Source organism: Lygodium microphyllum, chromosome 7, assembly GCF_053477565.2.
Source record: "Lygodium microphyllum isolate KBCC chromosome 7, Lygodium_microphyllum_v1.1.10, whole genome shotgun sequence".
Classification (NCBI taxonomy): domain Eukaryota; kingdom Viridiplantae; phylum Streptophyta; class Polypodiopsida; order Schizaeales; family Lygodiaceae; genus Lygodium; species Lygodium microphyllum.
The window spans coordinates 84,154,915-84,280,785 of record NC_141141.1 but is presented as its reverse complement, the minus strand read 5'-3'; the positions used below and the strand labels follow the sequence as shown (position 1 = coordinate 84,280,785).

Here is a 125,871-nt window from a genome sequence, read left to right as displayed (position 1 = left end):
TAATTTAAAAATTTAAATTAAAAAGTTTAATCTAACTTTGTGAGAGAGAGAGAGAGAGAGAGAGAGAGAGAGAGAGAGAAACTTTTGATTTAATTAAAAAAAGGAGAGGGAAAAGAAAGTGAGAGAGAAAGCCTAGGCCCTACAAGTGAGAGAGAGGGGGAGGGGGATTTTATTAAAAGGGGAGGGGGAAGAGAAAGGGAGAGATTATACAAGAGAGAGGGGGGGGGAGGGAGTTTTAATTTAAAAAGGGGGGTAGGTTTGGGAAGCCCTTTGGAAGTTTGGAGCTTCCCAAACCTACAACCAAAATAATATAGTAGTAAGAAGTAAGATGAGAAATTCCCATGGCATAGGGTGAAAAATACTATGCTAAACATAAATCCCAAAATGTTAATCTTGGGTAAGTATAATCATACAACCATAAAAAGGTTAAGACCCAATAAAAGAGACCACATCACCAAACTCGACAAAGTAGGCCTCCATGCACCGGTCCAAGCAACTGCCATAGGTGATTGCCCACTTATTGAAAGAGGGTGAGTATGGTTCACATGCCGGCTTCACGAGTGGGTGCCAAGAAACGTAGTAGTGGTAGCCTTAACGACAACACAATGCCCTAGTCCTCCATGTCACTTAGGCTGAGACAACTTTCCCTGCATGCCACATGAGGCCCAACTCGACCTCGGGCTCGAATCAGAAGCATAGCCACTCCTCCTTTTGATGTTGAACTTTAGGGGTCTCTCTCAACTAGTAAAAGTGGAAGCCATTCGACACAATAGAGGTCTGGTGTGCGAACTGATCCTTGTTGCCATCGTCAAGGGTGATGCATTTGACTCCCTTGGTGCTATTGAACCACTAACCTTGTCGGTCATCTTGGGGATGTTGCTATAGGAATCAACCATGGCATGCAATATAAGAGCTGAGCATTAGATGCCTAGTACGAGAATGCAGAACTAAGATACCTTGGGAGGGAGAGGTAGGCTAGGGTTTCGAAGACTCCTATTTCTCCCCTGCCCCATCCTAATAGCATTTATTTAGCCTATACCATTCACAACACAGTAGGAGCTAACTATTTGTGTGAGATTTGTTGCACACTATGAAGTTGGTCCGTGACGAGAATGGTGCAAGCAATTAAATAGAGTGTAGTAGAGATGTGGTGGTACTAATGCTTTAAAGCAATTCAATGGGGTGTGGCAGAGAGCAATTCAATGAAGTGTGGCGTAAGGTGGTGGTGGAGGTGGCACTAATGCTTTGCATAAACTGAAGCTTCTTAAGACATGCCCAAGAAGTGTAGATCATTAACAATGACTTGTCAATGTTGAGAGTCTAAATGAGCTTCTATTGAAGCAAAAGTTGCACATTACGAAGCTGGGGTTTATCATTAGGGATGACCTGCGCTTAGCTGTCTATTCATGGATGAAGTTAGAGTCATGGATGGAGTTAGAGCTTTTATGATCTCTCGATGAAGCCAAACTCGGGAAGGAGATATATATAGACTTCCGAAGAAAGAGATCTCCCTTTTCAAGTCCATAGTCCAACCACCCATAGAGAGAGAGAGAGAGAGAGAGAGAGAGAGAGAGAGAGAGAGAGAGAGAGAGAGAGAGAGAGAGAGAGAGAGAGAGAGAGAGAGAGAACCCTCACCACACCAGCCAATTGCTCACCCACCTTTCCAATCTGTATAAGCACAAAGCGGATCTTTAACATATGTACTTATATTAGTGAAATAATATAAAATTTTTATAAATAAAATCATATTTTTGTATTAGGAACTTTGGGATGTGTGCCACATCAGATTGTGTTAGGTGTGATGATAACTTTGGTGTACTTGGAAAACGAGATACTATAGATACATATAATTTAGAATAATAACTTTTTAAAAAGTCCTTATTGAATCCTCATGTTAAAAGAGCCAGGGGGACCCATTCCCCAATGGCCTAAGGTAACATCATTATCTAACAAGGTAGAACAATACCGTAATATTATCAAATGTGCAAATTTTACAGTTTGGAAGAATAGCTTAGAAAGAATAGGGAGAAATTTACCTTCCTCGGACATGTCAAGAAGAGGGTGAGAAAGTGGACCCTTTTATGTAGATAGAAGTGACTCTAATTTCCTATGCTCCTAGTTAAGTGGAGACAATTAAAAGGTGGCCTCCCTCATCCTTCTTTACAACTTGGGCCTTCTACTTGTCTTTGGCAAATATCAAAGTGCCACCCTTACCTATTCTACATGGGGCCATGAAGCAAGCATACCCTTGCGTTGCATCCACCTTCCAATCACCTAGTTAAATCTTGATTTCTTGAAGGCTAGGATGTTAAGTCTTCGGCTATGAAGTAGCCTTGCATTGCATCCACCTTCCAATCACCCAGTTAAATATTGATTTCTTGAAGGGCTAGGATGTTAGGTCTTTGGCTATGAAGTAGCCCTCTGCACTTTGCTTTCTTCTCTAGAGAGCATGGCCCCCTAATGTTCCATGTGATTAGTGAGAGCTTAAGCATATGATTCATAATAGAAATCAGTTTCATCATCCATTTCATCATCCCCATCAAGCACTACATAGATGTTTTTATCAACCAACAGGTGGTCTAGCTTGCTGCTCAAGAGAGAGTTTTCTTCTTCTTCCCATCCCATTCTTCTTTGATTGTGGAGACAAGTTCTCCTTGTCCTTCCTTTGATCCACTAGGGTTTTGGAACCTATCTTGCTTTTTCCAACACCTTTTTTTATTCACTCGGACCTAGCTTGCTTTTGGTCTTCTCCATGAGTGGTTAACTATTGATTTCTTCTTCTCACCCAACTCCTTAGGGAGAACACTCTCTTCTCTTTGGGGGCATGATGTGTAGGCTAATTCTCAATCTCTTGTTCTTCTTTGCAACCCTGTATGGACATTCCTTTGTAAAGTGGCATGTTTTATGATAATGATAGTAGGAGTCAGGGAAAAAGGCAAAATTAACCTCAATTATGATTTCAAGACCCTGGGAATCTTGTACTTCCAAGAATGTTGTTGTCCCATGATATACACACTTGCTTCTTTGCTCAGATGATCCCATGTATTGTAGCTAGAAAATACAAGACCTTGCCCAACACTTTAGCTAGGACGTTGTCGTGATGTTATGAGGACACAGTGTGAAAAAGTATGGAATACATTATCATCCGACTTCTTTATTGATTTAGAGAGTCAATGTGATCTGAGCAATTAGTACTAATGTGGGTTGTATGGATTATCCAAAAATACTAGGTTTTTGGATAATTTTAGCCTATTTTTTATATTATTTATTGTAAAAATCCGAAAAAGTTAGAAAAAAGCTTCTAGATTAGGATGGCATGTAAAAAGCTAGTTGCTTTTTCAGCCGATGAGGGGATTTTCACAAGAGGGACAGATTGACGAAATCATGTGCATCGCAATCGCTGTAAACAGGTTGAAAACTGCAGTTTAAACTGAAAGAAGAAGGAGTGAGTGATTTGGGAGATCCGTAATCAGGTGTCTTGGGGTTTTACCCCCCTTTTGGAGCCAACGGAGCCATCAGATTTGGGTTCCGAGCAACAGAGAATGAGCTGTAATTTTGATGCATGTTTTGTCCTACAAAGAAGCTCTAGGAGATCTAATGCCTGGAGATTGCTTCTAAGTAGTGCAAAGATTCCAGGTTCTTTCAATACTTATTGATTCAATTCATTGTGCTTTGTCTTTGTAGTGTTTACCACTTGTGTATTCTCTTCCATCTTCTATCTCTACTTCCTTCTACCTCTGATCCCCGGTGGATTCAACCTTTTGACAAAAACCCCTCTTACATTGGTGAACCCAATGTGAAAGGTCGTCAGAAGAAGAAAAGACAAGATGGGAGAATCTTTGAATACATTCTCCAGTGATGTTTTGCAACAGTTTGGTGCAAAATATGAATATGCTTATGCAGGTACAACAACAAAAACATGTGATGCAAGCTTCAGCTCAAACAGAATGTGTTGTGATGAATGCTTTGCAAGTAGTTGAGCATGAGGTGAAGTTATTCAATGGCAGGAATGTATCTGCATATGTATATACCTATGCTCAGAAGATGAAATTCTTTGGGGTGGCTCAATCTGCATGGAGCTGGTATTTTGTACGTGTTACTGTTCATGAACTCAAAGCACGGATTACTGAATTATACTTGCAGGATGCAGAGTGGGTAGCCTTCAAGAAGACACTCAAGGAAGAATTTTACATTGAGGACACCGGTTTGATTACACGCAAGAGTGGGTTTTACAACCCAATAAGGGTCTTGTGGCTACGGAATTATTAAGATAATTTGAAAGTCGATTTGAGCAGTTGGATCTTGCAGAATAGCAAGCTCTTGCAAGTTAGAAAATTGAATTGTTTCTATAGGCAGCTAATCTTGAGCTTCAAGAGAAGCTTGATGATTTGCTGGAGGATCAGACTATAGAGACATGTTTGAAAACAAAGTGGAGACATGTCAAGGAAGCTGTTATTGCACTTGTGAAGAAGCATAAAAGAAGAGAAAGATTGCATGTCTCTAGCTTGCCCACAGTTACAGGCAAGACAGTTGATGTATCCAGTAAGCCACCTACTTCTGTGGCTAACCCTACGATTGTACCTGCTATTGTTCCCTGTGTTAGGGATGATGTCTTAGATGAATTGGTCAAAGGCATGCAGGATCTTCAATTGAAGGTTGCAAAATTTAACAAAAAAGGACAAGAGGAAAGGGGACGGACAGCAGCCCCTAAGCCTGGAAAAAGATGTATGTGGTGTGACAGTTTACAACACGAGAGAAAGGATTGTGTTGCCTATCAGGAGGCCTTGGCACGACAGCTTGTCTTTTGGAAAGATGGCAAGATCCATGCACAAGAAACGGGGTTGCCTCTTACTTTGAATTTTGGAAAGGGAGGTATGCATAAGTTGTTGGAAGACTTGGCTCTCCGAAATGCTTATGCGGTAGTACATGCTTCTACTTTTGGTCTACAGTTGGATAGAATGCATGGCCAAGTGAGGTTGGTCCAAAGGCTGAAATATGGTCACATGCTTTACATGTAGTTGAAAAGAGAAAGGTCACTGATAGTGAAATGTCTCATACAGGGCAAGACATTAATGGCATAACTGGTTGGGAATCACCGATAGATGCATATTCAGTGTATGCATATTTAGCAAAGGTACAAAACACGGATGTACTTGTGGAAGAAAAATGAAAAAGAGATGAAGATATTGCAAGGACATCTAAAAGAATGACAAGAAGAAGTGTGGATCAGCCTAAAGCTGCAAATCAGCCACCTCCTAAGCATGTTATGGAAGAGGTCAGTCGGGAGCAAAAATAGGATAACAAATAAGAGGGCAAAAAGAAGGGCAAGCAGCCAGCATATAAGTTGCAATTTGACATTGAGATAGTCACAGATCTTAAGAAGGTTCTTGAAGGATGAATCTTAAACAGTTGGGTGGAATTTACCTTGGGAGAGGTGCTTGGCATTGCCAAGCGAGAATTTCATGATGAGATCATTGACATAATTAAAAGGAAGCGTCAATTTCTTGGTGATACCACTAGTGCATTGTTGCAATTTGAAGAGGAAACTAGTTTGTTGGATATTCGGACTGAACATGAGCATGAAGTAAGTACAAGATTGTCTATGTAGGATGCTGCTAATCAATGGAAAGCATGTGGAAAAGAGAAGAAAGTGGCTAAAAATGCATTGTCTTGTAGCAATATGCATGGTGGAGTAAGGCAAATGCAACAATATGGAGAAGAGACTCTAGGATTTCTTCCCCAAAGTCACTACACAAGAAATCATTGGGCTAGAGCTACCACTGAAATGGTAGTGAAAATAGGGGCACACGAAACTCCTTGTGTTGCTTTACTTGACCATGGGTCTGAGATAAATGTCATTGAGTGGGGATTGTATGAAAATGGTGTATAGACTGTAGACATTGAACGAGGGCTACAAATAATTCTTCAAGGGAGCTCTATACTGCATGTCCTAATGTAAAAGTGACAATTGGTGATGTACAAGAAGAGCAACACTTCTTTGTGCAAGATAATTCCTCATATGTAGTGATTTTGGGACAACCCTATAGTACAGGTGTGCATATGGAAACAAAGGTGCTTGATGATGGTTCTGCTTATGCAAGAGTCAGAAGCAAGGATGGGAGAAAAGCAGCCCAATTTCTTACTGTTTGTGTTAATCATCCTATAAATTGAGATACGCTTTGAGAGTTTCCTTTGGTTCCAAATGCAAGGGAATTCAAAGACTTGGATTTTCATTAAGCGCTACTATAATGCGGGGCTACAATAGTGCTGTTCAGTGGGTGTACTCGCCTCTTAATGAAATGAAGCATGTATTTACTATTGGTAATTCTCAGTTTACAGCAAACAGTTCATGTTGGTTTAAGCCTATGGAAGCTATGTGTAGGGTTGAATGCATATCTATGAAATGGGCTACTAAGAAACTGAGAACATTGGGGTTGTTAGCGAAAAATGATGGCATTTTAGGCATCTTTTATGGGCTGAATATTACTGACACTATGGTTGAAATTTCAACAACTATACATGCAGAAAATAAGGCTGAAAACAGAGTGTTGTCAGTATGCTCTTTGGATATGTATGATGTTATACCATTATTTGCTTACCAAGAAGGATTACAATAGGGTTGAAGCACTTGTGGAGACAAAGTATAAGATAGTTGACAAAATGGTGAAACCAATTGCTTTGTCACTTCCACTAGAGAGTGAGGGTATGTATAAAAAAGTGTCAAGGCAGCCAAGCTTATCGGATCCTAAAGATATAGGTCATCAGTTTACACATCTGAAACATTTTATACGGATGTTGGCTAGACATGGGAAGGCATTTGCATTTCAGCCAGGTGAAATAGGTTATGTGGATCCAAATGTTGTCTCTCCTATGGTCATATTTACTGTGCCACATGTACCATGGAACTTGAGGCCTATTCTAGTGCCTAAAGCTTACTTACCAAAGCTGATGGATTTGCTAAATGAGAATATTCACATGAAGATCTTGGAGCCTTTTTCAGCCCCGTTCTCAAATCGTTGGTTTACTATGCCCAAAAAGAATGGGGCTTTGAGATTTATTCAAGACATGCAATCGGTCAATAAAGTGACCATAAGAAATGTGGGTGCAGATCTTGTGGTTGATGAATTTGTAGAGGCTTTTGTAGGTAGAGAGATCTATTCTTTGGGTGATCTTTACTCGGGTTATGATCAGTTTCAGCTTGCAATTGAAAGCATGGATATCACAACCATGAAGACTCCTTTGGGGTTAGTACGGATGTGTACTCTCCTACAGGGCGAACTCAATGGCACACATGACAAATGCTATGAATAGGGTACTCAGGGATTTTATACCACAATTGACTATGTCCTTCTTGGATGATGTTCCAATCAAAGGGTGTGCAGTGGATGAAAAGAATCAAGAGATGAATGCTCATGGATGCAGACTGTTTGTTGCAGACCATATTGTGGATTGTAAGAGGATTTTGACACGTCTAGAAGAGGTGCATTTAACTCTTTTTGGACAAAAGTCTGTCTTTGGAATTGAAGAGGTTTTGATTGTTGGGCATATGTGTGGGCCTTATGGGCAAAGGTCATCACCAACAAAAATAGATGGGATTGATAGAATGCAAGATGTATGCATGAATGTATCAAAGGTGTGTAGATTCTTGGGTGCATGTGTGTTCTATTTGATATGGATTCCTCACTTTGCACATGTAGCCGATGTTCTTTATCAGCTTCTAAGGAAAGGTCTGAAATTTCATTGGGAAAGGAAGCATTAGAAAGCAATGAAGAAATTGAAGCAACTCTTTAAATCTGCTCCTACATTGAGAAAGGCTGACTATTCACATGGAAAGCCTATCATTATTATTGTTGATACAAGTCCAATCGGGATTGGATGGGCGATTGGGCAAGATGATGAGGAAGGACAAATATATGCAATTCGCTTTGGTGCTAAAGTATTGACTGAACAACAGAGAAGATATCCACAGGTTAAATGAGAATTATGGAAAATTGTGACGGCCCTTAAATGTGATAAGGAGTATTTTATGGGTGCTCATGTAGTCATTGAGACCGATTGTTTGCTGGTATTGGGTGTGATTGCTAGTTGTGCTACTCAGGACATTGCTATGCTCCGGTGGATTGCATACATCAAATCTTTGAACTCTGAATTTCAGCATATTGTAAGAAGAGATAACCCAGTGGCAGACATGTTATCTCGAGCACGTTATGAGAATGAAGATGGGATGATGGATGAGGAGGAAGAAGATAACTTTCTTATGACTGAAAATGATATTGCAAGAGTGAATTTAGCAATGCAAGGTATTGCTACAACATTAACAGAAGCTTGTACAACAAAGAGAAGACACTTTAGATGTTTTGTATCTTGTGTAGAAGTGTTTCTGGAAGACAAATATGCAGGAGAGTGACTGAGAATTGGTCAATACCTCAGTACATTAACAAAGAGAGATGAATGGTCATATGAGGAGTTTAAGAAAATCAATAGGAAAGCGTATGGGTTTTAAAAAAAAAGATGGATACTTATGGAAACGTGCTAAAAAGAAACAGGGTATCCATTGCGAGTTTTGGGTGACAGAGCTTCACAAGTAAAAGTAATGCAAGAGTTTCATGAAAGCTTGTGGGTTGGTCATAGAGGTGTTTGGGGTACTTTAACATAGATCAAAGAAAGATATTGGTGGCAGGGTATGTATAAGGATGTTGCTCGCTTTGTGGAAACATGTACGACATGCAAATGTATTCATTTGTGAGACATCGGGATGGATTGCAACCCATATATCAATTGTCTCTTCATTTTAAGTGGGTGATGGATTTGGTCACAATGCCTACAGGTCTTTGGCAAATGAGATATCTTGTGCTTGCCCGTGAAGACTTGACTAATCAAGTGGAAGGGAGAGCTCTACATACTAAGACGACAAATGCCGTATGTACTTTTCTCTTAGAAGAGATTTTTTATCGGTATGGTTGTGTGGGAAAAATTACAGTAAATAGGGGTGAGCTAGATGCAAATGAGGCTCATGATATCTTTACATGGTTGGGGATGAAGCTTGCTTTAACTTCAGCCTATAACCCTGAAGAAAATGGAAAAATTAAAAGAGGTCACCCACCTATTGTGAAGGCATTGGCAAAAGCATGTGGAGAGAAGGTGAAAGAGTGGCCACGATTGCTCCCTTATGCTTTGTGGGCCGACAGAATAACTCATAGTGCTGTTACAGGATATATGCCTGTTGAATTGATGTATGGTCAAAAACCTATCACGTCGATAGAAGAGATAACAGTCACATGGAGTGTGCTACCTTGGGAAGAGGAGTTGAATCGAGAGGAGTTGTTGGCCTTGTGCATTAGACAGTTGGAAAGAAAGTTAGAAGACATAGAGGCAGCAATTGCAAAGTTAAGGGCAACAAGGATATAGAACAAGAAACAGTTTGACAAAAGACCTAGATTGAGGCCAAGAATCATACAAGATGGGGATCGGGTATTGGTTTATGATAGCAGTTTAGACAACCAGCATAGTGCAATGTGTAAAGTTTCTAAAAGATGGTTTGGACCCTATGTGGTAAGACATGTGTTTGATAATGCTACTTATGCATTAAATGAGCTGGATGGGACAGCCATAAAACTTTCGATAGCAGGAAAAGAATCAAATTATTCAAAAGGCGAGAATCTACTACCTATGAGTTGCTAGAGTTGGAAGAAAATAGTGGCCATGATACAGGGGCTAGCCAGGAAGATATGGAAGATAAAGAAGCAAAGGATATGGTTGCAAAGGATGAGGAGGACTCAGAATCCAATGACAACTAGGATTTTAGCACATATCGGAGGATGTGCACGTTTAGAGGGGGTGGGGTGGATGTCGTGATGTTATGAGGACACAGTGTGAAAAAGTATGGAATGCATCATCATCGGACTTCTTTATTGATCTAGAGAGTCAATGTGATCTGAGCCATAAGTACTAGTGTGAGTTGCATGGATTATCCGAAAATACTAGATTTTGGATCATTTTAGCATATTTTTATATTATTTATTGTAAACATCCGAAAAAGTTAGAAAAAAACTTATAGATTAGGATGGCATGCAAAAAGCTAGTTGCTTTTTCAGCCAATGAGGGGATTTTCATGAGAGGGACAGATTGACGAAATCGCGTGCGTCGCGATTGCTGTAAATAGGTTGAAAACTGCAGTTTGAACTGAATGAAGAAGAATGAGTGATCTGGGAGATTTGTAACCAGGTGTCTTGGTGTTTTACCCCCCTTTCGGAACCAACGGAGCCATCAGATTTGGGTTCCGAGTAGCAAAGAAGGAGCTGTAGTTTTGATGCACGTTTTGTCCTACAAAGAAGCTCTAGGAGATCTAATGCTTGGAGATTGCTTCTGAGTAGTGCGAAGATTCCAGATTCTTTCAATACTTATTGATTCAATTCATTGTGCTTTGTCTTTGTAGTGTTTACCACTTGTGTATTCTGTTTCTTCTTTTCCATCTCCTATCTCTACTTCCTTCTACCTCTGATCCCCGGTGGATTTGACCTTTCGACAAAAACCCCTCCAACAACGTGCACTTCACTATCCATCCAATTAGGGAGATCAAGAAACGTAACCCACACCGGGCTCTCATGGGCCCAGGTTTTAGTAGGAGAAAAGTGAGGGGACCAAGGGGGCACATAAACAAATTGCCTTGATAACCCATTGCCGATCCCAATATCCAATCTCTTTCTTGCTTAGAGAACACAATGTAAAGAAGAAGCCTTTAACAATGAATTTGAATCGTTGCAGCATTGCCCTTGCACAATACATAGAGAGGAACCATCTCTCGAACTCATCCTTTCAGGGTATTCTCTCCATAAAGAAGAAGAAGACACTAGTGGTTGAGAAGTCCACATACCTTTGCTTGAGCCGTTTGAGCGAGAACGACACATGTGCATTAAGTACCTTCTTTTAATCTTGGATTTCCTCCCTCTTCTTCTTCGAAAACTGCTTGAGCTTTCCTTTGATCTCCTTCTCGATGGTTTGCATGCTAACCCCCTCATTCTTCACCACTGAGGGGTAGTTAAGCTCCATAGCTTTTGCATTCCTTCTTAGCTTCTGGGATGGACCAGCTTGATTGTTCGATTTTGTAACGTGCTTGCCATGTTCTGTAGCTTGCATGGGGTTAGAAAGAGGAGAGGGCCACATGGTACTACTTGTAGTCGTGGGAATAAATGCACTTAATGCCCTTTATAGGTATTTAGATCCCATGTAGCATTCTCTTGCCACATGTTTTTTGTCTTAGGCTAGTTACACACCAAATGATGGATGCCCAACCCTTGCCAAAAGTGTAGCATGCCATTTTTGAAACTGGGTATGAACATAGGCACAAAACCTTTACACACCAAAATAACACATTTTGTAAAAAAAGTTAAAAAAAAAGGTTTACTATTATTTTACTAGTTGCAATTGCAAAAAGTGTATAATTATGCATCACTTTACAAAGCAAGTGAGGGAGACTCCCCATCCAAAAGTGAACGCCCTATTTAGTAGGTAAACAATAGATCATGCACTCTCGTGTATGTAAAAAACTTTGGACACCCAGCCTCTAAAAAAGTACTTAGATTAGTTAATACTTAGAAAATGGACATCGACCATTTGATGTGTAACCGGCCTTAGTCTTTCGCACTATTCCTTAATGATGCGTTAAGCACAAACATAAGGTGGACAAATAGCTTCCATGAGTAGAGAGAAAGAGAACGTTATCGTCGACAGTAAAGCGATCCATGCGAGCCCCCGCTGGCGATTCAAACAACAAGTTGAGCGCCTGTTGCTCCGAGATTGATCAGATAGAAGATGTCTTCAGTGTACGTGCTAGAGCCACCCACTCGAGGAAAGGTCATCCTTCACACAACTGCCGGACCTTTGGACATTGAGCTTTGGCCCAAGGAGGCCCCCAAAGCGGTAAAGGACTCTTGTCACTGCCAGTTATTGCAGCTTGCTCGTCTCAATGTTTACATGCTCTGATCTGTCGTGTGATTTTCCTGTTTGAAAAAGGAGAAACCTGGGTTTCAATTCGTACATTTTTAACGGTGTGCCCATATAGTGTAAATTTCCTGGTTGAAAACAGTTGGTAGATATACACAACAGTGTCTATTTCTTCGTTTTCTAGTGAAATTTTCCTGGTTGAAAATGAGATACCCGAGTTTCAATTACGAGGTTCAATGAGATGCCCTCTTTTTGTGTTTTTCAAAATTACGCAGATTTAGCACATACTCTGTGCTTTTCTCAATTATGAATTTATGAGGCTCGATCCCTTCCCTCTGTTTCAGGTTCGCAATTTTGTCCAGCTTTGCATTGATGGATACTATGACAATACTACCTTCCATAGAATTATCAGGAATTTTATGGTGCAAGGTGGCGATGCAAGTGGCTCGGGGACAGGTAATTGACACGGTCACTCTCACATGCACACTGCTTATGACCAGTATAACATGTTATGGAAAACAATCCGTTGTATTCTTCTAAGGTTTCAATTCAATGTATCAAATGGCATCAAACTGATAAGGAAACCCACATCTTTTCTTACATGGATTCAAATCTCATGAATTCATGTACATATATGCATGTACCTATGTGCCGACATTTTTGTCCCTTTGGGGGGGGGGGGTGCAGTGAGTGCACGTGCCTAGACATTATTTTTTGATAAACAACTATTATGTTAGAATTACTCTATTTCAAGAAATGATCAATATGGCTGTCTGTGTTTGAGTATTGGGAGAGCAATGGCATAACTTTCAACGCTTCACCAATCTTACCAAAACTTTAGAAAGATGGAAATGTTGGGCTAGCAAGATATAGTGGAGTTATTTCTATCGTTTTGGCATATTTGGAACAATCCCTTTCATCATGATAAATAAATCTTTGACATTGGGTGTTAAGTCTCCTTCTTGGCAAGAAGGTATAGTTAGATTGCCTTTGAGAGGGTTGCAAGTGTTCAGTCTATGTCTTATGATCTGGTCGGGAATGTAGCTGTGCTTTTGGAGATAGATATTGATGAGGAAGAGGTAGATACGATTTTGGTATGTATACACAAGAATAAAAGTTGTGGCTGAGATAGATATTGAATTTTTTTGAAAATATATAGTGTGCTAACACCGCCCTTGACCATTGTGTGTTAAGTTTGGGAAATGAGGGTTATGCTTGATTTGTGGAAACAGGGTATTATCAAATTGCCACCTAAGCTGCCTTCGCCTTCCTCTCTCAAACATATGTGGCCTATTTCCTTGATGGGTTGTATGTATAAGATTTTGCAAAGGTGCTGGATAATAGACTGCACACCTCATGAGCATAGTGTTTCCTGCTTGATATGGGTGTTCATCAAAGGAAGGATTATTTTGCATAATATCCTCAATGTAGATGTGAGTAGATTATGCACAATGTACAAATTAGTAGACATTGATTGTTCAAGTGGAATTAGAGAAAGCTTTTGATAATCTAGGTTGGTCTGTTATGTGCCCACTCATGCAAAATATGGGTTTTAGGCCCAAATTGTCAAGTCTGTTCTACACCGTCAGCAAACTGATTTTTTAAAAGTGTGATGGTCAATGGAGGTGTTATGTGTGAAGATATTCTAGGGTTTGCACTAATGAGAAATGATAGAATGTACGAACAAGACTAAAACATGTTAACTCAGACAATGACACAAAAATGCAAAAACATAAACGCAAATAGAGAAGAAAGAGAACTTTGAAGTGACCTGCAAAAACGAGATAGGCTGAATGGTGGGCAGCCTGCCTATTTTTAGATGTAGAAGGATTTGGGAATATGGTTTTGCTTATGGGACACAAAAACTCTCTAGGAACATGTTTCTTTCTAATGTTGAGAGTGATGACCTGCAAAAACGAGATAGGCTGAATGGTGGGCAGGGGCAGGCTGCCTATTTTTAGATGTAGAAGGATTTGGGAATAGGGTTTTGCTTATGGGACACATAAACTCTCTAGGAACATGTTTCTTTTTAATGAAAGTTTGGTAACGTTTGAGTTTTGGAGTTGTTTAAAAGAGCTAATCAATTTGTAACACATTTTAGCTCAACATTCCCTCTTAGTTAGAAAAGCTCAAGCCTAGATTTTATCCCTAGGCGTCCCACCCCAAAGCAGATAAGGCATTGGACAAAGGGTGCACTTTGGCTGCCTAGTAGCCTACTAAGACTACAAAGATGTGTTAGCGATGTCTGTCAGATCCTGGCCGTACCAATCGGACTGGTTGGACTGACCAGTTGGACTGCCACGTGGTAGTCCGACTGTACTGCACTAGTCGGCTGCATTTAATGCAGCCGACCTGTCTTTTCTGGCGCATATTTCCTGGCTATTTATAGCCGATGTCCAGCACAGTCTCTCTCACTTTTGATCGCAGGTTTCAGGTTGGAGATTCATGCAGATTACATCTCTGTTTGCAGATTTCCGGCTGGAGATCGTGCAGACTGCAGCGGACTTCGAGGTGAACAGCAGGTTGCATCGTTGAGGTGGAGACACGCAGTTCCGCGCACTGCGCCCGTGTACATATCTGCATATCTTTGTATACAACAATCTTCATCTTCCACTGTCTCTTTCTCTCTCTTCTCTCTGCGTTCTCTCTCTCTGAGTCTTGGTCCCACGCTTCCGCATCGCTGCACTCTGACATGGTATCAGAGCAGTGAAGAAGGGTTGACTGAGTGAAGAACCAACCTGAAGAGGAGATTCCATCACGACACAAGGCTGTGTTTCCAGCGTTCGAGGGCGAGCGGGAGGGCTGCGCATCGGAACAAGGCTGAAGTGAGCGTGGGCGCGCGGGAAAGAAGTCCAGTTGGTTGATTTGCTGCTGTTTACTGCTGTTTAAAGAGGAGGAAGGCTGAGTTTTCAGCTTTCAAGTGCAGGTTTTGCTTTTTCATCGCCTTCGGCGGGTGAAGAAGATACGGGACGCGGAAGAAAGAGCCCTAGCAGGCTGCGTTTTCACAGTCAGAGGAGGTTGCTTTTGCGTTTGTGAAGGCATTACAGGTGAAGATGTCTACAGAGATTGACTTGGAGTTCCAAACGATCATGGACCGGAAGGTGCCTGTCTTACCGGCTCTTCCCGCAGATCAAAAGCTCGATGGTGACAATTACCGCATCTGGTGCGTGATGATGTTGGCCATCCTTGAGTCCTATGATTTGGCGGAGCTTGTACAGGAGGAGATCGACTGGCCCTCGGTGAGAGATGAGTCAAAACTCTCTTCCGATGCTCGTGGGGAGTTGGCCAAGGCACAGTCTCATTGGGACAAACTGAATGCCTGGATTCGTTCTTTTTTTTTTCTGTCTTGTACTATAGCCATGATAGCCCACATCGAGCACTTGACGGTGGCTCGGGAGATATGGCTGGAGCTTGATCAGATGTATAACCGGATGACCCTTATGAAGTGGGTTTCTTTGGAGATGCAGATGCGGACCTTGTCCGTGAACAAGTTTTCTTCGTTGCGGGAGCACATCAACAAGCTTAGACAGCTTCAGATGCAGGTTCAGAATGCAGGGAAGCTGATTTCCTTCGAAGACATGGCGATTACACTCTTGTCCCAGTTGCCGCTACGATTCGGTGCTTTCTACTCCGCTCTTATTGCTTTGGGGCGAGAGTCTACTCTTCGGTGGGAAGGGCTGGTTCCTATGGTCCTGGACCAAGAGGAACAACTGAAGGGACAACATGCTTCCAAGTCGGAAGCCTTGACAGGTCAAGCCTCTTAGAAGAAGGGGAAGGACCAAAAGAAGAAGAAGGAGGACAACAAGTCCAAGAAGGACAAGGACAAAGAATCCACATGCCATCTTTGTAGAAAGACCGGCCATTGGAAGAAGGATTGCCCCGACAAAGACAAAAAGGACACCAACAAGAAGGACTCGAAGGATTCTGGAGCAGTGGTTGCACCCTCATGAGCTGCGTTTCTTCATCTAGCAGTCATTGAAGACTCTACACCGAAGGCTTCTGATGCTGCGATGACAGCTTCCCAGGCTCGAGAGTGGATCGTTGACAATGGTGCTTCCCGGCACATGACTTCTTCATCAGTTGGTGTTGCCCAGTTGCGACCTTCGCGTGGGCAGATTCTCATTGGAGATAGCTCTTCGATGTTTATTGCAGGACGAGGTGAGATGCAGCTTATTCCAGATGGACGTGGTGGTACCCATACCTCAGAGGTCCTGCATGTGCCAGGTTTGGGGTATCATCTACTTTCGGTTTATAAGATTTGTTCACTTGGACTTTTGGTGGAGTTTGACAATGATTCGGTGCGAGTCCTTGATCGTGGGCCCAGGAAGGTTCTCTCATCAGAATATGAGGAGAACGGCATCTACAAATTGACGTCTTCTACTGCCCTCCCTACTCTTCTTCTTACCTCTCAGAAACAGTCAGCGCTATGGTATGCTTGGTTTGGTCACCTTAACTATGATTATCTTCGGAGGGCGTCACGTGGACAGCTTGTTCGAGGGTTGCCGGGACGTAGTGGTGAGCCAGCAGCCATGCGTCTCTTGCATTCGTGGGAAGCAGCATAGGGATGCGATTCCCAACAAAGCTTCGCGGCGGTCTTCCCCGATGGAGCTTGTATCTACGGATCTTTGTGGCCGTATGAGGAACGAGTCCTTGAGAGGAAGCTCGTACTTCATGTTGATCGTAGATGACTACAGCAGGATGACTTGGGCCTATTTCTTGGCGTTGAAGTCGGAGGCTTTCTCCCACTTCAAGGATTGGCTTCTCTTTGAGGAAAACCGATCAGGCCGGCGATTGAAGACCTTGCGATCCGACAAGGGTGGTGAATTTGTTTCTAATGAGTTTGCTCGTTTCTGTGCAGATAAAGGTATTCACCAGGAGTTTGATTATACCAACACTCCTCAAGAAAATGGCATTCTTGAACGGAAGAACCGAAGTGTCATTGAGATGGCACGCACCATGATGGAGCACCGATAGACATCTTAGTTTCTGTGGGCCGAGGCTGTGGCTACTGCAGTTCACATCCTTAACCGATCCCCCACTTCGGCCATTGATGGGATGACACCTTTTGAGGCTTACTTTGGGACTAAGCTCGATGTTTCTTATTTCAGGGTTTTTGGGTGTGATGCCTATGTTCACATTTCCAAGACTCATTGTGATAAATTTAAAGCAGCTTCCCGAAGACAGGTGTTCGTTGGCTACAGCTCTCAGTCCCAAGGCTATCGTCTGTATGATCCCGTTAAGCGGGATGTGTACACCAGTCGAGATGTGCGGTTCGTGGAGGTTCCGGCCATAGCAGCGGGTGAGGAGCATCCCGTTCTTGGAGATCCAGGGGAGAGTTGGGCTCCCGAGACACTTCCTTTAGAGCCAACGCCTTTTGATTCCGATTCTGTTTCTGATACAGATTCTACTGTTCCACCGGTCACCCCCGAGGAGTTACCACCAGTGGATATCCCAGAGTCTTCAGCTGATGGAGAGAGACGAGGAGAGGTCCAGCCTCCTCCTCGTTGGGACTGTGACACACTTTGTGATTCAGGGATCGAGGGGGTCCCTGAGGAGTGGAGACCCCAAGATGGTCCGCGGCGGTCACGGAGGCACCGGGCACATTTTACGGAGCTTGTTTGCTCTAACTACTGTTTGATGACTTGTGTTATGTAGGATCGAGAGCCCACCTCCATGAAGGAGGCTTTACAGTCCGCACCATGGAAGAAAGTTATGGAAGCCGAGTTGGAGGATATTGAGAGGAATGGCACTTGGTATCTCGTGCCTCACCCCCCGAATAAGAAGGTGATTGGCGTCAAATGGGTCTTCAAGACCAAGTACCTTAGCGATGGTTCTTTGGACAAGCACAAGGCTCGCCTTGTTGCTAAAGGTTTTGCACAGCGCCCAGGGATTGATTGTCATGATACTTTTGCCCCCACTGCTCGTATGGCGACCATTCGAGCTGTTCTTGCCTTGGCTGTGTCAGAGTGCAGCGGTGCGGAAGCGTAGGACTGAGAGAGAGAGAACGCAGAGAGAGAAGGGAGAGAAAGAGACAGTGGACGATGAAGATCTGCTGTATATAGAATGCTGAATACAAAGATATACACGGGCGCAGTGCGCTGGACTGCGTGTCTCTACCTCGATGATGCGACCTGCTGTCCACCTCGAAGTCTGCTGCAGTCTGCACTGTCTGCTGTCTGAAATCTGTGAACAGAGACAGAAACTGCGCGTCACCGGTCTGTAATCTGCGTCAGAGAAGAGTGTGTCTAGACTGCTGAAAGTGTCGACTATAAATAGTCGAAATCTGCCAGGAAAATAGAGCGCCAGAAATAGGGCGCACCCTGGAAATAAGTCGGCTGCATTACCGACTGGGCTGCAGGCAGTCGAACTGCCACGTGGCAGTCCGACTGTGCAGCTGCCCTCCAAAACAAGCTATGATCTCTAACACCCCCTCTCAGAGCCTGGACAGGGCAGAAGCCTGAGGGATCTGGAATGTTGCCGAATTAGAGCCTGAGGAAGCGCCTTCGTAAACAAATCCGCAAGATTGTCCTCCGTCTTGCAATACTCCACAGTGATGGTCTCATCCAGAAGCTTTTCTCGGATGAAGTGGTACTGGATCTCAATGTGCTTCGTGCGGGCATGAAAAACAGGGTTCCTTGCCAAGGCAATGCAACTCTCATTGTCACATCGCAGTAATGTAGGACGAGTCTGGGGGGACCCAAGCTCCTCCAACAATCTCCGAAGCCACACAACCTCGCATGTGGTGGAAGACGCGGCCCGATACTCCGCCTCAGTAGACGAAAGGGCTACCGTGGGCTGCTTCTTGCTACTCCATGAAATAACACCTGCACCCAAAGTAAAGCAGTAACCTGTAGTAGACCGCCTGTGGTCCACGTCACCGGCCCAATCCGAGTCGCTCCAACCTGCAAGTACAAGATCTGACCCATCTGTCCCTGCGGGGTAATGAATCCCTAAATCAGACGTCCCCCTTAGATACCGAAGTATCCTCTGAGCAGCCTGCCAATGCACCGTCTTAGGTTCACTCATGAACCCTGCCAAGAGCCCAACAGCAAAACATAGATCAACCCTCGTGTTGAGAAGCCAAATCAAAGACCCAACCAACTGTCGATAGCGGGACGTATCCGCCAAAGGAGAAGTTGAATGGGAAGTGGCCTTCCAGTTCGGATCCATAGGAGTAGAGAGGGCCCGACAGTCTTCCATCTCAAAAGACACCAAGAGGTCCTGTACATATCTCTGTTGGGAGAGAAAGATCCCCCTCTGAGACTGATAAATCTCATGGCCTAAAAAGAAATGGAGTAGACCCAAATCCGTCATCTCGAACGTCCGATGTAAAGCTGACTTTGTCTCCTGGACCTGCTGTGCAGCATCACCTGTGACAATCAAATCATCAACATATAGTACAAACATCACACAACCATCGGAAGTGTGTACATACAGCTGCGGATCGGCCTTGGACCGCCGATATCCCAACTGAGACTGGAGGAACGAATCAATCTTCTCGTTCCAAGCTCGCGGGGCCTGCTTGAGGCCATACAAGGCCTTCTTCAACCTGTAGACTTTCCCATCTGAAGAACCAAAGCCAGGAGGCTGCTCAACATAGATCTCCTCCTTCAAATCACCATTCAGGAAGGCCGACTTCACATCCAACTGATAAACAGGCCATCTCCTATGGCCGGCCAAAGCAAGAACAGCTCTAATGGTTGCCATGCGAGCTGTGGGGGCAAAAGTGTCATGACAGTCAATCCCTGGGCGCTGGGCAAAACCTTTAGCAACAAGGCGAGCCTTGTGCTTATCCAAAGTACCATCACTGAGATATTTGGTCTTGAAGACCCACTTGACTCCAATCACCTTCTTCTTCGGGGGGCGTGGCACGAGTGACCAAGTGCCATTCCTCTCAATAGCCTCCAACTCAGCTTCCATAGCTTTCTTCCATGGGGCGGACTGTAAAGCCTCCTTTACGGAGGTGGGCTCTCGATCCTGCATAACACGGGACATCAAACAATAGTTGGAGCAAACAAGCTCCGAAGAATGCACCCGGTGCCTCCGTGACCGCCGCGGACCATCCTGCGGTCCCCACTCCTCAGGAACCCCCTCGATCCCTGAATCACGGAGTGTGTCACGGGCCCAGCGAGGAGGAGGCCGAACCTCCCCTCGTCGTTCTCCATCAGCAGAAGACTCTGGAATATCCACCGGTGGTAACTTCTCAGAGGGGTCCGGTGGAACAGTAGACTCTGTGTCAGAAACAGAATCATAATCAAAAGGCACGGGCTCCAGTGGAACTGTAGAAGGAGCCCAACTCTCCCCTGGATCTCCAAGAACGGGATGCTCCTCACCCGTTGAAGTAGCCGGAACCTCCACAAACCGCACATCACGGCTAGTGTATACATCCCGCTTGACGGGATCATATAGTCGGTAGCCTTGGGACTGGGAGTTGTAGCCAACAAATACCTGTTTTCGAGAAGCCGCTTTAAATTTATCACGGTGAGCCTTGGGAATGTGAACAATAGGCATCACACCCAAAGACCCGAAAGTAAGGAACATCTGGCTTCGTCCCAAAATAAGCCTCAAATGGAGTCATCCCTTCCACGGCCGAAGTAGGGGATCGATTAAGGATGTGGACTGCAGTAGCCACAGCCTCGGCCCACAGAACCTGAGGGGTCTGTCGGTGCTCCATCATGGTGCGCGCCATCTCGATCACACTCGGTTCTTCCGTTCAAGAATACCATTTTCTTGAGGAGTATTGGTATTGGCAAACTCCTGGTGAATTCCTCTATCTGCACAAAACCGAGCAAACTCATTAGACACAAATTCACCTCCCTTGTCGGATCGCAAGGTCTTCAACTTCCGGCCTGATCGGTTCTCCTCAAAGAGAAGCCAATCCTTGAAGTGCGAGAAAGCTTCTGACTTTAGTGCCAAAAAGTAGGTCCATGTCATCCTGCTATAGTCATCCACGATCAGCATGAAGTACGAGCTCCCACGCAGGGACTCATTCCTCATAGGGCCACATAGATCCGTAGATACTAGCTCCATCGGTGAAGTAGACCGCCGCGAAGCTGTGTGGGGAATGGCATCCCTATGCTGCTTCCTCCGTATGCAGGAGACACATGGCTACTGGCTCACCACTATATCCGGCAACCCTCGAACAAGCTGTCCACGTGACGCCCTCCGAAGATAGTCATAGTTCAGGTGACCAAACCTAGCATGCCATAACTCTGACTGTGACTGTGAGGTAAGAAGAAGAGTAGAGAGGGCGGTGGAAGACTTCAGTTTGTAAATGCCGTTCTCCTCATATCCGGATGAGAGAACCTTCCTCGATCCACGATCAAGGACTCGCACTGTAGTACTGTCAAACTCCACCAGAAGACCAAGGGAGCAAATCTTGTGAACTGAAAGGAGATGGTACCCTAGTCCTGGTACATGCAAAACCTCTGAGGTATGGGTACCACCTCGTCCATCCGGAATAAGCTGCATCTTACCCCGACCTGCAACAGAAACTGAAGAGCTGTCGCCAATGAGAATCTGCCCACGCGAGGGTCGCAGCTGGGCAACACCATCTGATGAAGGAGTCATGTGCTGTGAGGCACCACTATCAACAATCCACTCTCGAGCCTGGGGGGCCGTCATTGCAGCATCAGAAGCATTCGGTGAAGCGTCCTCAATGACAGCTAGATGAAGAAATGCAGCTGATGAGGGTGCAGCCACTGCTCCAGAATCCTTGGTTTCCTTCTTCTTGGTGTCCTTCATGTCTTTGTCAGGGCAGTCCTTCTTCCAATGGCCAGTCTTGCCACAAATATGGCATGTGGAGTCTTTGTCCTTGTCCTTCTCCTTGTCCTTCTTGGACTTGTTATCCCCCTTCTTCTTCTTTTGGTTCTTCCCCTTTTTCTGAGAGGCTTGACCTGTCAGCGCCTCCGTCTTGGAAGCATTCTGTCCCTTTAACTGTTCCTCTTGGTCCAAGACCATAGGAACCAACTCTTCCCACCGAAGAGTAGACTCTCGCCCAGAAGCAATGAGGGCAGAGTAAAATGTACCGAATCATGGCGGCAACTGGGACAGTAGGGTGATCGCCATGTCTTCGGAGGAAATCGGCTTCCCCGCATTCTGAACCTGCATCTGTAGCTGCCTTAGCTTGTTAATGTGTTCCCTTAGCGAAGAAGACTTATTTACGGACAAAGTCCGCATCTGTACCTCCAAAGAAACCCTCTTCATCAGGGTCATCCGATTGTACATCTGATCAAGCTCCAGCCATATCTCCCGAGCCACCGTCAAGTGCTCGATGTGAGCGATCACGGCTGTGGTGCATGATAGAAAGAGAAAGGATCGAATCCTGGCATTCAGTTTGTCCCAATGAGACTGGGCCTTGGCCAACTCCGCACGAGCTTCGGAAGAGAGTTTGGACTCATCTCTTACTGAGGGCCGGTCAATCTCCTCCTGTACCAACTCCGCCAAATCATAGGACTCTAGAATGGCCAACATCATGACGCGCCAAATGCGGTAGTTGTCGCCATCGAGCTTCTGATCTGTAGGAAGAGCCGGTAAGACAGGCACCTTCCGGTCCATAATCGCCTGGAACTCCAAGTCAATCTCTGTAGACATCTTCACCTGCAATGCCTTCACAAACGCAAAAGCAGCCCCCTCTGAATGGGAAAACTCAGCCTGCTAAGGCTCTTCCGCGTCCTGAACCTTCTTCACCCGCCGGAGGCGATGAAAAAGCAAAACCTGCACTTGTAGGTTGAAAACTCAAACTTCCTCCGCGTCAAACAGCAGTAAACAGCAGCAAATCCACCACCTGTACTCCTTTCCTGTGCGCCCACACTCGTTTCAGCCTTGTTCCAAGGCGCAGCCCTCCTGTCTGGCCTTAAACGCAAAAAAAACGCAAATTTGTGTCGCGATGGAAACTCCTCTTCAGGTTGATTCTGCGCTCAGTCAGCCCTCAAACACTGCTCTGATACCATGTCAGAGTGCAGCGGTGCGGAAGCGTAGGACTGAGAGAGAGAACGCAGAGAGAGAAGGGAGAGAAAGAGACAGTGGACGATGAAGATCTGCTGTATATAGAATGCTGAATACAAAGATATACACGGGCGCAGTGCGCTGGACTGCGTGTCTCCACCTCGACGATGCGACTTGCTGTCCAGCTCGAAGTCTGCTGCAGTTTGCACTGTCTGCTGTCTGAAATCTGTGAACAGAGACAGAAACTGCGCGTCACCGGTCTGTAATCTGCGTCAGAGAAGAGTGTGTCTAGACTGCTGAAAGTGTCGACTATAAATAGTCGAAATCTGCCAGGAAAATAGGGCGCAGCCTGGAAATAAGTCGGCTGCATTAAATGCAGCCGACTGGGCTGCAGGCAGTCGGACTGCCACGGGTGGCAGTCCGACTACACAGTCCGACTGTGCAGCTGCCCTCCAAAACAGGCTATGATCTCTAACAGGCTGGTCATAGGAGATGGCCTGTCTACCAGTTGGATGTGAAGTCGGCCTTCCTCAATGGTGATTTGAAGGAGGAGATCTATGTAGAGCAGCCTCCTGGCTTTGGATCTTCAGATGGGCAAGTCTACAGGTTAAAGAAGGCCTTGTACGGCCTCAAGCAGGCTCTGCGTGCATGGAACGAGAAGATTGACTCATTCCTTCAGTCACAGTTGGGATATCGGCGCTCCAAGGCCGATCCGCAGCTTTATGTACACACTTCCGAGGCTGGTTGTGTGCTTTTTGTGTTGTATGTTGACGATTTGATTGTCACAGGTGATCATGCATAGAAGGTCAAAGAGACGAAGGCAGCTTTACATCAGGCATTCGAGATGACGGACTTGGGTCTCCTCCACTTCTTCTTGGGCCATGAGATTTATCAGTCTCAGAGGGGGATTTTCATCTCTCAGTAGAGATATGTACAGTAGCTCTTGGTTTCTTTTGCGATGGAGGATTGTTGGACCATTTCTACTCCTATGGATCCGAACTGGAAGGCCACTTCACATTCCGATTCTCCCATGGCGGATGCTTCCCGCAACCGTCAGTTGATTGGATCATTGATTTGGCTCCTCAACACTCGTGTTGATCTTTGTTTTGCTGTTGGTCTCTTGGCGGGGTTCATGAGTGAACCTCAGACGATGCATTGGCAGGCTGCCTAGAGGATACTTCGGTATTTGAGGGGGACATTTGACTTAGGGATTCATTATCCAGCAGGCACAAGTGGTTCAGATCTTGTACTTGCAGGTTGGAGCGACTCGGATTGGGCTGGTGATGTGGACCACAGGCGGTCTACTACAGGTTACTGTTTTACCTTGGGTGTAGGTGTTATCTCATGGAGTAGCAAGAAGCAGCCTACGGTAGCCCTTTCATCTACTGAGGCAGAGTATCGGGCCACGTCTTCCACCACATGTGAGGCTGTGTGGCTTCGGAGATTGTTGGAGGAGCTTGGCTGCCCCCAGCCTCGTCCTACTTTGCTGCACTGCGACAATGAGAGTTGCATTGCCTTGGCACGGAATTTGTTTTCCATGCCCGGACGAAGCACATAGAGATCCAGTACCACTTCATCAGAGAGAAGCTTCTGGATGAGACCATCGCTGTGGAGTACTGCAAGACAGAGGACAATCTTATAGATTTGTTTACAAGGCGCTTCCCCAGGCTCTCCTTTGGAGACATGCCAGATCCCTCAGGCTTCTGCTCCGTCCAGGCTCTGAGAGGGGGTGTTAGCGATGTTTGTCAATTCCTGGCCGTACCAGTCGGACTGGTCGGACTAACCAGTCGGACTGCCACGTGGCAGTTCGATTGTATTGCACCAATCGGCTGCATTTAATGTAGCCGACCTGTCTTTTCTGGCTATTTATAGCCGATGTCCAGCACAATCTCTCTCACTTCTGATCGCAGGTTTCAAGCTGGAGATTCGTGTAGATTACATCTCTGTTTGCAGATTTCAGGCTGGAGATCATGCAGACTGCAGCGGACTTCGAGGTGAACAGCAGGTTGCATCGTCGAGGTGGAGACACGCAGTCCCGCGCACTGCGCCCGTGTACATATCTGCATATCTTTGTATACAGCATACTTTATACAGCAGATCTTCATCTTCCACTGTCTCTCTCTCTCTCTTCTCTCTGCGTTCTCTCTCTCTCAGTCTTGGTCCCATGCTTCCGTATCGTTGCACTCTGACAAGATGATGTTATCTTACCAAGGGAGCGCAACTCATTACCCTAGAGAGGTTAAGGCATTGGAAAAACGGTACTTATTGGATCCTAGTGGCCTACTAGGATGCGCAAAGATAAATGGAACCACATTTATCATTTATTTATTTTTTGGAGGGTTTTAAATAGGATTTTCATCCTATTAAGTAGCCCTGCCTTGGGGGGAGAACTAAAGGAATGGTTAGATCCACGTATCACAAAATAGACAATCTATTGCGATCACTTGTGGGTGTCATTGACAAAGTACAAGGGTAAAGAGATACGAAGGTGTGGTGGTACGGTGGTAAAAGAGCCATCGGTGGAGACAGCTTTGCACTATGAGACCCATAGAGTAATGCTACATGAGAATGTGCATGCAACATGTCCCACTTGAAAAGTGTCCCTTGTGGAGAAATTGTTCACTTTTCTAGTGCCCTTTTATAAGGATGATGATGATCATGCAATGCAAAGGGGAGGTAAGAAGAAGGGTAGAAACCCCCTCTCAAGTAGGGATGTTGACGTCGAAGAAGGAAGAGGAACCTGATGTCAGTCTTTGTGTGGTCTTGAGAATCATGATGAATTTGATGATAAAGATGAAGGAAGACTTGATATTCCTTAGTTGGAATAGTCAAAGGAGAATCAACCATTTGGATATGTAGAACATGTCCGTACTTGATCTCAGGAGAGGGCTTATGTGTTGACTAAGTGACATAGAATCTTAGAGAATAAACAACCTTGGATCAAATGAAAACCACCATCAAGTTTAAAAAAAAGTATATGATTTTTATAATCAATATATAAGGAGTATTTTAAATTTTTTAAAGGAACCATGGCATGCCAAGAATGACATCCACATGGTCAAGACTCATAAGTTGGAAATCCATGATTTGATGGTACTGTTGAATTGAAAGATCCAAGTTTGGTACCATTCGATTCTAGCGATTCATCGTAGGGCCCTCTGCATATCAGATATGATAAACTTGGTGAGCGGGTATCGTGTGGAGTCATAGTCTCTGTATCAAGCGAAAAGAAATAAAATTATGAGGAGAACCATTATCAAATAAAACTGTAAAGGTGGCCATTTATATGCCTTGTGACCTTTAAAAGTTCATGCGAACCAAAAACAAATTTATTAATGGGACTACTATTGCTGTTGCTAGCATTAACAAAACATTCTTCAAACAAAATTTTAGAAGAAATACATTGAGTCTTAAGAGTATTTCTTGAAGTCTTGGAAATAGACTTTGCCTTTTTGTTCTAGGGTCACTTTTGATGGTAGGCGAAACAACAATAGTTTGAGCGATCCTTGTTGTGAGTGACCTTATGCTTGCTGTCTTTTTTCTTCTGCAACTCCGAAGTCAGCTAATGAGTTGTTGTTGGGGTTGACGACTTCTTGGACTTAAAGATTGAGGTGGCTCGATGGGAATCCCTAGTTGATTGATTGTCCCTACTTGAAGCCAAAGTATTATCAAACTTCTTGACATACCTTTAGATGTCCTTGAGTGAGTGAAGAGGATTATAGAGCATCTCATTTTGGTAGTCTAGTTGCTATCCAAAAAGGTATCGCATATATAGTCGCACTTGAGGATCGTCCAAGGTCTTTGTTTTATACAACTAATGTGAATAATAACATTAATTATAGCAATAACATAAACATCAAATGTGAAGACCTTTATAATATTTAATGTTATACTAATATTAAAATTAATGATAATATCTACATTAAATATTAATATAACAAAAGTTACTGTTAATAAAAATTCTTTGATGCTCATTTGGGCAACAAGATTTCAGTTTCCAATGATGGTTAGCCATAGCCTTGGAGTGGCAGCTCCCTGGACCCCAACTGTTAGAACAATTGAGAATTCTTGCACACAAGCATCACTCCAATACAAAACCTAAGGACGAGTACAAAACAGAAAACATACCTTGCTTTTGTACCCACCACCCACAACATGTTGTCATGGGACTGTTTGCCCCTACACTTTCTGATGTTTCTTAACCACTCTAGAACTTTCTAGAGAGTTCACAAAAAAAGTTGTTCTTCCTACTTCAATTACTCTTGTCCTTTACTTCTATTTCCATTTCAACATAATGTTCCACCCTTTGGTTTCCTGCCTTAAAGTCAAAAGTTCCCACCTTGAATAAAGACAATGTCATGACTACCTTGAAGTTAAAACCCATTCTACTTTGCTTCTTTGACCATAAGTTGTAATAAGTCATGTAAATCACTAAGCATTAAACATGATGTAAGACTGGGTTGTTGGAACTCTAGCCTTTGATTCTGCCTTGTAAGCTTCTTTGCCACTATGCTTGAATAGGAAAACTACTCTCTTAAGCTTCTTATAACTCTCCAAAATGTATATGGTCAACCTAGTGTACACATGACATTGAGTAAGTGACTTGGCATGACTTATGAGACTTCAAAACCTTTGTACATTAAGCCTGTGGAAGAGGAGGAACAACCCGCTTTTTTCGCCGCAAATTTCGGGCTGTTCAGGGCGCCATGGATGGAGGAGGGAAAGAGGTGTCCAAGCCACCACACAAAGGAGGAGCTCAAGCCATGCAACCACAAGCAAATGAAGAGGACTCTACTTGACATGTAAGTACCACTCTTCCCATGTATTGACGAAAATGGAAGGCCACTCTTGGCTGTGAGAAACAGGGTAAATCTGTATAAAGAGGAGGGTAGCAGCCCATTCACAGGGGGGGGGGGGGATTTTCATGCTCATTGAAGAAGAAAGAAGGAAGCTATGAACATTGTTTGTATCTATGTCTATGGGGCAGCAACTCTTTCCTATCAAGAGAGCCTCTTGTTCCACTTCTTGATCTAAATTATCCAGGCTTGTGGGCTGTTCTCGCCATTAGTATCCTATACCACCCTTAACGAGATAAAGATGTACTTGTTAGGCATGAACCATCATGGTGTTGTGAGCAAAAGTGGTTTTGTGCACGTTATCAGAATTCATGTCCAATATGAAACATCTCCCTAGGATCCAACTTGCACACGAGACACAATGCAAGCCAAACTCACCATAAAAGTTACTGGACATCAGACTCACCTCCCAGTTGTAGAGCCAAACGGGCTCATCCTTGAGCCTAGGAGCTAGCAACATTTTGGGTCATGACCGCATCCCAAGGGTTGGCGTTCCATATCACTAGCCCCCACCATCTCAGTGTACTGATGCGTTGGCCATCGGGTCAAGAGTCCAAGAGTGGCAATTGCACAATAAATGTGCACAATAGGGCTCGATTGCCCTAACCCCAAAGTTGTCCTAACCCCAAAGTGCCCTAACCCCAAAGTGCCCTTAGTGCATTCGCACTAAGTCACTTCATTACCACCCTGACCAATGCTACTAGCACCCATTCAGATGTCTAGGGACATAACAACTCTTGTGAGAAGCATCCACTAGGCGTAGGAGAGATGGAGATGGAAGAGTAGATTTGATGGAGAGAGAAGATAAATGAAAAAGAAAGATGAATGGAAGAGTGGATCTGATGAAGACTTTTGTACTATTTCAGTCTGCTGACTTTCTGTACTCTTGTAGTTGTTTGATATAATATAAATTACTCATTACAAAAAAAAGAAGATGAATGAAAACAATGTATATATATATGAATGAAGTTTGTGTCCTATTTATAGGCACTAGACAATCTCGGGTGGTACCCTAGAATATGGTGGCTCAACCTTTTTGGGGCTATAAGTGTGAAACCAAAAGGGAATTAAGGAAAATAAATGCACTTAATGATTGGGTTTCTCAACATCCCCTCTTAGGCCCAAAAAGGTGCCCTAAGAGGTGAGAGAGAACATCCACCTTGTAATCAAGAATTCCACATGAAAGGAGACCTACAGTGAAGAACATTAGATAGGATGAGCTGATTGCGTCCGAAACTTCACCATGGGAGAGAAGCCACGGGCTCCTCATCTCCATGTTGGTAGGAATATGAAGGCTTAGTCACCAAGTCATGGCTGAAACATCCAAGGGCCTAAACTGGGTAGAGCCTACGGATCTTGGGGATCAATAGGTGAGATTGCAGCTTGATGTTGACCACCGCATCCAAGGGAAGATGAAGAAGGAAAAAGCTTGTCGCTAAGGTGTTTGAAGAACTTCACCCCTTTGAAGGTGGAAGAATGGGAGCCCCCTTTGAAGTCAAAGAAAGATGATCCCCCTTTGATTCTCCCCCTAAGAGAGTCAGGGAATATAAAAACTCATGCATCAAGGTCTTCGAAGTGTCTAATGGCGAAGAAAGTGTTGTCGGCAGTGCTAAAGAAGGTATCTAGGGGTGCAATGTAATAGAAGCTAGACAGCCCCCAAAGGTAGCCTCTCGAACTTGAGTAGGAGAGGGTGTTAGTAGATATGTCAACTCATGTGCGAGCCTGTGCATGCAGAGGTTGGGCACATTATTTAGGATATTTTAGGCATTTTTTGTGGTCTTTATTTTGGTCATATTTAGCATTTATTGCTGGCTGACCAGCATTAAATGCTGGTTGACTTGATCATATTGAGGACATATTTTGTCTTATATATTTAGGCTCCTCCTTCTCACTCAGTCACTCATCTGCCATCACATGTGTGGAGACTCCGTGGAGAGAGGAGCCAGTGCCGGTGCCCATGTAGCCAGTGACTCACTGTTGTATGCGATTGTCTCGTGTTGGATATATGGATTCTATGTCCTAAGTATACATTTGAGTTCTCATTTGTATTGTGTTCTTCAGTGTTCTTTCTTTCCCTTTCTCTTTTGTCTTGTGTTTTAGCAGTTTATTATAGCATATATTTACGCTTCCATTGCTGCTCCACTTCTGACATGGTATTAGATTTCAGGTTTTATGCCCTTGTTGTGTTTTCTTTGCTGATTTCAGGACAGTTTTGACCATTGCTGATTAGGCGATTTTGCTGCTCCAACCAGGCGACTTGTTTTTCTTGCGTTTTTTGTTGATGTGCATCTGTCCCGCCTGTGTTAGCCCCCCTACTGTTTGCATGTCAATTCTGGCCTGTGTTTTGGTGGTTCTGCATCTCCTCTTGGCTGGACAATTGCATTATTAGGCCGTTTTTGCTGTTTCAGGTAGTTTCGGGCTGATTTTTTGACTTTACACAGCAGATTTTTTCTTGTTTTGGTCAGATTTTGGTGAATACTGCATGTGGGCTCTCATTTTCTGCAATGTTTGCTTGTGGTTTGGCTGTCGTTCCTCTCCAAATATCTTCTATTCTCTACTTCTCTTCTCAATCCTCTCTAGATGGCTCCTCTGTGCACATCCATTGATGATAAGTTACATGGACCCGAGTATCTTACATGGAGTGTTGTGATGAAGGCTTGGTTTATACAGAAGCAGTTATGGTACATGGTTTGCAGAGCTATTGAACGTCCTTAGCAGCCTTCTCTTGTTCCAATTGATTTTGATGAAGACAACCATGAGGAAGCGGTGCTTACATGGGATTCAAACGATGCGCGTGCTTACTCGGCCTTGCTTCGGTGTATTTTCAAGGAAGTCCTACCGGCGATTACTAAAACCAGTCTATGACTCACATAAAGCGATAGTTCCTTCAATTAATACCTGGTCTTTTCACATACACACACAAACAGAGACCTCACTCCCTTGCTCAACACCAGATTGGCCCCGAAGTCCGGCACCCCTTTCGTTATTTCTTTAGCAATTAAAAGATGGAAAGCAACAAAATGAAATGTTCCAAAGTACAAAACCTGTGAACAGTTGGCTTTCATATTTTCTGAGCAAATTTCAGCTGCATAAGGACAGTACGGCACATCCAAAACAACATCCCAAGTAGGAAAACACTTTCTGTGATCATAACTCAATAATTCAAGTACAGAATTGCAATCTGTAGAACTCTGTATTTACTGTTTTTACTGTCCAGCATATCTAGAACAACATTTCGAGTAGGAAAACACTGTGTGTGACCATAACTCAATAATTCAAGTGCAGAATTGCAATCTGCAGAACTGTGTATTTATTGTTTTTCACTTGTTTCTTGACCTGTTCTCAGCCTTATTCCATTCCAAATGTGTTCCATACCAGTTGGACTACAAACCCTTTGACCCTGGCATTATTCCAGCAGTAAAACAGTCCCACAAACAGCACTAAATCAGAGCTGAAAACCCTGTTTCTGTGTGGTGTGACCATCACTTTCTTTAGTTCCTGCATTGGAGAAGCAATCAGCTACTCCTGAACTTGGACAGTGAGGCTCTTGTCTCAGCAGAAGTGCAAAGAAAACACAGAACTGTACATTTGATTGAATCAGCCCATCATGTTGAGCATTTCCTCTGAGAATAGAGAGAGAGTTGACTAGAGGGAGCAAGCTCTACATCCGTACATGAGTCAGAGAGGAATAAGTACTCTCCATAGCTGATGTACTTGCAGCAATCTGCCCTCAGCCCTTGAAAACTTCACGCTCAGATTTGTCCCTCCTGCCTATTACGTTTTTTTAAAATGGCTCTCTCTCTCTCTCTCTCTCTCTCTCTCTCTCTCTCTCTTGGGAATTTGTGCCCAAATTGTGACACATGGCATGCATGTAACAATTTTCGCGTTTAAACCTTCCGGTCTAAAATTCTCCATGTTTGGTGCAAAATTTGACCTCGGCACAGACCAGAGAATTAATGCTCGTGCAAAAACGAAGATAATGAGGTGAACAAATTCTGGGGTCCAAAAATAGTAACTCCCTAAATTTTAGGGATGGTGACCCCTACGTTTTTCAGGTTGTTCTGAGCAACTTTTATCATTGCAACCACATCAAAAAGTGTAATGTGGCTCAATTATAGTGACTTTTATTCCGTGAGCATTCTCACATGTGCGTCTTCTGTTTTGGCTAGGCTCATTGTTGTGCATCATATCTAGTGGCTAAGCACACAATCCCAAACCACTGGCATTCTTTTCTTCAGTGCCCATTCCATATGGAACCGGTCTGAAAGCTCAGACAAAACATCAGTCCAATTTGTCACAATGACTGCCTCTTCTGGCCATGCAAAGATCTCAGCTTAATCCAAGAGAACGCTGGGGGTAAAAAGCAACAGCAACTAAAGAAAAGAAAAATAAAATATTTATATAAGTAAATAAGGAAAGCAACTACAAAAAGTGTTACCACATGGTGACATACCCCCCTCTTGAAAGAAGCAAGCAACCTCGATTGCATGCCACACATGCTATCAGATGACATAGGACGATAACAAGATTCTCCATGTTATTAGTGCCATCACATGTATCACTTGCTAACAGATGACACAGGGCGGTGATAGGAGTTTCCCCACTACCATTTGTGCCATTTCAAGTTCAAGTCTCACATAGGTGGAGGATCACATTCTATATCCAACTATGGTTACTAGAAGCCTTTCTAATATACATGTTTCCGAATGCAACACACGGCGATAGCACGTATCCCCGAACTATTAGTGTCACAACATGTATAATCATTCAATTGAAGTATAACAAATACAACTTCAAAGCACTGAGATTTCATTTAATGATACACATGTTAATGCTAAGTGTAAACCATATATTGTGCATTATTCAATGAGATTTAGTACTCAATTGTACAATAGAGAATGTACATTGCTTCAAAAAGTATTCTAAGTCATTGTAGGTGTCAACAAGAAAGCTTCTCGGTAAAGTTGCAATAATTGAGGTGAATCTACCAATTCAGCCTCTTCCATCCATTTGGCATCCATTGGTGAATAGTTCTTCAACTTCACCAAAAATCTTCTTATAACTCTACCTTTCACTTTCCTATCCTTATGTGCCAAGATCTGCTCAGGAACTAGAATCTCATCTAATTCCTCTACTTCAAGTTGTTCCTCTTGAATCATATCTTCTGGCACTTTACCAATAAAAGGCATGAATAGGCTCACATGGAATGCATGATGAATTTTCCAATTCTTTGGCAATTTCAGCCTATATGCCGCGCCATTGATCTTCTCTGAGACTTGAAAAGGGCCATAGTAACACATACTCAGCTTTGGAAACAAATATTCCTTGCCCTTCTGTTTTCTCAAACGTGCCTTTTCAAAACGCAATAAGACCCAATCATCCTTTTTGAACAAGAGTTCCCGATGATGACTATCAACAGCTCTTTTCTGTTTAGCTTGACTTTTCTAAGGCATACTTGACCTTTTTATATGCTTCTTCCCAATCTTTTACATAACGATCTACTTCAAAAATGTTATCTTTTGTTTGCAAAATGGAAGGCAGGTTCTTTTTACCTTCCACAATCTCAAAAGGTGCTTTGCCAGTAGATGAGTGCACTGTATTATTGTATGCATACTCAACCAATGGTAAGTAGTGTTCCCAAGAAGTCTTATGGTCTAAAATATAACACTTCAGTAGATCTAAAATTGTCGAATTTGCTTCTTCAGAGTGTCCATCAGTTTTTGGATGGAAAGAAGATGAAAATTTCAGCGTACTGCCCATGTTTTCAAACAATGCTTTCCAAAACAAGCTAGTCATTCTTGGGTCTCTATCACTGACAATTGACCGTGGCATTCTATGGTACTTGAAGATATTATGTATAAATATCTTTACCATGTGTTTTGACTTAACCTTTTTCCTTACAAGAATGAAATGTGCCTGTTTGGTGAATCTGCAAATGATAGTTCAGATTCCATCATTTCCTGAAGAAGTTCTTGGAAGATCAAAAATGAAATCCATGGCAATACTTTCCCATGGCCTTTTTGGAATAGGCAATGGTTGCAATAACCCTGGTGCCTTCTGTCTATCAAATTTGACCTTTTGGCATACAAGGCAAGATCTGACATATGCATCAACATTAGATCTCAAGGCTGGCCAATAGAAGAAAGTCTCCACCACTTTGACTGTAGCATCTATACCACGATGTCCTGCATACAATGGAGCATGACTTTCTAATAAAACTTTTGGCCTTACGTGTTTTATAACGCATAGTCTTCCATGCATCATGATAAAGCCTTCTTTGAATACATAATGATCATGATGATGGCCATTGATCAATTGTTCATAGATTTCAGAGAAATCTTTGTCATTAGCATATTGCTCTTTCATATCATTCAATTCATGGTGATAAGAAATTGAAACAGCTAACACTTGTGGTTTTGCAAGATAAAGCATCTGTAACTTCATTCTTCTTGCCTTCCACATGCACTATCTAAAAATGAAACATAGATAGGAAATTTGCCCAACGCATTTGTTTCTCTGACAATTTAGCCTGTGTGAGAAAGTATTTAAGTGTTTTATGATCCTTTTACACTACAAAATCAGCACCAAGCAAATAGTGCTTCCAACTAGAAAGTGCATGGATCACAGTCAATAACTCTTTCTCATAAATTTGGTAAGTCCTTTCAACGACAGAGAGTACTCTACTCTCGTATGCCACAACTCGGCCATTTTGCATTAATACAGCACCAATGCTGTTTCCACATGCATCACACTGCACTACGAATGGCTTAGACAGATGCAACAAAATAAGTACTGGATCCGTAGTCATTTTTCCCTTCAAACATCTAAATGTTGATTTCTCTTTGTCAGTCCATTGCCATTTGACATCCTTCTTTTCAAGTGCATATAAAGGAGAAGCAATCTTTGCAAAGTGTCTTACAAACCTTTTGTAGTAAGAGCATAGGCCAAGGAAATTGTGGACATCATGAATGGTTTTCAAGTCTAGCCAAGAGACAATTGCTTCTATCTTTGTAGGATCCATCTTCACACCATCTTTAGAAACTATGTGCCCAAGGAAGTGGATCTCTTCCAGAAAGAATTCACTCTTCTTACCATTAATGAGCAATCTGTTACGCTTAAGCTCATTAAAGACTGTGACTAAGTGTTTTCTATGCTCCTCTTTATTCTTTGAAAAGATAATCATATCATCAAAGAATGTGCCAATGAAACTTCGATAAGGGCAGAAAATTCTATCCGTCATCCTGTTAAATGTGGCAAGATCATTGGTCACTCTAAAAATTCATAGAGCAAATGTCGTTCTAAAAGTAGTCTTATGGATATCCTCTAGCCTAATTCTGATCTGATGGTACCCACTTTTCAGATTTATCCTGCTAAACATTCTTGCTTCTTGTAATCGATCAAGAATGTCATCTATCCTCGGAATTGGAAACCTATAATTAATTGTGTTCTTATTCAAGGCTCTGCAGTCAATACACATTCGCCAAGAGCTGTCCTTTTTCTGAACTAGCAACACAAGTGAACAAAACAGAGAACTACTGGGCTGAATTAGTCCCTTCTCTAAAAGCTCATTAACCTATGTCATAATCTCTTTTTGTTGTGCTGCACTGACCTTGTACGGTGGCCTATTGGGCGGACTAGTCCCTGGAATAAGATCTATGGTATGATCTTCAGGCCTCTCAGGGGGTAACTCTCCTGGTAACGAATCTAAGAAACAGTCGCTAAATTTATCTAAGAAAGCCCTTCTACTTTCATCTAGTACAGACACATTACTGTCAACTTCATTAACTTGCTTTGCAAAAACCAAGTACGCAGAAATATGATTTTTCATTATAGAAGTAATTGCAGAAGCAGAAACAATTGGGACAGACTCTCCTTTAAGCTTCACATCTAACACATGAGTCTTGCTCCTATGTACAAGAGTAATCGTTCTGTTGTAAGTATTCAAGATAGCATGCTTCTTGTGGCACCATGGAATACCCCAACAGAACATCACAGCCCTCTAAAGGCATAATATGGAACTCCTCTGTGTCCACTTAGCTATGAATGTGCATATGGAGTTTGCCAAGAATGGGGGTGACATGTTCAGTATGTCTTGGGCATGCCAAATAAGCTTGTCCAATTGGTCCCATTTCCTCGGGACGTATACTCAGCTTAGTTGCCAATGCCGCTGAGATAAAGTTTGCATGAGCTCCAGGATCAAAGAAAATAAGCACTGTGGAATCTCTGATCTTTCCAAGCTATGCACAATTCTGTAGCATCATCACCTGATTGATCTCCCACCATATCAGGCACTAAGCCAATGTTGGGCTTGTAGGGATCGATTAATCAAGGAGATCGAGGTAGACGGTCGTTATGCCCAGTGAGAGGCAGAGAGAATGCAAGAGAGCAGAGTGGAGAGTGAGCACGTTTGTAGGTACAATGACGAGTGTACCACTTTAGGTTTATATATATATATATATATATATATATATATATATATATATATATATATATATATATATATATATATATATATATATATATATGAAAGTACAATGTGCTAAGGGTGTGCTCACACCCGTGCACATATAAAAGGCACGATGGCCCTTTCTTCCCAACACTTTTTACTTGGTGCATCTTTAAAAGTTTGCTGTGGGCACTTAAAAGCAATGTGGCCTTTCTGTTCACATATAAAGCATTTCCTAGCCATCGTTAAAGCCTTTCTTTCTTCAAATGATTTGCCAAAAATGGCCTCTTCTATCCTTTGTCTTGTTTATAAAAGAAGTCTGAGGTTGTTGCTGAAAACTTTTCTTCCAAAAAGACTTCTTTGTAAAGCTGATCTTCTCTAGAAATAGCTTCTTCTTCTTGCAAGGATCTTACTTAAATCGAGAATCCTTCTTTTCAATGCCTTTAAAGCTGTTCTTTTTTCCTTTCAACAATGCATTTGCCACACCAACATTTTCAATTAACTGTACCATATTTGTAACCATGGTCTTGGTACAATAATCCTTGATGGCTTCGGACAAACTGCAACAGTACTTTTCGATTTGTTCTGACAGGGGCACTGTCCTATAAGAACTCACGGGCAAAGGTGCTTTCCAAAATTTCTTATTGTACTCTTTTAACTCCGCACAATTTATGCCATGCAGTCATGATATCTACTTCAAACGTGTTAGTTAACCATGAGGCTGCAAACAATTGTTTAAAATGGACCCAAGTGACAGGTGCATATCCTTGCGTCAACAATATGTTCCACCACTGCAAAGCATTACCTTTCAAAAAAGTTGCAGCCTTCCGCACCTTAGAAGTCTTAGTAAAATTCCCTCCAGTGCTTATGCTTCTTGTTGCACTGGACCTGTCTCCATGTTTGGTGTCTTTTCCGCATGCTCATGCACATTAGAGGTTTGCCTTTTTGAGCACTCCTTAAAGAAAAGAATTCAAATCCCGGCATTGGAACCATGAAACTGGTCTATGACTCACATAAAGCGGTAGTTCCTTCAATTAATACCTGGTCTTTTCACACACACACAAACAGAGACCTCACTCCCTTGCTCAATACCAGATTGGCCCCGAAATCCAGCACCCCTTTCGGTATTTCTTTAGCAATTAAAAGATGGAAAACAACAAAAATGAAATGTTCCAAAGTACAAAACCTGTGAACAGTTGGCTTTTATATTTTCTGAGCAAATTTCAGCTGCTTAAGGACAGTACACCACATCCAAAACAACATCCCAAGTAGGAAAACACTTTCTGTGACCGTAACTCAATAATTCAAGTACAGAATTGCAATCTGTAGAACTCTGTATTTACTGTTTTTACCGTCCAGCATATCCAGAACAACATTTCGAGTAGGAAAACACAATTTGTGACCATAACTCAATAATTCAAGTGCAAAATTGCAATCTGCAGAACAGTGTATTTATTGTTTTTTACTTGTTTCTTGACCTGTTCTCAGTCTTATTCCATTCCAAATGTGTTCCATACCAGTTGGACTACAAACCCTTTGACCCTGGCATTATTCCAACAGTAAAACAGTCCCACAAACAGCACTAAATCAGAGCTGAAAACCCTGTTTCTGTGTGGTGTGACCATCACTTTCTTTAGTTCCTGCATTGGAGAAGCAATCAGCTACTCCTGAACTTGGACAGTGAGGCTCTTGCCTCAGCAGAAGTGCAAAGAAAACACAGAACTGTACATTTGATTGAATCAGCCCATCATGTTGAGCATTTCCTCTGAGAATAGAGAGAGAGTTGACTAGAGGGAGCAAGCTCTACATCCGTACATGAGTCAAAGAGGAAGAAGTACTCTCCATAGCTGATGTACTTGCAGCAATCTGCCCTCAGCCCTTGAAAACTTCACGCTCAGATTTGTCCCTCCTGCCTATTACGTTTTTTTAAAATGGCTCTCTCTCTCTCTCTCTCTCTCTCTCTCTCTCTCTCTCTTTTGGGAATTTGTGCCCAAATTGTGACACATGGCATGCATGTAACAATTTTCGCGTTTAAACCTTCCGGTCTAAAATTCTCCATGTTTGGTGCAAAATTTGACCTCGGCACAGACCAGAGAATTAATGCTCGTGCAAAAACGAAGATAATGAGGTGAACAAATTCTGGGGTCCAAAAATAGTAACTCCCTAAATTTTAGGGATGGTGGCTCCTACGTTTTTCAGGTTGTTCTGAGCAACTTTTATCATTGCAACCACATCAAAAAGTGTAATGTGGCTCAATTATAGTGGCTTTTATTCCGTGAGCATTCTCACATGTGCATCTTCAGTTTTGGCTAGACTCATTGTTGTGCATCATGTCCAGTGGCTAAGCACACAATCCCAAACCACTGGCATTCTATTCTTCAGTGCCCATTCAATATGGAACTTGTCCGAAGGCTCAGACAAACCATTAGTCCAATTTGTCGCAATGGCTGCCTCTTCTCTCCATGCAAAGATCTCAGCTTGATCCAAGAGAACTCTGGGGGTAAAAAGCAATAGCAACTAAAGAAAAGAAAAATAAAATATTTATATAAGTAAATAAGGAAAGCAACTGCAAAAAGTATCACCACCTGGTGACAGTTACCTCCTGCAGGACACTTTGTGAAGTATGGACGAAGTTGTGTGGCCCCTTCCACCATGCGGGCAGTTACTGTTTATGGACAACTCCAGCAAATTCCGTTCAAGGGCAAAGATACTATCTAGTCTTTTCTACTTCGTGTGACCCAGATTCAAGACCAGTTTCGTTAAATGCAGTTTGGCCCTTCCAGAGGCTTATCTTTTTAGACCTGTACTCTTCAAACTTTGTGAGAGTGCGTGACGGAAGAAGAAACACGAACACACACACGGAGAGAGAGAGAGAGAGAGAGAGAGAGAGAGAGAGAGAGAGAGAGAGAGAGAGAGAGAGAGAGAGAGAGAGAGAGAGAGAGAGAGAGAGAGAGAGAGAGAGAGAGAGAGAGAGAGGAAAAACATGATGGCGACCTGCCGTGACCCTTCTACTGCAGCGACATGACCTTGTGTGCTGGCTCTATCGGACCTGCGCCTACGCTATTTTGCCCCGCTTTTGCACGGAAGCTGAGGTAGCCACACAGCGAGAGAGAGAGAGTGAGCGAGCGAGAGAGAGAGAGAGGCGACGTGCTTACGTGCCTGCGGACGTGCTTCCCGTGCCCAGTGGACGTGTGTACCTGCCTCGTGCGCTGTCTGTGCTCCTCCGTCAGACCAGTGCAGGGTCCGTTCTGCCTTGTTCGTGCCGTGCCCTCGCCTACTTGTGAACAACTGGTTGACCTATCTTACAATCTGGCATGCGTTGATCCTTCTTGGGGAGCCCTACTCTGTGATTGACAGAGAGAGAGAGAGAGAGAGAGAGAGAGAGAGAGAGAGAGAGAGAGAGAGAGAGAGGAGCCGGTGTATCTGAGAACTGTCAGGATCTGGTTGCGCGTGACTGTGACCCTGCACAGGACAGCAGGCAGACTGTGGCAACAGAGAGAGAGAGAGCGCCCTGCAAATAGTTTCAGATCTTTGGTTAAAGGGGTGATATAACATGGCTGGTCTGGACATGGCCTTTATTGACCAAACGGTGGCAGCCCTTGGTCCGGATTCTGAAATAGAGGAACGAGAGGATATGGTTCCTTGCACAGAGGAGATGCCATCTGGTTCTGACTTCCAGCCTGTGGGCAAACGCACCAAGCATACTTCGGAAGATACAATGGATCATCAGGAACGTTCTTATGCTCAGGTTGCTTCTCATTCTATAGATTCTCAGGATGTTGACTGGGAGCATTTGTTGGAGTTTGCCAACACTCTGCTTGGTGATTATGTTCAACATAATCATGAAGCGTTCTCTGACTCGGGAACTGAAGATATTTTGGAAGCCACTGTGGATCCTAAAAATGTTTTGCGCTCATTCTTAGTGTTTTATGAACGTGCTGTTATAATCTTCTTCACTGGTAGGATCCCAGTGCTGTCCTATATTCGCCAGTGGCTGCAAAGTCTCCTACAAGGGGAGTGTGTTGAAGAGATTTTTGTTGGGCCTGGAGACTTTTATGAGGTGCTGCTGAAATCCGAGAAGCATCGTGCCAAACTGCTGACTAAACTGCCAGTGTTCTTTGATCGCCGTTTGGTCCATGTTGTGCCATGGCGCCCAATGGCGGATTTTCAGCACTTGCTTTAACGCGAATGCCCGGTGTGGGTTGAAGTGGAAAACTGTCCGACTGTCTATTGGCCACTGTTAAAGGATGCCACGGCCGTTGTGGGCACTGTTTTGGTTCCGCCGAGCCTAAGGGCCATGAATCGTAACCGTTTGTGTATGTTATGGGACACAAATCAGAAAAGGCCTGCTTGGTTATGTCTTAATTGTTCTGGCATGCATCCTTTGCACTTTCATTTGGAATGGGGTAACTTTGCAAGGCATTGTTTTTCGTGTGGAAAATCGGGGCATTTTATGGCCGAGTATCCAGCGAAGCAACCAACTTCAGATGCTGAGCATGTTTTGCCTCCCATGGAAGATATGGTGCTTGATGCTCCGTCGCAGGATGCGACCCAGCCACCTAAAGTTTTGGATAAAGGCAAGCAACATGTTTCGGGTTTGGATTCCCGTGACAATGACTGGGTAGATGTACGTGCCAAAAATGGTAAAAGGTTTGATGCTGGCATAGCGGATGCTGTGCCTAATGCTTCACAAGATTCCTTGCGTACTTATATGCGCAGGAAATACATGTTGTCTTCAGAGCACACTACTCATGCTATGGTTTCTTTTGCTCCTCGCAATCAGCCCACTAGGAAAGTATATACGGATGGTCCGAAGGGCCCACCTGCTAAGTTGGCTTTTGATGCTAAAGGTAATGTGATTACCCCATGGGATCGTCGTTATCCCCGTTCCATCCCCAAGACAGTGGATATACCGTCTACTTCTAAATCTGGTCGTTGGAACTCTTTTGCCGTGCTAGTTGATTTTTGGATGAGGGAGTCCTTGACATTTTAGCAGAAAAGGTTAAATCGAGGCAAGCTTTGCCTCGTTCGTGATTTTCTTTTTGAATACACATGAAGATAGCCATGTGGAATGTGCGAGGCATTTGTTCTCGCAATAAGCAACATGCCATGTGGAGTTTATTGCATGAGAATCAGTGGGATGTCTTGTGTGCTGTTGAGCAGAAGAGTCATGGTGAAGCAGGAAAAGTTGTGGATTGCCATGGGTTTTGCTTGTTTTATGCAGGGACATATGCCATGCATTATTCTGGTGTGCTTATGATTGTACATGAGAAATATCAGCCTGTTCTTATTAAAAATGATGTACATGGTCGTTTTGTGGTGATTGAAGTTTTATTTGAAGGAGAGATCTTATGGTTACTTGGGCTCTATGCACCAAATGACCCTTTATCCCGCCAGGATCTTTGGAATACTTTGCAGACCTCCTTGTCACTTGGCAGACGGGGTTTTTTGAAAGGGGATTTTAATATGTGTGTTGATTCTTTAGTCCACATCAGAGCATTCGGTGATGGACACTCTGGAAAGCCGTGTGTGGTATGCATTTGCTCTTGCCGTACTTAAGCAAGATCTCTGGTCATGGCTACATCCTTCTTCTACAGGGTTTACTTTTCATTCTGCGCAGTATACAGCTTCATGGTCGCGGTTGGACTGCATGTACATCATGCAAGATGATGCTTTTCTTCCTGAGATGCTGGAAATGAAAGTGTTGTAGCAATATACCTTGTCATATCATTTTCCTCTACAGCTTGAGATGCTTGTACAACCCATTGCACCTTTTAAGCAAATTTTGGATAGACTCCCTTTGCGTTTCAACTCGTCTTATTTGAAGCATTCAATCTTTCAGGGTTATATGCAGCAACTGATTGATAGATTTTTATTGGACTTCTCCTCGGAGGGCAATGCTTCTTTTGAACGTTTGCTCTCTAATGTGCAGCGGGTTGTTCGGCAGTATGGGATCCATCATGCCTCTCTTTGTCGGCGGCGTCGACAAGCAGTGGAGGAATTACTGGCTTTGGTTCGTTCTCTACTGGTGGAGACTCCAGATGATGTATTTCTGTTGTCATTGGCTATGCGTTTGGCTGATCTTATTAAAGAGTTTCAGTTGAAATCTTATCAGCAGGCCAAATTGCAAAATCTGACGGAGAATTTGCAAGATAGTGCTTGCCAGACTCATAAGTTCTTTCGAGCTCTCCATGCCTCTCCTGCTCGAGAGAATATGACTAGACTCCAGGATGCAGAAGGTCAAATGGTCATTGATCCGCAGACCATTGTGAATATGTGTAGGAATTATTTTCTAGATCTTCTTGGTTCTACTCCTCCACCTTCAAACCAAATTACTCATGTCCACTCGGTTTTTCTATGATGTGGTCTGCAATCAGGTTTCACATGACATGCAAACTACTTTGGAGACAGATATTCGTGAGGCGGAGGTTATGGATGTTTTGTTACACTTGCCCAAGGATAAAAGTCCCGGTTGGGATGGTCTCACCAATGAATTCTTTGAGGTTTTTGCTACTTAATTGGTGAAACCATTGACGACTATGTTTCAGTAGGTTTGGGAAACGGGGTTCATGCCTTCCTCATGGAAAGAAGGACTTATTAAACTGCTTCCAAAAGTTCATTCGCCGTCTATGTTGAAACATTGGCGACCAATTTCTTTGATGGGTTCTATGTATAAAATCTTTTCCAAAGTGATGGCAAATCAGCTCCATAAGCATCTTCCTGCCATTGTGCATCCTCTTCAATATGGTTTCATTAAGGGCCGAAACATTCTGCATAATGTCTTAAATGTGCAACTAGCTATTGACTATGCAAGGCACTCTAATCAGGAGGTGTTACTGATTCAATTGGACCTGGAAAAGGCTTTTGATTATCTAGACTGGTCTTTCATTGCAGAACTTATGTCTGCTATGGGTTTTGGTACTCGGATGTCTCGTCTGATCTACACCATTAGTGCTGCGGCTTCTTCGCGAGTTATGCTGAATGGTGGTGTTACCGAGCCATTTGTCCTTGCCCGCTCTGTGAGACAGGGTTGCCCTTTGAGTCTTCTCTTTTTTGCCCTTGCGACTCATCCAGTTCTTTCGATGTTATCTCATATGGCAGCTTCTACTCAGTTGGCTGGATTGTCTCTTCCTTTTGGACAGCACTTCATTAGTCAATCCTTGGCTGATGACAGCTTTATGATTTTGCGTGCGGACAAGGATAATCTTTGCAAAGCATTAGATGTTTGGACTCTCTTTGGTCATGCTTCTGGTCTTTGTATCAATGATTTGAAATCAGCCATTCTCAATTGCACGGAGTCAGATTTGCAATCATTGGAGTGGCAGGGAATGGTTGTTCCCCGTGGTTCCATTGTCAAGCATCTTGGGTACCCTTTGGGTGTTGATGTTCGGCCAAAGCAACTACTAGAGTGGATTTCACAGAAACTGGCAGCTAAGTTTCTGTATTGGAAGTCACAGGCTTGGCCCTTCCATGTTCTCCTCAAAGTGGCTCAGACAATTATGTTGCCAATGCTCACATATTTCTTGCCATTGCTGCCTTGGACTACTACTACATTGAATGCTCTTACTCAGTATATTCGTTTCATGTTATGGAAGGACTCCTTGCATGCAGGCATTTCATGGATTTCTTGGTTGCATGCATGTATCCCCAAACGCATGGGTGGTGGGGCTATTTTAGATGCCGAAACTCATATGCTGGCACTCCGTTGGTCTCTTTTTCGTGCCATGTGCTTGGATCATCACCCGTGGGTCTTTATAGCCCGTTATTTTCTTGAGAATCACGGGCTTGTGCATGGTAATACCCAAATTAGGAGTTCTTGGTGGCATGTTCTTAATGTAGACTCTCGGTTTTCTAGTCCTTCATCATCTCTGCTTGCTCATTTGGTATGTTCCTGGAAATTGGTTCTCCAGAAGGCTCAGTGGCATCCAGCGGAGGACCGCTTAGCTACTAACTCTTTTCAATTGGAATTGTTGGTAGCCTCGCGGTTACTTTCTTGGGAAGGCAAACATGAGCTCAGACCAAAATTTAACCGCATGGCACGTTTGGGCTTGACTTTAGTTGCAGATGCCACCCTTGCCAGTCGCAATGTGTTGATATCGTTTCGTACAGCCAGGAGGCTTTTCAGGATCCCTCGTGGATACCGGGATTTATGGGGACAGCTTTTGATGGTGCTCCAGAGTAGACAACCATTTCCTGCCCTTGCTTCGGATCGTCCCTGGCAGGACTGGGACCTTGCAGGCCGGCTGAATTTAGAAAAGGCTTCAGCTAACCAGGTGTATCATCTTCTGATTAAAGATCATCAATGGCTGGTTACTAAAGCTAATACTGTATGGGTTTGCGTAAATCTTAGTCATGGTGGAAGGCCCTCCGTGATGGAGGGCTGGTTGAACAAGACACCTTTCAAATGCAAGGTCTTTCTTTGGAGGATGATAATTGGTGGTCTTCCTCTTGCTTCAGCCCTTTCCAAGCGTCGAATCTCCAACGGCAATTGTTTCTTTTGCACCACCAGTGTGGAATCGGCCCGTCATCGATTTATTTCTTGCCCTCTCGCTAAGAAAATCTAGTCACTCTTGTCAGCAGTTTGGCGAGCGGTGGTTGGTTTCTCGCTAAGCCCTTTTGATTGGGTTTTTGTGCGGCCCAAACACCCCACACCGGCACAGTCGCATATGAAGATCTTGTTTCACTTTCTTAGATACTGGGGCTGTTGGCACAATTGGACCATTCGGAATGCTTTTCTTTTTGATTCGGCCTCTAATGTTCAGGGACATATTGCTAGGCTTAAAGGTCTCTTGCATTGGTAGATAGATCTCATTCGGCACTCTGACTTACTTCCTCAAGAGGACTTACTTCCCTGGCATATGGCAATTTCCTCTGCGTCTTTGCCATGACTTTTGTAACTCTTTTGTTGTTTAGTACTTTATAAATATAACATCCATTACGAAAGAGAGAGAGAGAGAGAGAGAGAGAGAGAGAGAGAGAGAGAGAGAGAGAGAGAGAGAGAGAGAGAGAGAGAGAGAGAGAGAGAGAGAGAGAGAGAGAGAGAGAGAGAGAGAGAGAGAGAGAGAGAGAGAGAGAGAGAGAGAGGAAGAAGAGAGATTGTGAGAGATCGCGATGGCGGGGAGATGGATCGCGCTGGCGCCGCCTGCTTCTGTCGCCCTGCAGCAGGTCGTTTGACCTGTCACGTTCCGCCCTCCGCTTCCTCCTGCGCCCTCTGGCCCTGCGCGTCCGTCTGGCCCTGCGCCCGTCTGGCCCTGCGCGCCCGTCTGCCCCTGCGTCCGTCTGGCCCTCCTGCGCCCGTCTGGCCCTGCGCCCGTCTGGCCCTGTACGCCCGTCTGCCCCTGCGTCCGTCAGGCCCTCCTGCGCCCGTCTGGCCCTGCGCGCGCCCGACCCCTGCCCTGCACCGTTGCTGCCTCGCCCGTCCTGCAGTCGGACCGGGGTCCTGTTGACAGTCGCCGCCCTCCTGTTTTGCCTGAGAAGGCGCGAGAGAGAGAGCGAGAAAAAGAGAGACGCTGCCCTCGCCCGTCAGCCACCTTGGTGGTCGTCCCAGACTTTTAACGCCTGCAACCTGTCCGTGTGACGTCCTGCGGGTCGTCCTCCGCCGTGTGCGCAACCAGCTTATAGGGGTGCAGCTCTCTAACGCAGCTGATACTGATCTGCGCTGTCGGTCAGTCCTTCGAGATCAGCTCGTCGTACACGATGGCTGGTTTGGATCTGGATTTCATTGACCAAACGGTGGCAGTACTTGGCCCGGACTCTGATGCTGAGGAACCGGAGGATATGGTTCCGTGCCCTGAAGAATTGCCCCCGGGTCCTGACATCCAGCCTGCGGGTAAACGTACCAAGCATACCCCGGAAGAGATAGGGGTTATTCCGGATCGTTCCTATGCGCAGGTTGCTTCGGATTCTGTGGACTCTCAGGAGGTGGACTGGGAGCATCTGTTGGAATTTGCCAACACTCTGCTGGGTGAATATGTTCAACATAATCAGGAAGCCTTCTCTGACTCTGCTCCAGACGATGTTCTGGAAGCTACCGTTGACCGGAAAACTGTCCTACGCTCCTTTTCGGGTTTTTATGATCGCGCGGTGATACTCTTCTTCATTGGTCGCATCCCGCTACTTTCCCGTATTCGCCAATGGCTGCAGAGTCTGCTACAAGGGGAATGTGTTGAAGAGATTTTTGTTGGATCCCGAGGTTTTTTTGAGGTCCTCTTGAAAACAAAGACGCACCGTGCTGCTCTCCTGTCTAAATTACCTTTGTTTTTTGATCGTCGGTTGGTTCATGTGGTTCCTTGGCGCCCGATGGCAGATTTCCAGCGCCTCCTGCAACGTGAATGCCTTGTGTGGGTAGAAGTGGAAAATTGTCCGGCTGTTTATTGGCCGCTATTGAAGGATGCTATGGCCGCGGTGGGCACGGTTCTGGTCCCTCCCAGTCTCAGGGCTGTGAATCGCAACCGCTTGTGCATGTTATGGGATACTGCAAGGAAACGGCCTGCGTGGCTACGCCTCAATTGCTCTGGTATGCATCCGTTACACTTTCGTTTGAAATGGGCCAATTTTGCAGGCCATTGCTTTTCCTGTGGACAGTTGGGACACTTTATGGCTGAATGCCCAGAGCAACAAAACGTTTCAGATGCGGGTCATGTTGCCCCGCCCATGGAAGATATGGTGTGTGATGCTCCGTCGTTGGATACTATCCACCCGCCCCAAGTTCGGGCCAAAGGCAAACAACAGGTTTCGGGTCTGGATTCCCGTGCCACTGATTGGGTTGAAGTTCGTCCCAAAAAAGGCAACAGGATTGGTGCTGGCATGGAGAGTACTGTGCCTACTACCTCACAAGATTCCATGCGAACCTATATGCACAGGAAGGAAATGATGTCCTCCGAGCGCTCTGCTCCTGCTATGGTTTCTTCAGCTCCCCGTTATCAGCCCGCCAGGAAAATGTATTCGGATCGTCTAAAGGGTCCTCCTGCCCAGCTGGCTTTTGATACTAGAGGCAACGTCATTACTCCGTGGGACCGTCGTTACCCACGTTCCAACCCCACGCAAGCAGATATGCCATCTACTTCCAAATCTGGTCCTCAGAACTCTTTTGCGGTCTTGGCGGATTTCTTGGATGAGGGAGTCCTGGACATTCTCGCCGACAAAGTCAAATCGAGGCAAGCTGTGCCTCGTACCTGATTGTGTTTTGTAGACACATGAAAATAGCCACGTGGAATGTGCGAGGAATTTGTTCTCGCCACAAGCAACATGCCATGTGGGCTGCATTGTATGAGAATCAGTGGGATGTCCTGTGTGCTGTTGAGCACAAGAGTCACGGTGATGCCGGTAAAGTTGTGGATTGCCATGGCTTTCGTTTGTTCTATGCAGGAACACAGGCCATGCATTACTCGGGTGTGCTCATGATTGTACATGCCAAATATCAGCCTGTTCTTATAAAAAATGATGTTCATGGCCGCTTTTTGGTGATTGAAATCTTATTCGAAGGGGAAATCCTATGGTTACTTGGCCTCTATGCTCCGAATGATTCGTTATCTCGCCGGGAGCTTTGGCAGACTCTGCAGACTTCCTTGTCGCTTGGCAGATGGGGCTTCTTCATGGGGGATTCCAATATGTGTGTTGATTCTTCCCAGTCTACATCGGAACACTCGGTCATGGATGCGCCGGAAAGTCGTATGTGGCAAGAGTTGGCTCTTGCTGTTCTTAAGCAAGATCTTTGGTCCTGGCTCCACCCATCTTCTCCAGGCTTTACTTTGCATTCGACCCAGTATGCCTCAACATGGTCGCGGTTGGACCGTATATATATCATGCAGAATGATGATTTTCTGCCTGAGATGCTCGAAATAAAAGTGTTGCAGCAATATGTCTTGTCGGACCATTTCCCTCTGCAGTTCGAGTTGCTTGCACAACCCATTGCCCCTTTCAAGCAATTTCTGGAGAGACTCCCTTTGCGTTTCAACTCGTCCTACTTAAAGCATACAATTTTCCAAGGCTACATGCAGCAATTGCTTGACAGATTCTTCTTGGACTTTTCCTCTCAGGGCACTGCGTCATTTGAAAGATTGCTCTCTAATGTGCAGCGGGTTGCTCGGCAATATGGGATCTATCATGCCTCTCTTTGTCGTCGCCGTCGACAGGCAGCGGAGGACCTGCTGGTTTTGGTTCGCTCCCTGCTGATGGACACTCCGGATGATGCATTTCTGCTTGCACTGGCCATGCGGGTGGCCGATCTTATTAAAGAATTCCAGTTAAAATCGTATCAGCAGGCCAAATTGCAACATTTGACAGAGACTTTGCAAGATAGTGCATGTCAGACCCATAAGTTCTTTCGAGCTCTCCATGCCTCTCCTGCTCGAGAGAATATGACCAGACTCGAGGATGCACAAGGCCACCTTATCCTGGATCCACAGACTATTGTGCATATGTGCAGGAATTATTTCCGTGACCTTCTCGGTTTCGCTTCTCCACCTTCCGCCCAAATTACTCAGGCCCGTTCGGTTTTTTATGACCTGGTCTGCAATCAGCTTCCGCAGGACGTGCAAGCTACTCTGGAGTCAGATATTGGTGAAGCAGAGGTTATGGATGTCTTGTAACACTTGCCCAAAGATAAAAGTCCGGGTTGGGATGGTCTCACCAATGAGTTCTTTGAAGCTTTCGCTACCCAACTGGCGAAACCATTGCAGGCCTTCTTTCAGCAGGTGTGGGAAACGAGGATCATGCCTCCCTCGTGGAAACAAGGACTTATTAAACTGCTTCCAAAAGTTCCTTCGCCATCTAAGCTGACACAGTGGCGCCCCATTTCTTTGATGGGTTCAATGTACAAAATCTTTTCCAAAGTGATGGCGAATCGGCTCCATAAGCATCTCCCTGCCCTTTTGCACCCTCTCCAGTATGGTTTCATTAAGGGCCGAAATATTCTCCACAATGTTTTGAATGCCCAATTGGCCATTGATTATGCCCGGCATTCTAATCAGGAGATGGTACTGATTCAACTGGACCTGGAAAAGGCTTTTGACTATCTGGACTGGTCTTTCGTTGCTGACCTTATGGCTGCTATGGGCTTTGGTGCTCGGATGTCTCGTCTGATCTACATCATTAGTGCTGCGGCGTCTTCGAGAGTCATGCTGAACGGAGGTGTTACTGAGCCATTTCTCCTTGCCCGTTCTGTCCGACAGGGGTGCCCTTTGAGCCCTTTATTCTTTGCCCTTGCGACACATCCAGTTCTTTCCATGTTATCACATATGGCCGCCTCCTCCCAGTTGGCCGGACTGTCGCTTCCTACCGGACAACACTTCATTAGCCAATCCCTGGCGGATGATACTTTTATGATTTTGCATGTGGACAAGGATAACCTTCGAAAAGCATTGGATGTTTGGGGTCTCTTTGGTCAGGCGTTAGGCCTTCGTATCAATGCGCTCAAATCAGCCATTCTAAGCTGCACGGAGTCGGATTTGCAGTCCTTGGACTGGCAGGGTCTGGTTGTTCCTCGAGGTTCCATTGTCAGGCATCTTGGATACCCTTTGGGCGTTGATATTCCCCCAAAGCAGCTTCTGCAGTGGATTTCTCAGAAAATGGTGGCCAAGTTTATGTATTGGAAGTCTCAGGCCTGGCCTTTTCATGTTCGCCTCAAAGTAGCCCAGATCATTATGTTGCCAATGCTCACCTATTTCTTGCCATTGTTGCCTTGGACTCCTACGACTCTGAATGCTCTCACTCAGTCTATTCGCTTCATGCTATGGAAGAATGACTCATTGCATGCAGGTATTTCCTGGATCTCTTGGTCGCATGCGTGCACCCCCAAATGCATGGGTGGCGGAGCTATTTTAGATGCCCAAACTCACATGCAGGCACTTCGTTGGTCCCTTTTCCGCGCCATGTGCTCGGATGATCATCATCCGTGGGTCGCTATCGCCCGGTATTTCCTCGAGGGCCATGGGCTTCGGCATGGCAATACCCAACTCCGAAGTTCTTGGTGGCACGTTCTGAATGCTGATTCGCGGTTTTCCAGTTCTTCTTCATTGCTGCTTACTCATTTGGTGTCTTCCTGGAAACACGTCCTTCAAAAGGCTCAGTGGCACCCACCGGAGGATCGCTTGGCTACTAACTCTTTTCAATTGGAATTACTGGCAGTCTCGTGTTTACTTTCGTGGGAAGGTAAACATGAGCTTCGACCACAATTCAACCGAATGTCACGTTTGGGCTTGTCCTCAGTTGCGGATGCCACCCTTGCCAGTCGTAATGTGCTTATATCGTTTCGTACTGCTAGGCGGCTTTTCAGGATCCCTCGTGGATATAGGCCTTTATGGGAACAGCTATTGACGGTGATCCAGAGCCGACAACCCTTTCCTGCTCTTGCTTCGGATCATCCCTGGCAGGATTGGGACCTACAAGGCCGGCTGCATTTGAGCAAAGCCTCTGCCAACCAAGTGTATCATCTTCTGATTAAAGATAATCAATGGCTAGTTACTAAAGCGAATGCTTTATGGGGATTGCGCAAATCCCGGTCATGGTGGAGGGCAACTGTGATGGAGGGCTGGGTCAACAAGACACCCTTTAAATACAAAGTCTTTCTTTGGAGAGTGATGATTGGGGGTCTTCCGCTTGCTTCGGCTCTTTCCAAGCGACGAATCTCCAATGGCACCTGTTTCTTTTGCACCACTACTATGGAATCCGCCCGCCATCGATTTATTTCTTGCCCCGTCGCTCAGAAAGTCTGGTTATTTTTGTCGGCCGTTTGGCAAGGGGTGGTTGGTATCACACTGCGCCCCTTTGATTAGGTTCTGGGCCAGCCCAAATACCCTACTCCCGCACAGTCACATATGAAGCTCATGTATCAGTTTCTTCGATACTGGGGCTGTTGGCATAACTGGACCATTCGGAATGCTTTTCTGTTTGATTCCGCCCATAATGTTCAGCGGCATATTGTGAGGCTTAAGGGCCTCTTGTATTGGCAGTTAGCTCTTCTCCATCGTTCTGATTTGCTCTCTACGGAGGACTTCCGTCCTTGGCATATGGCGATTTCCTCCGCATCCTTGCCATGAAATTGTAACTTGTAGTACTTAGCTCCTCTTCACATGATGGCTTGGATTGTCGTCATGTATCTTGTAATCAAGTAATCTTGTATTTTTTTCGTAATTAATACAATTACCTTTTACGAAAAAAAAAGAGAGAGAGAGAGAGCAGAAAATGAAGGAAGAAAATCTGCACTGATTGAAATGAATGCTGAATACAAAGGTGCGGACTGATCAGTCCTTGCATGCAGCCGAAGCGTCAGTGAGGGCACTAGATCAAGCTGGAAACAGTGGCAGCACCAATGCTCGAGTGGGAAAGGAGGGAGAGAGTGCTGAAATCTGCAAGACAGTGTATGGGACTGATGGGGGGGACCAGCTATATATAGCCCCCCAGCCTCAAAATTGGCTGACTTGGCGTGAAAGTGGCTGACCTGCCCTAAAAGTGGCCACCAGCCCATAAAGGGGCTAAAACAGGCGGATAGCCACCCGAGAAGAGAATGCACAACAAAATCAGCAACACATAAACTGACAGAGCTGCTCTGTCTCCAGACTCTGATAAGAGCTCACAGCCAGGAGATGACAGACTGACAATGAAATAGAGCAAGCTAACACCCCCTCTTAGATCCTGGGAGGGTCTGAAGACCTAACATGTGCATGTGATGAAGCAAAGAAGCTTGAGGTAAGGGCTTCATGAAGAGATCAACCACATTGTCCGCCGTGGGACAATAAGCCACCGCCAGCTCCGAATCCACGATCCGCTCTCGAACATAGAGGTACTGAGCCTCAATGTGCTTTGTGCGAGCATGAAACACCGGGTTCTTCACCAGAGAAAGAGCACTCTGGTTGTCCACGTGCAGCCCCATAGGTGCTGTCTGTGGAAAGCCAATCTCCGCCATCATACGATCGAGCCAAATTGCCTCCATAGCGGTCGAACATAAGGCCCTTTACTTAGTCTCTGTAGAAGAAAGTGCCACAATAGGCTGCTTCTTGCTGCTCCAAGAGACAACACCAAATCCAAGGGTGAAAGCATAACCTGTAGTGGATTATCTCGAATCCACATCACTTACCCAGTGAGAATCACTCCATCCAGAAAGAGTAACCCCCTCTCCATACATGATCTCGTAGGATCGAGTCCCTTGTAAATACCGAAGGACACGCAAGGCTGCCCTCCAATGATCCTGTGTAGGAGTCTTTATGAAAGAAGACAACAAAGCCACCACAAAAGAAATATCTGGCCGAGTGTGAATAAGCCAGATGAGAGAGCCAACAAGGCACCTGTAAGGGGTAGCATTTGTAAGGGGAACTCCATTTGCCACAAGCTTGGACTTAGGGTCTATGGGGCATGAAATGGGCCGACACTTGGCCATACGAAACTTCGAAAGAAGCTCGGAGATGTACCTGTGCTGTGAGATAAAGATGCCTTGTGCCATTTGATAGATCTCCAGACCAAGAAAGAAGTGAAGGATCCCTAGATCTGTCATGTCAAACTCCTGTCAAAGAATAGACCATTGTGATCCACCTCCTGAGTGTCGCTCCCTGTAATGATAAGATCATCCACATACAAGATCAATAAAACACAAATGTCACCCGCACCTGAAAGTAGAGGTTTGGGTCATGATCAGAGCGCTGAAAACCACTTTGTAGAAAGAAGCAGTCAATCCTTTGGTACCAAGCACGAGGAGCCTGCTTCAGACCGTAAAGGGCCTTCCACAACCTATAGACATGATCCTCCTTCCCCTGCACAAGAAAACGTGGAGGCTGAGAAACATAGATCTCCTCCTCAAGGACGCCATTCAGAAAGGCTGACTTGACGTCCATTTGGTAGACAGGCCAACGATGGTGAGCTGCAAGAGCCAAAATAGCTTGAATGGTGGACATCCGAGCTGTAGGAGTAAAAGTCTCAAAGTAATCCAATCCTGCCCGCTGTGCAAAACCCTTGGCAACAAGCCTAGCTTTATGCTTGTCCAAGGAACCATCTGCAAGATACTTGGTCTTAAAGACCCATTTCACACCTATCATCTTCCGCTTCTTGGGATGCGGTACAAGCTCCCAAGTCTGATTTTGCTCGATGGAATTGAGCTTTGGCTGCATAGCTTGTCTCCAAACATCTTGTGCAAGAGCCTTCTCAACAATGGAAGGCTCGGAATCCTGAAGAATCTCTGATATAAGAGCATAGTTCACACAGAGTGAACTATCCCGCTGGGCTTGTAATCGGGCTGATTTGCATGGACTTGTAGAAGGAGCAGGAAAGTGAGAAACACTTGAATCTTGCATGAGCCGGCGATACCGCAAAGGAATCCTAAGAGACTCCACCGCTGTGAGGGAGACTGAGTAGCCTTCGGGACGTGCAAAGCACCTGTAGGGGAAAGGGACTCATCCTCACCAAGGGAAGGTAAATCCTCCTCATGTGAAGAAGGCTCCCCATCGGATGGCTGTGTATCCCTAGAAGACTCTTGAGAGGAAGCTGAAGGGGTGGTACTTGAAGAAGGAGTCACATCCGCCAAAGGGGGAGGGGAAGCTATAGTAGAGGGTACAGAAGGAGGAGGAAGAGGAGGGGGAGGAGCCGAGGAAGGAGGGGTGGTGAGAGGTAGCCTGGAAGGAAGAAGAGGGAGAGAAGGTGGGGGGGGGGGGGAGGGGGGAGGGTCAATCGATGTTGAAGTATCATCTGGAAGAGAACTATCAATCGGATCCTTAGAAGCCGCAGTCTCATCGAAGATCACATCCTTGCTCACCTCAATCTTCCGTGTCATTGGGTCGTAGAGCCGATAACCCTTCGTGGTCATGCTATAGCCTACGAAGATAAGTTGTCTCGACTTGGAGTCGAGCTTCGTCTTCCTCTTCTTCTTGTCCACGTGGACAAAAGCATCACATTTGAAGATGCAAAAGTAGGACATGGAAGGCTTCTTCCCAAAGAAAGCCTCAAAGGGAGTCATGCCCTGCAAAGCTGAAGTAGGAGAGCGGTTGCGAATATGCACCGCTGTAGCCATCGCCTCACCCCAAAGGGTATAAGGAAGACTCCTATCGGGCCATCTCCATCATGGTCCGATTCGCACGCGCCACAACACCATTCTCTGATGGTGTGTTCGGATGGGAATACTCCACCTGAATGCCGTGATCCTTGCAAAATTGAGAGAAAAAGTGAGAAGTGAACTCGCCACCGTGATTAGCTCGAACGCCATGAACTTTGGAAGTAGTGTGTCTCCACAAACACCTTCCACTCGCAGAAACGGGAGTACGCCTCGGTCTTGTACTCCAAGAAGTAAGGTCACACATAGCGACTGAAGTCGTCCACAATCAGCATCAGCCTCATCCAGTGGAAAGATTATCCTGAGAAGGATGCAACTTGGATAGATGAAAGCAGTCTCAACCATCAATATCCCCCAGTTTATCTCGAGATGAGGACATCTCGATTCCTCCAAGGGGGAGAGAATGTAATATTTCCGTTGTAAATATTTCCAACCCGTATGATACTCATGCAAGGGAATGCTGGCATTGAATATTTGGACAGTGAAATTGTACAATCTCCATTGGCATGAACAAGACCAAAGTCAAGGAAACCCGCTTATGCTCGTGTGAACCCCCTCTTGGAAAGAAATCAAGATGAAATTTTGGATTTATGGCATTTTTTTTTTATCCAGCCAACGATCGTGCTGGAGGAGAGAGAGGGGAGGTGCTATGACTTAGCATCTAGCTGGAGCCATGGGGGGGGCTACTGCCCATGCAGTCAGGGACGTGGAGGGAGGTAGGTACCTCTCCCTCTTGCTATAAAAGCCATGGCTATGGGAAGGGACAGAAGAGGGGGAAGCATCGATCACGAAACTCCTGATAATCCAGTCTCCGCTCAGAGGAATGATGAGAAAGGAGCTCATCCTTTGAGTCGTCAAAGCTTAAAAACTGGTAAGACATCTTCCAAATCTGCAAACACCAAACAAAGTTGCCAATGCCGAGAGATAACCACCAAAAGGGGTCACCAATCACCGATCAGAGTGCCGAACACAACAAACTAAGGTCACCCAGCACTTGAAGCTGTAAACGCAACTGTTGTTGATGCAAACACCTGAGCAGCAGTTGCCAGACATCAAAACGCAGGCTGATATGCAGTCGCCAGCAAGAAAATGGCCGCCAGTGGATGAGAAGTCCTCTAGAACAGCAAAACTCCAGTAGGAGTGTCACCCAGCTGATGATGAGGCCACCTTGCAGCAATTCAAATAGGAAGAGGTGGATGATGTCGTGGCAGCCACAGAAGGGGTCGCATGCAACAAATGCAAGGTTGGGGACCTTTAGGGAGGGCCACCTGGCTGATGGTGAAGGTATGGCAGCAGTAGAAGGGGATGGTGTCTCTCTATAGAAGCTCTCCTCCATGCTCTCAGTTAGGCTCTAATACCATGTGAGAGTGCACGACGGAAGAAGAAACACGAACAAAGAGAGAGAGAGAGAGAAAGCAGAAAATGAAGGAAGAAAATCTGCACTGACTGAAATGAATGCTGAATACAAAGGTGTGGATTGATCAGTCCTTGCACGCAGCCCAAAGCGTCAGTGAGGGCACCGGATCAGGCTGGAAACAGTGGCAGCACCAATGCCGGAGTGGGAAAGGAGGGAGAGTGTGCTGAAATCTGCAAGACAGTGTATGGGGCTGATTGGGGGGGGGGGAACTGCTATATATAGCCCCCCAGCCTCAAAACTGGCTGACCTGGCCTGAAAGTGGCTGATCTGCCCTAAAAGTGGCTGCTAGTCCATAAAGGGGCTAAAACAGGCGGATAGCCACCCGAGAAGGGAATGCACAACAAAATCAGCAACACATAAACTGACAGAGCTCCTCTATCTCCTGCTAGCAAGACTTTGATAGGAGCTCACAACTAGGAGATGATAGATTGACAATGAAATAGAGCAGACTAACAAACTCCCTCCGGTGTTTGATGGAGTGGTGAATGCTTTGAGGGCGTAGACATCATTGATTCCTATAAGTTTTACCCATATGACCTTGATGCTACTTGAGCATGAAGCGTCTTTGCGGTTACAGGGGCGGCTTTTGTTAGGTTCTAGTGAGGCTCTTGTAGCTTCAAAGAGGGGTTCAAAGAAGAAGTCGTCGAAGACCCACTGTTACCACAGTGGGAAGAAAGGTCATTTACGGAAGGACTGCAAAGAGTTAGCAGCTTCCAAGAAGAAGAAGGAGAAGAAGACGAAGCGAGATGTGGACTCCTCCGATGAGTCGTCATTTGCTTGGCTCTCAGACTTTGATCCTCCGCCCAGGAGAAGTCCAAGGCTCAGCTTCTTCGGATTGCAGGAAGGGATTGGTGGCCCCTTCTCAGCTGCTTTCTAGTGGTGGTGATGACGGCATCCCTCACAGGACTCCAGTGCCAGAGAGGGAGTGTGAGAGGGTGGTGACATGGGGTACCCGCGCCTCATCTATACATCTATACAAATGCACAGGATCCAGAGAGGGACTTCCGTGACGCATTGATTGAAGCTTGGTAGGTTCAAATCCTGGAACTAGGATTGACATCCAGGTTCATGATGGGCTGCTTATTTGACAGAGAGTAGGATTGGTTCCTAGTCTTGAGCTCACATGAGGGGACACTTTGGTGGTCTGGCCAAAGGCGGGGAATCCATGGTCACGTATATTACCCAAGCTGTGATGCAACAATTTGTTGCTCCCCTCGTGCCTCTTGGTTTGCCCAAAAATGCTAATATAGATAACTTTAGGCTGAGCTTGCTGTTGACTCACGTCATGCTTGTCAAGGTTAGGCATCTATGGATGCTCTGTGGTTAAAGACCATGCTCGCCAAGAAGCTCGTTTGATTTTTGCGTGTTTGGCTTCTGATATTATCACACAGATTTTTCATTGCAGGGGTCAAGGATTCTACTCTAAACCTTGGCCTCAATCATCTTGTGTGTTTGCAACTGCAGTGGTTGGTAAAGCCGCTTTTGATTCCACTTTGACATTTGATGCTCATGGTAGGCTGCTGCCATCTCAAGTTGCATTCTGTGCTCAGTAGTATTAGTTCCCTCCTCGTGTATCAATTGTTGGTTTGCAGAGGGTGGATGTGATTTGTAGGGAAATGGAGAGATTTGAGGCCGCCAAATCTGTGGATGCAAAAGGGAAAGCAATGGTCCACTAGTTTTTCCTCAAAAACTTAATGGAATGTCAAAGGGCTTTTGTCGGGTAGTAAGTAGTATAGGTTGTGGAGGACTGTTTTTGCTAGTAATTGGGATGTTTTTTTGTGCAGTGGAATATAAGTATCACTCTTCCATCTATGTTTATAAGGATTTTACGGTGTTTTGTAGTGGTCGGGTCCCTCATAAATCTAGAGTTATGTTGGCTGTTCTATCTTCATTGCAGCCTTCATTGGTTTATCAGGATGTTCGGGGTAGATTTCTAGTGGTGGAGATTATGTATGAGGGGGAGGTTCTGTGGTAGGTGGATGTGTATTTCCCTAATATTGCCCAAGATTGTCATCAACTTTGGAAGATTTGCAGTCCCTTTCCCTTGGCTTGCCAGGGGTTGTTATGGGTGACTTTAATGTCTATGTGTCTATGGATCAGGTGGCTTTGCCTCACTTTGTTATGGATGGTCTTGAGTATCAAGCATGAGATGCTATGGCAGCTCTGGCTCTGAAGTAGGATATGTGGTCGTGGATGCATCCTTATGAGTTTGGATTTACATATTGATCTCTCCAACATTTGGGCACTTGGGCCAGGTTGGATAGGATGTATATTTGCCAAAGTGATTCCTTTCTACCAGCAATGATCGACATGTGGGTGGAGAGGCATCATGTTCTTTTTGATCATTAACCCTTGGTTTTGGAAATGACTCATCGACTGGTGCATGCCTTCAAGGCTCTGCTCGCTCGCTTGCTTTTACACTTTAATCGGTCCTTCTTGTTGAATGGTTAGTTTTTTGGGCACATGTGGCAGTTGATTGCTGCGTTTTGCACTCAGGTTGTGTCAAAGTGTATTGGTGATGGCCAGTTTTTAATGTACGTTTGTTGTCTCGACAATATGGTATCCAACATGGATCTGTTGTTTGTGTTGAATTGCAATATTTGTTCTCTTTATTGGAGCGTTTGGCCAATATACAACAAGCTGGGGATACCTCTGATGACTTGATCACATGCTTTGAATGGCTGAAATGTAGAGTCCAAGCTCTCTAAGAGGGGGAACTTGCTAAATTTAAATTGCTGGCTTGTTTAGATGCTTTGCATAATAATAATTGTTAGAGTCATCATTTCTTTGCTTGTTAGCGTTAGAAATTCCCAAGAAAATATTGTGTGATTGATGAATGAGCAGGGTGATATGGTTGTTGAGCCTACATCTATTATCTGGATGTGCGTTGAACACTATAGATCTTTGTTGGGTCCATAGGAAGTTCTTTCTGACGTCGTTTGTTCTGCTTGTTGATACATTTGTGACCTAGTTCAAAATCAGGCTAAGTGTGAATGGGCTTGATGGAAGTGGATGTACCGAGGAAGAAGTGCTATCTCATTTGCCACACAGAAAAAGCGTGGGTTGGGATGGCCTTTCTAATGAGCTATTTTTGGTCAAAGTGGTGTAGCTTAAGGACCCACCGACTCATCTTTGCCAGCATGTGTGGAGATCTGGATCGATGCCTTCGGATTGAAAGATTGCAATTATTCGTTTGCAGTGCAAGCTTCCTTCCCCATATTCTTTGAAATAGTGGAGACTAATTTTTGTAATGGTCTCCCTATATAAAATCTTTTCCAAAGCTATCGTCAACAGATTGCAAAAAGTATTTCCATAGTTGATTCATCCATGTCAGTATGGTTTCATTAAGGGACAAAACATTATGCATATTTTGAATGTTCAGCTGGCGATTGATTATGCCAAGGCCTTTGGCCACAACAGGTGGTTATGATCCAATTGGATATTGAAAAGGCGTTTGATCATGTCAGTTGGTCTTTCATGAGGCAATTGATGGTTACCATGGGGTTTGGTCCTCATATGAGTTCCCTTATTGACACTACTATTTGGGATGCAATGGCACATGTTGGGCTTAAGGGGGGAGTCATAGACCAGATTACATTATCTCCTTCCCTTCCTCAAGGATGGCCTCTCAGTCCTTTATTGTTTGCATCAGTGACTCACCCGATGCTCTCTTTGTTGGATAGAATGGTTGTTGATGGGGAGATTGTTGGTTGGTCTCTTCCTAGTGATCCTCAATTGTTGGGTCAATTGCCGGCAAATGACTCTTTTATTTTTCTCAAGGCCGACCGGGCTAATGTGAATCGGGCAATGACTATTTGGCATCTATTTGGTTTAGCCTTGGGTCTTCACAAAAATGCTCAGAAATCTACATTGATTTCTTGCACGGAGGTAGATTTGCAAGCATTGGGCTGGCAAGAAATAGTGGTTTCTAAAGGTGATATTACCTGGCACTTAGGATATCCCATTGGTGTGGATGTGCCTCCTAGAACATTGCTTGATTGGATGTCCTCTAGAGTTCATGATAGGTTTATGTATTGGAAATCTCAAGGCAGGCCTCTTCGGCCTCTTCATGTGCGGCTCAAAGTGGCTCAATCTATCATGATCAATATGGTCTTTTATTTTTAACCATTACTTCCTTGGACCAAGAAGTCTCTCTTGGAATTGGCACAACCCATCCGCTTTATGTTATAGAAAAAGAAAGGCAATCATTTAGGATAGGTGTGAATATCTTGGCAGCATGTCAATACTCCTAAACGGTTGTGGGGGAGCTGCGTTATTGGATGCTAATCTTCATACGGTGGCTTTGAGAATGGCACTTTTGCAGGCCCTATGCATGCAAAGTCATCAATGGACTGAAGTTGCTAAATTTTTTATTGAGGAGATTGTTATCTCCCATGGTCTCACTGTTACCCGAGCATCTTGGTGGCATGTGCTGAATTCTATATGAGTTGTTAAAACTTCACAGTCATTTCTCCTTACCATTTGATTGCCTCTTGGCAGGAGCTTCTTTGCCTTACAGTTTGGCACCCTCTAGATCTCCGAAAGGACACTAATTTGTTACAGGAAGAATTGCTGGCCTCTTCTAGGTTGCTTGATTGGCCAGATAAAATATTTTCAGCAAGGTAAATTTAACCAGATGGCTCGATTGGGGCTGTAGACGGTTAGTGATGCTGTCATTCCAGGCTGGTCCCATTTTTATTCTTTCCGTCACATAAGCCAATACTTTTGGGTGCCTAGAGAATATAGCCACATTTGGTTGACCTTGTAGGAGCAACTTCAGCATTATAATCCTTTGCTTGCTTTTTAGCTTGCTTCCCCTTGGTAGGATTGGATGTTTGTGAAACTTGTTGATTTTTTGAAAAGGTAGGTTAAATCAGATCTTCCATAAGATCGTAGAGGATAAGAGGTGGGCCACTAAAGAAAGCCAATAAAGTTTAGCGTGCTCCGGATAGCAGAGTGAAGTGGTAGGATAGGTTTCTTTTTGTGGAGGTCCAAGATTCTTTATCAAGGGAAAGTTTTTATATCGAGATTGCTTAGCAGATGTCTTCCCACTGGGGATGTGCTATGTGCCTGCAAGATCTCACATGGTGCATGTATCTTTTGTACTACATGTGATAAGACACCGATTCATCTCTTCATCGCTTGCCCTCTAGCGAAACAGATTTGGAGCTTTGTTTCCCATGTATGGACTTGAGTGACTGAACAATAGATGTCCCTTCGTTCTTGGGTTTTGGGCAAGATGCCTTCTTCATCCACTTTGCAATCCGATCATCCTTGCCTCTTCCATTTTCTTAAATGGACAGCTCTTTGGCATATTTGGCTCACCCGTAATGGCTTCATTTTTGATTCAGCCTTAGGTATTTGTGGGCATGTGGCCTGTGTTCGAGGATTATTGTTATGGCAGATCTCTTCCATGGTTTCAGGGGACTTGGTCCTCTGTGATGTGACTACTCCTTGGCTGGATATTGTTCTCTCTACTCCTATTGTGCCGCTGGCATGATGTTTGTGTGCTAGGCTTTGATAGCCTTTTGGCTTGATTTGTGCTTTGTTAGGGTTTTAATGGTTGGTGAGAAGGCCTGATGTATATATTTTTACTCATTTAATCTAGAGAGAGAGAGAGAGAGAGAGAGAGAGAGAGAGAGAGAGTCCAAAATGGCCTATTGGACTTGATCATATAGTACAATTGATGTCTCATCAGAAAGTGCAGTTGATTTATGGCTAGAAAGTAAACCATAAAGTTCTGTGACGTATGAAAACAAAAGCTAGATAAGAAATCTGTTTTTTTAGGAATACAACCGTTTATACACAGTCAGAAAAAAATTTAAAAGAAACCAAGAGGTATGAGAAAAGCATGCTCATGTAAACAATTTAAGTGGTTTCTAATTTTAGTTGATGGGAAACTTTTTGTTATGAAGTGGCTTGATGCCAACAAAGTGATGATTTGGGTGCTTGAATTGGGAATGTAAAAGTTGCTGACTCTAGATTTTGCCATTATACTTTTAGAAGGCTTTTGATTTTACCTGATGAAATTTTGTAATGCATATAGGTGGCAAAAGTATCTATGGTGCACCATTTGCAGATGAATTTCACTCAAGGCTCCGATTTAATCATCGTGGTTTAGTTGCATGTGCTAATCCTGGTACTCCAAACTCAAATAATAGCCAGTTCTTTATCACCTTGGACTGTTGTGAGTGGCTAGATCGTAAAAACACAATATTTGGGAAGGTATGAAGGAAGAGACCAATTTTGCATGAGTTTGAATTGCTCCAATGTATAACTTTTTTGATGGACTTTGGCTACTTTTACTTTCAGGTAACTGGAGACACAGTTTACAATCTTTTGACCTTAGGTGATGCAGAAACAGATAGGGAAGATAGGCCTCTTGAGCCAACTCCAAAGATTCTTTCTGTAGAGGTTTTTTCTTTGCCTTTCTTTTCATTAAGCTGATTAAAACATGTTTGTGTAGCTGTTTGGTATGGTTGTTAAGGTAGGATGACAAAAGTCTTGTTTGACTGTTATCCTTGCTGTATTATCCATTATTGCTCTTTGTATGTGCATGTAGGGGTTGATTGCTTTGACTTACACATATTTAAGACAAGCCTCAAATTTGAGTTTTTGGAATTGTCTTGCAATGAGGTCCCTAAATATTGGTGTCACTTTTTTTTGGGTTTTGTTTTGTTTGTTTGTTTGTTTTTTTTTGGGGGGTGTGGGGGGGTTGTGTGTAAATTGCAGGTGTTCCCTAATTTTAGGAGTATTCGATTGGCCCAAAAATACCCCTGATAAACATTATAGATTCCATACCTTTTAGAGTTGCATATGTATTAATCAACATTTTCTACGGTAAGGCTTGCGACATTTGGGACTGATTAATTGTGTAGGAAGATTCTAGAAAGAAGAATAAGTATCCCAACACTTCTTACGTGGGATTTAGAACTTTCCTCAACTTGTGTCCAACACTTGTATTTTTGTGGCGTGATGTTCCTGAACAACCTTACCTTTGTTCTCATAAAGTTTGCTAAATTAAAGAATAATCAGATCTACAACAGGCTTTCATGCTGGCCTTGCCCTTTTTCCTATAATTAGAATTTCCCTCATTCATTTTCGCCCAGCATGAGCTCAAAAAAGCCTCTACACCTTTGACACAACCATTATCCCTTAGGCTTCTGATTCTGCTTCATCAGATTCACATTAATTTGTCTTTTTGGTTTGTACAAGAACAGAGGTGTATTGAATCATAGTTTTTCTTCAAGAAGCCATTTCTCTCTTTTCCCTCATCATGTTGATAAGGAGACAACTCCTCTTTTCAACTATTCTGGCACAAATGATGGCTGATTTGTATCTCTTGAGCCCTCCATCAGGTAAAGAGTGTAGGTCACTGTACAGCAACTCAAGAAGCTTCTACACCTTGTGTACTGCCATCACTCTTGTAGCCCTCATTCCACTTGATTAAAAATACTTTTCTCTGGGCTCCTAACTGCTAATTTGTACAACAGCAGACCTGAAAATTGTGCTATAGCTTAGCTTTTGGGCCTTGTATTTCTGTGTTCCTGGTTGATTTAAGTAGGAAACAATAATATAAGTGCGTCCTCCATGTTTTAATATGGTACATTATACTTTATCTCAGGGATGCTCCATTCTTGTATGAACTCTTTTATAGCACAAATGCTTGTTTCGTATTTGTTCATAATACATTAGTTCAATCTTTTGCATGATTTATGGGAGTGAGGTTTGTCAAATTGATCATAACTGAGCTCAACCCTGAACACTTGGATTATGATAGATTTAAATACAGTTTTATGGCCCTTTGTTGAGTTCTTCTTCTATTCTGAATTCCTGTTATTTGTGAATTTTATTGTACTTTTGTAGATAATTTTCATTTCATCATTTTGCAAGTAGAGTTCATTTACGGGGAGTCTAGAGGATATTAAAGTGCTTTTCTAGTCAAGTAAGAATCTCCTTGTCATAGGAGCCACCCTTTCCACCTGGTGATCATTTTCTTTCAATCCTCAAGCTCATCCTTCAGAATAGTGTGAGGTCGAAATAACATGCTTACTCCGATACTAAAAGGATTCTAGACTGTGGATTGTATAACCTGAAGATCATGAGAAGTTACAATCATTGGGTTTCATGTGGATCATGAGAAGGTTATGAGAATATGGCAATTCACAATCCTACATAAAACACGATCATGGACAATATTGTGAAATCAAATGAGAAAAATGTTCACAAGCGGACTCTTTTGTCTCATAGAAGGTGACTTATCTTGTAGATTTGAAAGCACTGGAGCTCTTAGTGCCGTCCTTTTTAGTAGGAAACTTGGATTTCATCTTAAGGGTTAGAAATTGAGGTGTCATTTGCTTGAAGAGTTGGGCTCAACTGAGGTTGAGTTTTGGTTGCTCGAGGCTTTCTTGAAGGAGGACCTTATCATCAGATGATGCTTTTTCTTATTTTCATTATAAAAAATGAACAGATTGAGCAACTTTGCCATCATAATAGATAGGCTTTAAATGGGTAGTGGACTCAAGTGGTTAACTTTGCCACTTTAGCTTTTGACTCTCATAAGCCATTGGATGGCCATGCTGCTGCGCCATCGTTCCTATACCAAAACCTATGAATCAATGAAATCCAATGACCTCATCACAAGGTGGGAAGAATAGATGTCCTTCAATTCGTTAAAAGTTGTGCTCCATCTCCTCCATCCATACCCATTGAAAATCTTGCCTTTTGTAAGAGGCAACGTGCTCCACAACTGTCTTGAATGCCATCAATCCCAAGGACAAGCGTGCACTCCTATGTTAATCTTTCATACAAGGCCACTCCATGATTGCCTTGACCTTCTTAGGATCCATGCCTAGAACCCTCGCCTTTTCTCAGATGGCGGTCTTATGCTTCTCTCGAGACTTGTTGTAAGCCATGAGCTTTGAAAACCATGCTGATGCACCACAACTCAAACTCCACAAAGTGTTGTTGGCATGTTAGAAAGATTGATGGGGGCAGTTTTTGCTTGTAGTAAGACTGCCTGGATTTCTGCAAGCAATGCCCCATCTAGCATTGTTTATGGGAGGCCTTGACCTTTTCCCATTATGAGAACCAAAGACATAACTTTTACTGCAGACGAGTTTGTTCAGCAGTCAGATATTCTATTTGGATAGGATAAAATCTGTCGTTGAAAGGTCAAACAGAAGGCTGTGGATAGACATTAGAAGGGTGCACAGTATAGAGGTGTGATGCTTTTGCTTCAGTTTGATACAGCCAATTAAAGATGCAAAAAGGAGAGGAAAGCCGTTACACTGAGTTTTCCAACTGTCATGATGGACCATTTTGAAATCTATGGGTTAAAAATGAGGTTGCTTACACATTGGTGTTGCCTGAGCATTGGAGGATTCACAGTGCTTTTCACGTGGGTCTTTTGTTAATATGTAAATTCTTCAATAGTTATCTGTCAGGGGAGCACAGGTAAAAGATGTTAGTTACCTTTGGAATTTTTCTGTGGCTATGCTATATACAGTTCATAAACATCATATCATTTAGCTTATTCTTTGCAGGTTCTCTGGAGCCCCTTTGATGACATTCTTCCGATTGAACCACGCCAAGTTACTGATGTCACTGCAGATGACAGTGAGACTAAGGTCAAAGCAAAGAAAGTGAAGTGAGTACAAAGCTGGTATAGAAACTGCAATTTGTTTGACAATTTCTGCTGCAGGTCTGTATGATTATGACACCTGCTAATTGCTATTATTTCAGGCAATTGAACTTATTGTCATTTGGTGAGGAAGCTGAGCAAGAGGAGAAGGAGCTGATGGCTTTCAATGTTAAGATAAAAAGTAGCCATGATGTGCTGGATGATCCACGGTTATTGAAAGGAGAAGTTGATACTACTGAAGTTGTAGGTTATTTCTCTTGATTTGTTCAACTTTTCTCACTAAAGAACAAAAATACATAGGAGGAATAATCTTTCTCACTGAATATTCTGGTTCAAAAATTGAGAGTGGCATCTTCCTAAACACATTTAATTGTTACATAATGTGAGGTCCATGCATATACACGCCCCCATTTTGATCATTGAAAGGAGTTGATGACTTTTTTTGGTTGCGGGTAGCTCTTAAATTTTAGAACAACAATCATTTTGCAAGTATATAGTGGGCACCACATGATTGGATAAAGACACCAAGGGCATGCAAGGACAAGGGAGGAAAGCAACAGGGATTCCGTCTTAGTTGCTTCAAGTTCTTCACAAAACCCTGAAAAGCTAACAGATGATAGTGAATAGAAAAGGGAAAGGTATGATGGACTTTGGGTTTCCACAAAAAAGGTGTAATAGCTTCTCTTGAGTCCTTTTGACAAATTGGCTGGAAAAAAGAAAGATCAACCTAGGGAGGTGAGTTGAGACAGGATGAATCGACTTTAATTTAAATCATGAGATGGCAGATGGTCAGGAAGTGGATGTGGGAGACCTCTATTATTCAGCCAGCATTTTATCCATCTCTATTTATCAGTGTTCTGCATCACCAAGAGCAAGAGCTGAGTAGTATACATGTCCTATGGCAATTGAATAATGTGACTATTGCTGATATCAATCAGAAACTGTGCAACCTTCTTGCTCTTAGAGAAATAAGGGCTATATGGATCTTCCTCCTCCATCAGAGATGTTTGCACATGTGCTACTTTATAAAGTGCTATTGGCGTTCCTCTAGGTAGGCGCTCATAGACTATAGTGATTACTCTGGACTCTTATACCTGCTGTTGTGCTGATTATCTTTAGTATTATTTGTAGCCTATACAAAGGTAGCTTATTTGCTTCCTCACACTCATTGTCACTCTTGGTTGGTGCTTCACTCTTGCCTGGTTGAGAGTGTACTTGGTGGCTTGCTTTGGGATTTATTCAGTCTGTGCAGCCTGTGCATGACTAGCTCTATGCGTTCTCTATGTTTATTAGCATATCTTTGATCATTTGATACTCTGATGGACTTTTTAGGATCCTTTGGAGGAATCAAGGCGTAGGGGTTTGCAGTTATCAGTGCGGGATGCATTGAATTCAAGAAAGAAGGGTGTTGAAAGCTCACATGGAGATGATAGACTCAGAGACTCTGATAGTGATGAAGCAGCTGATATGGATTTTGATGCGCGTATGCGGCAGCAAGTCCTTGACAAAAGGAAAAAGTTTACTGCTGGGCAGGCTACACCCAATTATCCAAAAGCAGGTTTTGTAACACATGTACATACAAAGTCTTTATGTTGATGTTTGCTACAAGAGGTTGTTCTAAGTGTAATCTATGTTACTGCTCTCAGGGAAAACCGTGGATTCTGATGATGATCAAGCTCCTCTCAAGTAAGGCAGCATGCATAACTGATCCCTTATGAGGGTTGTTGAGATTGAGTTTTAATTGTCTGAACTTGTAAGCTGGCGCCATTGTATGCACACAAAGAGCTTATTGGTCACTGGATGATTTGTTACTTCTCTGTTCTTCTGTGTTTTCACAATCTTCTAAATATCTTTGACATGATTTTTGCACCTTCTTCTGTCTTGGTTTTTGTCCCCATGTCCAGTGAGTAACGTATAAATTTAATATGGTTGGCTGCATGTATATGTGCCAACTCCATGTTTTGCATTTCAGAGATGATGAGAGAAGTGCTGCTATCAAACATGAGAAGCTATCTCTAAAAAAGAAGGGACTTGGATCAGAGGCAAGGTCCGATCTATTTCTAAAATCTGACGTAGATGCACAATTACTTGGCCCGGAAGAGCAACAACGGCATATGAAAAAGCAGCAGAAGCGTGCTCGCCAGGGACGGGAAGAAGCTGTATGTTTATTGATAGTTTCAAACTTGGAATGCAATGAGTATCTTTAAATCAGCTTTGGAACTCATACTACCATTGGTCTTTATCTTTCTATGACAGACACTTGAAAAACTCAATAAATTTAAGAATGTCCTTCTGAAAGCTAAACAAGTACAGTCAGATATATCAAAAGGCACTAACATGGAAGCAGAGGATGATGCTGGGTGGCTAGCACATCGTTTAGAGTTTGCTCGTGATCAGAAGAAGGTATTCAAATTAAAGAGCCTTGGTATAAATTTGTGCATTTTATACTGCAGCACCTCTGGTTTATTCTAATACAGGAGTTCTGAGAGTTTTGTTGTGAGCAGGAGAAGTTATGTAAAGTTAAACTGCATTGGTATACATCTTATGCACGTTCTGCAGCACACTGACTTATTTAATATGGAAAAACTAGCAGGACAACTTAGGAGCACTGAAAGACAAGCGCAGTCTGAGTGTCTGAGAACTAGTGTGTGCTAGCTAGATGCCTCAAATTATAGATACTATATCATAATCAATCCAAAATGTAAAAGTGTGAAAGGTAAAGCTTGAGTGAAAGCACACAAGCAGAAGCAAGAGCTATGGTGGACGGAGCAAGAGAGCAAGAGAGAGAGACACCGTATGTGAGAACTCCAACATTCACAATGTGTGACCAGCCTTCCCTTATTCAATAGTCACTAAAAGAATAAAGAATAATGGGCACCCGCAACTTGCAGTGTACAGGTGTGCAAGTACAGTGTACAGTGAGTAAATGTGGGCGGTTAGGCAGCATAGGCGCCTTTACCCTCGGATTTCGGGCTCGTAAATTGACTCTAACCCCAGTTACACCTCACATGTGCAACATTTACTTAACCATGTGATTAAAAATTAATCCACGGGTTAAGTGAGGTTTCAAAAATACATGTCCTCATGACAGTAACGGTTCTTGTGAAGATATGCTAGGGTTTGCACTGAGGAAACACAATATATACGACCACGGCGGAAATACAAAGACTTAGACAGTGACAAGTAAAACTCAAACCCTAAATGCAAAACACAAAACTCAAACACAGAGAGGAACCTTTGAAGTGAATGAATGTTGTAATTGAATGTAAGAGTGTACAGAATGCCCAAGGATAGAGCAATGGAGTGTTGGAGAGTGACGTCCATAGGAGACGGATCCCAAGTGTTGTGACTGAAGTGAATGAATGTTGTAATTGAATGTAAGAGTGTACAGAATGGCCAAGGACAGAGCAATGGAGTGTTGGAGAGTGATGTCCATAGGAGACGGATCCCAAGTGCTGTGACTACAAGTTGGAATGACGGAAGGCGAGGAAACACCAAATGCTGATCATTGGAGTGAGGAGAGATTGAGGCGATTGCAACAAAAGGTGACTGATGAGGTGGGTGGCATCAGAAAGTTGCAAATGTGGTAGTAGGAGACCAAATTCCACATGAGTAAGGGCACCAGATAGTGGGTGACACCAGTGGATAAAGACAGGCACTGGAGGAGTTGTGCAAGATGTAGTAGTCGTTGCAAAGGTTGAACCATCACAAGGATGAAGACTGTTGGCAGAAGTCTATACAAGAGAAGTGAGAATGTACACAAAAGGGATGAGACTGAATGGTGGGCAGTCGGTCTATTTATAGATGTCGAGGGTGCTCGAAAAATTAAGGTTTTGGGGGACCACTGAAACTCTCTCGAACCGTGCATTAATTTTGCGTTTTTCATTAATTAAGCGTGTTGGAGTTGTTTAAATATGCTAATCAGCTGTAAAGCATGTTTTAGCTTAACATCCCCTCTTAGGTCCAAAATTGAGCTGAAAGTGAAGGCCAACAATGTTTATCCCAAGACATCCCACCCCAAAGTAGCCAGGGCATTGGACAAAGGGTGCACATTGGTTGCCGAGTGGCCTACTAAAACTACAGAGGCGATGGCTATCTTATCAAGGGAGTCCAAGTACTCAATTCAGAGACGACATGGCATTGGAAAAAGGGTGCTCATTGACTGCGAGTGGCTCACTAAGCCCTACAAAGGGGGATGGAACCACATTGATTTTCTTTTTTTTGGTTTTATTTCATTAAAAAAAAAAGGTAATTTTATGGGTGGCAGTCGATTAAGTAATAGTGACCTAGAAGACGAGAGTAGGGATGGTACTCTCAACACATTACAAATCGGTACAAGCTGATCGATCCACTTGAGGATGTCGTTGGCGAGGAAAAGGTAATGAAGTATCATGGAAAGAAGGATGGTGGTGTAATGCGCCGGTGGAAATAGCTTTGGATCTGTCTAGTGATGCTCTGCCCAATGGGATACATAGTATGCTACGTACTAAAGAATGCTTATGCGGTAGGTGCTACTTGGATAGTGTGCCTCGTGGAGAAATTGTTGACTTGCCCAAGCGTCCTAGTACAAAGATGATGAAATCATGTGGTGCATAGGGGAAGGTATAACAAGGAGGGAAGATCAATATTGAAGACAAGTGTTGGAACCTATAGAATACCAAGAAGGGTAGGAACCCCCTCTCAACCTAGATGTTGATGTTGAAGAAGGAATAGAAGCTTGACGATGTTAGTCTTCGTGTGGTGCCGAGAACCTTGTGGATGAAGACGATAAAGTGGCCCTATGGGAAGAGCAAGGGTAGAAGATATTGCCATGATAGCATCAAGAAAGATGTTGCATGATTTGCCACCGGTGGGGAGGCCTTCTTGCTGGTAGAAGAGTAAAATTCTAAGTAGATGGAACCATGAAAAAAACAACGTGCAGCTCCCATCTCCAGCTTAGGAAGGACTGGTGCAAATTTTCATGTTAGCCCTACACTGAATTTTGAAACCTTGCAAAAGAGATTATAATCTGCAAGTACAGGGATGAGTAGTGAGATGCTCCAAAAAGAAAAAATGAAAATAAAGAAAAGCAAAGCTAAGTGCAATGCAATGAGTAAGTATGTAGCGGAAGTCTAAAATGGGAAAGGCTAGGTGTATGGCCATCATTGCATACGACGAGATGGGGAAGTGGTTTTAGAAGGTGTGGTGGATGCCCTAGGAATGGATGCATAAAGTGCAATAGGGGAGCCACTAGCAGACCAATAAGCTAATTCTTTAGGAGTAGTGAAATATATAGACTGCTAAGGTTATTTGCGTGCCACATATCTAGTAGCGACGAGGGTAGATGGAGCAAATGGTACAGTAGCGGGAGGCATAGCCCCACTAGATTGGCCAGTCGGAGTGAAGGCAATCGCAGCAGTCTACTGTGGTTTTCTAGCTGGAAGACCTTGGATCTTGGTATGACACTCCTTGTCCACATGGCCGGCCGACCTTTGGTGATGTGTGCAAAATCTATTTTTCTTAGGAATTTTCTACAAAAGGGATCGTGTTTCTTTGGTTCCATCGAAGGAAGGAGTGTCACCTTGTTTTGGCTTGGCTTTGCATCTTGTGAGTTCTTGCCATTAGTGTTTTTCCCTCCCGAAGAAGAGGCAACCAACCCTCGACCCTTAAAATGGATGTGTGTGGAGGACTTCTTGTGGACTTGATTGTGCAACCTTGTGTAATGCAAGAATTGACACTCAAACTCGTAGAAGGTTGGCAATCTAGGTAGTGAGATAATGCGTTGGATAAAATGAAAGTATTTGTCGTGCAACTTGTTCAAGAAGAACATGACTTGATTGGACTTTGGGGAGCTAATAGTGGAAAACTTGGCAAGTAATCGTTGATATTCGATCAACTTGACTTTCAGAACATCACCTTAATGAAAAATTCTTGAACCTCAAAATTGAGATTAATATGTCGAGTGTGATCTCAGGCCGCATAGTAATCAATGAGATGACTTCAATGCTCAGATGCATGGAGAAAATGCTGTAACTAAGAGTGGAACTGAGAAAGCAACCCCTACATTAACTCAACATTGGTGGTGGCATTGCTGGCTCTCCATTGATGGATGTGATCAAGGTGAGCTTATTGAGGGTTCGATAAGGTATTATTAATGATGAGGTCCCAAAGTCCCTGAGATTTAATAAGCATTTGTTGTATGAAGTTCGATCAAGTGGTAAAATTTGACCCGTTAAAAGGAGTCTTATTCGTGAAGGCATTCTTGGTTGTTGCAATAGGAGTAGTAGTGCTAGGAGATAGAGAAGGTGTGTAATGGGGGTAGGGTGTATGGGAGGATAGGGTGGGGGAGTGGCATAAACTTGGAAAGGAGCTCCAGAGTGCCCACCATGCATACAAGAAGTGTGCATAGTAGTTTCAAAGGTGGGCATGGGCGGACTGGGTATGGGTATGGTAACCACATGAGGAGCCTAGGGTAGAGGGATAGGGACGCGTGGAGCAGAGGATGAAGATCCTTGTGTAGGAGTGACCGAAGGGATGTGGGATGATAGTCCATAAGTAGAGGATGGATATCCATGTGTATGAAAGGTCATGTGGGGGGGTTGTGAGTATTCGGGGGTAGTGAGGGGAATGTGTTGAGCTAAAAATGCATTAGCTTGACTTAAGCAGCCCCAAAACATGCTTAATTAATGAAGAAAACCTCTTATTTTAAAAAAGAATGCAATCCTAGAGAGTTACTGTGTCCCACATGCAAAACCCTAATTTGGGTGTTCCAAACTTCTATAAATAGACATGCAGCTTACCACTCTCCCTTAATCTCGTTTTTGCAGGTTTCGGGAGCTGTATCTCTGTTGCCCACACCCCATTTACGAAGGACATCGTGGCCAGAGCTTCCCCCAGCTATCTGCTACCATTTGTTGCTCGATTCCAGCCTTCCCTCTTGTTTGCAGCTATCACCTACAGTTTGCTATCGCATTTGATGTTGGCGTCAGTATCTTGTGCTATCGCCATCAGCTTGGAACTATCGCCTTGATTTTCTCTCTCCTTTGAATGCTGCGTTTTCAGTTTCTGGTTGTTGACATGGCATTCTCTCACCTCTCTCTACTGCGTTTGCATCTAATAGTTGTCGTTTAGATTTTCTCTCCTTAGGTACTTGCATTCTTAGTCTTTCTCTCTCTTGCACAATTGTTTGCATCAGATCTAGCCTTCCTTGGCTGTGTTTGTTGGTGCTTGACACTCGGAGGCTACCTCTACTACGATTCGGGACCCGTTTGGAGTATGATATACTCTATAGCTCGTAATCTCTGTCTTAATCCCAGAGATATGAGAGTTCGAGGTTCAGTATTCACCGCATAGTGTGTTTGCTGCATGAGCATTGTATATTCATTATTCATTCACTTTATTATTCATTATGTTCACTGTCTCTGAGTTACCTTAATCCTAACCCTAACTGTGTTTTGAGTTTATAAATTTGTGCTTTGTCGTATGATTGGTTTTGTGCTTTTTTGCGTTTAGAGCATTTCTTCATAGGATGTCCATTACGACCGTCCTAGAGGATAAGGATGGGGTAAAGTGGGAGTATGTGGAAGGTAGAGTGTTGAAGGGTGGTATGCCCTCTAGTGAATGGATGAAGAAAGGGAAAATGCTAGGAGCGGAGATGGAAGATCCAAACCATAGTGTGCTTTGAGTAGAAGTGGAGTGTAATTCAAGGTTTTGGAATGAAGATGTGAGTAGATCAGAATGTGGAGAAGATAGTGGTGGGATGGGAGGGAGTTGAGAAGTGTAGTTTACTTGCTTACATGAAATAGACGGTAGAGATATACTTGATGAAGTGTATTTCATTCGAGAGCCTTCTCTATTAAAGTTAACATATTGAAGACCATCCGGATCTTGCACACCAGAAGGAGAAACAATAGAGGGTTTTGGCTCATATGTTTCCAAGGGGTTATATGAACTTGACATAGGGCCTAGCTATGATGAAGAAGATGGATTGCCAGATACGATTAATGTCATGGTTCCTCCAAGATCAGAGAGATGACTAGTCTCACCATTTGATCTAGACAGAGTAGTAGCATTTGTTGGAGGGGTGTTAGCCTGATTGTATGTAATGCATAAGCACTCCTCAAAATCCTCATCTGTAAGGTGATTGAAAATAGGAGAAGAAGGTGGTAAAGGTGAAAGGTGTGTTCTTAGAGCCTCCAATGATGGAGAAGCCGGATAGGGCGTCATAGAATCCCTAGAAGAAGGTGCTTGAGATGTTATGAGTTAGAATTGAGTTGTGTGTGAGTCTTGCACAAAAACTAGCCTTCACAATCACTGTAGGATACTCTTTAGAAGAGCACTAACTTTGATACCATGTGAGGATATGCTAGGGTTTGCATCGAGGAACACAATATATACGACTGCGATGGAAACACAAAGATTCAAACAGTGACAAGTGAAACTCAAATCTTACGCAAAACTCAAACATAGCGATAAACACTGAGAGAAGAAATGCTGAAGTGAATAAATGCTGTAAATGAATGTAGAGTGTACAAAATGTGCAAGGGCAGAGCAATGAACTGTTGGAGTGACATGCACTGGAGAGGGATCCCAAGTGCTACGACCACCAGTCAGAGTGATGGAGGGCAAGGAAACATCAAACGTTGATGACCAGAGTGAGGGGAGATTGAGGCGACTACAGCAAGAGGTGACTGATGAGGTGGGTGGCACCCAAAAACTATAAATGCGGTTGTAGGAGAGTCGCATGGAGGATGGAGAAGCATGCGAGCTGTTGCGTGCTGAGAAGAAGACCAAACACAAGGAGTTGGAGGTCGCTTGAAGGCGTGGAAGGTCACTACCAACTGCTATTTGGCTGATGGAGTGTCAAATGCTAGTAGGAGGAGGTAGTCTGTGAGTTTGCAATGGTAGAAGGGACCAAATGCAACATGAGTGAGTGTGCCAGATGGTGGGCCGTGAAAAATATCAGGTATACTCTAATACCACATTAAAATAAGCGATAATGGAGAGAGAGAGAGTAGGGTTTGGGGGGAGTAGCACAGTGTGTGTACGACAAACACTAAGAGAAAAAGAAACTCATAAATACAAGAAGAACACGATGATGATGCACTAAATCATGCTATAAGAAGAAAAACTGATACAGTGGATTCGAAGCTCAGAAGATAATTGCACTGTCTTGTCTAAATCAGACAGTAGCACCTATGGAAATCTGCACAATGAAGGGAGCGAAATGCAGTTCTGTGGGTAGTAGGCTATCGAAGTAATCATTGGAAGGTAAAGGACAATTGTCGAGGAAGTGAACTACAGTCCTATGATGTCGGGGAGTGATCTGGGTAGGAAAACGTAATCCCAAAGTGTTGGAGCTGTCGAATGTAGGGAGAGTAGCCTAGATGCTGATGCCAGGTGGATACTGATGACGCTAGGTGATGGAAGAGGAGCCAGGCTGCAAATATGCAGGTCCTAATAGCCCCTTGAGATAGACGAGTGATGAAATCATTGACACTCGCTGATGGAGACTGTTGCCAGAGCCTAGGATGTTGACGTGAAGTTGGAGATGATGATAGAAGGCAAGGAGAAGGCCTCCAGATTGAAAAAGATAGGTGAAGGTGGAGCTTGAAGAAGAAGGGTGTTGATGCCAAGCAGAGGATGGTGACGCCAGGTGGAAGATGCTTCAAATGCAAGATCTGATGTTGGAATAGGGTGCTTGAAGTAGAAGAGGAAGGGTGAAGGCAGCCATGAGCCACGAATTGCAATGTCCTCTTGAAGGGGCACGAGGGTAGTGGAAGGGGTTGGTGAGAGAAGGGAACTGGCGGTGGTGACCGAAGAAGGTGGCGAAGAATGACTGAAGAGAGTGGTAAAGAATGAATGAAGTGATTGCCAATTTATAGGCCTAAACTGTCTAGGGTGGCGCACCATTGTGTGGGCGCCCATTTAAAAAGTGGCCAAAATGTGGACACAAACTCTTTTTGGATTTGTGAGTGTAAAACCCTAAATGAAGTATGTAAACCTCCTCTTATATCCAAAAAGGGATGAAGAAAGAGGAGTGAAGAGAGATATGAAGAAGAAGAAGAGGATCCTGGAGATGTAAGATTTCCACCTTAAAGGTAACATGTAGTAAGGAATAATAGATGGGATGAACTATAGAACCTGACTCCACCTTAGAAGAGAAGCCACTGCCTCCGTAACTCCATGTTGGAAGGAATTCGAAGGCCTCGTCACCAAGTCGCGATTGGACCTTTAATGCCTCGATCTAGGTGGTCTTTGAAGATCTTGGGTATTAGGAGGAGAAATGACTGCTCGAGGGGACATCCATCCCAAAAGGTAAATGGAGGGTAACAAACTTTAGGATAAGGAGGTGCCCCCCTAGAGGGTGGAGATGCAAGGCCTTCCTTTGAAGGCGAAGAAGTAGAAGCCCCCTCTACAAGCAAAGAGAGTACATCCCCCTTTGAAGCCCGTTCTAGGAGAGGGGGAATCAAAAACTCGTGGATCATAGACTTTGAATCATGTGATGACGAAGGAAGTGCTGCTGCGGGTCGTGTCGAAGAAGGTATCTGGGGTGTCGAACTTGCAGAGATGGCCTCTTGAACCTGAGTAGTCGGGTGAGGAAAGGTGAGGCTTAGGCTAAGCCATGCTCACTTTCTCTGAGTGGAGTGGATTTCGGAGCAACCATTGTCTTGCAAAGGAGTGGATTGCCGAGGGGATGGTATCCAACAATCATTGTCTCTCGGAGGAGCAGACTGCAGAATTGCGAGTTGTTGAGATGGCATTTGTGAAACCCTAGAAGAAGTAGAAGCAACCTCCATAGCGCGTTGCGGTTGTTGTGAGGAGGCCGTGGTACCAGTTGATCCTCCCGTGGCTTGAAAGGGCTTATTGTGCAGCAGATGCATCTTATTGCCTTAAAATCTGAAAGTTGGTGCAGAATAAACTCTGTGGCCCATAACGGAGAGGTGGCAAAATGAGTGCTTGGGGTAGACGCATATACTCCAGCGGGGTAGGGAGCAAAGGTCCATGTCGGCAAGCATCTATGGGGGTTCTGGTGGTGCAAGAAGAGGAGCACCCAGTGGTTTGTCCATCTGCTTGTGGAAAAGTCATAGCATTGGAGTGTCAACCTGTAAAAGGGTGGGTGGGTGGGAGAGGAAGAGAAGGTTTATCTCTATTTCCTGGTGATGCAGCGAAAATGAAGGAGGAAATTAGTAGATGATGCCGAACCGGCAACCTGTCTTTGTCTTCTTTGATGAATAGGGTCTTTAGCTCTTTGAGCTCTTGCACTCTGATGCCATGTCAAAAATAACAGGTATGCTTTGATACCATGCCAAAATAAGCGACAGTGGAGAGAGATAGTAGGGTTTGCGGGAAGTAACATAGAGTGTGTATGGCAAACACTAAGAGAGAAGAGAAACTCAAAAACACAAGAAGAACACGGTGATGATGCACTGGATCATGCTACGAGAAGAAAAGATGATACAACAGAGTCAAAGGTCAGAATATAATTGCATTGTCTTGTCTGAATCAGGCAGCAATACTTGTGAGAATCTGCAAAGTGAAGGGAGTGAAACGCAGTCCTCTGGGTAGTGGACTGTTGAAGTAATCAATGGAAGGTGAAGGACAGCTGTTGAGGGGCGAATTGCAGTCCTTTGATGCCAGGGAGTGACTTGGGGGTAGCAAAATGAAAATCCCAGTGTGTCAAACACTGATGCCAAGCGGATAATGATGGCACTAGGTGGAGGAGCTGTGCTGCAAAAACGCAGCGCTAGGATAGATACTAGCTGTGGAAGGTGTGGTAGTCGTTGCAAAGGTCAAACCACCACTTGGAAGAAGTTTGTTGATTGAAATTTGCATAAGAGGAGTGAGAATGTACACAAAAGGGATGAGGCTGAATGATGGGCAACCCCTCTATTTATAGATGTTGAAGGATGTCCTAAAAATTAGGATTTTGGGAAACCATTGAAACTCTCTTGAATTGTGTATCAATGTTGGGTTTTTCATTAATTAAGTGTGGTTTAGGGCTGTTTAAAGACGTTAATCAGCTATAAAGCATGTTTTAGCTCCACAGTTCTGCTGGAGCGAATCAAACTCAGATTGCATAGCCCTCTCCCAAGAATGAGAGTCATCTCTACATACAACCTCGTCATAGGTAAGTGGCTCAGCAGAGTCTGTCACCATGACATAATTCAGAGAGGACTTATAGCGATCAGGAGGACGTGAAGCTTTGGCACATCCTCAAAGCTAGCTATGGGGCCCGTACAGCATGTCCTCTTTGTCTAATAGCATGATCCTGCACAACAAGTGGATCGTGGGCCACTACATCATCAATTGTAGCAAGCTGTCTCGTTGAGATTGGATGTATGATAACAAGAGGCTTCTCTTGAAGACTACCTTGCGTACCTCAACTACTTGCTCAAGCTGCTTATGCATTTTCTCATCATGGAAAATCACATCATGGCTACGGATAATCTTTCGAGCCTGTGGATTCCAAAGGTGATAGCCTATCTCACGTGCATTCCCATATCCAAGAAAGATGCATTTGATAGACTTTGGATTTAACTTATTACACTTGTCCTCGGAAATATGGTAGAAAGCCTTATATCCAAAGACCCTCAAATGAGCATATGTTAAAGGTTTCACAAACCATCTCTCCTCTGCAACCTGACAACCAAGAGTAGTACATGGGGATCTATTAATGAGATGCGTGGCAATAGTGACTGCCTTAGCCCAAAAGTACTGTGGTAAGCCTGTCTGACTAAGCATACTAGAGACTCTTTCTTGAATAGTCCTGTTCATGTGCTTTGCAATATCGTTCTAGGGTGGGGTGTATAGGGCGGTCAACTAATGCTTAATAACCCACTCATCGCAAAACGGCTCAAATGCCTTGGAGACATTCACCTCCATTGTTAGACCTTAGGCATTTTGATATATACCCAAATTGGTTCTCAACAAGAGCAACAATGCTGAAATATAACCAGAACATGTGATTTCTACTTAATAGGATAAGCCCAAAGCTTATGCGAATAATCATCAATAAATGCCACAAAGTACTTCACGCCATCCAATGACTGACAAGGCATGGGACCATATACATCGAAATGCACAAGAGCCAAAGGCTCACTCGTGTGTAGAGCTAGACTTTTTATGAGTGTTACATGTCAGTCAGTCAGTCATAAGGACAATGATCACATGAATCAAAATGCAAGTAATCAAGAGGCGGAAGATATTGCAAATCAGTAAGTACTTTCATTCCTTTCAAAGACATGTGCCCAAGGTGATGATACCATAAAGATATGTGTGGTAAATCAGTCATAGGCAATACATGGTCAACAGACCTAGATACAAACAAAGAATAGATGTTGCCAACCTTGGCACGTCGAGTAAAAACAAGGCAACCATGGGTAATCTTCCATGTAGAATCACCAAAAGAGACATGATAACTTGCATCATCCAACTGTCCAGCAGAGAGCAGGCTTTTGCTCAAAGTAAGTACATGATGTATACTATGCAAAAAGAAAAGAACTGCTTGAAGCAAATTGTAGTCTAACATCCCCAATGCTAGTGATATCCAATACAATATCATTTCCGAGTCTCATAAAACTTGTGTGCTGTGATAGATATAAAACCAATTCCGATGTGAGGTAACATGGAAGGAAGCTCCCAAATCAAGTAGCCAACACCGAGAGTAAATAGATGAAGCATTGGTTGATTGAGTAGCATCAAGAGACGAAGTAGCTAAGATATAGTCATCATCAGACTCAGGCTGCACTACATTTACCTCTTCAATATTCACGATGGACTTACTAGGGACAACGCTATGATCATTAGACTTAGTGTTATTCTATGACATGTCAAAGAGGATTTACGTCCATGGGACTTACTGCAAGATTGCCTACGAGATTGAGGCTTGCCCGTATTGGGTTGGGAGTTTCTACCATGGTTATTATTGCTATTACCACTATTTTTAGTGCCAATAGTCAATGCATGAGAAGTGCGGGTTGTATCAATGTTCTTTCTATTTATCTCTTCTATCAGGAGAGTATTCTCTACATCCTTACATTTAAAACCACCCAGCGGGATGAGCACTCATAGCAGCATGAAAGGTGTCTCATGACTCATGTAGTGTAACAAGCATGAACAAAGACTTGATATTATTTTCAAACTGAATGCTTTGCGATGCAAGCTAGTTGAAAACGGAATGAAACTGATTCAAATGAGTAGGCATAGCCGTACCCTCCTTCATGTGAAGGTCCACAAGCTTTTTCAACCAGTATAATTGAGATATAGGACTTTGTTTGTCATAAAGTTCACAAATCTTTTTTCATAATACGAAAGCACTACCCTCAGTATCAATGATATTAAAATACACTTGCTTTGATAATGACAAAATGATAGCGGATTTGCACAACTCATCAAGTTTGGCCTAGTCCTTTGCATCATAAAGCTTAGGCTTGATACCCTCTAACTTCAATGGTTTAACTTGCCTCTTTTGCACCAAGACTTGCCATATTTGCATCTTCCAATATTGGAAGTTATTGCCATCAAGCTTTTCAATATTGAAAATAGCACTATCAGCTGATGAACCTGCCATAACAATTGCAAATGTTGCAAATGACAAGAGTACTAGCTGCTGTAAATTCAGCAAAACAGCCCCAAAACTAATCCAAAAGGGTGGGAACAAATGAGTATAGAGCTGTCCACAAACTGTAATCAAAAGAGTGCCAAAACAAATTGTTTGCTCTCCCAAGGAATGCGGAAAACTGTAATTACAGTAATGCTGAAATAAAGACAGCAGTATAGATAATCCAATTGTGGGCAAATAGCCAAGAAAGCAGGCTCCCATTGGTAGGGATATCCGGGTGGCAACGAGGATACAAAGAATGCAACTAGCAGTGATTGAGCATAGACCACCGGTACCAAAGACTGCCATGAACTCAAAGTGTCAGCTGACCATACATCCCGTAAGCATATACATCATGCATGCAGAAGATCTCAAGACCAATTGCAGAGATTGGCCAAATGCAAAACTGACTGAGCAAAGAGCAATGATGCTCAGTTCGTAACCAATATGCATGTATACATCACTAACAAACTGTTGACCAAGGTAAGTGCTGGTGTCCAATGCATATGGAATCAAATCAGTTCACAAGCGAGAGTAACTACATCCAATAGCATATAGGAAAGCATATACATAAAGTGGATGAGTCCCATTGTCTCAATAAACTAAGCTTTGTATAAAAAATATCGAAAGGTGCATCCACTGAAGTGTATTCGGAGTGTTAGGTGAGCAAGCAAAGCTCAATATATCAAGCATATAACATCTAGGCAACCAAGATATAATATGTATACCCCCGGGAGCATGTAATCCAACAAGTTTCAAACCCGCAAGTGAATAAGCACTGAAGCAAGTGGCAACTGCCCAAATACATTCAATGTAGCTGAAAGCTAAGCCTAAATGTCACCATAGACATGTTCGAGCACATATATTAGTTGCAAGCTTTCACATAGGCTTGTGACATACTCCAGAAACATGTAGGCCTTCAATGCATAGGATCTTTCCCAGTTAAATGCTTGCTGCCCAAACAGTGTACAGTAGTAAAACCCTGCACAAACTGAGCTATTTGAGTTCAAAGCAATCCAATAGGCACCTAAATACATCCTCATGACATCCACCAATGATCTGGGTACCAAATAGGCATTAATAGAAGCATACATGAGCTCTAAACACTGAAAAGACCACTGTTCCAGACCTGTAGTAGCAGGTCTACTGTAAATAACAGCAGATAACAGAGTGGGGGGGCTCAAACGATGCCCAAAAGGAAGCCTCCAATGCCTTGGGATGTTGCCAAGTAAGTTGCCAAGCGCAATAAGCTGGACAAAGGCCATTGAGGAGCTCCAATGAGTGATTTCAGCCTGGACAGCAAGCTGTCCTGGCAGTGTGAACTGTGTTTGCAGCCTCTAAGGTTATCTCAGCAGCTCCCAACCACAATGGAGCCTTGAGCAAGGCTCAAGCAAGCCTTAGGAAGGCCCTCAAGCAAGTGGAGCAAGTCTGGAGGAAGCGGAAGCACAATGCATACCTTGAAGGGCCGAAGGAACGGCTACCATAGAAACAATGAATGAAACATTGTCACAGGCTGAAGCAATGCTTGGTGAAGCTCCTTGAGTCCAAGCTCTGATACTAGTTGAAAGGTAGAGCCCTAGTGGAAGCACACAAGCAGAAGCAATAGCAAAGCAAAAACTATGGTGGATGGAGCAAGAGAGCGAGAGAGAGAGACACCGTATGTGGGAACTCCAACAGTCACAATGTGTGACCGGCCTTCCCTCATTCAATAGTCAGTGAAAAAATAAAGAATAAAGTGATCTTGCCACCTGTAATGTACAGGTGTGCGGGTACAATGTACAGTGAGTAAATATGGGCAGCTAGACACATGCGCTTTTACCCCTAATGAAGTGGATTTACACTATCTAGAATTTATCAAGAACAACCCAAAATGTGCAAGTGGAGTTGTAATATTTAGAAAATAAGTTTGTAACATGAGTTGAAGCACTCTTCATCTATAGAGATTTGACAAGCTGCAACATATAATTGATTACTATCACTATGATCATTATATGGTAGTCTAGGTATCATTGGTTTGGAGTATCAAGTCAGGCCCTTTAGGGCAAGTTGGTAGTAAGAGGGCTCACTTCAGGTTGGCATGCCTATGTTAGTAGTCATGTTTCTCTTGCTTTGTCATCTCCTACTTGTGAGCCTCTGTTCGAGTCCGATGAGGATATTAAGAGCTCTGACATGTCTGTCATGTGTTTTGACAGAGGAGGTATCTCACTCTAGAGTGGCCGTCTGAGTACATTTCTATGCATTTCCTCCTTTTGTCGGCTTTCTTTGCGCTTTTCCTTAGCAGTATTTACATTTCTAAGGCTATCTCCATTTGCCAGACAGCATCTAGCCACCATGACATTTTTTTGTAGTATCCCTGCATGTTTTTCAGCATTTATTGCTGGTCGGACTAGCATTAGATGCTTGGTCATCCCATCTTTAGGGCCTAGGGTGCAAATCGGTCCGCCCCAAACCACCACCCAACACACACACACTAGGCACATCATCTTGTTTCTTCCTTGGCAGGTGCACACTCTGACTTTGTCATATTCCTCTGTCTCTACTATTGTTGTCATCATCGGCTTGATTTGGTGCCCTCGCTAATGGGCTACGTGCAGGGACTAATCGTCTTATTTTTGTATTCAACATTTGTTCCTTGTTCAATGCAGAGTTCTTTCTTCTTTCCTGCAAGCTCTCTCTGTTCCTTTGTCTCTATGTTCATGTTTTCTTTGTGCTATGCACTCACCCTATGGTATCATTGCCTAAGTGAGACACAGAGCTGATCTACTGCAGAGGGGACCACCCCAGACTACCATGCAATCCTTCTGTATATGCATTTTGCTGAAAATGCAGTGCCAGGTGCCAGGTGCCATCATCATTTTGCTGCAAATACACTCTCCTGGTAGAGGTGACATGCTTCCTCAGTTAGGTGACAGTCCTTTGCTACAAATGCAAGTGTATCTTGGCGAGGCGACAAACCTCGTGAGCAAACGTAACAATATTTTATAAAGGCGATAGTAAATCTTCCCCAGACAGACCCTCTACATCGACTCCATTTGATCCTATAGTTGATTCCTCTTGTTTTGGGGTTTTCTATAGCCAAAACACAGGTTTTTTGTGAGTGTCTTGTAGGATATTGAAGATGTCTTATAACTAGTTTCCGGCTTTGATGATACAAATGAGGCGCATTCTCATCACTCCTCCGAATGGCGGCAAGATTATTACCGTGAAGAGCGAATGGAGATACCATGCGACAATGATGGTGAAGACAGACAGAGATCACCTAGCTCATTTGTACGGGATCCCTCTCCTCCCCGTTCTCTCCATGCTTCATAGAAGGCTTGTTCTACTAGTCTCTAAATGCCACCTATGGCACCCTCTATATAGGTGCCCCTACTCGCTTCTTTGCCCAAAGAAGACTAGCTCGATGGTTCAAACTATTTGCTTTGGTTGTGTGAGGAGTGTATCCATGATACCTTTAATCTTTGGGAGTTTCTTACCCTCCCCATTCCCCATCCAGTGGAGGATCCCATCGTGGGATCATCATGTTAGCAGTCAGATCCAATCGGACAGGTGCAGTCGGACTGCCACGTGGCAGTCCCCGACCTGGCACAGCACAGTCGGCTGCATTTAATGCAGCCGCCGACAGGCCTTTTTCTGGCGCCCAGATCTTGGCTATTTATAGCCGAGTTTTCAGTCTTCTGTCTATACTTTTCTGCTCGCAGATTACAGATTGGTGGCTCGCGCAGATTCCGTCTCTGTTCGCAGATTTCTGACAGGAGACAGTGCAGACTGCAGCGGACTTCGAGGTGAACAGCAGGTTGCATCGTCGAGGTGGAGACACGCAGTCCAGCGCACTGCGCCCGTGTATATATCTGCATATCTTTGTATACAGCACATTTTATACAGCAGATCATCTTCTACTGTCTCTTTCTCTCTCTTCTCTCTCTCTGCGTTCTCTCTCTCTCTCTCAGTCCTGCGCTTCCGCACCGCTGCACTCTGACATGGTATCAGAGCAGTGTTGAAGGGCTGACTGAGTGTAGAACCAACCTGAAGAGGAGTTCCTATCGCGACACAAGGCTGCATTTTCATCGTTTTAGGGCAAGTAGGAGGGCTGCGCCTCGGAACAAGGCTGAAGCGAGTGTGGGCGCGCAGGAAAGGAGTCCAGGTGGTGGATTTGCTGCTACTGCTGTTTGACGAGGAGGAAGTTTGAGTTTTCAGCTTTCAAGTGCAGGTTTTGCTTTTTCATCGCCTCCGGCGGGTGAAGAAGTTCTAGGACACGGAAGAGCCCTAGCAGGCTGAGTTATCACAGTGAGGGGGCTGCTTTTGTGTTTGTGAAGGCATTACAGGTGAAGATGTCTACCGAGATTGGAGTTCCAGATGATTATGGACCGGAAGGTGCCTGTCTTACCGGCTCTTCCCGCAGATCAGAAGCTCGATGGCGACAACTACCGCATCTGGCGCGTAATGATGTTGGCCATCCTTGAGTCCTATGATTTGGCAGAGCTTGTACAGGAGGAGATCGACCGGCCCTCGGTGAGAGATGAGTCCAAACTCTCTTCCGATGCTTGTGCGGAGTTGGCCAAGGCACAGTCTCACTGGGATAAATTGAATGCAAGGATTCGTTCCTTTCTTTTTCTGTCTTGTACTACAGCCGTGATAGCTTACATCGAGCACTTGACGGTGGCTCGGGAGATATGGCTGGAGCTTGATCAGATGTATAACCGGATGACCCTTATGAAGCGGGTTTCTTTGGAGGTGCAGATGCGGACCTTGTCCGTGAACAAGTCTTCTTCGTTGCGGGAACACATCAACAAGCTTAGACAGCTTCAGATGCAGGTTCAGAATGCGGGGAAGCCGATTTCCTTCGAAGACATGGCGATCACACTATTGTCCCAGTTGCCGCCACGATTCGGTGCTTTCTACTCTGCCCTTATTGCTTCGGGGTGGGAGTCCACTCTTCAGTGGGAAGAGTTGGTTCCTATGGTCTTGGACCAAGAGGAACAACTAAAGGGACAGACTGCTTCCAAGTCAGAGGCACTGACATGTCAAGCCTCTCAGAAGAAGGGGAAGGACCAAAAGAAGAAGAAGGGGGATAACAAGTCAAAGAATGACAAGGACAAGGACAAAGAATCCACATGCCATATTTGTGGAAAGACTGGCCATTGGAAGGACTGCCCTGACAAAGACAAGAAGGACACCAACAAGAAGGACACGAAGGATTTTGAAGCGGTGGCTGCACCCTCATCAGCTGCATTTCTTCATCTAGCTATCATTGAGGACTCTACACCGAATGCTTCTGATGCTGCGATGACAGCTCCCCAGGCTCGAGAGTGGATCGTTGTATCTTCGGAGGGCGTCACGTGGACAGCTTGTTCGAGGGTTGCTGGATATAGTGGTGAGCCAGCAGCCATGTGTCTCCTGCATTCGTGGGAAGCAACATAGGGATGCCATTCCCCCCAAAGCTTCGCGACGGTCTACTTCACCGATGGAGCTTGTATCTACGGATCTTTGTGGCCCTATGAGGAACGAGTCCTTGCGAGGGAGCTCGTACTTCATGTTGATCGTAGATGACTACATCAGGATGACATGGGCCTATTTTTTGGCATTGAAGTCAGAAGCTTTCTCCCACTTCAAGGATTGGCTTCTCTTTGAGGAGAACTGATCAGGCCGGAGATTGAAGACCTTGCGATCCGACAAGGGTGGTGAATTTGTTTCTAATGAGTTTGCTCGTTTTTGTGCCGATAAAGGTATTCACCAAGAGTTTGCTAATACCAACACTCCTCAAGAAAATGGCATTCTTGAACGGAAGAACCGAAGTGTGATTGAGATGGCGCGCACCATGATGGAGCACCGACAGACACCTCAGTTTCTGTGGGCCGAGGCTGTGGCTACTGCAGTCCACATCCTTAACCGATCCCCCACTTCGGCCGTTGATGGGATGACACATTGTGAGGCTTACTTTGGGACTAAGCCCGATGTTTCTTATTTTAGGGTCTTTGGGTGTGATGCCTATGTTCACATTCCCAAAGCTCATCGTGATAAATTTGAAGCAGCTTCTCGAAGACAAGTATTTGGTGGCTACAGCTCCCAGTCCCAAGGCTATCGATTTTATGATCCCGTCGAGCGGGATGTGTACACTAGTCGAGATGTGCGGTTTGTGGAGGTTCCGGCCATAGTAGTAGGTGAGGAACATCCCGTTCTTGGAGATCCAGGGGAGAGTTGGGCTCCCGCGACAGTTCCTTTGGAGCCCACGCCTTTTGATTCTGATTCTGTTTCTGACACAGAGTCTACTGTTCCACCGGTCACCCCCGAGGAGTTACCACTGGTGGATATCCCAAAGTCTTCAGTTGATGGAGAGAGACGAGGGGAGGTCCGGCCTCCTCCTCGTTGGGCCCGTGACACACTTCGTGATTCAGGGATCGAGGGGGTCCCTGAGGAGTGGGGACTGCAGGATGGTCCGCGGCGGTTACGGAGGCACCAGGCACATTCTACGGAGCTTGTTTGCTCTAACTATTGTTTGATGACCCGTGTTATGCAGGATCGAGAGTCCACCTCCGTGAAGGAGGCTCTACAGTCTGCACCATGGAAGAAAGCTATGGAAGCCGAGTTGGAGGCTATTGAGAGGAATGGCACTTGGTCACTCGTGCCACGCCCCGGGAATAAGAAGGTGATTGGCGTCAAATGGGTCTTCAAGACCAAGTACCTTAGCGATGGTTCTTTGAACAAGCATAAGGCTCGCCTTGTTGCTAAAGGTTTTGCACAACGCCCAGGGATTGATTGTCATGACACTTTTGCCCCCACTGCTCGTATGGCGACTGTTCGAGCTGTTTTTGCCTTGGCTGGCCATAGGAGATGGTCTGTCTACCAGTTGGATGTGAAGTCGGCCTTCCTCAATGGTGATTTGAAGGAGGAGATCTATGTAGAGCAGCCTCTTGGCTTTGGATCTTCAGATGGGAAAGTCTATAGGTTGAAGAAGGCCTTGTATGGCCTCAAGCAGGCTCTGCGTGCATGGAACGAGAAGACTGATTCGTTTCTTCAGTCACAGTTGGGATATCGGCGCTGTAAGGCCGATCCGCAGCTTTATGTACACACTTCCGAGGCTGGTTGTGTGCTTTTTGTGTTGTATGTTGATGATTTGATTGTCACAAGTGATCATGCACAGAAGGTCCAAGAGACGAAGGCAGCTCTATATCGGACGTTCGAGATGGCGGACTTGGGTCTACTCCATTTCTTTTTGGGCCATGAGATTTATCAGTCTCAGAGGGGGATCTTCATCTCTCAGCAGAGATATGTACAGGAGCTCTTGGTTTCTTTTGCGATTGTCGGACCCTTTCTACTCCTATGGATCCGAACTGGAAGGCCTCTTCCCATTCAGCTTCTCCCATGGCGGATGCTTCCCGCTATCGTCAGTTGATTGGATCATTGATTTGGCTCCTCAACACTCGTGTTGATCTTTGTTTTGCTGTTGGGCTCTTGGCAGGGTTTATGAGTGAACCTCAGACAGTGCATTGGCAGGCTGCTCAGATGATACTTCGGTATTTGAGGGGGATGTCTGATTTAGGGATTCATTATCCAGTTGGCACAGATGGTTCAGATCTTGTTCTTGTAGGTTGGAGCGACTCGGATTGGGCCGGTGATGTGGACCACAGGCGGTCTACTACAGGTTACTGTTTTACCTTGGGTGCAGGTGTTATCTCATGGAGTAGCAAGAAGCAGCCCACGGTAGCCCTTTCGTCTACTGAGGCGGAGTATCGGGTCGCGTCTTCCACCACATGTGAGGCTGTGTGGCTTCGGAGATTGTTGGAGGAGCTTGGCTGTCCCCAGACTCGTCCTACTTTGCTGCAATGTGATAATGAGAGTTGCATTGCTTTGGCACAGAATCTTGTTTTTCATGCCCGGACGAAGCACATAGAGATCCAATACCACTTCATCAGAGAGAAGCTTCTGGATGAGACCATCACCGTGGAGTACTGCAAGACGGAGGACAATCTTGCGGATTTGTTTACGAAGGCACTTCCCCAAGCTCTACTTTGGAGACATTCCAGATCCCTCAGGCTTTTGCCCCGCCCCGGCTCTAAGAGGGGGTGTTAGCAGTCAGATCCAGTTGGACTGTACAGTTGGACTGCCACGTGGCAGTCCGACCTGGCACAGCACAGTCCAGTCGGCTGCATTTAATGCAGCCGACAGGCCTTTTTCTGGCGCCCAGATCCTGGCTATTTATAGCCGAGTTTTCAGTCTTCTGTCTACACTTTTCTGCTCGCAGATTACAGACTGGTGGCTCGCGCAGATTCTGTGTCTGTTCGCAGATTTCTGACAGGAGACATTGCAGACTGCAGCGGACTTCGAGGTGAACAGCAGGTTGCATCGTTGAGGTGGAGACACGCAGTCCAGCGCACTGCGCCCGTGTATATATCTGCATATCTTTGTATACAGCACATTTTATACAGCAGATCTTCATCTTCTACTGTCTCTTTCTCTCTCTTCTCTCTCTTTGCGTTCTCTCTCTCTCTCAGTCCTACGCTTCTGCACCGCTGCACTCTAACACATCAATGGATTGTGCAACCCTATGAGATTGGCTCAACTCTAGAGCTTGATCTTTCCTCTTTATGAGCTTACAGGATTTTGTCCTAGTGCATGTGTACATGTTGCAGAAGGCAGCGGAGGTGTGGTTAAAGCTTAGTTCTTTGTACTATTAGAAGACTTCTGCTCAATGGATTACTCTCGAGCAGAAATTGCAGATGCTCATTGTTGATGACTTCCCTTGAAGGATTATATCAATAGGTTGGAGGATATGAGGGATGAGCTTGCATCCCTTGGTAGGATGATTTCTTCAGAGGATATGGCCATGATTTTTGACTCAGCTTCCATCTCCCTGATTTCATGTCTTCTACACTAGCCTTCGTACATCGAGGACCCGCGAGAAGCTTCTATAGGAGGACCTTTACCTGCTTGTTTGGAGCATGGCAAGTGAGCCCAAGAGGTAGCTAGTGGATCCAACTCCACCAAAGCTTTTATCGTAGATTTGGGAGGGGGGAAGAAGAAGAAAGAAAAACAATGGGAGAGTTCCTTTGCCGTGTCCCTAGACATTTTCCAGCATTTATTGCTGGTCAGGTGTCGGTGCATTTTTAGGGCCGAGGGTGTAGGTTGGCCAAATTTGGGGGTAGTTGGTTATATATGCTGCCCCCCCCCCCCCCAATGATAAACCTGCACTCGTTACGCACTCAACACGGCACAGAAAGGTAACACGATATATGAGCTCAAGGTATACTCTTGTATTATTCAATCCAAAAAGCAGGACAACATAGACACATCCTAGGACTACACCCTCGTGATGCCGCACATAAGAGGGTTCACCACTGGGTATAGGGAATCACACGTAGAGTGGAAACAAGGCAAGGCTTTGAGTCACTACTACTCCCTATATAGGTGCACGGTAGCAACGGCATGGTATAGCTACAAAGCCCTTACACTCACCCCCGCTTACTGGATTGCTGTCCTTAGCAATCTAAGGGTAGCGTTTGTTATTTGACTCATCTGGGGTCTTAACACAGCTTTTCCTAGCAAGCTGGTCAGTGTCTGCCGGTCTAAGGGGACCGCAGGGTCTTAACACAGTCTATACTATCAGACTGGCCAGTGTCTGCTGTACTAGGACTTGGGGGCCTTAACACAGCCTTTTGTAGCAAGCTGGTCAGTGTCTACCCATCTAGACTGGAAAATTGGGGCTTTGTTTTTGGAGTTATTTGATGATTGTCACCATGTGGGTCCACCCTCGACTCGATTACATTTGAGGAGTGGAGGCACGTTGGGGTCTATGATTGAGAACCGCATTGTTTTTTTTTTTTTGGTTTTCTGGAGAGGCTCAAGGGTCACTGGAAGGGGCAGGGGGGTTCTCCTCAAGCCAAAGGGCGAAGGCATTCTTTCAACATTCGCGGGCCTCCGCTTCTGAGATCCAAGTGGCCTCATTGAGTGGACGCCCGCGCCACTTGGTGAGGTATTCGGGGAAGCCTCTTTGTTCCCGGCGTTAGAGGAATGCTTCTACTTCGAAGGGACCGTTGGAATGGAGCATTGGTACGCGCCGTCCCCATTGGTCGTCGGGATAGAACCTGCTCAGAAGACGAGCATGAAACACATTATGAACATAAACACTGTCTGGTAGGTCCAGTTTGTAGGTGACTTCGTTCAGCACTTGAGTGATTCGATAGGGTCCATAGTAGCGGTGATTGAACTTGGGGGTCATGTTTTTGGGAAGTGACATATTCTTAGAGCTAACTAGGATCATGTCTCCTTTGGCGAATAGTACAGCCTTTCTCTTCTTGTTTGCTTGCTCGGTCATGGTGATCTTGCTCTGCTCGAGGCTTTGCTTAGCTGCTGCATTTCGGTCTCTCCATTTCTTCAAGAATTCTTCTGCATCTTGATCTTCCGCTTTGGCCGCTCCGGATGCTAAGGCCAGTGGGGTAATGACTTCTTTGCTTGTGGCTAACTCAAAGGGGGTGTACCCTGTTGCCGAGTGGATGGAGCTATTATAGTGGAATTCCAAGACATCAAGGTACAAGACCCAATCTTTCTGGTCCACTCGGGCATAGCTCCGGAGATAGTCTTCGATGCCTTGGTTGACTCGTTCTGTTTGTCCATTTGTCTCCGGGTGGAAGGATGATGAGAATCTCAATTGTGTTTCCAGGGTCTTGAAAAGTTCCTTCCACATGTCGCTCATGAATCTTCCATCTCTATCTGATACAATGGCCAGTAGTAAGCCATGAAGTTTGAATACATGTGTGAAGAAAAGGCGTGCTACCTCCTTGGCATTTAGTGGTGGTTTGGCCGGGATGAAGTGGGCCTGTTTGGAAAAATAGTCCACCACTACAAAGATGATTGTGTACCCAGGGGACTCAGGTAGTTCCACAATGAAGTCCATGTTGATGAGGTCCCATGGGCGGTTGGGTACCGGTAATAGTTGTAGTAGTCCTGCTGGTCTTGATCATGGTGCTTTGACCAGTTGGCAAGTGGGGCAAGTTTTGATGTAGTCTATTACTTCTTCCTTCATATTCGGCCAAAAGAACTGCTTCCTAAGGGCCTCCAAGGTTTTGCTTTGCCCTTTGTGGCCTCCAATTTTGCCATCATGGATCTCATGCAAGATGAGTTTCTTCAACTCCAAATTGTTGGGGATATACAATCTCTTGCCTAAAAATAGGATACCCTCCTCTAAGGTGTACATTCCATGTGGGGTCTTCTCTGCTTCCATATCTCTAATTATCTTGTGCATTTCTTAGTCTTGCTCTAGGGCCTCTTTGACTAGTTCTATGAAGTTGCTGCTGACCACACTGACAGGTTTCAGGTCAGCTTTCCGGCTCAAGGCATCTGCTATCTTGTTAGTGGAGCCGGGCTTGTGCTTAATCTCCAGGTCGAATTCAGCTAGGAAGTGTAGCCAGCGGGCTTGCTTTGCCGATAACTTGGGTTGAGATTGGAAGTATTTTGAGGGAGATATTGTCAGTGAAGACTATTGTATGCTTGTCTTGGACATAGTGCTTCCATTTTCTAAGGCAGTGGATGACTGCCAACATTTCCTTCTCATGTGTGCTCCACCTTGTTTCAGCATCGGTAAATTTCTTTGACTCATAAGCAATGGGGTGACCTTCTTGTACCAGTACACCTCCTATGCCGTAGTCGGATGCATCTGTAGAGATTTCAAAGGGTTTGGTGAAATTCGGCATCCTTAGGATGGGAGTTTGGCTCATGCACTTCTTCATTTGCTCAAAGGCTTCGTGTTGCGCGTTTCCCCATGTAAAAGAGTGATCTTCTTTGGTGAGGTGGGAGAGGGGGGCAGTGGTGAGGCTGTAATCTTTGATAAATCTCCGATAAAATACTGTGAAGCCAAGGAACTTCCGCACTTCTCTTACAGTTTTCAGTATATGCCATCTTTGGACGACTTCCACTTTCTTAGGGTCCACTTTGATTCCATCTGCTCCTACAATAAAGCCTAAGAACTCCAACTCTTTCACTGCGAACTCACATTTTTCAGGCTTGGAATATAACTGATGCTGCCGCAGTTTCTCAAAAACTCGGCGTAAGTGTTGCTTGTGCTCTTCTAAGGTTTTGCTATAGACTAGGAGGTCGTCTATGTAGATAATGACAAAGATATCTATCTCCGGTCTAAAGACTCCATCCATGAGGCCACAAAATGTGCCTGGTCCATTGCTTAGGCCGAATCCTAATACTAGCCACTCAAAACTACCATATCGGGTGCGGAAGGCTGTTTTTGGGATATCTTCTTCGGCTATGCGGATTTGGTGGTATCCTGATCTAAGATAAATACGGCTGAAGTACTTGGCCCCGTGCAGTCTATCTAAGAGGTCTTCCACTAGGGGCATGGGGTATTTGTTTTTTATGGTGATTTTGTTAAGGGCCCTATAATCTACACAGAGTCTAAGTCCCCCATCCTTCTTCTTTACAAATAACACTGGGGCACCAAAGGGGGATTTGCTAGGGCGAATGAACCCTTGTTCTTCTAGTTCATGTAGTTGCTTCTTCAATTCCATGAGCTCAGTGTGGTTCATGCGTTAGGGGGCTCGGGCCGGTGGGGCAAACCCTGGGATCAACTCAATTTTGTGATCCACATCTCGCCTGGGTGGTAGACCCTTGGGTAGCTTGGCTGGCATTACATCTTTGAATTCTTCAAGTATTTTTGCCACCTCTGTGTTCCTGTTCTGTTGTTTAGGTTTCTTGCCATTTTCTTCTTCTTCAATTGGTCGGATCATACACAGATAGACCATATCTCCTTGTTTGACTGATTTTTCAACCTGCTTGGTACTGCATGTCATGATACGTAGCTTGATAACGGTCCCTTGGACTGGTGCGTTTTGGGTCTGGCCCTTTGGTTGGGTTGTAGTTGGCTTCACTGTTTGGCATGATACTCCTGGCTTATTCTCCTTCATTTGCACTTTGATTGGGGTCCTGCCAGGCAGTTGCATTCTTTCACATGGTACTCTGACACCTTCTCCTTGCATATCTAGCATCATTTCATTTACACCTTTACCAAACATTGCAATGACATACTTGTCATAGAATTCCAAGCCCAATATCACTTCAAAATCATCCATGGGGATTACTAGAAGTTGAGTTTTGCTTTCCACTTGTCGGCTTCTACTTGGACTGCAAAGACTTGTTTCACTTCCTTGGCTTCTCCTTGTGCGAATGTTACTGTTAATCCTTTTGGGGCCTTCGATAGTTTTAATCCATGTTTTGCTGCACACCCTGGTGTCATGGAGTTGTGTGTTGCTCTTGTGTCCACCATGATAGGTTGGTTTCCTTCGCCCACTCGGCCTTTGATGTATAGATGGTGAACTGCCGCTACTCTGGCTGCCATGCATTGGGGTCGGGCGCTAACTGTTCCTACCCTTGGGTGGTCCATGCTTTTCTCACTTCCATTTGGGATTTCTTGGATGCGCGGTGGTTGTGGTTTTTCTCCTCCATATGCGCTAGTTGCATTTACCCTTGATCCACTTGATGAAGCTGTATCTTCTATTGGGCATTTGTTTTGGTAGTGTGGACCCCCGCATCTGAAGCATCTGATTCCGACGGACGGGCCTGGGGGTCTCCACCATGATGTATTTGATCCTGCGGGCCCATACGATGTGCTAGGGGTTGGCTTGTAGTGATTGTTTCCCCATCTTTCTGCTGCTCCTCTTGGTACTAAAGCGGTTTGTGACACGGCCGTGGTGGTGGTGGTGTTTTGGCTCCTTGTATCTGTAAATGCCCCTCTAGGGGCATTGGGCCTTTGGTTCCATGAGCTGTTGTTATTGAAGGTGCTCTTGAAGTTGTTGTTGAACCTGTTTTGGTTCCCTTGTGCTGTTCTTCTGCCTTCCAGGTCCACTAGTCTTTCTGCCATTCTCATGGCTTCTGCTAAGCTTGTTGGCTGCTGTCTCTCCACATCTCTTCTAGCCCATTCTTGCATCCCAAACAAAAATCCATGTAATTTAGTGTCTGTATCCATGTTTGGTAGCTGAGCATGATCGGCCTATATTTACTGACATATTCTTTCATCTTCCCTTGTGTTTGCTTGAGGTTCCTCCATTCATCTCTCACTTTGAATTTTTCCATCTTTGGAATGTAGTCCTTCAATTCTTCCTGGAGTTCTTCCCACGAGAAGATGGTGTGGCCCTGCTCTTGTTCCAGCATGTACCAACTGGCAGCGTCCTCCTCCAAGTAAATGGCTGCCACCTCCGCCTTCCTGTCTTTGGTTATTCGTGAATACTTCAAGTACCTGTCCACCTCTGCGATCCATTTCTTCAGAACCAACCCATCTCTCTCCCTTGTACTTGGCTGGTTGGGGCATCTTGAATTTTCCATAATCATCTTCTGAACTATCACTATCTTCCTCCTCTTTACGGTGGTACTTCTTCTCCTTCTTTTTGTCTTTCTTTTTACTTCCTAATTCTACTACTTTCTTCTTCTCTTTCCTTGTATCTTGCGCCCTCCTAGATGTCTCCTCTCTACCCATTCTATCCATCTCCTCTTGCATTCTGTGTCTTTTCTCCTCTTCTTGTTGTTGTATCATCCATTCTCTATAGCCCTGCTCCACTTCTAGTTTTTTCTTCCTTTCTTCCTCTTCTTCCTTCATTTGCATGTTCCTCCATATTGACTCCGACATGCCTGACATACCATCTAATTGTCTTTCTAGTCCGGCCATCTTCTCCTCTTGGGCCACTCTCCATTCTTGCCCTCTACTCTTCTTCCTCTCCTCCATTGTTGGGAGGGTGACGTTCTCCCTTTCGTCCTCCATGTGGTTGGTGGTGGTGTCGATGCGGGGAAGCCGCGTTTCGCCTGTGGTGGTGTGGGTCGTGCCACGGGGAAGCCGCGTCACGTCTTCAGACGGTGGGGTGTCGAGGTTGGGGCGTCACGCCGGGGCCGACGCGACATGGGGCGATGCGACGTGGGGCGTCGCGCTGTGGGTCGTTACGACTTCGATCTCTTCGGGGCATTGGATCTTTCCTCCTGCTTTCGTGAGCACTCCTTCACTTCGAGCAAGAGTCACTCTGATACCAAGTGTGATAAACTTGCACTCGTTACGCACTCAACACGGCACAGAAAGGTAATACGATATATGAGCTCAAGTTATACTCTTGTATTATTCAATCCAAAAAGCGGGACAACATAGACACATCCCAGGACTACACCCTCGTGACGCCGCACATAAGAGGGTTCACCATTGGGTATAGGGAATCACATGTAGAGTGGAAACAAGGCAGGGCTTTGAGTCACTACTACTCCCTATATAGGTGCATTCGGTAACAACGGCATGGTATAGCTACATACCCCCCCCCCCCCCCCCCCAAACCACCACCACCACCACCACCACCAAACACACACCCCCCAACAGCAGCAAACTCACGTGGCACAGCATCTTCCTTTTTCCTTGGCAGTTGCACACTCTGACTCTGTCATATTCCTCCGTCTCGAGTGCTACCCTTATCACCAGCTTGATCTGGTGCCTTCATTGATGCTATGGGTTGTGTGTAGGGATTGATAAGTCTTCTTTCTATATTGAGCATTTGTTCCTTGTTCAATGTAGGTTTCTTGCTTCTTTTCTTGTAGTCTATCTTTGTTCCTTTGTCTCTATGTTCGTGTTTCCTTTCCGTTGTGCACTCTTAAGCTAGACACTTCTCTAGCACGATGTCCTAGTCTTGTTTCCATGGCAAGTGGAAGATGTTTTTAAGATCAATCATCAATACTACCTTGATAGATGTTCTGCTTGACCTTCCTTTGTAGTGTCTTAAATTGTGGCAGAGACTTCTAAGTTCTCAAGGTCTGGTTCAAGAGCCGTAGGGTGCCAAGAGGATATTGACACACTACCCATTTGCTTAGTTCACAAGGGTTAGGAATATGCCGCCTCCTATTTGCTTCATTAGGATGTTGGCCAACTGTTTGGCAAGAGACCCATGCAGCTACTCCACCATTGTGGTCTTTAATGGTTAGGAGGTGCCTTTTGGGTAGCGCAGTTCTCACCTTGGATGTGCTGCATTGAGTTGCTGGAGTTTTCTTTGAGTGTTTTCATGGTGTAAGGAGGTGGCACGTTGGTTTGAGTGAAAGAGCAACATGGAACCCTCATCTCATTTTGCCTTGAGGAGAATCAAGGTGGTTGGTTTGAAAGAGAGGAACTAAAGGATTGACCTTGTTGAAGCCCTATTCTTTTAGATAGTTGGTTGGAGAGAGAGGAACTAGAAGATTAACCCTGTCAAAGAACTAGAAGAAAAGTACCTATGTAAGGTAGCTTTGGATAAATGATTGACCGAAAAGAAGTACCTATGGAAGGTAGTTATGGATAATTCCTGAGAGAAAACAAAGTACCTATGCATAGCAACACAATGCCTAGGTACACAACAAAGTACTTTCACATGAAAGGAAACTACCTATATAGGTACTTCTGTACAGAAGCACAAGTTATAGTTGGAGACCAAACCATCATGGGATGTGGAACCTCAATAGACAGAGGCTCCAAAGACATTGGAGTAGGTGCCCAACTGTTACCTCAATCTCCAAGGATGGGATGCTTAACGCCTCCCCTCTATAGTTGGAAACTCCAAGAACTGAATATCTCGACTCGTGTATACCTCTTGAGAAATAGGATCATAAAGCCTGTATCCTTTAAAATGAGAGCTATAACCCATGGACACATGTTTCTTGGAAGTTGGCTGAAATTTGTCTCTCTTATTCTTTGGGATTTGAACATAACATCACACTTGAACACCCTGAAATAATAAACATCCGGCTTTTGACCAAAGTCAGCCTCAAAAGGTGTAATTCCAACCATGGCCTCAAAAGGTGTAATCTTCAACCATAGCCTCAAAAGGTGTAGGGGATCAATTGAGGATGTGGACAGTGGTGGCAATTGTTTTGGCCCATAGATACTAAGGTTTGTCGTTGCTCCATCATAGTTCACACCATCTCGATCACATTGCGATTCTCTTGCTCCAATATGCCGTTCTCTCGAGGGGTATTCATGTTGGCAAACTCCTGGTGAATGCCACGATTTGCACAAAAATGAGTTAGCTCATGGGAGACCAACCCCCCTCCCTTGTTGGAACATAGGGTCTTGAGTTTCTTGCCAGACTTGTTCTCCTTAAAGATCAATCAATCCTTAAAATGTGAGAATGCTTTGGACTTTAGCTCCAAGAAGTACGACCATGTCATTCTACAAAAAACTCCCCTCCCTTGTTGGAATGTAGGGTCTTGAGTTTATTGCTAGACTTGTTCTTCTCAAAGATCAACCGATCCTTAAAACGTGAGAATGCTTCGGATTTCAACTCCAAGAAGTATGCCCATGTCATTCTCCTAACATCATCAACAACTAGCATAAAATACAAACTCCCCTCAAGGGATTCCATTCGCATGGGTTTGCATAAGTTCGTTGAAACAAGCTCCAAGGGCTCTTTAGCCCTCCTGAAGCCTTGTTGGGAATAGGATCTCTATGCGACTCGCCACGAGTTCAAGATACACATGGCGGGTGGCTCACCCCAATCTCTGGCAATCCTCGCACTAGTTGATCATGAGCTGCCTTTTGAAGGTACTGGTAGTTGAGGTGGCCAAACCAAGCATGTCAAAGCTGTTTGAGTTTGTGAAGAAAGACAAAGAGAAGAAAAGATAGAAGAAGATCACATCTTGAAGATTCCATTCTCCTCATATTCTAGAGAAGGAACCTATTGAGACACTCCATTAAGAACTTGGAAGGAGTCCTTATGGAACTCGACGGTCAAACCAAGAGCACATATCTTGCTCGCTGAAAGTAGATGATACCCTAGATTGGCACATAGAGCACTTTTGATGTGTGGGCACTGCTTCCCCCAACGAGAATCAACTACATATCACCTTTCCCTTTGATTGGGACTGAAGAGTTGTCATCTATGAGAATTTACCCATGCATCTGACACATACATGCAATGCCATCTGAAAGAGTCGTGGTGTGAAGTGCCACTATCCACAATCCATTCACAAGACTGTGGGACCAACATCGTTGTATGAGTGGCCGTTGGAGGAACATCCTCTGTCACCTCCACATGGAGGAAAGTGGCTGATGAAGGAGCAGCCACCACTCTTGAGTCCTGTGTAGTCTTCTCCTTATCCTTGTTGGGGCAATCTTTCTTCCAATGACCTGTTTTGCCACAAATGTGGTAAGCAAAATCCTTGGCTTTGTCTTGTTTGGACTTCTCATCCTTCTTCTTGTTGTTGTTGCCCTTCCCTTTCTATTGGGAAGACTTTGTTAAAGCCTCTAACTTGGGAGTGTTCTAACCTTTGAGTTGTTGCTCTTGGTCTAAGACCATCAGAATCAACTCCTTCTTGTTAAGGATCTCAGTTTGCCCTAAAGCAATCAAGGCGGAATAGAATGCACAGATTGGGATGGTAATTGAGAGAGAAGAGTTATTGTCATGTCCTTTGAGGTAATCACCTTCCTTGTGTTTTGGACTTGCATCTGTAATTGTTGAAGCTTATTGACATGCTCTTGTATAAAAGAAGACTTGTTAGGACTCAAAAGTCCTCATTTGAACCTCCAGAGACATCCGCTCCAGCACGTTCATCCGATTGTACATTTGATCTAACTCCAACCATATCTGCCGAGCCACAGTTAAGTGCTCAATGTGAGCAATGATTGCTGGAGTGCAAGAGAGAAAGAGGAAAGAATGGATGCGGGCATTCAATTTATCCTAATGTGCCTGTACCTTCATCAACTTGGCTTTCTCATCAGCAAAAAGCTTGGAGGCATCACGGGCTATAAGATAGTCTATAGCCTCAGTCACGAGCTTCGCCAAATCATAGGACTCCAAGATGGTAAGCATCATTACCGGCCAGGTGCCGTGATTCTTCTTATCGAGCTCGTGATTTGAAGGACGAGTCAATAACCTGGGACCTTACAATCCATAATAGCCTGAAACTCTGCGTCATGATTGGTAGACATTGTCAATAGAATAACTTGCACAAAAAGAAGGGCAGCCCCCTCTGATTTTGCACATGGTGCTGGTGCTTGCTAGGGCTTCCTCGGCTTGTCCTCAAAGAGTTTCAATTGCCGGAGGCAATGAGAATTCGAAATCTGCTTTAAAAGGCTGAAGACACAACCTTTTTTTCTTCATCAACAGCAAAGACCTGCAAAAAGTAGCAACTTGGCTCCTTCGTCGCACTTCACCCGTTTGCCTAAGCCTCTGAATGATGAAAATGCAAACTGTTGTCGTGAAGGAACCTCCCAAACAGGTCTGTCCATGATCAATCCGCCCTCCTACACTAGTTTAATACCATGATAGAGTGCAGAAAATGTGGAAGTGTATGGATAAGACTGAAAGACAATGAACAGGAGAGAAGAGGGAGAGAGAAAAGAGACAAAGGAACACAGGAATCTGCAGCCATGAATGCTGAAATGAAGAAGGCACATATACAAACGGGCTGTAGAAGTATCTCCTCAAGCCGACCTCTCTCTCCACCACTTGGAATGGCAAGTGAGATGGGTAGGCAGGCAGCTAGCTATAAATAGCTGAGAATATGCTAATAAAATAAGTAGGGTGGTGAGCAAACTAGCCGGCCAACTGAAAAAGCTGCGGACCAGCAATAAATGCAATCATATGCACACATAATAATGCCTAATAATGACAGCCAGCTGCTGTACTGCCATGTGGCACAACCCTTGCTTGGTAAAAAGTGCCCATACATGGTGACCTCTGAAAATGCCAAAAAACTGACAAGAAAATGCATAGCTATGCTTGAGAGAACTGACTGTACCAAGTGTAGCTTGAGAATGCCAGTCCAGGGGATGATTGAATCTCTAACAATGGTGGATAGGGTTGGGGAGTGGATACAATTGGGAATTAGTTCCAAGTGCCAATTATGCATGTGGGAAGTGTGCACAATGGATCCAAATGTGGGCATGGACTAATTAGGTATGGGCATGGTGATTGCATGAGTAGCCCACGGAGGAGAGATAGGGACATGGTGACTGCATGAGTAGCCCACGGAGGAGAGATGGGGACACATGGGGCAAAAAATGGGAATCTGTGCGTAGAATTGACCCATGGAGTGTGTGACGGTGTACCATAAGCAAAGGATAGAAATTCCTATGTTTGGAAGGTTGAAGAGTGGGAAGGTGAGTGATCACTGGGAAGGTGAGTGATTAGGGGTAGTGAGTGGGATGCCTATTATAGCCGTCCTAGGGTAAAAAGAAGTGCTCACTTATGGAGATATGGAAGGTACACTGTTAAAGGGTGGCATTTCCCCATAGTGACATGGTACTAAGGTGCAAAAAGGTAGTGAAGTGAGGGTAGGTAGAATATGGTGTGGAGAAAGAGAAGCTTTGGAGGAGTATCCTACAAAGATCACGAGATCAGTTGGAGGAGTGAGATTGCCTATCTTGTCATCAGGGGTGTGCATGTAGGCATGATTTCCAAAGACTCTAAAGTGGTAAACTACAAGCTAAGAGCCAAAAAATCCCTCATACCTCTAGAGTCCTTTGAGAGACGACCGAAGTCAGGCATTGGTTGAGGTTGTACATCAAAGTGTTAATAGCCTTTACCCAAAGGCGATCAGGGAGCTCTATTGCTAACAACATAGAGTGTACCATGTTCATGACGGTTCTATTTTTACGCTCTACGACTCCATTGTGTGATCGTCCCCATTGTTACTCATGCATTCTACATGAGGCCGGTTTGGTTATGCACTAGCAACACACAAGCACAGAAATATGCAAAGGCATCGGACTCATGCTTGAGAAAGTACACCCACATGTTTCTAGAATGATCATCCACAATAAAAAAAGAAGTACAGTGTGCTATTCAAGGCAACGGTGGATATTGGCCGACAAAGATCAATATGAATCAATCTAAGAGGCGCCTTAGCTCCATGTGAAGACTATGGAGGGAATGGGGTACGGTGGTGCTTCCTGAGTTGATAGGCTTTACATATATTCTGTGATAGCTTTAGTCATGGAAGGCCATTAGCCATCTGTCGACGTGACAACTCATAATAAAGAGAGTTGTATCTGTTGGGAATAAAGGGCCATCGTGTCTTTCATATGTGCACGGGTGTGAACACATCCTTAGCACATTGTACTTTCATACATATATCTATCTAAAACCTAAAGTGGTACACTCATCACTGTACCGAAAAATGTGTTCACTCTATACTCTGCTCACTCGCACTCTCTCTGTCTCCCTCACTGAGTGTAAGGTCTGTCTACCTCTATCTCCGTGCCTAATCGATTTCTTCAAACTGGTATCAGAGCGTAAGGTGCTGCAGGTAGTGAGCACGATCGTCAGTCAGGCTGAGGCAGTCGTGAGCTGTAGAAAGCGGACAGGCTGTGGAGAGTGTGCGAGGGCCAGGCTTCAACTGTGCGCCAAGGTTCATGGTGACTGGCAGGCGATAGGTGCTACGCGTGACGGGACGGGTAGTGGGCAGCAGCCGTTGCGTGACGAGGCTGTGTTTGACCTGCAACAGGCTTGACGGGGCGCGCGACGCGTGATGGGACCAGCAGGATAGGCGAGGACAGGCCTGACGGGGCGCGCGACGTGTGATGGGACTAGCGGGACAGGCGAGGACAGGCCTGACGGGCCGTCATCCAATTTTTTTAATAAAATCTTTTTTTAAAAACTTCTCTCCTTCGGGCATTCATGCACGCAAGCATAGTGTATAGATTTGTGCAAAATTGAGCCAGAGATTTGGGGCTTTTCCTAGATTTGGGGAATTCGATGCAGGACAAGCAAATCTGTCTTAGAAATTGCAGGAATTTGTGACATTTTGTCCCCGACATTTGGGCCTTTTAATGTACATGTGCAATTTGGGCTGAAATTAACTCAATTTCTCGACATTGAGGCACATTGGACCCCATGCAATTTGGGGCTTTTGCGATTTGGGCAAAATTTGTGCAGCATTGCAGGTTGAATTCCGCGCAATTTGGACATCAACACTTGGTGAAATTGGGAGGTTTTGCTGAAATTGCTTTATTTTGGCAAAATTGGACAGTCCTATTTTGACAGAGGAAATGTAGAAGTGTGTTTGACGCTTTTGAGCACAAAATTTTGGGGCTTTTGACCGTTCGTGTCAAATTTTATGCCCGTGGGTACACGTACAACAGAAATTGCAGCCGAAATTTTGGGATTTCTCATGTAATGTGATGCACATGCCCTTTGGAACAGCTGTAATAAGTTGGATAATGCTGTAGCACTTGGTTTGGTGCTTCTGAAAACTGAATTACAGATCTGAAATCTGTACTTCTGCGTGGTCATTTATTGCTGATTGGTACTTGTTTGTACCTTGGTCACTTGGATGACAATTTGGGCCTGCATTTACTGGTTTTTTGGTCACCTTTGAGCTGAAAACCATGGTTGGCAGCAATGACAGCAGTAATTTGATGCATATAAAGAAGCTTGAAGGCGCACATAATTTTGCAATGTGGCAAAAACAGTGCTACAATATCCTGTTACAAAAGAAGCAGGCAAAGCTGATCAAAACTAAAGCGGCAAAGCCTGCGGACATGGATTAGGACAATTGGGATGAGTTGAATGAGCTTGCACGCTCAACCATAGAGCTATTGATTTCTGATGCCTTGCTCTTCAACATTGAAGGTTTGGACTCTGCATATGCTATATGGACTAGATTGGAAGAACTGTATGCACAGAAGAGCACTGCAAATAAAGTGTATTGGCTGAAAAAGCTTATGGATTTGCGTATGAAAGAAGGTACAGCAATGTCTACTCACTTGAGTGAGTTTAATTCCATTTTCAGCCAGTTGGTTGCCTTGAAATTCATGATTGATGAGGAATTTAAGGCTACTTTCTTGCTTTGCACTCTACTAGAGAGTTGGGATACATTCAGGACTGCTATGAGCAATTCTAATGTGATCCTTTTGTATGTTGATGTAGAGAGTACTCTACTTATGGAAGAGATGAATCGGCAGAACAATGCATCTAGTAAGTCTTCCAGTGCTTTGCATACTAGGGGTAGATCACAGCAAAAGGGCAAATATGATGGCAAGGGACGTAGTAAATCACGTGGCAAAGATGTTGAATGCCATCATTGTGGCAAGAAGGGTCACTTTAAACGTGACTGCTACAAATGGAAGAAAGAGAAAGGAAAAGGCAAGAAGACAGATGATTGCAAGGAAGAGAAAAAGGACAGTCAGTCTAAGAAGAGCAGTGTAAAAATTGAAGAGGTGAATGTAGTCACTCATGACAGTGATAGTGGGAGTGATGTACTCTTTGTCTCTTCACATTTTGGTGCACATGCTCTACTTGCAGATACAGATGATGACATGTATACCTGGATTCTTGATTCAGGTGCTTCTTTTCATGTCACCCCTCATCGTGAGTGGTTTTCCGCATACACATGGGGTTGACATGGTGTTGTCCATCTTGGGGAAAACTATGCATGTGAGATTGCAGGTATTGGCAGTGTGCAGTTACAGTTTCAGCATGGCTCTGTCTTTACACTTCAACATGTACGGCATGTACCTCAGCTCAAGAAGAGCTTGATCAGCACAGGGCAACTAGATGATGATGGTTTTCATACCACCTTTGGTGATGGAAAATGGAAGATTTGTAAAGGATCTAGGGTTATTGCCAAAGGTTGCAAGAGTAATACGTTGTATCCACTTCATGTATCTAGTGTGCATGACCATGTTGTTGTCGTGACCGAGCAACCACGTGTTTCTTTGTGGCATGGCCGGTTGGGACACATGAGTCGAATAGGAATGAAAGTGTTTTCTCGTTTGGGTTACTTGCCTTGTCTTCGTTATGCTGATTTTGAGCACTGTGATCATTGTATTTATGGCAAACATGCATAGACTTCTCACAAAAAGTCTCTTTCTTTGAAATCTTCTCCTCTAGAGTTAGTACATTCGGATGTATGTCAAATGCCAGGATTATCTTTAGGGGGAAAGAAATATATTGTCACCTTTGTCGATGATGCTACACGGAAAGTATGGGTTTACCCTATTCGTAGCAAGGATGAAATGCTTGACAAGTTTAAAAAATTCTTGGCATTGGCTAAAAATCAGACAGATAAGACACTTAAGTGTCTTCGCTCTGACAATGGTGGGGAATATGTGTCCAAAGCCTTTCAGGCATTTTGTGACAGCAAAGGGATAAAGATGGAGCTCACTGCCCCTCATAATCCACCCCAAAATGAAGCTGTAGAGCGTATGAATCGGACCATACAGGATAAGGTCCGTACGATGCTGTCTCATGCTGCATTACCCCATGGTTTTTGGGCGGAGGCTATTATGACAGCCGTTCACTTGATTAATCGGTCACCAAACAGGTCTTTGGGAGGGGGAGTTCCCCAAGAAGCGTGGTCGGGCAAGCCACCTTCATATGCTCATTTGAAAGTGTTTGGCTGCGAGGCTTTTGTGCACATTCGTAAAGAAAAACACAGCAAACTTGAGCCAAAGTCCTGTAAATGCATTTTTCTTGGATATGGTGACGAGGGTGAAATAGGTTATAAATTGTGGGATCCCGAGAAAAGGAAAATAGTACGCAGCAATGACGCTATCTTCCGGGAAGATCGCATGCACAAACAACCCGAAAAGACTGAGGAGGTCCGTAGGGTTGTATTCCGGGAAGAAATACCTTTTGGACAGCAAAATGTGCCCGCTGTACATCAGCAAATACCTGCTGTAAATGAACCTGTAAATGCAGGAAATGATGTTGGAAATGATCAGCCAGCTATTGCCCATGAAAATGAGCCATTACATGTGCAGGAACAGCCAGGACAACAAGCTGTTAATGCTGATTTACAGGCTGAAATGCCAGGACAGCATGCTGAAAATGAAAATTTGCAGGAATAGCCAGCAAACAATGACCATTGGGTTAGGAGATCGTCTAGGGCTACTAGACAACCTGTCAGATTTGTTCCTGGTGCAATTAATGTGGCTGAGTATGTCATTTTGACAGACTGTGGTGAACCGTCTTGCTTCAAGGAAGCAATGGGCAGACAGACAGCAAGAAATGGTATAAAGCCATGCTGTCAGAGATGGAATCTCTTGAAAAAAATGGCACTTGGGACTTGGTGCAGTTGCCTAAAGGGCAGAAAACCCTTCCATGCAAATGGGTTTACAAAATGGTCACTTCTGGTTCCTCACCAAAGTACAAAGCAAGATTGGTTGCAAAGGGGTACAAACAGGAGCATGAAATTGACTTTGATGAGATTTTCTCTCTTGTAGTCAAGATGACTACATTGAGAACCATTTTGGGCTTGGTTGCAGTTGAGGATATGGAGCTCATACAGATGGATGTAAAGACTACGTTTTTGCATGGTGATCTGCATGAAGACATATATATGCAGCAGCCTGAAGGGTTTGTTGAACAAGGGAAGGAAAAAATGGTATGTAAACTCAAAATGAGTTTGTATGGGCTGAAACAAGCACCAAGAGAATGGTATCATAAGTTTGATACATTCATGCAGTCCCAAGGCTTTCATAGAAGTCAAGTGGATCACTGCTTGTATACCAAGAAGGCAGCAGATGGCAGCCTGATTATCTTGGTTTTATATATTGATGACATGCTGATTGCTGGCAGGGATACTCATGCCTTGGATTCATTGAAGCAAAGTCTTCATGGCAGCTTTGACATGAAGGATCTGGGTGATGCAAATCACATTCTTGGCATGCGAATACTCAGAGATAGATCTAAAGGCTTACTCTATCTATCTCAACGGGAGTATATCTCTAAAGTTTTGCAGCGTTTCAATATGGAGGGGGGAAAAACAATTGGGGTTCCATTGCCTCCATATGTGAAACTCAGTGTAGAGGACAGCCCTACATCTGATGATGAGAAGGCTGAAATGGCCAAGATACCATATGCTTCAGCTGTTGGTAGTTTGATGTATGCTATGGTTGCTACATGTCCTGACATTGCTTTTGGAGTGGGAGTGGTTAGCAGATACATGGCAACCCCTGGCAAGAAGCATTGGGATGCAGTGAAAGGTATTATGAGATACCTCAAAGGCACAAAGGAGTTGTGCATCTGCTTTGGAAAGCAGAAAGCATCTGGTGTTGGCTTTACGGATGCAGACTATGCTGGTCATGCGGACTGCAGGAAGTCCACTTCTGGGCATGTGTTTACTTTCATAGGAGGAGCAGTCTTTTGAATCTTCAGGCTACAAAAGTGTATTGCATTGTCGACTACAGAGGTAGATTATGTAGCTGCCACTGAGGCATGCAAGGAGGCTTTATGGCTTTCGCGTATGGTGGGAGAGCTTGGCATCACAGAGTTACCTGTTCTCCATTGTGATAGTCAGAATGCTATCATGCTAGCACGGAATCCTATCTTTCATGCAAAGACAAAGCACATACATGTGAAATATCACTTCATTAGAGATGTACTTGATAGCAAGAGCATTGAGCTTGTCAAAGTGCATACAGATGATAATCCTGCAGACTTTCTCACGAAGGGTCTTCTAGCAGAGCGGTTTGCTCATTGCCGACAGATGATGGGAGTTGGATAGATATATTTATTTCAGCTTTGTACATACTTAGACTTAGCTGATTCTTTTCTCCTCTTAAGGCACATTGCCTTTAGATGGGAGGTTGTTGGGAATAAAGGACCATTGTGCCTTTCATATGTGCACGGGTGTGAACACACCCTTAGCATATTGTACTTTCATACATATATCTATCTAAAACCTAAAGTGGTACACTTGTCATTGTACTTAAAAACGTGTTCACTCTATACTCTGCTCACTCGCACTCTCTCTGTTTCCCTCACTGAGCGTAAGGTCTGTCTAGCTCTATCTCCGTGCCTAATAGATTCCTTCAGTATTCGAGATGTTCTAAGTGAAAATGCCAAAGATGCTCAGTGCTCATAGGCTCTCGTGTAGTGGATAAAGCTTGGAAGGGATGGAACTCAGAGCCTTCTGTTGTCAGCTTAGAAAGGAACTGTGTCATGTGGTACAAGCCACTAGGTTGTACGTCGTTGTGAGCAATTCCTTTAGACACATCACCCATTGATTCATTAACATTGTGACTTTTGGCAAACATTAAATATGCTAAAAGGTAAAATTTCAATACCTAAAAAAAAATTGAAGCTGATACAATAGGGAAAAATTTCCCTTTCAATTCTACATACAAGGTATGGTTGTTGCCCTTATGCTTTAGGGTTACTAGCTTCGCATATGCATCAACTATTGCATGCACCCTATGATACCATGGCATACCAAGCAATACATCATATCCATCAAGTGGTTCAATGAAGAACTCTTCACTATCCGCATAGGTTTGATTGCGTAAATGAAGTTTCCTAGTGATAGGTGTGATGGACTCGGGCTTCAACATGGTGTTCATGGTGCAAATGCTGACTCTTTCTATCTTTTGTCCTTTTTGAATCTATGCTTTATCAAATTCAAGGCAGACTTCAAAACACCATGACATTCCTCTATTGTGAGTCTATACATGTGAATCATTGCAATCTGCACTCTTCTTAGATCAACCCTTATATTATTAAATGCATTGTATTCAAAACTAGATTTTCTTTTTGTTTTTTCATATGGCACAGACTCTTCAATATGAATGAATTCCCCCAAAACATGTGGAATCTTACAATTCATAGCACTCCTTGCAATGAACAATGACATGCCATATGAACCTCACCCATAGGGCCCATCTCGTCTTCTCTGATACCAAGTTTTATAGCCATGCTTGTAAAGTTGAAGTTTGCACAACCGCTAGGTTTGAAGAAAATCAAAGCATGTTGACCCCCTAACTTTGCCCCATGCTCAGCACTACTCATCATTATCATTTGATTGCTCCCTAAGTACATCAGGGATCACACCAACAGTGATTTTGCGCCTTTTACCCTTATTATCAACCTTATTTTCAACATTTTCAGTTTTCAATCTATTTGGACAGTTCTTGGCAATGTGCTCCTCCTATACATATAGAATTTCTTACATTTTTTTTCCTAGCTACCAAGTTTTGTTTTGCTGTTTTTGTGTCTTCTTGACATTAGAAGAAGGCTTGCCTTGCTTTTCGGCCTTTGCTGCTCTTTTATGCTGCCTTTCATTATTCTTGAAGCCGGATGACTTCCACGCAGCAGTGCATCAGTTGTACATGCTGTCTCAATCAATTGAGACATGCTGGTCACAGTTTTCTTAAATCATGTATTTTCTTAGGAAGCTCACAATAGTTCTTCTTAATTTGCTTGGGTAGAGGCACTAAATGATAGGAAGTGAGTGGCAACAATGGTTTTCAAAGTTTTTTGTTGTATTGTTCCAAGTTCCTACAGTGTGAAGTATCCAACTTATGCCATGTGGTCATTACATCCACTTCAAATGTACTTGTTAACCAAGCTGAAGCAAACACTTGCTTAAATTGGATCCAAGTGGATGGTGCTCTATCTTGCATTAATAGAGAACTCCACCACTGCAAAGCATTGCCTTTGAGAAAAGTGGCAGCTTTATGCACTTTTGGTCAAAGCCTTTGACTTATCTTGCGCACTTTTGAATGCGGGAAACTAGAAAGCTTTGCCATCTTCATTTAATCTTTTGCCCTACCTTTGGACGCCACATTATCATAAATAGGTGGCGGCCAAAAATGGTGCTTTTGCTGCCATCCTTCTTGATGCTGTAATTAAAACTCTTATGAGTCATAAGAGCTCAGAATTTATCCTGTTCTATTTCCTTTTATGTGCTTTCATGGCACAGATACCCAATGTGGAATGTAATGAATTACCTGATTTGTCCTATAGGTCAATGCCTCTAGTCCCTCTCTCAAAAACAATGCAAGTGATGCTAAGGTAATTAGGAGTGGAAGTGCCTCTAAATAGGTTAGAGTGAAGCATACAAGCAACCATGTCAATCAACATCTAGAGACTTCAGAGAATTAGGTTGGCCAGTGTGAATGCAGCCAGCTAGTGGCCAAAATGTGCTTCCCACTAAAGCCCATGAAATGCACAATAAAGTGCCCACTAGGGGATGAGATGCATAGTTTTAATCATACACGTATGATTGCTGATGTAGATTTACGAAATGTATGATATGCTATTTCAGACTTGACTACTTTTGGTGGAAAAAGCGACTGAAAAAGGCACAAAAACTTGACAATTTTATCAAAAAAGGTGTCTTTTGCCTGTAGACAGCATCGAGTGACAGCCACCTACCATTACTGCTTCAATTGTGTCATGACTCAAATGATTGGAAGTCAGAATCTGAATTTTCTATGGTAGATCAATGTTGTGTCTTGATTATTGAATGCCTTACTAGTAGTGACTATTTTGTAGAATCTGAAGTTATTAAAATAATGAAGTTCTAGTTTTCATTTAACTTGTTAGCTTACTTGCTGAGTTTGGTATAAAATACAAAATTGGATAGATTTTTTCTGTTTCTTAAAATTAAAATCAGGGCAACATATGATTCAGCCGTAAGCCTTGAATCATTATTCCAAGCATACTTTCATATTGTTTTGATGTATGATTGCCGTATGAGAAAACTATGATGAGATGTATAAACTAAAATCCTCTCTTAGGTCACAAGTGATCTTTACAACAAAATGTACAATAATGGTTCGGTACAAGTCCCTAGGAACTACTACCATGTCCCATATGATAGTAGGAAGTTTGCGAAGACTCTACAATGTCATAATGCATCAAACAATGACAATAGATAAGACCATGGATACTTAAGCCTTGGGTGATCAAGTTGGTGTTAAGGTTATTTGGAGAAGACATTGATGTTGATTTCAGTCAAACTTGAACCTGGATCATAGAGAGTAGAAATAGCGAAATATTTTTGCGTGTCATGAATAGTTAATTGTGCAGAAGCATGTCATGACCATTGTGATTACCCATTGTAAGCCATCCTGTCAAAGGGGTCTTCCATGTGAGAAAAAACCCAAATTGTACTTCCATCATAGACCTGAAGGCACACAAAAGCTTCAGGGTTTGAAAACCCCTAATTGTCAATACACGTAGAAAGCTATGTTTAGGGAACCACTGCACCAAAGCTATGGGTGAGGTCGAGATGCCCCACTACCACCATTGTCTTTGCGATTCCTCCCTCTCCTAGGAACTCATGAGTAATATCATCACTAGGGGGTAGAAAACGGTCTTTGTGGTCACAACCTTGGTTGTTCAATAGGAATTAGAGCTCTTTGGAGATGCATTGGAGAACTATCAAATATGCAAAAGTGTCATCATGGTCCCAAAGGAGATGGTCATCTACAAAGTCATCTTCATTCTAGTCATCATATAGTGGCAATAATCGTTGAGAGCCAAGCTTTCATGATAGCACTTTGAGCATGATCACGAAGATCTTGGAGCTTATCCTCTTGTTAACACACAGGGGCATGATCAAAGAAAACATTAAAGATACAAATGAGGAATGTAGAGAGGGATAGTTGGGGCAACTGGGTGGCCAAAGGGCGTGTTCAATAAATCAGAGTTCAATTGTACCAAACCAAAATGCAAAGGTACCATGGAGACTGGGATCAATAGTGCATAGAGTTGAGTGCTAGCACGCAAACAAACTTGATCAAACATGGAAGACAATCTTTTAAGCTCCAAACACTGAAGCATGGTAATCATAACACGTTTCATCACAAGTGAAATGCGAAACATGTTTCTCTAACGAAACATTTCGGTATGCAATGTTTCACCTCCCTTGTTTCACTTCAAGGAACAAAAAACAATTTTATCTAAGAAATGCTGAATATATTGCTGTTTCATGTGGCGTTTCATTTAGGACCTACTCAATGCTGAAACGTTTCATGTTGAAATGCAACATTTTGGTGGTGAAATGTTTCAGGGGTGAAACGTTTCATGGTTACCTTGCATTGAAGTTAGAGTGAAAATTGCTAAGCTAAAGAAGGTGCATTACATATTAAACCTTGATTAGCTCATTAAACAGCCCCAAATCTCAAATGCACTCAGTGTGTTTCAGTGTCCCAAAATCAAACTACCCCACTTTTGGTTGGTTCCATCTCTATAATAGAGTGTGCTAGGTCACTTGCATCTGTTATCATCACTTCTACCCTAGTTCCACCCCTTGCATCCTTAGTCTTCCCCCTTTCAGTGGCTGCCATCTTCTTCAACTGGTGCTGCCCTCCATTTCTAGTTGCTGTCATGGACATCCTACGATTCCCCTTCATCATCCAGTGGGTTGTGTTTGTTCCAAGCCTGCTAGCACTATCAGTTTGCTGTTGTTGGAGCTGTCCATATGCTGCAAGCATGCTCCAGTGGAGTTTTCATGTTTCTGTATATGCGTTTTCTGTACCATCTCCTCCAGCAGCTGTTTTCCAGTCTGCCTTGTTGTCACCTGCTCCTCCAACTTGCGTCACCATCAACACCAGCTTGTGTTTTTCCTGTTCCAGTTGATGCATGATTGCTATTCATCATTTGCAGCACATCGTTTTTGCATTTTCAGCACTTTTCTACATCATCCTTTGCTCTGATTGGTGGTTACTGTGCTCTGGATCCGTCTCTGGTGGATGATGAACATTGACATCTCCCTTAGCCTATTGTCATGAGAGTCATAGGCTGTTGTATTGCTCTGCCTCGAGCATTTGTGTATGTCCACATTTAAGTTTAGCATTCATTCATTCATTCATTCATTCAATTATCAAATTCTACTCTTTTGTGTCTTTTGCGTTTAATTGTTTGAGTTATTTGATTTTAGTCGTGTTCATACTATCTATGTTTTCTTAGTTCAAATCCTAGCTTATCTCCACACAAATGTGCAAAATGCCAGTGTACAACAGCAAGGTAACTGCAAAATGTTTCTCCTCTGAGATGTTTTACACTTGATACATTGTGTTTCGTGAAATGTTTAACCCTTGATTAGGTCCTAAGTCAAATGCCACATGAAATGGTAGAATAACACATTTGAAATACATATATTATGTAGGTTCTTTATCATTGATTGCTTTTCCTGCTTGGAGTGAAATGGGATGCAAAAGGTTGCATGATGAAATGTTCCATTAGTGAAACATGTTCCACGTTTCACATTTCATGGTTACCATGTACAACAGTTGGAGCAGCAGTTGTTAGCAAGTATAGGCGAAAACATCAGTCAAAAAAGTCAAGTGTTAGTCAGAAGGCAAGATGTGAGCATGGAAAACTGAAATGCAAGGTTGCCAGCTGGTTTAAGAGTAGGAAATAGGTAGATATGCTGTTGCCACCTCTAAAATAGGCTGCCAAGGGTAGATAATGCAAGGAGAGAGACATTGCAGCAGTTAGGCAAACTTACAATCAGCCAAACACCACACCAAAAGCACCATGATCTAGTAAGCTAGACATTTGATACCATGTGAGAGTACACAATGGAAGCAATAATTACCATGCACAAACACAATCACAATGAATAGGAATGAGAACAGAGAACTTAGAATCATGAATGGGCAATGGAATCCATAATAGAAAGCAAGAGAATAGGTACAATACCAACATGGTAGCCAACACAATGATGACCAGCCATTGTGCCTCTACTACTATCTTAAACCACAGCACGTCTTTTCTTCTCTCTCTCAAAGTCATGAATGAGTGTAGCGGTGGCACGAAACATAAACAAATCCTAGCAATGTCTTGCCTTTTGCAAGTTTGTGTCTAATCCTAGGCTACATGCAAATGCATTGGAAACGTTGTACTTTTGTAGAATTATGCCCCCCATAGGCTTTCCAAACCCTTGTTGGATATTAGGTGAAGTTCAATGATGCTCTATATAGGAATTGGGTGTGAATCTCATAGTGCCATGGTGGATCATGATATGGGGATATAATAGTGGAGTGTTTGTGGTGGTGTTGATTCAATCTTTTAGGACCTAATCCTCTATCAAAAGCTTGCATTCAAATATCCACATCATATCCTTCATGAACTCATCCTGAAGTTCTTGGAGCTCAAAAAATCCAAAGGGGACAACGACAAGAAAAAGAAGAAGGAAAAGATTGTGAAGGTACTTTACTAAAGTTTCCTATCTTTTGCACATATTGTATGATTTGGTGACCATCTTAGGGGCTACCCATTGATGCTTTTTGCCCCTTGTTTTGGCCTTTCTAGTTGCATCAACTACCACTTAGGATAGTTTAGATAATACAGTTAGCACAATTGGGGCTAGTGTTTCTTAGGGCAGTTTAGAGAGTACACTTAGCACAGTTAGAGCTTTTTGTTAGGGCACTTAGTACAACTATCCTTAGGTTTTCTATTTAAAGAAATTTTGTGCATTTTAGCACATGTTAAGTACATTCATTATTGGATCATTAATTGTTATTTTTAAAATAGATTCATTGAGTTAAGTACATTCATTTATCATTGTGATCGAGTATTCTTGTACTTCCTTTCTATCTTTCTCTCGCACAATTACTCCACACCTAGGCCAATAGTGGTATTCTGTTGTGACATTGGGGGATGTGCAGTCTCTTGAAGATTTACCTCAATATGAATGGTACTATGACTTGCCAAGAACTTGTAGAAGCTCACATGCCATATCCAGCATCATCAACACCCTTTTGAGGATGTTCTTATTCAATATTCAACCTCTTCACCGATTGGCTTTTCTTCTACACCACATCGTGTGTCTAATCGACACTTCTTGACAGCCCACCTATCAAAATGATCCACACATGATGGATCTGGTAAACTCAGAGATCTATATAAGTGTCTCAAGGTCAGCCACGTGGGAATAAAAGGAAAATTGCATGGAGGAGGAGAAGAGAAAGGTGAGTAATCCATGTTTTTCATCAAGAAAAGTGAAGGATAAAGCTTGTTATTTTACGGTTTTAAAAAAGCGAGACAAGAATAAGTGCAGGGAGAGAGAAAATAAGTGGAGAGAGGAGGTTCGCTGGATATGACGATGAGGATGTCAACACGACTGTGTGTGACTACTGCAAACCTGAAAACAAATGTCTGATTGATGATGCAACGGTAGTACTCCAACTGATTTCCTAGCTATTCAACACAATTGACATGACGATTCAGCTGTGACGTAGATGATGAGGTGAGGGCTTGTTATGAATGAGGATGAAGAAGATAGTGAAGAAGAAGCAGCATGCAGGATTGACGCACTGATCTCATTTGTTGGAAATGGGAGGGGTAAAACAAAACATTCTGAGTCTCAACTCTCAAACAGGAGAAAGAGCTATGTGGCTGTGCTTATATATAGGCCAAGAAGAACACTCACTAGCTTTACCATTAGTTAACGCACCTAAATTGTGTTCACATGGTGTAACACAACCAAACACTAAAGGTGTGTTCACGCACAGAAGTGCGCTTACATGAGGAAAAATATTCCTAACAGGACCATTGGGTAGTAATTCAATGCGAGTTGCATGGAGTTTGTGTCACTGAGGCTTTCCCAAATTGACCATCAACCTGTTCAGAAGTGGTAATGTTAAAAGTTCATTCTTTTGATAGGGTCCAAGAGGTTCCCAAAAGTCAGTGTTGAGTGTGTTGGAAATTGGACATTAGGCTTACTAAGTGAAGTTTCTTTGAGGATGCTCGCGAGAACTTGGGTTATGTCCTGCATTGTATCCTCTTTTTGATTAGTTTAATTTGAGTTGTTTTGGTGGCTGGAATTTCTGTTTTTGATGTCTTGCATGTAACCGTGTCCATCCATTACTTAAGGGCATTGCATTGACAATCATGAACTTATCAAGCAATGCATTTGATATGTTTTGTGATCTCACACATTTCATGTTGTGTTATTTGAGAGCTACTTGTTTTGTAATGCATTGGCGATTATGAAAATATAATTTCGTCAATGATGCAGGATGACATGTCTAGAAACGATGATCCGGACCAATATGTTGTTCATGATCCTCTTCTTGAGAAAGGCAAAGAGAAGTTCAACAAAATGCAAGCAAAATTGAAAAGAAGGGAACGAGAATGGGCAGGGAAATCTGTCACCTGAGTGCAGATTGATTGCCTCAAGTAGTTCAAAGTTGTAGAAATGGAGATTCATTACTGCATGCTTGTGGAATCATTTCCATCCAACAGGTTAGCCAAAAAACTTGGATTGCAAACACTCAATGACTTTAATAAACATTATTTAGAAGAGGGAAAAGGTGTGGGAGGGTTTCTCTTGTCATTTTCCAAAACAGAGTTTTGTTTGGCTTTCCAGTTGGCTTAAATCATCTACAGTGAACGGCATTTCTTACAGGACCATCAGAAGCTCAAAAGGTTTGGTTCCATCTTTACGACTTGGCTTCTTGACTTCAGCTACCAATTTGGAGCTGTTGCTTGGACCTTTGAGGTTTCGTGATGTGATAGTCCTCTTGTCTTCATGATTGTGATATTCACCATATATAACACCAAGGTTCTGGCAATTCCAGCTTTGCAAGGCATTGTTTTAAAGATGGGAGCTCACTTGTACCATTACTGCATCACACTGTTTTCCTGAAGCTACATTCCATAAAGAGCCTGTTTTGATGAGGGATTTATTGGGACTCATTACTATGTGCCTCTAATGACATGTTTCAATGGTAAAGAAGCTCTTTAATCATCTGGCACATCTGGCAACACATATATTTCTTTACCAAAAGAGGTGGAGGACCTGTTTGATATTATCAGCCACTTTTGCCATTTTTTCAGCCCTATCATTGTGTAATATTTGTGCAATTACCCCTTCTTCATAGCAGCCAACCATTGACGAGAAGGATCTATATGCTTTGTTCTGTTTCCTATCTTGGGAATCTCTCTGTATCTTTTTAAGACTAACAGGTTTGTCTCTCTTTAACTAACCGAGAAGTTATTATGTACATGTTCCTGTAAAGTTGTTTGTCTGATGTATGAGAGTTAGTGGTGAGTTATGGTATGCATGATTTGGGTGACATGCAGAAAATAGGGTTGTTCCATCATCGGCATTCTCTCTGTTGTTGCTTAATGTGGCTTTGAATGTGCAGGAATTCATTGCCCAAAGGTCTCAGTTAAAGTCTATAACTGCCAGAATACTGGAAGCCGCAATCTACTTGTCCTTGATCACTCTTGAATTGCCTGTTAATGAGCATGCGTTTGAAGCATCTCAGCAGATTAGGAACTGAAACAAATGCACATCTTGCACATGCTCAAACAGCTTTTGGCACTTGTAGAAAAGATAATAAACAGCCGTGAGCAGGGCTGAAGACAATCTCTGCACTTTGTTGGGATGCCAGAGTCGCATCTGAACCGGAGTGCTTCAACTTTGCCTTGAACTACAGTCAAGTTGACTTGGGGATCTACAAGAGAAGAAAATCAGACCCTAGCCCACTGAAACACTGCTGCAAAGGCACAAGTACCTTAAAGGGGTTTCATGCACAGGCAAAAAATGATGGAAACAGTGACAAGCAAAGAAATTCTGCCAATGGGTATCACCAGTAGCGTCTTTAATGTTACGTGTGCATATGAAGTTGATGAAATTCAAATTGTGTGGTGTATTTTGGAGCATTCGGACTCTTTGAGTATGACTAAATGTGAGATGCAGTATGATGATAGTGTGAAGGACGAGTTGCTAAGGCAGCAATGTGCATACTGGGTATGATTCCATGGATGGGCCATGTCAAATTGCCTCACCCATATGGGTTGCCATGGCACCTCTCCAATAAAACCTGAATTGCTAACCTTTTGTAAGATACAAGATAGGTGTGCATATACATACTGTTGTTTTGGTGAAACCAAGGCCTCAAATCATTAATTTACAAGGAGCCAAAGACTAGACTACAAAATGTAATAGAAACATCAAGGAAAATGGAGGGTCAATTTGAAAGAGGCCTCTCTAGTAACCCCACTCTACTTTATCCTTTGTTTAGTCCACACTAATTGTACTTTTCTTTCCTTTGTTTAGTCTTTAATCTCTTTGTTCTCTATGTACTTTCTTACCATGTTCTGGACTACTCTATCTACTAATCTACTCTCTAGTACCTCTCTTAACATGCACATGTACTTCCACACTACACATGCACATGTACATATTTAGTTGAAAATATATTTATCATGGATTACCATTTGTGCAAAGCAGTTGAACATCCCAAAGTGAGTGCAATAAGAACTCTCAAAGACAGTTAAGAAAGAGATTATTGTGAGGTCTATCTAGTCCTTTAGAGTAAGATTATTAGAAAGAGGTTGGTGGATATATATTCTAAAGTGGAATAGCAGCTTCAATGGTAATGATGTTATGTATTTTCCATATTGTCCACAAAGTGTCTAGAAATGTCTCTAGGAAATCAAAGTAGCATAAGGCTTCAATCTAATTGGATTTAGAAGATGGAAATAAAGTTTGGGAGAAGAAGTCATTGAGCTCTTGTGAATGAGAACATCTTAAGCAATTGTATCGAGAGGTCTCATTGGAAACGCCATATGTATGATCATTAGGCTATAAGTATGAACCTTCAAGGAACAATATCAAACTAAAGTGCAAATCTACATTAAGAGAGTCAATCCTTTGTAAGTGTAGTCTTTCAGCCTATACTTTAGACAATCTTTGATGTCATGTAACAAGAGAATTGGTACAATGTGAGAGGGATTGCCATATTTTGTTATCCAAGGTGTAGAATACTATGTATTCTCTTGGGTGTCATGTAAGGTATAGAATAATATGCATTCTCTAGATTGTCGTGTAAAAACAGTATAGTCTATTTGGTATGCAATGCTCTAATCTTGCAATCTAGTCTCACTTTTTGAAGGAGCAAAATTTCAAATTGTTTTGTCATATTTTGAATAATTTTTGAAGGGGCCTTTCTTAGTTTTGACGTTAAAAGTTTGTATTCTAGTGCAAACTCTTGATGTGAAATGCATTACCTTAAATATCATTCTTATCCTCTATTTAAAAATGAGAGGGTTTTTGTCCAATTATCAATCAAATTTGTGGCAACATGACAAGCATGCACAAAATGGTTAACTTTTGGACTTTTTGCAAAAAAATTGCGAATATATTTTGAATGCAGATGTTCCCAATGCTCTCATTATGCAATATCATTTTTGCGGAAAAGGAGTTATTAGCACATGACACAAAAGTAGAGCTAATCGAAATTTGCAACCTGTGGAGGTGATTAAATGCTACAATATAGTCAAAATAAGAAAACAAAGGATGAGTGTCAATTGCATATAGTATGGAACTTAAAGAGTTGTATATTGAATGCAGATGTTTCCAATGCTCTCATTATGTGATATAATTTTTGGGGAAAATGAATTATTAGCATATGACGCAAAAGTAGAGCTATTTGGAAGTTGTAACCCATGGAGGTGATTAAGTGCCATAAGATAGTCAAGATAGGAAAACAAAGTATGAGTGGCAATTGCATAAAGTTTGGAACTTAAAGAGCAACCTTGCCTCATTGGTATGCCCAACTCTTAAGTTTATGTTAAGCCACAACCAAGAATGCAAAATAATTAGTATCTTGGTTAATTCTAGAAATTACATTTTACAATTGGTTAAAAGCTCAAATTTGTAAAATTTTGAGAAATAAAATCCAACATATAGAATAAAAAATTTGTCCACATCAATATGTAGCAATAGAACATCTTGATTTATATATTTACCATCTATGTGTGCACGTGTGCATGCATGTGTGTCTCCCCTTTTATTTCTCTCTCTCATTAGGATGAAAAATGCTTTTAAAAAGGGTCCTTTGTCAACCCTTGATTAAGAAAAGAGCCAAAGAGAGTTTTCCATGTGTTACAAGAATATAGTATTCTTGTCTCTTTTGTTTTAGTAGAGACTACTTTGTAGTTCTCTTCTTTTTTAAAGCCAAATTCTCTAACTTTTGACATGTTTTTGTGGTCATGATGATCTTATTCATCAAGAAAAGCTATCAAAAGATATTACAAAGATGGGGTTTGGAAGTTAATTCTTGATGCTTTGAAAATCAAGAAAATTGACTATATGTTTTTTTTGCATCCATTCACTAAGTTCTTTCGATTCTCCTTCTTGATCATTTCTTTGAGTTCATTGATCTCTTTGAGTCCCTTTCTCTACACATTAGCTGTATTTCCATTCTTTTCCATAGTATCCTTAAACCATCCTTCTCATTCTATGAACTTGTGCATAGTTTATAATGAGAGTATAGATGAAACTTGGGAGTCCAAAACCTTTATTGTAAATCATTGGGTTACCATGCTACCATCTTGCAAGGCCTCCCACAAGGTAAAAAAAAGTAGATGATGTGACGTATCACTGCTTTCAAAGCTACACCCCAAGGATGATTCACTCAAGTTCAACATGTTTACATGGCTAAGGATATATACTTGCCTTCAATTGAACAAGTTTCCATGTTAAGACCTTGTAAGTTCTGATGCAAGTAATAAATATATTTTCTATTTTAGAAATGCAAGTAATACAAAATAAAATAGTGTATATATTTTTTTCATCAAGTTTTGAGTGACCTATGGAGAGTTTGAGTGGTGAATTTTAACCCATCCACAAAGAATGTACAAAGGTTGTCTATCTTGATCAAATTGTGAGATTTTTTATTGAAGGCAACATTTTTTATATTATGTAGAATAGAGAAGAGTTTAAAACCTGTTGTAGTTAGTAGAAGTAAGCAATTTGTGCCAACGTAACAAAAATCACCCATGAAGTAGAGCAGACACATTGTGGACTGGTGATCATTCACTACCCTGTAGAATTGTTGAACCCTTGGAGCAAGATTTCTTATTTGAAGACACATGCAATTTTTGTCACAATACCCAGTTTTGAATCAAAATTTGCATTGTACAATCTATTTCAATTGAGAAAATGAAACAATTGAGACTCAGAGAAGACCAAGGGGACAAAACCGCAAAGGATTAAGGCTACAAAACTTGCAGTAAGAGGGGGGTGACAAGAGTAGAGATAAAAACGCAAAGGATTAGGGATGCAAAACCTACAACTATAAAAATGCAACAAAGAAAACACTCAAGTTAGAGAGTTGTGTGGAAGAGAGAGGTAGGGGAAGATAAACTCATTTTGAAAAATGTCATGATTAGTGTTAAAGACAGACCTTGTGAAAGGCCCATCATTTAATGTATCGCACTATTTGAATTACCATTGTTACGAAATACGTGTAAAGACTCTGCCATTGGGGACGTTGCCCCCAAACCTCCACCAAGGAGAATGCTACCCCCAAACTCTTACTAGGGGGGCACTTCTCCTAGACCCACGCCCCCCTCCCCCCCCGGTTGAGAAATAGACAAATGATGTATGCTCCAAGAGGAGATGTCCTGAATCCCATATGCACAGTGAGGAGAGTGGAACAACTCAAAGCCTATAAAGCATTGTACTTGACTATGAAATGAACACAATATCATGATGCTTTGTACTTTCAGTTAAGTGTCTGTCATTGTCAATTCTACACAAGATTGTGTTTATGAGTCCAAGCTAATCTATCTTGGAACCTAATTCACTTGTGTAATAGTTTATCTCTACTTGTCCATGTCATTATGAACTTGGTCTTCATCTTTGATCCACCATAGCTTGTGTCATGTCCTAGATCCACATCATTTAACATGGTATTAGAGCCCAGTTGGGCATGGCACAGCTCATACTCTGAATCTCTAGTCTCCCTTCACCTCTGGTGATCTCTAACCAGCTCACATTCAGCTCACGTCTTCAGTTTCAACTTCAAATCTCAGTTGGACCTTGTGGCAGCCATAGCCAGACTGCACCTACCCACCTTGGAGCACTTGGATCTCTCTCTACGGGCCATATCTTCAAGTGAATCCTTCTGGAAGTATCTTCCCTTCCTCCAGGCGCTTCAGCCTATCACATCAAACAGCAACATTAGCATCCACAGCAGGCAGCATTGCGCGATCTCCAGAAACGGCGCAGTCTGAAACTACGTGACGGTTCATACAGCTGCACGCACAACACGCAGCGCAATCGACGCAGCAACCATAGGGATTTTGTAGCCCATGAGATAAGCTTCATGGCCATGTAAAAATTTCTGAGAATGATCAAGTGTGTAATGCACACAGACCAAAAAACCAGGCTGCTACAGAAACCCTAATCCAGGAAGCCATATCCAGAAATTTGGAAAGCTTGGAAACCTTGTTTTTTTTCTCATTACCATCATCAACAGTGATTTTGATCACTGAGGAATACTCTCTGAAGCTCATTACTAGTCTGGAAGTGTCCAAGGAAGCTCAGAAGCCACCCACGAAGTTCCTAAGAGGAAGCAGATCAAGTACCGACTAGTATCCATTAACACTCAACTAGTGTCAATTTGACACTGATTCTCTTGTGTCTCTTGGCACATTAAAATACAATTTTTTGTTGGTTAACTGAAGATTATCAACATGGTAGAGCTTGAGCAAATAGCAAAGTTCAATGGAGAAGGCTTCCATGCCTGGAAGGAAAAGACCATGTATCACCTAATGCGGAAAGACTTGTGGGACCTGTTTGAAGATGATGCAGATAACAAGAAGGAAGATGATGAAGACGGGTTTGTTGAAGAAGACCAGTTCAAATCCAAAGAATGGAAGAAGATGAATAATAAGGCACTAGGCATCATTGCCTGGGGATTAAGTGATGATGTGTTACATCATATATATGGCATTAGAAATGCTAGAACTGCCTGGGAGGAACTTGATAAAATGTTTGGTACTCAAGCAAAGAATTCAAAGGTAAAACTTCTCATGTAGTTTTATAAACTAGATATCAAAGACAGTGCTTCTCTGACCATACACATTAATAAGTTTAAGAGTTTAAAAACTCAGCTTGCATCTCTTAAAAAGAATATTGAGGAAGATGAAGCAATAGCCGTACTGCTTGCAAGTGTAAACAAGGATCCATATGAAAATCTTGTGTCCACTTTGAGCAATGTTCCAAGCCTCACACTTAAAGATATTGAGCACTCACTACTCGATGAAGAAGGCAAAGTAAAAACCAAGAATGCAAAAGACAATGTCTCATCATCTAGGGAAAATCTTTTGTACACCAAAGGAGCTGTTGGACCTAAAGGAAGAGGTCGAGGATTCATCAACAACAATAACAAGGATCGGATTACATGTCACTACTGTGGTAAGACTGGCCATGTAGCCAGTGAATGTTTCCACAAGAAGAGAGCCCAACAATTGCAAAGTGATCATCACCAGAACCAATACATGGAAGAAAGAGAAGAAGAAGAACATGCTTCCACTACCATCAACAACTCTGACAGATTGTTTTGAAGAACTTTCATATGTTTTTCCCATAGTGGATCTTTCTTAGTGAATTTGATTTGTACAACCCTTGCCAAGATGTAAAGTCTCAAGCTTTAACTTGACTAGGCTGCCTATGAGCTAGTCTTCCGGGCCATGTCATCATGAAGGGGGGGCAAAAGCCAGCAAGTGTAGGGACTCATCATTTGAGGGGGGTGTTGAGAAATAGACAAATGATGTATGCTCCAAAAGGAGCTGTCCTGAATCCCATATGCACAGTGAGGAGAGTGGAACAACTCAAAGCCTATAAAGCATTGTACTTGACTATGAAATGAACACAATATCATGATGCTTTGTACTTTCAGTTAAGTGTCTGTCATTGTCAATTCTACACAAGATTGTGTTTATGAGTCCAAGCTAATCTATCTTGGAACCTAATTCACTTATGTAATAGTTTCTCTCTACTTGTCCATGTCATTATGAACTTGGTCTTCATCTTTGATCCACCATAGCTTGTGTCATGTCCTAGATCTGCATGATTTAACACCCCCCCTCCCTTCTCTTCCCCGTTCCCCTAAGGACCCATAATTAGGATATTGCCCCTATTTCCACAACTAGAGATATTACCTACACACTCCCTATCCTACCCTGCTAGAGATACTACTCTCAAACTATCACTAAGGTGGCTTCAGCTTTAAACTCCCAAAATCTCCCAAGATATTTGAAAGGCCAAGACTCCTAGAAGGATCTTAAAAATAATATGCATATCACTATTTTTTCCCCTATATGTCTTTGTGGCTTATTTCAAAACAACAATTTACATTAAAAAAAGGTATTATGGCTAAGTGGAAAATTTTCAAAGAAAACTTGGATAAAATTATAAGTTTATTTTGGAAAGCTAGAGAGAGTGAGCATAAGGGTGACTTAATAAGGTACTGTGCATATCCTCAATTCTTGGCTTGATCTTACAATGTATCATGACATCTCTTACTATAGTCTTTGATTATAGGAGATGTAGAATAAGACTAGATGCCTAGATTCCTTTAGATTCACATGTAGATTGCCATTCAAGATTAAGATGCAAATTTTTCTAGATGAGGAAGTAAAAGAAATCAATGTTACTTCTCATTGGATATTAAGGGATGTAAGAGATACCTTGTTGTGTTCTATTCCCTCAGGTAAAATAGCATAGTTTGAAAGGGTTGTTCGACCATGTACTCATCCATGACTTTTTTGGCAAGGCACGCGTTTCTTTTCTCAATCCTAATATTGCAAAAATTATATTTGTTGTTGACCCACTCCTTTCAATAGACCTCTTTTCAAAGACATGATCGAAAATTTTAGATTTTTAAAACCTCAATGATAGTGTAATAAACTATCATATTTTTTTCCTTATGTTGAAAGGTAATTAGAGATTCAAAGCCTATAATTTTTGGTTGTCTTTTGATTATTGATGGAGCATTTTCTTTCTTTACAGGGGACATTAGAGCTTGATTTACATCGATATATTTGGGAGAGAACTAATATTAATGGATTCTCTTTTTGGAATACATGGCCTCATTTTTTACAAGATGGTATAAAAGCAAAATGTTATTTTGCAAAAGATGTTTCCATGCTAAGCACATTTGTTGCCTATTTTTGCATATATTTTCCGGTCTGACATAAAAAATCATGCAAAATGATGCATTATATTGAAAGCTCAATTTTTAGTCTCTCTCTCTCTCTCTCTCTCTCTCTCTCTCTCTCTCTCTCTCTCTCTCTCTCTCACACCATGATTGTTGTTCATGTGGGCTAAGATGATGATCGGGAATGGATACCAAAATGTGGTACAATGTGAGAAATGGAACAAAAGTGCATGAAGGTCACTATTAGTGACTATGTGGAGCATCAACAACGGGTTGCCCAAGCGACTCTGAAATCATAAAAAATGACAAGTTGTAATGTGTACTTCTATTTATTGTTGTTCTTATCCCTCCTAGTGTTGATTTTATATTGTTGTTACATCAACTTATTGGTTTTGATTTTATATTGTCATTCTAGTAGACTTGTTATAATATCTCTAGAGAGGACTTATAAAAATGTCAATAATCCTCAAAAACCATTCATGTATTTGCTAGGCATGAAGTGCCATATCGGAGTGATAGTACCAGTCATGGTTGGAGAGTTATTATGAATGCTTGTTGCAAGACAATAGATGCAAAGTTGCAAAATTAGCTTGCAAGACAATAGATACAAAGTTGCAAAATTAGAATGTGACTATAAATCATCCCTTTCCTTTCCTTTCCTTTTCACCTATTTCATAAATACTTAAAATTTCTAGTCAACTTTTTTAATGGCTTGCTCTCCCGTGCAAAGAATACCTTGAAGTGTACATATGTCATTACTTTCATAAGCCATGCATACTAACTTAATGGAATACTTATTGTTTCAAGTGTTTCCTTGGAGTTCGTCTCTATACAGCATGGCTATCCCCCCTACTATTTGTGCTTGTGGTGTAGACTACCATTAGTAATCTGAGACCACTGAAAGACCCTCTAGTGAGTCAAGTACAGTCAAGATCTCTACATAAAGACCCGTGTCTGCCCTCATGTAACCATTTGCAACTGCATCCTGCAACCTCCAGAGTCCATAGGACATCTATCGTCTTCATAACAAAAATGCTAGAAGAAAAAAAACCCATGCATGGAATTACTCGGTTGAGAATGTAACTGTAGTAGAATACAATTATTGGTACTAAGTGATGCAGGCCCACTTGCCTCACACAGACCTAGGTAACCTACCTGTTGTCTAGCTGTCTGCCTACTGCCTAAATCTGAACAGAAAGTGATTCTAAGTCATAGTGTAAACTGTCAACAAGATCCAACTTTTTACTATAGGTGGTAGAGGAGCCATTGCTCCCTCTCTCCAAGAAGTGTTAGGTGATGAATGAATGAGAGTGAGGAGGGAGTCTGAGAATATATAGGCCAAATAAATATACCATGAAATATATAGGTGAGGACTTTTTGTTGAATGTTCATGGTTGCAGGCTTTGTTCACATTTGAAGTCAAAGGTGCTTAACTTATACCATTATAGTCCTTTTTGAGGCTAAATGGTGTTTTCAAAAAAGGGGTTTGCTCTTTGGAGATCTCATTGCTGAGCAATTTAGCAACGGAGGTAGTGGCTTTTGCAAATGCGAATTCAAACATTTTCCAAGAACAAGGCATCATTTGAACTTCAGTTTGCGAAGGATTCGTCCAATAGGCCTAAGTCGAGGCGATCGTAGCTCAGAGCTAGCGACACAAAAGTGAGTCCAATCATTTAATGCAATCCACCATGTCATCCCCTGTTTCTTCAGCTAAATCAGCTGCTAGTGAGAGAAAGGATTTCCTCTCGTAAGAGGGCCTAAGGCCTACGGGTGGTTGGGGTTTGGTAGGACTTGAGCCTTTGGCGACGAAAAGTTACGGTGATGAGTATTCTTGAGCTTGGGATTGGGTCGCTGGGACAAAGGCTGGGCTAGCAGCAGCCTTGAGTGACGGCCTGCTGCGTTCAGGATGGATTTGGAAAGTCGGATCGACTCCAGCGGGTGTTGGCTCTTGTGATGGCAATTTTCGCTTGGGTCGATAGGCTTGGGAGACTCTCTTGGGTTCGCGAGTGGATAAACTTGATGGTTTCGGGTCAGGGGAGCTTTGCGGCTTGTGGTTTGGAGGCTCTACAGTTTTTGGGATGATCAAGCCTGAGGCTGGCGTACGAGTGGTGCTTCTGGTTGTGTGGGCCTTAGGTATCCACAGCCAAGGATTGCCCTCATAGTAGCCTTGTGCGTGCAAGAGGGCCTTGGGGACCCATCTTTGACGGATTACATGTCTATTCCTGTAACTGCGTTTTGGCCTCCTAGGTTTAGAGTTTCTGGTCTTATGAGGATAGGAGCGTCGACTCCTAGGCGGCTATTGCGGCTGTTTAGGCATCCATTGAAGGTGAGGCTGTGGGGCCTTAGCTTTGGCTGCTATGGGTTGCAGTCT

At 43.6% G+C, this 125,871-nt stretch overlaps 1 protein-coding gene across 9 annotated transcripts; it reads left to right on the top strand.

Moving 5' to 3' along the window:
- The first annotated feature begins 11,648 nt into the window (after nucleotides 1-11,648).
- Nucleotides 11,649-116,588, top strand: LOC148033637 (Cyclophilin-like peptidyl-prolyl cis-trans isomerase family protein). Of its 9 annotated transcripts, none has more exons than XM_087681543.1 (13): nucleotides 11,649-11,919; nucleotides 12,288-12,399; nucleotides 61,690-61,868; nucleotides 61,956-62,057; nucleotides 65,189-65,292; nucleotides 65,388-65,529; nucleotides 66,619-66,844; nucleotides 66,933-66,972; nucleotides 67,259-67,445; nucleotides 67,543-67,689; nucleotides 114,557-114,783; nucleotides 114,928-114,966; nucleotides 115,689-116,588. In XM_087681543.1, exons 1-11 carry the CDS (start codon nucleotides 11,812-11,814, stop codon nucleotides 114,695-114,697), a joined length of 1,488 nt encoding a protein of 495 aa, XP_087537669.1. In that variant the 5' UTR covers nucleotides 11,649-11,811; the 3' UTR covers nucleotides 114,698-114,783; nucleotides 114,928-114,966; nucleotides 115,689-116,588. The 9 variants fall into 9 exon arrangements, with proteins under 9 accessions (XP_087537669.1, XP_087537666.1, XP_087537668.1 ...); XM_087681540.1 differs by having other exon boundaries at nucleotides 114,908-114,966; XM_087681542.1 differs by lacking the exon at nucleotides 115,689-116,588 and adding an exon at nucleotides 115,119-115,321 and having other exon boundaries at nucleotides 114,947-114,966.
- The last annotated feature ends 9,283 nt before the right edge of the window (nucleotides 116,589-125,871 follow it).

Coding starts and splice junctions, on each gene's coding strand:
- LOC148033637 (XM_087681544.1), top strand. CDS start 11,812: ATGTCTTCAGTGTACGTGCTAGAGCCACCCACTCGAGGAAAGGTCATC. Junction 12,400..61,689: donor TGCAAGTGGCTCGGGGACAG/GTAATTGACACG, acceptor TAATGCATATAG/GTGGCAAAAGTATCTATGGT. Junction 67,690..114,556: donor TTGCTCGTGATCAGAAGAAG/GTATTCAAATTA, acceptor TCAATGATGCAG/GATGACATGTCTAGAAACGA.